At 39.5% G+C, this 144,179-nt stretch overlaps 1 long non-coding RNA gene across 3 annotated transcripts; it reads right to left on the bottom strand.

Annotated features, from left to right (window-relative positions):
• Positions 1–95,707: 95,707 nt before the first annotated feature.
• Positions 95,708–98,583, bottom strand: LOC124196144. 3 transcript variants are annotated; one of them, XR_006875613.1, is made up of 9 exons: positions 98,299–98,583; positions 98,091–98,205; positions 97,848–98,001; positions 97,532–97,785; positions 97,139–97,460; positions 96,961–97,073; positions 96,754–96,896; positions 96,570–96,688; positions 95,708–96,496 (listed from the first exon to the last, which is right to left on the bottom strand). It is a non-coding gene; the product is annotated as an uncharacterized LOC124196144 (long non-coding RNA). The 3 variants fall into 3 exon arrangements; XR_006875597.1 differs by having other exon boundaries at positions 96,961–97,460; positions 98,299–98,581; XR_006875603.1 differs by having other exon boundaries at positions 96,961–97,460; positions 97,848–97,997; positions 98,299–98,580.
• Positions 98,584–144,179: the final 45,596 nt, after the last annotated feature.

Below are 144,179 nucleotides of genomic sequence, written 5' to 3'. Positions count from 1 at the left end.
GAGGGCTATATATATTTTTAGCAGACAAACAGTGGCAGCTCTTGAAGCTCTGCGTCGTAGACAAGTATCAGGATTCATGGGATCGGAAGAAACTATTGCATTTATGCTCAAGTTCATCAAATGGTTTGAAATCCACGATGTATGCAATCTAACGCAAACCAAATTCAAGCGTCTTAAAAATAAAGCCCCTTTCACTTCCACTTCAGACGACAGGCTTCAGTGGTTGGAAGAATTTTTGAAATGGCTCAAGGATTGGAAAAAACTCGGTCGCGGAAAAGGATAATTTCCTAACCTCCGAGACTTACGAAGCAATAACTATCACTACGAAATCTACCATTGCTAAAATCAAATTTCTATTGGATGCAGCCGGTTTCCAGTTTGTACTAACGCGTAAGTTCAATAGCGATAATCTCGAACGCAAATTTAGTGCTTTACGACAAGCAAACGGCGGGAACTAAAATATGGACGCCAAGGCTGCAATTTACGGAATGGAAAAACTGCTGAGAACGGGAATTACCTACAGCGCCTTAAACTGTAACGTGTCGCTCTCACGAGAGAAACAGCAAAGAGGAAAAAAAGGTTATTACGAGTAACTGGCGTGAAGGTTCCAAAGAAAAGAGCTCTCGATGTCCTGATGTCCTTTAATGCAGAAGATCTTGCAGTGTTGGACGAATTGAAAGGATCGCCAGGTACGCATTACTCACAAACCTATATAAATACGAAACTAATTATTAATATGAGCAATGAATTTGTGTTGGTATAGATTACGGATTGGGGATTGAATGTGACAACAAATTAGCAACGGCTGTGACATCAGGATTTCTTCTCTTAGCTATCGGTGAGCGGGAGATCTGTGTTGAGTGCTTAGAAGGTCTGAGACACATCGATTTCCATGACTCCCAAGCAAATGCTGTGAACACCTTGAATAATTGCCTAGGTAAATAGCAATAAAAATTTGTTAGACATATATAGGCCTACAGCTAATTTTACAAATTCCGCGCTACTAGACCGTGGAGGTCTGAATATTCCTTCTAAGGAATTTGTGGAAAGAATATGGACCATCCACAAATTCGTTAGCTCTGCAATGAAAAAATGAAACAACACAATAAAAATTCGTGACGACCTCATCAGTTTCCTTGCCCCGCATATGGCTGCCTGTTCTACCTTCTGTTGTCCTCGTGGGAAGAAACTGCCAGCTGAAAGTAAACACAACGAACGTCTTGTGATTGTTACTCTATGGAAGTTTATAAGTCCAATGCTGAATGGATATGCAGCCACTCAAACTGACTTGCAGACAAAAGCACCTGTGTTGGAAAAAATAAACATGTGAATCGCAAGTATAATACACACTCCAAATGAAAATGTGGTTTAAAACTGAAGTTACAAAACTATACATTGTGGTGAGGCACTTGTGCTGTTGTAAAGTACTAAAAGTGAAAGTTGTAACTCAAAAAGACATTGTTGGTGTCTTAGTTGCCTAGTATTAGGTTCTAAAAAATAGATTGCTATCGTGGGTATAATGATGTGTGTTATTAGTAGTTATTACCTGTGTCCGAAATAGCTCAACACATAATCTTTTGCTGACGTACACATTAGCTTCTACTGTATACATGATGAACATACTCGAATCAATAGTGTGTACCGAATTTAACCTGTTAACGAAGTAAAAAACAGTAATATTAGACTACTGTGTTTCTTGTAGCAAACGTTATTATCGTTTGAAACGAGTCACCACAACAATAACTGTCAAATCACCTGCCACAGACGATTAACACACACACTCACAACACCACACACACGTCCACTAATTCGTAATTCACTTTGTGGTTCAAATGATAAAACCAAAACATTTGTTTTGTTTTGTTTTTGGTCAACCATGACTTCTGCCAGACTTCTTCCCTGCAAGAGCTTACGAATTTCCATTGGTAGAGGGCACCGGTGTCTCCCACTTTTACCCCTACTTCTTAACGTAAAATAACAATATCTTATTGATCAGTTAATTCCACTAAGATTTACACCAACAGTTAGAATCAGCGAAAAAAAACGAATTTATTGATGTTTTTTATTAATTTCTCCATGAAAATAGCCCACCCGACTAGCATTAACACGGCGAGATAGGCGAAGAGTCCCGTCCTTTAGTTAAAATAGTCCATGTTTCAACATCGTTCCTAAGAAGCTCAACATTTGATGACTGTATTCTAGTGGTAGATGAGGTTCAAAACATGATTGACCAAGAGCTTCACACTGTCATGACCCGTGTTGGCGAAAACTGTAAAATCATTTTCTGCGGTCACGTTAAGCAGGATGACCTCACAAGCGAACGCAAAAAGGAAATGTTGGCTTTAAGAACCTTCATGAAGATTTTCAAAAACATGCGTGAATTCGACTTCGTTGAATTTGTTGCCGCTGACATCGTAAGAAGTAAACTAGTTAAGTCCTATATCATTGAACGAGATAGGCAAGGACTATAAATAGTACATGGCTAAATTTACAAGGAGACAACTAAGTCTGAAAAAATAATCAGGGTAATTCAACTAGCAAATGGTACCAGAGTTGGTAAACAGTTCACAGAGGCTGAGACAACAGCATTTCTGGCAGCTAATCCCGGCTCTACGTTAGTGAGATAATTATGGCAGGATTGAAGGTACTTTTAGGAGCAGTTTCGAACATTGCTACCGCAGAGCAGGCTGACCCATATTTTAACCCACCGGTTGTAGCCGATGGACAGCCTATTCCAAATCTAAGTGTGCTTCCTCCTGTCTACTCGTTAAAAAGATTTAGCGTGACTACAATTTTTGAAGCGGTTAACGATCCTGAATTGACAGGCGAAAGTTGGCAAGTCACTGGAGTAACTGCGACTCCTTCGAGTACCTTCAACTATTTCACAAAAACATCAAGCGTAACGATAACAGAGAAGGCAAGTCACTTCGGTAGTACGTGGTACTGTATGATGCAAGATTATTCGTATAGATCATTTAACACCAAAGCTGAGGTTAGGGCGGCAACTAATCCAGCCTATAAAGCGCTTGTATCGTTTAACATCACTGAGCCGACTCAGATTACTAAGACTCATCAATTTCAAGTGACTATACGAGACACCATCTCACTTACCATGCAGGTGGTGCCAGTCTCACTGACAGAAACCATTTACCTAAATGTTCCTACGTTTATAAGTAGAATTCAATCCTTAGTACGAAGCGGAGCCTAAAATGCCACTCGCTGCCAGAGTAACCGATAAGAATATTACGGGTCATCTCTGCAGTCCTACATCTAGCATACTTACCACATTACAGGCAAAGGTGCTCATAGGAGGACTACCTGCTGCGTTTCCGGCAGTGTGATTGCACCTCACACTATTCTAATAGGAAAGAATTGTTTTCCCCATCCGGCAACTACCGGCTTTGGATTATCTAAAGTCGTTATAGGTGGTTTGCCCGCAAACCGAATTGGTGACAGTGCCGACTTCGGGTGTATAATCTCTGGTTCACCAAAGGTGCTAATAGGCAGATAAAAGACTTGACTTTTTAAATTCCGTGTTGTATAATGGTAAGTTATAGCAAGGTATAGTTATGTTTAATCACGTTGATCATGGCTTTTTACTACAAGAGATAACAGCCGTTACCTCAGACAGGGTCGATTCTATACGACACCTTCAGGCGCAGTCCTACCTTCCGTTACCACGATTTTAAGTATGCAAGACAAGTCTGGCATCGATGACTGGGTGAAGCGAGTAGGAGAAGATGAGGCAAAGCGTATCATGTAGCAAGCGTCCACACGTGGTACAGCCGTCCATGATCTTGCCGAGAAGTATGTTAACAATGATTTGAACTGGAAGCGTGGTGCAATGTCAGCTAACCTGTTCACATTCAACACAATCAAGCCCGTACTGGATAAGCATCTAGACAACGTTTGGACTCAGGAAGCGGCACTCTATAGCGAACGATTGTCGGTAGCTGGTTCTGTTGACTGTATCGGAGAATGGGACGGAGTTCTCTTTGTCCTTGATTACAAGACTTCCCGCAGACCAAAGCAAAGGGAATACATCGAAGGGTACTTCATTCAGGAATCGGTCTATGCGGCCTGCTTCTTTGAGATGACAGGTGTGCCTATCAAACAGATCGTTACGGTGATTGCGGTAGATGACTCAGAGCCACAAGTCTTTGTCGAGAAGGCTATGGACCACCTTCATAAGTTTGTTGCATTAAGGCAACGGTTCAAAGAAAAGTTTGGAATTTAAAGAAAACCGTTGACTTTTTTCTCCGTTGGGATATAAAAGACCCATAGAGAGACAAAATAGAGCAACAAATGAACGAATTCCTTAACTCCCTCTACAACTCAGTTGGCAGTGAAGTCTCTGGCTACCACAACGGCGTGGCCTTCTTGGGTACCATCACCAGCACCCGTGCCAAGTACGGTACGGATATCCAAGTCACCGTCGTGGACGGTATCAACACCTACCTCATCGACGGCACCACCCTTGCCGAAGACGGCAATGCCTCCTACTCAAATCTTTGCGTTTACTTATAAATAACCGTTGACTTTATTCACCAGTGTGTTATACTGAATCCAAGATAAACGAAAGAGAGCCTAGAATGAACCTGACAGCCGGCACCAAGATCATGTACACCAGCGCCGCTGGTACCCGTAACGCTGAAGTCGTTTGTATCAGAGTCGGTCCTACTGCTAAGAAGGGCTTCCTGAACACTTGGATGACATTGTTGATTCCAGTCCAAAAAGGCGTGAAGTTCGAGACAAAAATCGACATCAGTGCCGATGATGCCAGCCTCAAAATGTTCAAGGTTGTTGCAATTTAATTTTACCTGTGCTATACTACAGTTAACCAACAACGAAAGAGAGAAAATCATGGCTTATGTGTTTCAAGAGAAAAAAGCAAATCTTGCCCCTACCATCAAAGCAATCCTGAAAAAGTACAATGTGAAGGGCACTTTGTCTGTCCGTAACCATAGCTCTTTAGTTCTCAATATCAAGTCCGGTAAAATGGATTTTGTCGAGAACTTTATCAAGACTGATGCCGCTACCCGTCATGGTAACAAGATGGATCAGAAACAAATTGATTACCTTCGTGCCAAGAATAGCCTTGATGTGAACACCTACTGGGGCCACGAACACTTTTCAGGTAGGCTACTGCTAAGAAGTTCCTTACAGAAATGATTGCCGCAATGGAAGGCCCTGACTTTTTTAACCACAATCACTCACAAAGCGACTACTTTAGCCGCAGCCACTACATTGACATCAACATCGGTCAATGGGACAAGCCTTACCAACTTACTGCTTAATAAAGGAAACTACCATGACTTGGATCGCAAAACCAAACCTGAGCAACTCTATGCACCTCAAGGAATTTGCTACGGCAAAAGAAGGTGTTGCCTATCTTGAGGCTTACACTGGTGTGGAAATGCCGTATGAGCGTAACCGAAAGACCAAAGAAATCGTCTACGACTGGCAACCTATCGGAAAGTTGTTCAAGAAGCCCGCTCAGGCATTACCAGATTGGCAGGAACTTTTTTGCAAAAAGGCTAAATAATGCTTGACACTTTTCTGGATCCTGTTAAGATAGATACATAGATTAGGAGATAGAGATGTTATCGCAAAAATCAGTTCTTGCCCGCTTGCTTGCTTGCTAATGAAAACATTAGTGTTCAGCAAACCAACTTCCAGACCGCATTCTTTGATGTCGAGTCTCGCACATTAGGTCTTCCTCTGTGGAAGCAAATGTCTTCCGACATGTACGACCTACTGATCGGCCACGAAGTCGGTCACGCATTGTACAGTCCTTCTTCAGCCCAGGCGCTGAAAATCGAAGGCGTACCATTCTCTTACATGAACGTCATTGAAGACATTCGTATCGAGAAGGCCATTCTTGCCAAGTACCCAGGTCTTGTTGCTAACTTCTAGCGTGGCTACCTCGAAATGATGGAGATGGATATCTTCGGTACCAAAGACCGTGATATCAATAAGATGTTCTTCATGGATCGATTGAACCTCAAGGCAAAAGGCCGTGATGCTGTTGAAGTCGAGTTCAGTGCTGAGGAAATGCCTTACGTCAAGATGGCTATGGCAGTTGAGACATTATGATTGATGTGCAAATGTTGCTAAGGCAATCGTTGCATGGTTAGGCGCTAAGAATGACTCTAGCGATAATCCAGAAGATGGTCCTGAAGGCACTATCGAGATTGCCTCTTTTGATCAGGATAGCGACACCGAAGATTCTGGTGACCAGTCTAGTCAAGATACCACCGAAGGCACTGATGGTCAGCCTGCTGAAGGCAAGTCCGACGAAGGCGATACCAAAGACGGAAAGAGGGCGAAGGCGAGCCTGCTGACGGCAAAGTTGATGCCGAAGACGGTGATGACGGTAAAGATTCCGATGATGCGAAAAAAACGGCAGCGGTACTGGTGGTGCACCAGGCGCTAAAGACTCTGATAGTGAGCCAGAAGACAATGAAAAGACTGCTACTGGTAAGCAAGGTGCTCCAGGCACTGCTCCTAGCGTTCCAAAAGTATTGCCAGAAGTTGAGACTGAATATGCCCAACGTCAAAATATGTCCAGCCTCGTTGAGAATTCTGCTAACCCATTTGTCCAAGGCATGACCCGTCAGGCGTTTGAGTTGCTGAAAACTCCTTATGAGGTAATTATCAAGGGTCGTGAAGACCACATGAAGCGACTTGAAGGTCATGGCTACAGTGAGGTATTTACCACTGCCGCTAGCGGCTATGATGACTTCATGACTCAGACCAACAGGTCGTCAACATGACGGCTAAGGAATTCGAAATGCGTAAGGCTGCATTCCGTAGCGTTCGTGCCCGTACCTCTACTAAGGGTTCTCTGGATGTCAATAAGTTGCATGCCTATAAGTATGATGACCAGTTGTTCAAACAGGTGACAACCCTCGCTGACGGCAAGAACCTTGGCATGATGATGCTGGTAGATTACTCGGGCTCTATGTCTAATGTCATGCCTACCGTTATTCGCCAGACCATTTCCCTAGTGTTGTTCTGCAAGCGGGTTAACATTCCGTTCGAAGTCTACGGCTTTACCGGCCGTGAGAATTATTACAATGGCGTGTGAGAATTAGGCAATGCTATCGCAAAGGCATCTAGCCGTTACGTTCGGTTCAACTATGATGACCTGGTGCTGAACCAGTTGTTCACTAACAAAATGTATAAGCGTGACTTTGATCGGGCATTGAAAACGTTTTACATTCAGTCCCAGACCATTCGCTACTTGCCTAAGCTTGAGCGACTTAATGGCACTCCTTTGAATGCCGCTTTGTTGGCTAGCGAATTCCTCATCAAGGACTTCATGAAGTCTAATCCTGTTCACAAAATGAACCTGATTACTCTGACTGATGGCGAGAGTAATGCGGCATCGGCAGTCTCAGGCGTTGATGGCTACGCTAGTCGTGATATGATCATAAAGTTAACCGCAAGTTCATTGATATCAAGTCTACCTACTACAGTGGAACCAACACCACCGCAGAGATTCTGAAAACCATTAAGGGCAACAACGTTACCGCTACCAACTTCTTTATCTGTGGTCGTCGTGATTTCCGTCAGGGAGTGAATCGTAGTGTTAAAGGTGACAAGGCGCAACAGGAAGCTAAAGACGTTATGGCTCGTGACGGCGTTTGGTTCTCTAATGATGTCTACGGCTATGACCGATCGATTGATGATCATTGATAGCTCAGACACAATGTCTGGCGAGAATGATGATTTCGAGATTGCCAACACCGCTACCACCAGCCAGATTGCTAAGGCATTCTCTAAGTTTAGTGGTTCTAAGCGTGGCAACCGTGTTGTTACCCAAAAATTTGCAGAAATAATTGCACAAAAGTGAAAAAAACCTCTTGACAAAACTATGGTACCTGTTATCATTGTACCTGTAGTCGAGATAAACCTTTGAAATGAAAGCCTATATTATGACAGCCATGTCCGATATCCAAGCCACTCTTCTGAGTGCATTCGTTGCCGCTAATCCTGGCGTTGAGACCTTTGATCGCCAAGATATGTTCAAGTTTGCCGAAGAAAACGGCTACTCAAGCTCTGCGGCCTACACTCTCCTGAAGAAGGTACCACGAGCCGGTCGTGGCATCTACCTGATGTCTGCCATCGCTAATGTCGTTGCCATGCCTCGTGTTGCACCTGCTCCTTGTGTTGCACCTGGCAGATGCAACCTGCTCCTCGTAGGGCACCTGAGGTTGTCGTTGAGACTGTTGCAAAAGCCGCACTAGCGCCTTCGCCTCGCAAAGTGACATCTACCTCGTCCGAGGAAGTCTACGTGCCTGCCAGTGATCCTACATTCGTTAATTGAGGCTACTTCACTGATGTTGCCAAGGTCATCAATTCCCGCATGTTCTACCCAATGTATGTTTCTGGTCTCTCTGGCAACGGTAAAACCATGATGATTGAACAAGCCTTTTTCCGCAGCCAAGCGTGAGTACGTTCGTGTTCAAATTACTCCGAGACTGATGAGGACGACCTGATCGGTGGTTTCCGACTGCTTGATGGCGAGACTGTCTTTGCCAAGGGTCCTGTGATCAAGGCGATGGAAGCTGGTGCGATCCTGCTGATTGATGAGATTGACCGTGGCTCGAATAAGCTTATGTGTCTCCAAGGTATCCTTGAAGGCAAGCCGTTCATGATCAAAAAGACAGGCGAAGTCATTGTACCTGCATCTGGCTTTAACGTCATTGCTACTGCTAACACCAAGGGTCAAGGCGATGAGAACGGCCGATTCATTGCGGCTACTATCATTGATGAGGCATTCCTTGAGCGTTTCACTTTCACACTTGAGCAACCTTATCCAAGTGCCGCTGTTGAAAAGCGGATTGTCAAGAACCACATGAAAAAATTTGGTATCAATGATGAGGAATTTGTCGAGAAATTAGTGGCATGCCACTAATTTGGATTCAAGCAATCCGTTAGACTTATGAAGACGGCGGCATTGAAGAGATGGTTTCTACTCGCCGTTTGTGCCACATTGTCCAAACATTCTCTATCTTCGGCAATCGTGTTAAAGCCATTGAGTTGTGCGTTAACCGCTTGGATGTTGATACCATTGCTGGTTTCTTAGACTTGTATAGCAAGATTGATGCTCAGGCAGAGGTTGTTGCTCCTGTCGCTCCTACAGTTTCTCCAATTGAAGAAGAAATCCCGTTCTAAATAGTAATGACACCACCAAAGGGAAGCTAGTCTTCCCTTTTTACAAGGAATAAAATTGCTATTCGAATACTTAAGTTTATTTGCGCTGGTCATCCATGCATTTGTTCCTGAATATGCCGAGTTAGCTCAGTACTTTCTTACAGGTAGTTAACCGTATCTGCAACAATGTTTTATCTATTGATGTTACAATCTATTTTAGGACTTCAGTCAGTAGGATTGAATACAGACGTTGACCAGAATTATACCTGGCAAACTAGGGCAATTGTTTCAGTATCTGCTATTGCGATCTATCTAGCTGGATTCACTGAGGTAACTTTCTATATTTTACCATTCCTAATTATTGGTATACTATCTGACATAATGGCTACATTAATTGTAGCGGGTATCGTAGAGATTGATGAGGAAGAGTATGAAGACGATGAGGAAGAACCAGAGGAAGAAGAGGAAAAGCAAGATAAACCGGATAAATAAACACTTATACATTAACTAAAGGCGCTCAAGGCGCCTTTTTTTTATAAATATACGCATAGCAGACACTATGGATATATTTACGCTAATCGCAGATGTTGGATTTCCAATTGCTTCAGCATTGGCTGGAGGGTTCTTTGTGTTTTTAACCCTCAGGTTTATACTTGACGGCGTACTAAGCGATATCAAAACACAGCGTGGGTTTGCGCTGGCGCTGGATAATAGAGTCAAGACGATGAATAATGAAGTGGTCAGAATGGACCTAATGATATGCCATTCGTTTAGTGTTAAACCCGATTTAGACAGGGTAGCTAGAGCCGATGGACAAAAGGATGATAGGAAAGACAAATGACTGGCATTAAAGCGCTACAAGAAAATTTGGCAAGAGATTTGGTCAAGTTAGAAGAATCGGACATTGACGAAGTTACTTTAGCACAAATTGAAGACGTATATAAAGAGATATATAATACACTTTGCACAATTGATAGAAAGAAGGATTAATATGCTTTGGAAAGATTTACTACTAAAGTAGTACTAATGAAGTTCGAGAATGGATTTAGGATTCTATCAGACAAGAATCCAGACGATAAGTTCTTTGTTATCGATGAGGTTGAGTTAAAATTGGCGAAGTATACCGTATTGGTCCAAATGGATACTTTGAAAGGATAGAAGATGCTGTGGGTAGAGTATAATATAAACCAAATTGGCGATGACTTCAGAATTGAAGGCGAATGGCCAGGAGAAGTTATGGGTCTAAAGCAAGATGGTAGTCCTAAAGGATATTGCTTGTATAAACCTGGTGATATCTTCATAGTAACTGAAGATGGTTGGTTAGTAAAACTGAAAGATAGTATAGATGTCGCCTGAAGAAGTCGCACCAAATATAGCCGAACTGATTGGTCAATATGGGTTTCCCATTATTGTCGCAATCGGACTAGGATATTTTATATACTATATTTGGAATTGGGTGACAGAAGAAGTGGATCCAGTTATTAGTGAGTCACATATCACATTGATTGCATTAATTGATCGAGTTCGTATGTTAGATAATGATCTGATTAGATTGAAAACAAAACTAGAGATGATCTTACAACAACAAGAATCGAGCGGAAAGAATGCAGAAAATAAAACAGAGGTTAATAGCGACAGCGATAGGGCTGGTATTTAGCTCAAGTGCATTTGCAGGAGAATTGATTCATCAATTCAATAGTCCTGCCTTTAGCGGAATAGGATATTCGGCTCACGTTCTTAATATAGAACAACTTGAGACAAACAGAAGACAGAAACTAAAGGATGATGCAAAGGCACGTGCCGATGAACTAGACAGAGACTATAAGTCAACTAATGCTTATAAGTTTTAGAATAATCTAGAGTCAAGAATATATGCTACATTATCTAAGCAGATATCGAATAAGTTATTTGCAGAATTGAACACCCTTAGTGATGATACTTGGATTAATGCTCAGACTCCATTCGGAGATACTGTTAGCTGGATGCGCTCAAACGACCGTATCTATGTAAAGATATTAAACTCTAACGGTGATACCACTGCCGAATTTAATGTACCAGTGGGAGACTTTGCGTTTTGACTAAGTTAATCACTCTTATCGGAATACTATTACTAAGCGGTTGTGCTTCAGTAGTAAACCCAAATATTCCAGAACCTGCGCTCAGTGTCGTCAAGAATACTGAAACAGAGTTCCATACAATTGCACCGCCGTCTTCAGGTAAAATGGTAGCGGCAGTGTATGCATTCACAGACAAAACTGGGCAGAGAAAGCCTAGCGAAAAGTTAGCTAACATTGGCTTTGCAGTCACTCAAGGCGCTGAAGTCTGGGTAATTAAGGCATTGCAGGAAGTTGGCAACGGAGAATGGTTTCAAGTTGTTGAAAGGGTTGGACTAGATAACTAAACCAAAGAAAGACAGATTGTTCGCCAAATGCGGGCGATGGTAAAGGATGAAAGAGACCTTAAGCCCATGTTATTCGCTGGAGTCATTATTGAAGGCGGAGTTATTGGATATGATTCGATTGTGCTGACTGGAGGAGCAGGAGAAAGATGGTTAGGTATAGGACCTTCTACTCAATACAGGCAGGACGTAGTAACAGTAACAATGAGAATGGTCAGTGTCTAAACAGGAGAAGTGCTATTGAATGTCGCAACAACAAAGACTAGCATTAGCACTGGATCCAGTACAACTGTTTTCAAATTTTTTTATATGGGCACAAAGAGCTTCGAAGCCGAATTTGGTCATACTATCAACGAGCCAGTCAATTATGCCGTGAGAGTTGCGATTGAACAGGCGGTTGTAGAAATGATTAAAGAAGGTGAACAAAAGAAATATTGGTCTATGAAGAGTAAACAATAAGAAATTAAAAAGGAAAAAGAATGTCAAGCATTAAACACAATTTAATGGTTATGACTTTATTAATTGCCGGCACCATATCAGGTGTTAGCTACGCAAGTGATGTGTATATCAATCATGATCATGATGGTTCGACTACAAGAGTCGATATTGTACAAACAGGTTCTAGTAATAGGATCGGTACAGCCGCTATCCCAATAACACTATTCAGAGATACTCAGCTTATTGACTTAGTGCAAACTGGTAGTTCAAACACTATAGATATTAATTCTACTCAGGGTTCGGATAACACCACAATCAACTATACTGCAGCAGGCGATCTAAACGTGTTGAATGCAAGTATCAATGCCGCAACTGATACTAAGTTTACATCTACCGTTACAGGCGATTCAAACGATGTAACATTATGTGGAGTTTTATCAGCGGATGCTTTAGCGAGTACTAATACACCGGGCTCATGTTCTGGCGGTATCACTGCTAACACCACTACCACTATACTAGATATCACTGGAGATGCTAACTTTGTAGCACTTGGATTAAATGCACCTGGCGCTGTGAACACTATCACAGTTGGCGGTAATGTTACATCAAACACCAATACGATCAATTTAAGTCAAACAGGAAATAATGCTCCTATTGTGACACTTAATGTTGATGGTAACTCTAATGTTGTTAACATCACTCAGCAGTAAAATATTTCGAGCTTCTATATTAGCGTGACGCTATTGGCATTTAATGTTAGTGCCAATATCGGTACTATCACAAAACAAGCAGGCGTATCTGGAGAGATTGTACGTGATAAGAATAGGATAGAGGCGAGTAGGGGTGCAGGTATCGAGATGAACGATACCATCACCACTGGCAAAACACGGATGGGTCTCACGTTTAAAGACTCAACTGAGGTTGCTATTACTGAGCAAAGTCGGCTATTGATCGATGAGTTCGTGTATGACCCTAAGGCGGGCACTGGAAAACTTTCCATGAAGGTAGCTGTAGGTACTGTATGATATGCATCAGGAGCAATTGCACATAACTCCTGAGAGAATGTGAGAATCAGTACACCTACTGCCAAAATTTCTGTTCGTGGTACTGACTTCACTATGACTATTGATGAGATTGGTCGTAGCGTTGTTATTCTATTGCCTACATGTTCTGACCCAAAGAAGCTTGATGAATGTTGGACTGGCGAGATTGAGGTTGCTAGTGATGTCGGTTCAGTTATTCTAAATCAAGCATTTCAAGCCACAGTCGTATTAAGCGGTGATCGTGCTCCAAGCACTCCTAAGATTATCGGAATACTTGAAATGAACATTGAAAACATGTTGATTATCTCGCCTCCTAGAGAGTTTTCTGCGGGCCTTGGTCACATTGATCAAGCGCAAAGATCGGGCTTTTTGAATAATGATCTATTAAAATATGAAGAGTTAGTAAAGGACTTACTTGCAGAAGATAGACTAGAATATAAAGAGTTAGATATTAATAGACTGAATGTCGATTATCTTGATAATCTATTAGATGTTACTAATATGCTTTGAGTAGATGAGTTTAGTAGTGATGCAGTTTTGCCAACAGTTCATAATTATAAGGCATGGGTACAGTCTAGTTATAATGAAGAGCAGATTCTTTTACAGTCCAAGAGACCTCCTCACATAGCAATAGTTACCCTCGAAAGATACTCTGAAGGTAATGTTAACATTATGCAAGATGGTGTTAGCGCATTACTACAGATAAACGATGGAGGCACGAATGTGGTTATTAATATTACGCAGACTCAGTAACATACTAATCTATTCGCTATTCGCAAATAGCGTATGGGCAGGATCGACTGACCTATCTGCTAACATAACAGGTGATGATAATGATATATACATTACCCAGGCAAATGGTAGACATGTGATTAAATTAGAAGTTCAAGACAGCAGTAATGAAATAACTTTATTACAGCAGGGAACAAACTTGATGACAAGCCATTATCTAGGGTCGTTGATAATCGGATCAAACAACACGGCAAACATTCAACAGCGAGATTCGGGTAAGACTGCCTTTGCGAATATATTATGAAATTACAATGCATTAAGTATGACACAAGCTGGTGCTGGCAATCATTTCCTAGACGTTGCGCTAATAGGAGATAATCATACAGCAACACTAAACCAGACCGGCGCAAGTAATCATGCCACTAGAGTAGAGCTTACCAATGGAGGTGGAGCTTGGAACTTTCAACCTAATCAAACTGGCAGCACTTCAAAGACGTATAGCTTGCCGCACAGTATGAGCGATGGATCAGCAGTATCAGGAACATGTAATGTATCCTCGGGCTGTAATCTCATCGTAAATCAGCCTTAGGAATCATATGAAAAAATTACTTAGCCCATGGTGGGCACTAGTAACTATTATACTTTTAATAAGTGTATTTGTTAGTAAGCCTGTCTTTTTAGAAAGTATAAAGCTGAACTACTTTGACCAACTAATCGTAAATGCAGAGCCAACCCAGAAAAAAATCTATACAGCTACAATAGACGAAGCGGCACTGACAAAGTACGGCCAGTACCCATTTCCCAGAAACGTGTATGCCGACAGCAACTATATGATAGAGGTGCTGGACTTGTAGTCTGGAACGTAATGATGCCAGAGCCTGATCACCTTGGCGGTGACGGGAAGCTAGCTAACACGATGAAAAAGTATCCGGTCGTCCTTGCTAGTAGGCCAAGCGATAAGACAAAGAACGTGCCCCTGAATCCAGGTGCCGCTATCATTAATCCTGACGACTTTAATACTCTGTTGCCAGCATATGGAGGCATCATTGCCAACATAACTCAGCTAGAGAGTCTATCAGTTGGTTCTGGTATCGTAAGCACTGAACCAGAGGTCGATGGCGTGACAAGGCGTATGCCGACTGTGGCAGTTGTCGATGGAGTATTGTACCCGAGTCTTGGACTTGAGACGCTACGGGTGCTAGCTGGTGATAAGAGCTTTCAAATCAAGTTGCAGCCCAACGGAATCGAGAAGATGCGAATTCCAAAGTTTGGACCAATCTCTACTGATAACGAAGGTAGAATCTGGATCGACTGGGCACAACAGAACAAGACGTTTAGCGTCACTGAAATGCCGATTGACCTAGACGGAGCAGCTGTCATTGTAGACGTAACAGCGACTGGCATTGCAAATCCAGTTGCTACTTCACAAGGCGCTACATATCCAGGTGGCATCCAGGCTGCGGTATTGGGTACGTTGGTAGCAGGCACAAACATCGAAAGACCTGACTATCTACCAACATTAGAGTTGCTAGGCACGGTAATCTGTGCTATAATGATCATAGTACTCAGTAGATGGATCTGGATAGGCTTAGGAGCCACTGCTTTATCTTTGATTGCTATCGTGCCTGCGACTATGTACGCATACGCTCAGTATAACATGCTGGTAGATGTAACCATGCCTGCTATCGTGCTTACCCTCATAGCATTGCAAGTATATGGTATTAAGTTTATACGTGAGTTCCTTGAAAAACAAGCAATTAGAAAACAGTTTGCTGGTTATGCCAGCACAACAGTAGTACGAATGTTACAAGAAAATCCTTCACTGATTAAATACGGCATGAAGCGATAAGTCTCTATTTGCTTCTCTGATCTACGTGGCTTTACCCCACTTGGAGAGTCCTTTGGAGACGATGTAAAGGGTCTAACTCGTATCATGAACGGCTACATGGATGCTATCACTCAGCCTATTCTGGACTCTGATGGTATGGTTATCAAGTACATCGGCGATGCATCTATGCACATCCATAACGCTCCTATCGAGGACAAGTATCATCCTCGCACGGCTGTACGCACGGGACTTAACATGCTGAAGGCAGTCGAAAAGTTTAATGAGCAAATCATTGCAGAAGGAAGACCACCGATTGGCATGGGCGCTGGTATTAATACCGGACTAGGCTACATCGGTGAAATGGGTAGCACTGCAAGACACAGTTATGACATCCTTTGAGACGCTGTAAGCACCGCTGCCCGATTAGAATCTTAGTGTAAAGAGTATGGGTGCTTGTTACTGGTTGGCGGTACTACGGTAGAAAGTTGCGCCGACAACTTCTTCTTCCTGAAGATCGATGACCTAGCGGTTAAGGGCAAGAGTGTGGGAATTACTATATACACAGTACTAGAAACAAATGCTGGTGCCATGAGTGAGTACTTATTAGCTAAGGAAAACCATGATAGTATGCATGAAGCATATCATTCTCAGAAATTTGAGAACGCTATTGATATGTGTAATGCATTAATGGGAGAGTTCGATGGCAAGATGGATAAGTATCACGCCATGTGGATCGAACGTTGTGAGTTTCAACTAACTCAGGAATTGCCTTCCGACTGGAACGGCGTGTTCATAGCAACATCCAAATAATCAAAATATGACTTGACAATACCTTAGGATAGTGTATAATGGTATTGTGAGACAGAAAGGAATCATATGCTGAAGAAGTACATAACAGTACTGATTGTGGCTGCGATTGGCGCTCTTGCTTATTTTGCAATTAGTCACGATATCGAGGTTCGAGAAAAGCAACAGGTAGTCAAACAAGAAAGAACTAAGCAACTGCATTGTTTAGCCCAGAATATTTATCATGAGGCACGAGGCGAGTCAGCAGACGGTCAGAAAGCTGTAGCACAATGCCGTAGCTGTAGCTGTAGTGACAATGAACAGGACAAACCATCCTAAGTATCCTAGCACAATATGTGGAGTGGTATACCAAGCAAGACTGAATCAGCATGGCACACCTATTCTACATAAATGTCAGTTCTCTTTGTTCTGCGATGGTAAGGCTAAGCACACGAAAAATAATGAAAAGTGGGAAGAAGCAATGGAAATTGCAGCTCATGTTTATGATAATTACAATGACATTAAGGATGTGACCGAGGGTGCTATAATGTATCATGCCTCTTATGTTCGTCCATACTGGAAAAAGCATTACATGAGGACAGTGAAAATTGAGTCGCATATTTTTTATAAATAGTTGTATCTGTGTAAATTGGTAACGCACTGCATACAATAAAGTGGAATAGATGTTATCGCTTAGAAGCTTTTTAAAAGAAGAGTCCGTTGAACTCGTGGAAAAACTAATCACGTTTGCTGGACAAGCAAATCCATCAAAGTTTGGAATCATTGTGATCATGGCAGGTGGTGCAGGTTCTGGCAAAGGATTCGTTAAAGACAAATTAGTCGGACTTGAGGGTTACACATTCGACGTTGATGCACTAAAGACCCTTGCCGCTAAAACTCCTGCTATCGTCAAGAAGGTTAAAGATGAAATGGGAATTGACCTGCAAGACTTGCCGCTAATCTGAAGACACCTGAAAACGTTGCTAAACTACATGAAATTATCGGAAGTTATCTAGGATTAGATAATGCGAGACAAAAGGCTCTTTATGCCTCAATTCTAACTGCCGATCCTGATCGTAAGCCTAACATCATATTCGATGTTACATTAAAAGACCTACAGAAGCTAGAAACCCTGACTCGCCAAGTATCGACTCTAGGCTACGATAAGAAGAGTATCCACATAGTTTGGGTAATCAATGATATAGAAGTAGCGAAGGCGCAGAATGCTAAACGTGCCCGTACAGTACCAGTAGAGATTCTTATTAACACCCATCGTGGGGCCTCCCAGACTATGCTCGATATCGTCAACATGGGCGACAGACTCAAAAAGTATATGGACGGAGATATTGTATTTGCCTTCAATAAAGTTGGCGTCGATGCAGAAATAACCAAATCCGATAGCGGTGGTGCATACGTTAAAACTGCTAACTATTTCTATATCAAGCGCTCAGGCAAGCCTGTCATGGATGCTGAGACTATAAGTAAAGATGTAAGAGCAAAGATTTCTCAATACGTACCTAAAAACGCTGAGTGGTTATAACATTGATGCCTTGACCGGCCTATTGAATAGAGGATTAAAAGTGAATCTAAAAGAATTGACGGCTGAAAACCATAGGTCGGCTGAACGCAAAAAGTTTGCCGAGACCCTAATGAGCGGATCAATCGATCAAGCACTGTACTACAAATACCTCACAAACCAGTTCAATAGCTACGCTATGCTGGAACATCGCCTACCGCTTCTTCAGCTAGGCATAGAAGACATTCGTAGGGCTAATCTCATTCGAGATGACTTACAAGAGCTAGAGACTACTTACGGCTTCGTCTTCTCAGGCGCACTAATCACTGGATCGACCCAAGAGTACATCAAGTACTGAGAAAGTGCTAAGACCTCCCTTATCCCACATATGTATGTCCGACACTTCGGAGATATGTATGGTGGCGCAATAATCGCTAAACGCATTCCTGGTAGCGGCAAGATGTATTAATTCAAAGACAAAGAGCTCCTCAAAACAAAGGTCCGAGAAATTCTTGACGACCTTATGGCTGATGAGGCCAACAAATGCTTTGAGTTCGCTATAAGACTCTTCGGAGAGCTAGAGGGTGACGGAGAACCATCGTGAGTATGGTTTGGGATAGCCTGATCGAGTTACAAAACAACTTGATTCAGCAACTCAGTAAAGACGGTACCGAAATCTTTGAGCCTGGTATGGAGAGGTTCAATCAGCCAGGGTAGGTAAATCGTGTTTGGTCAAACAAGTATTACCGTCGGGCACACATCGACGTTGTTGATGTTCGAGAACAAAAGAAACTTTGGATGATGCATGTTTGCATTTTTCCTGAGCTACAGAATGACGCACCTATCTACGGGTTTGACGTTATCGCTGGTCCGAATAAAATGACTGGTGCCTTACATGACTTCTCTGCTACAGTCGACCTAGATCATCCAATGATCGACCACTTTGCGAGTGTTGCTACAAAGCTGAAGTGGAAACGTGAGCGAGAGCTTCCGGATTGGGCTAAGGCTATCTTCACTGAGCATATGATTGCCGCTGGAATGGTAACTGAGACAGAAGAGATTGATCAAATCTGTAAGGTTGCCAGAGAAAATATGTGCTACTATCTCAGGACCATTAGAAGGCATAATAACTGTGCAGACTATGATATGGTAAGAGCGGCACATAATAACTATGCCTATTATCAAAAGCAAAATCCTCACACACCAAATGTATTGAAGAGTCTTGGACTCAATGAAAAGGACGTTAATCTATTCGTGAAAGAGTCATTATTTCCGGAAATATAAATATGGATTATGTCACATCGATATCAATCCAGAAAACTGTATATTTCTCCAGTTGTGGCTTGGAAAAGTTACTGGAAACCCACAGTCAAGGTGAAGCGAGTTACTGATAAACACGGCGATACCACAGAGCTTAGGACCATCGTGCTTATGGGTAAATGGAATAGAAATTATAGAGCATGTGACTAGGATATTTGTGTTGTATTTTTGATACAGTGTATTGACAAATGCTAGATGTAGTGTTACATTAGATACATAGAAAAGTATTTGTGCTAGTCGTAATTATGGTTAGCCACTCTCCAACAAAGGTGATGTTTTGCAACGTGCTCCGCACATTTTTTGAAAGTTAAATATGAAAATCAAATCTCTGATCGCAATTTCCGCCTTGGCATTGGCTGCTACTACAGCAAGTGATTTAACAAATGCATTGAATGTATTTTTAGGTAATGTTGACCTAGGTCCTTATCCTATATTAGAGAGTAGGTTCAATCAGTTTCCTATTACATACGTTGAGACCGCTGATTTCATTTTAGCTAATCAAACAAATACAGCTACATTATATCCTGCTATTCGAGATTATAACCCTAGTATTGGTATGCCAGTTGTTCTCGCTGCATTCCTCAGTGATTTTAATTTTCACCTTGATGCTAATATAGGTAATACTATTTCTGGCGGATTATGTGGACAATTCGTTAATATATTCCAGAAGCTACTCGGCATCTTCACATTAATCGACACCGCAAAAGGACTCATCGAGGACATTAAAAACCTCGCTGAGTTAGATCCACTGAAGCTAGCTAAGTCCCTGACTCTTAAGCAAATCATTGTAGCACTAAAGAACGCAATTATTAAAATTGTCAAACAGCTTGTCAAGAAAGTCAAGGACCAAATTAATGGTAGATACGGTTGTAGCTACGATTACTGATATAGCTGGCGCTGCCCAACGTCTGTATACAAAGATAAAGAAGATGGCTGAGGAAATCATTGACTTCTTTACCGATGATAACGTCGAGGGGTTTCTGAAGAGAATCGAGGAGTTTATTTCCTCTACGGCATCTCAGTTCGGAGATTGACGGTAGAGAACGTTGCTCTTCTAATGTTCCGCTTTTGTCAGTTCACTGAATTGCTTCAAGCGCTACTAATGGGACCAGCAAAGGCACTCGCCGCTCTTGCTCAGACCATTGCAGTTGAATCGCTTATTGCAAAGAACTCTTCACTGAAGCAGACACAGGCTGCGGTAGAGGCAGGTGCTACACGAGTATCAGCTGAGTTGCGTACAGCAACTAAAGAAGAAGCAATTCAAAATAATAATACTTCACCTTCTACGGTAATTGTAACACCTATTCCTGATCAAACCCCTTCGCAGACAGTTATCAGTCTTCGCAGAAACTCCTCAGACCAACATTATAAGTACGCCTTTGCCTAGTGTCGTACCTCAGAAGAAGGTATCGCCTGTACAGAATCCTCCACAAGTTGATTGGTATACCCCAAGAGAGGCTACAGCAAAAGAGCTAGAGCTTGTTAATAAGGTTGGCGCCGCCGGTATTCCAGGCAAGTTCACATTCCAGGGCGGGATCAATTGGCAGAAGGTTAAGCCTATTGTATGGGTCAAATTACTTCACATGTGCGAGTTGACAGGCAGAAGCTTTGTTGTTACCTCAGGATTCCGTAGTATTGCATATATCAGGTCAGTTGGCGGTGCATCAAACTCTGTACACTCAAGCGGTTACGCTATTGATATTAGTGTCAGTGCCGCAAACCGTGACGATGTATTCCTTGCGCACAGAGAGCGGGCTTTACAGGCATCGGTATCTATATAGCACGTACATGCACCTTGATTGTGGACCGAGAAGAATGTGGGTATCAGGATATGGAAGCCAAGCTAACGCTTCACGCCCTCTAACAGGCGCTGATAGAGACAAATGGGTTGCCGCTATTCCTAAATATAATGCAGACTTATATCGAAAGAATTCAGGCATACCGGCAGAATAACTATCCCAACAAAATTCAATCGAGAAGAAGTTAGCCGCTGTCGTTGAGGCCGCAAGACGGGCCAATAACGCATAAATATAAGAAAAGGAAACACGATGGCTGTCCTAACACCCAGAACACGAGGTCAAGAATACTACTCTGATTTTTCAAAAAATCTAGAGCAAATTCCGGGCCGCAAAGACATATCGAGGCGCATTAACGAAAGCTCGGTAAGAGAGTCTATTAAGAACATTGTGCTTACCAACAAAGGCGAAAGACTATTTCAGCCAGAGTTTGGTTGCGATATCAATGCCTCGTTATTCGAGAATATCGATGCTAACACCGTTATCATCTTAAAAGATAATATCGAGAAAGTAATTAAGACCTATGAACCTAGATGTGTAGTACGGTCTGTGGAAATCATTGCAGACATAGACACGAATAATATACAAGCGACTGTCCTGTTTAGTGTCATAAATACAAATAAAACTTCATCACTAACAATCGATCTTGTCAGGGAAAGATAATGGCTAACATATCACCAGTAACTAATTTGGACTTCTTCGCAACGAAAGAGGCGCTTAAATCTTTCCTAAAGGACCATTCAGACAGGTTTAAGGACTACGACTACGAAGGGTCTAACATGAATGTATTGATAGACCTACTATCGTACAATACATTCTATAATAACTATTATTATAACATGGCTATCTCAGGGATGTTCCTTGATAGTGCTACACAGCGTAACAGTGTATTAAGCCACTCAAAAGAATTAAACTACGTGCCTCGTAGCCGAAGATCGTCGGCACTACGTTGCGATATCTCGTTTAATGTGCCTAGTACATACGACTCAAACTTTATAACCATCCCTGCTAATACTCCATTCAGTGGCCGTTGCGGAAATAAAACATGTATTTTCCTTACTGACGCTGCCTATGTTGCCTCAAAGACTTCCGCTAATTCTAACGTATACGCAGTAAAAGACGTAGACCTCTATGAAGGCAGAAGAATTAGCGAAATACTTACAATCGCAGATACAACTATCTCTAACGAATGGGTAGATACTAGTAGCATCATAGTAACTGTTAATGGCAACTTATTTACCTTTAAGAGTTAAACTCTTTGGTGAAACTGAAACCGACTGTGTATTCTACATCCAGCCCGAGAATGATGGCAAGTACAGCATCCAGTTTGGACAAAACAAATTCGGATTCCAGCCTACGCTAACCGACGTTATCAATGTATCATATAGAATTTGTTCAGGACCAGATGTGAATGGCGTCAACAGTCTTACACTAGATAGCAGTAACACCGGCGCTAGTTCAAACTCTATCACAGTAACATCCCAGTCCTCAGGCGGATTCTACGCCGAGAGTATTGAATCGATTAAAACCTTTGCTCCTAAGGCACTCCAAGTCCAAGAACGTGCCGTTACTAAGCGTTCTATTGAGTACTAAGAAGTTCTATTGAGATCCAGATTTCCTAACATCGAAGCTATCTCTGTATATGGCGGCGACGAAGTTGATGAAGAAGTTGACCTCAATATGGTAAGGTCATCATTTCAGTTGACGTTACTGGCGGCGAAGGCACTGCGGATTACGAGATTGCAAACTTCAAAAACTATTTAAAAGACAAGACACCGTTAACCATTGAACCAGTATTCGTTGCTGCCAAGTTCTTGTATATCGACACCGCAGTTAACATTGTATATGACGCTAACCTTACTAGAAGCTCTCCTGCAGATATAAAGAGACAGGTCGAGACCGCTATCTTAGAATATCAGACAACTTACCTAAATGACTTTAATAAGACACTCCGTCAATCCAAGTTGGCAGCATATCTAGATTCATTAGACGGCTCTATCGTGAGTTCTACTATCACAGCAAAACCTATTATCGAATATATTCCTGCGTTGAATATCGCAAGTAGCCCTTCGTTTTCATTCGAAGATGCGTTAGTAAGTCCGTATGCATTTGATGCCACAACAGGCTTTACAGCATTCACACCAGCAGTAAGTACCACTAAGTTCACTGTAAAAGGTACACTCTTGACTATGCAAGACGACGACTGGGAAACTTTATGCTTGTCACAGCCGATACCGAAGTCGCTCGTGTGTTTAAGTCAAACGTAGGAATGATTAATTATACTACAGGTTCGGTTAAGTTGTCAAATATTACAGTCGAATCCTTCGAAGGCGATGCAATCAAGTTCACGGCTTCTAATATCAACAATGACGTTAAGACTCCTAAGGATAGAATTATCACTATCCGTAGCAGAGACATTACCGTTACAGTAACACCATTGGCGGCATAAAATGAGTTTAGTTGTTAGAGACGGCATACACTCGGGTATTGACCTTCAGTTTCCGGCCCTCTATAGGGAAGAAGGTGAATTCATGGTTGAATTCACGAAGGCGTATTATAAGTTCCTCGACGAAAGAATGGACCGTAATATTCCTAAGCTGAGGGATATCGATACAACTCTTGAGGGCTTTCTGAAGTTCTTCACAAAGAAATACCTTGCCGACCTTCCTCTTGATACTGTAATCGATACACGCTTTATTATTAAGCACATTACAGACCTATACAAGAGAAAAGGCACACAGGCCGAATCCCTAGAACTTCTATTCCAATTATTCTATAATGAAGAGATTGAGGTATTCTATCCTTCTACCAGTATTCTAAAGCCATCGGACTCTGTTTGGGGTAGAGATAATTACCTAGAAATGAAGTCCATATTCGTTGTAGATAACTACACAATACAAAAAGGCGACAGAATTAAAGGTAATATCTCATTAGCTAGCGGTTTAGTGGATGAGATTATCTTTGTTAACTTCACAGGTGCATTAACACCTATTGTTTATCTATCAAACATTGCGGGCAAATTCTTAGCCAACGATGGACTTTTTGTCACACGATCAGGAGTCACTACATACGTAGGCAAGTTGATAGCAGGTTCAATTACCGCAGCTACAGTAGAAAAGGCTAATAGAGTTCCTGGACAGTCTGTCGGAGACAGAGTAAAGCTAGTATCGAGAAACTTCGGTGTTGACGCAATAGCCACAGTGTTAGATGTCTCTGATACCTCTACCGGTCAAATTAATTTTGCCGTACAGGATGGCGGCTTTGGATACGTGGGCGGATCATCTACAACTGCCCGCAATAAGGTAGGAATCAGTAATCAAGTTCTGATTGTCACACAAAGATTATCACCTACAATTAAACCAGGAGACATCATCACATGTGAGGGCGCTGTTGTCACAGCCCCAGGCAAAACATTCCTCGCTACACCCACTCCGATTAATGGAAGTGCTATAGTAATTTCGTATAGACATCCGCTATTGTACATCAAAACATTAGATAATGCATAGAGAACTGCTGCCCTGAATAATCCGTTGAAGACGGACCGTACGCTGGCATTAAGTTAATACCTATTGAGATGCTTCGAACTATCGTAGGACAGAGCACTGAAAACGATGATTGGGACAATATATTTCAAACGATTTCACCTAACGGATATGCTTACGGCGATATCAACCACTCTGGCACGTTGAATTCGGCTGATGCCTCAGCAATGTTGAACTATATTGCTGGCACATTAACAAACGCTGCCCACATTAATCACATAGAGCAATATCTGTTACCTGCTATAGGCATATATAAGCAGTTCAATTCATTTCCTGTTGAACCACGTGATACTAACAATCAAGTGATTCGGGATATGGAAGCTACATTCAAAATTAATAATAATACTGCCGGCACATTATCGTCTGTTGGCGAATACAATGCTTCTGCCTCATATGAGGTTTCAAATATTACCAATAATGAGTTTGTTACATTGATTACTGACCAGATCGGAGATTTCGATACTGTTCGACTAGACTCTTCTGATTATGGTATGATACCATTTGGTGCTGAAACTATTAATACAAAATTAAAAGATGCCTTCACTTCCATTACTGAAGAGTTAGGCACTATATTGAATATTAAGGTTCTGTCATCTGGTGCATACAGCATGTATACAGTAAGGTGGAATATTCACCTATTTCCAGATTTGATAAGAAAGTTATCATTATCAATTTTAGTAACACTAATTTCTTGTTGAGTGAAGGAGATATCATCACGCAAGCGAGACAGATCGAGGACCCGGTGAGATCAGCGCAGTCAGGGATTGATGTGACGACATTAGGCATAAGTAACACAAGTGGTAATTACCCAAGCACTACTACCATCACGATTGCTACAGGTGGCACTATTCCTTACACAGCAAAAGCAAAGTTTCTGAAAAGAGATGGCAACGATTACTACTTCCTCCAACTAAGCTTCCATGACTTCGATGAAAATCTAAGTGTCAATATCAATAATAACTTATATCTTATTCAAGGCATCAGAGATTCAAGGCATCAGATATGACCCAGACTCTTTGCCTATGGGAGCTAATGCAACTATTACAGGACGCACAAGCTATCAGACTGGACAGATCGAAAGAATCGCAACTATCAACAGTGGCTATAGATACCTAGACGGAGAAACTGTAGATATTGTTAATCAGGAACCTACAAGTCCTAACTACAATCGAGTTGTCGGAACTGCTGTCATTCGAACACAGGGTTCTGGCTTAACAGAAGGTAAATGGAAGACTACTACCTCTTTGATAAGTGAAATAACAAAGAAGATTCAAGATAGCTACTATTATCAGGAATACTCTTAAGAAGTATCATCTATCATCGACCCATCAAGGTATGAGCCTCTGATTAGAGATACTATCGGAGTAGCTGGCACGAAAATCTTCAGTTCGCCGCTGATAAATAGTATCTCATTTACTTGATATTGAAATTCAGGTCTACAACCTTGTAGAAGAGAACTTGATTACCGAAGACGGAATCAATCAGGTGGTTACAGATAGCGGAGAGAATTTCGTTGTGGTAACTCTTGACCTAGACTCTACGTTGTCATCAAGTCTCACAGCATCTATAGGAACATAATAATGTCAGCTATTACAATCGTATCAGACGGTGATCCTTACCCAGCGCTTGCAGGTAACCCACTGACGAATACTGCTACCCGTTTGTTTCCTGGCACTACAAACACTATCTCAGATCAAAGTTACAACTTCCGTTTACCTATAGAGGCGGCACTAATTCACTCAACCCATTCCCAGTAGGAGCTGGTTCTATTGGCATTGCATTGAATGGTGTTATTATAAAAGGTCCTGTGAGTAATGCTTCTACACTAGCAGACATACCTGTGGCTTTACCGATGGGATTTCAATGGTACACTGTGACTAATCAGTCTGCATTCTTTGCCGATGGATGTAGCGGCTTTCCTGATAGTAGCGGCAGATACACTTACCAATCAGGACTGTTTCTGAGTAACGGATGGATGGTTAACGCAACTCTATATGGATCTAATGCATACTTCAACAGCAATGCATTCGGTGTGGATAGATTCCGTCACGCAGATGGTCATTCTAAGATTCTCGGATTTATGTTCGATGGTTATCCAATATATGGCCCGTATGGATATACGAATGCTCTAATCTCCTCAGGTGGAACCAGACAAATGCTTTCTTCATATAGAAAGAAGGGCACACCTCAGACTGGAAGAGTAAATACATATGCTCAGTATGCCGCCGGAACGTTCATTCAAGATTACGAATATGTTCCTAACGAAGGCACACTTGATGAGTATAATGGAAGATACTGATTAATTCCAGACTTCCCATTAGGCACATATGCATACTTCCTGACATTTGAGACCGGCAATCTGAATACTCCAGCTTATCCATATATTGAAGGCACTAGCACAAGAGAACAACGCCACGTGGGCGGAACATAATGACATCATCAGAAATTAAACGGGCAGAATAATGGCAAAAATTATCACAGAAAACTTTAGGGTTGAGACTTCGAATGAACTATTCAATTCATTCAAGAATATTAACCCTACCCTTAGCGCTAACTTTCTTTCGTCGCTACAGGCTTATAACACTAACAACTCGTTAGGACTTAGTGCTGGTAATCAGACCACTATTCAACAGTTTGTCAACACGCAGTTAGATACATTGAGACCTGAGTCATATTACTATATTATGGCATCGAGTATGGATAGACAGGCTACTATCGCTAACACTAAACAAGAGAAGCGTGAGTTTCAAAGACGAGTTATCTTTGGAAATAGAATATCAGACTCCGATGTCCGTTATATGTTCTATAAGAATAACTGGATATCTGGCACAGTTTACGATGACTTTGATGACCAAGAGGATATTACACTTGTAAATAGCATCGTTACCGTGCCTGATGATGAAGGCAACTATATCGCATTCAAGTGTATCGAGAACAATCGTGGCGGTAAGTCAATCTATCCTCCATCACTGAACGGAATTAATCCTGCATCATATGAGTTTATTGCCTTTCTAGATAATTATATATGGAAGTACATGTTCACTGTTTCTGCATTCGATACAGCTATTTACCAGACTAGAGACAGTTTACCTCTGCCTTATCCTGCATACTGAGATGTGGGTGTTATTACTTCTGCTAAAGAGGCAGTCTCACAAATGTATCCGACGTTATTGCATTCTCAGCCACACAGACCGGAACGATAAAGAATTTAGTTGTATCGATTACTGCTAAGGTAGGATTCTCGCTATACACCAGTGCTAATGCATATGCAAATATGTACCTCAAGACTCCTAACGGAAACCTGTATGATGTTTTAGCGTCATCTTACGCTGTCGAAGATAAGATTAGTATTACTCTGAACACAACTGATTCTATCACACCAACAACTGTTTGTCAACTAGTTCCTAAAATAAATGTCAGCCAAAGCACATTGACTGGTCAGCCTTGCAAGGCATACGGCGTTATAGATCAATTCGGCACGCTTATTCGAGTTGGCTTCAAATCAAACGGAACTGAGTACAAATATGCTACAGCAGAGTTGGCATATCCTAACAGTCTGACCACAACGGCTATAACCAGATTAAGATGTGTGATTTCTCCTACTGGTGGTCACGGATCAAATCCAATTGCCGAGATGGCAATGAGTAGACTGGCTATCATTACGAATTTCTCAGGCGAGTCTACGAGTATTCCTGACACGAACACTTATACTAAGGTTGGACTAGTAAAGAATCCTGTCTTCACTGACGGCGTTTACACCAACTCATTCGACAATAGAACTACGATAGCAGTAAACGGCGATTACACAGAAACAGCTTTACCTAATTCATACATTCAGCAATACATTAAGACCGTGAGTGTGAGAGAATTATTAACCGGTGTTAAGTATGTCATCACAGATTTAGGGACTACTGACCAGGTTAAGTGGAATGCTGTAGCGGAAACAACAGGAATAATCTACAGCGTAGGCAACACATTAACTGCTACGACTGCTACGACAGGCACAGGAACTACAAGTACGGTTAGACTAGTGACTACATCTTAAGATACCGATACTGAGATTGTTTCGGCAAGGATTCACGAATCGGTATATAATCAAGTCACAGGCAAGACGACCATATATTTGGTAGACTACTATGGCAACTTTGAGAATAAGTTTCATTCTGGAACTTTTTATGTAAAGCCAAACCTAACAGAAACAAGCGAAAGTGTCCCGACGCTAAGTGTAAATAATGTTAGCACAGATGTAGTTTACGGAAAATATGCGCCATATACCGGAGAAGTTCTCCACAATGTCAATTTTGACCCGATCACACGAGAAGTAAATCGCAAAGGGAAGATTAAATTCATCTTCGACTTTTAAGGAAAAGAGTATAAAAAATGGGCATTAATACAAAGTTAGACGTTAATCCGTATTACGACGACTTTAACGAGGCAAAACAGTTTAACCGTATTCTGTTTAAGCCAGCAAGGGCAGTCCAAGCACGAGAGATAACACAATTGCAAACGATCCTGCAAAAGCAGGTCGAAAGATTCGGCTCGAACATCTATAAAGAAGGTACCATTATTAGTGGTATTAACCTTACTGCCCGTGACGATCTTTTCTACGTTAAGGTAAATGATCAGGCTGGCTTTACTAATCCAGCATTATATGACCAGGTAAAGAATGATGAAGGCATCACTCTATCGTATAGAATTACTGGTCAATCATCAAAACTGGTCGCTGAAATCATTAAGGGACAAAATGGTTTTCAAACTCAAGATCCCGATTTAAAAACGTTCTATGTTAAGTATCTAAACACCACTCAAGGCAATAATGGTGATATAAAACAGTTCCAGAGTGAAGAGATATTAGTAATTACTGATCCGAATGGAGAGCCGATAATCGACGTAACTGCCGCAAGGGTGGATAATAATGTTGATAGAGCGTTCGGCGTATCATGTGAAGAGGGTGTTATTTTCCAAAAAGGACACTTCATCTTTGTAGATAACCAGTTTATCATTGTATCAAAGTATACAAATAGCCCTGGAACAGTATCGGTAGGTTTCACTATCAAAGAAAACCTGATTAGCTCTAATAACGATTCGTCATTGTTAGACACTGCTTCGGGCTTCAATAACGAGAATGCACCAGGTGCTGACAGACTTCAGTTGGTTCCTACACTTGTATCATATAACATCGCAACAGAGCCGACTGAGTTCTTTGCCTTTATTCGCTATGTAGACGGTAACCCAGTAAGTATTCGTGACCGTACAGAGTTTAACTCTATAAACTCAGAGCTTGCAAGACGCACCTACGACGAATCAGGCAATTACGTTACTCGTGGACTTAACGTCACGCTAGAGCAATCAGGCAATAATGCCTATGCGGTTGTATCTCCAGGCAAGGCATATGTGTACGGTAATGAGGTGATTAACGTCTCGGCAAAGCGCTTACTGATTAATCCTAACACACTAACTCAGTCAAAGACTAACCAGTACACTGGAGTATCTTACGGTCAATACTACAAATACAGTGGAAAAATTCTTTATAACTTTGCGCTAGACGGAACCCGTTATAGAATCTATAACGGAACTACTGTTATTGGTTCATGCTCTATTGCTAACGTAACTCCAGGCAGAAACTACGTTTATGCTATCACTCGACTTGCAACTTATGAAAATACTGTAGCGACTATGATTGAAAACACTGTCCTCAGCAACAACGGCGTTCTATATGAATCCAATTCAAGTGGTAAGTTGTTTGATGCTGGCAAGTCTAGCATGAATTCGATCTCAGATGTTAATATCGTTCAGAGAAAACGCATTGAAGTTTCAACTGTTAACAGTGGATTGATTTTACCTGCGCCGGTTGGTCGGGCACTGACTTCTAACATCCTTGCTATTGATACAGGAAGTAATACTGTCGCTATATCAAATGTAGCGATAACCGGAGGAAAGGTAAACATTATTTTTACGAATAATAATGCCAAATGGGTATACTACGATTAAATCGTTTCTGGTACGGTACAAGATGCACTAGAAGAGCTTGACGTATACGTTAAATCGTCGTATGCTAACGGCAAAGCCACTATTGGTCTACCAAATGCTATTCAACTACTAGAGGTAATTGATGACTTTGGTGATGGGAAGGATGTGACTAGTAAATTCCGACTTATCAATAACCAAAAAGATCACTTTTATGATACCTCGCATATCACATTGAGAGCTGGTGAAGTCTTAACAAGCAACTTAAACAATAATCTGAGAATTAGAGTTAAAGTCCTACGTAGAACCTCTACAGTAGGAAGCGGATATCTAACAGTTAACAGCTACACCGGAGTTACTTCTAAGTCGTTGATTAATACCTTCATTGGCAAGAATAATTGGAAATTACCAGAGGGATCGCTCTTCGATCCCGATAGGTAATTATAATTATACTAGAATGAACGAAGTGAGACCCTAAGGGTGTAGACGAATTATATTTAAGCTCTTCAAAGACAAATACTTAGGTTACCTCGCCCCTTGCAACGCCCCTCTCTCATCAGACTTTTTTCTCAGGACCGACTTGACGATTGCAATAACACCGGGGTGAATAACCAATTTGTATAAAAAAAACATCATTTTTTCTCATGAACAATGTGGTTCAAACATAATAAATGGGAAATTTTCTGTTTCGAAAAGGGAAATAATATATAAACTGAACCAAAATAAAGTGTTGTTTGGGCAAAAAAACCGGTGATACCGGGCAAAAAAAAAGCTCCAAACTAGTTCAAAGGGAAAGAACATGAATTGACTGCTTGGTAGGGTAACAGAGAATTGTGATTGGCATCACTCTTGCTTGTCGTTCGCACCACGCCTGGATGAAATCAAATTAAAAAAAGAAAAAATCTATGAACTGACATGAAATCACAAGCGCGACCCAAGAATAACGAAGTAGGGCGGAGTGGGGGGAAATAAAGACCCTTAGGATCTCACTTTGTTCATTCTAGTATAATTATAATTACCTATCGGGATCGCAGAGCGATCCCTCTGGTAATTTCCAATTATACTGACGAAAGTGACTACTTTCGACCCTAAGGGTGATTTTAAAGTTGGTCGCGCGAACCCCCCGCACCCGAATTGAATATTGCTGGTGTCATCGGCGCTATCGTATCTCTCTGGTAAAATCTACCGAATGTAGACGCGCTACTCCAATGCCCCGCTTTAAGAATACGATCGACTGACATGCCGGAAGCCAGAGCCTTAGAGGCCGCCGCTCCTCTTGTGGAGTGAGCTTTGAAAAGGGACGTATCAATTCCGGATGAGGCTAGGGCTGAACGTATCCATCCGCTTATGGTGTTCGCCGTAACGTTCCCATGCGGTGAAATAAATGAAATGAAAAGCGAATTAATATTTGTATCGTTGCGATGGGTTGACGTCCTGTCGACGTATACCCTGATTGCTTCGACTGGAAAACACGCCGAATCCGGAAGACCCGGAATAACGATTGATTGTAGTGGCCCATTGTGCTGCGCCTTTCTTGGTTTCAAAAGAGTAAACGTAACCCCGCTATTTGAAAAGATTATCGACGACAGATTAATGGAGGCCAGTTCCGAAACTCTCAGCAAAGAAGCCAGAGCCAACAACATGACAGTTTTTCGCGTTTACACCGAGATTGCGAGACTGTGATTTTCGCCGAGTGCCGATAAATAATTAATGACTGCGTTAGGGTCCCATGTACAGTCATATCTTGGTTTTGGGGGGTTAAGGTTGTAGCACCCGACCAGGAGATTCTTCACTAGCGGGTGAATCCCCGCCGGATTGCCGTTGAAAGGCGGGAGTGTTTTGGAGAGCATCGACCGATTGATATTAATAGTGATATAAGCTTTGCCTGATTGGTACAAGTGCGCTAAAAACTCCAACACTGAGTTTAAAGATACCGACAAGGGATTTTCACCCCGTTGAAAACACCAATGACTCCAGCCCCTCCAAGCTGACTCGTATGTTGAAAGTGTTGAAGTTCGGTTGCTGGACACAAGAAGCTTGACCAATGGTTCCGAAAACCCCTTCCGGCGGAACTGTCTCCGGATAACATCCAAACGGCTAATTGTAAGGCCCCGGTTTTCAGTAGAGGGTGTGGCTCGCCTTTGGGTGACACCAACAGGGTCGAGGACGGATGTAGGAGGAGAGGAACGTCGCATGTGAGTTCCAGCAGAATTGGAAACCAAGGCTGCGCCGGCCATACTGGACAAACCATAACGGTGTTAGCTAATTCCCTCCTAATTTTCTCGAGGCATTTTGGGATTAGATTAAATGGAGGAAACGCGTAGCCCATAAAATCCCCCCCCCAATTGACTGAAAAGGCGTTGACGGCCGTCGACCCAGGTTGTGGCCGCCATGAAACAAATTTTGGAAGCTGGGCATTCCAGAGAGAGCTAAACAGGTCGATCTCGGTGTGCCAAATGTCCCGAATTTTCCCAAACATCACCTGATCTAACTTCCAGTCGCTCGAATCGGTGTCGGATCGTGACTCTTTATCCGCTTCGATATTAAGCTCACCCGCCAAATGAACCGCTATGATTGTGAGTTGTCGCTGCTCACAAAAATCTGCCAGTGTTTTGGCTATCTTAGTCAGCCCCGCCGACTTAGTGCCCCCTCCCTTATTAATATAGCATACCGCCGTGGAATTATCCAAGTACATTTTAACAGAAAGCCCCGTGAATCTTTAACAAACGATTGCAGGGCATTGAGGGCGCCGAGGAGTTCGAGGCTGTTAATGTGCATTAAAGTCTGATCTGCCGTCCATGGTCCCCGCGTCATAACTCCGTTGCAAATGGCCCCCCAGCCCGTCATCGAAGCATCCGAATAAATTTCTAAATCCGTAATCTTCGGAAAGAATTCTTTTCCGTTGACTTTCTCTAGATTAGCCACCCACCATTCCAAATCCAATCTAGATTCAGGGGAGAGGCAACACCGTACATTGAGGTTCCCGAGCGCTTTTTGCGATTCAACTATATAAAATCGCTGCATACTTCGGTAGTGCCATTGGGTGAAGGGAATAGTAGGGATGGCCCACGTGAAGTTCCCTAAAATTGACGCCACGTCGCGCAAAATAACCTGCCCGCTAGACAGAGCTTTTTCACACATTCTTTTAACATCCTGAACCTTTCATGCCGGAAGAGCGAACGAAAGTTCGACGGAATTTATAACCATCCCCAGATATTCCATAATTTTGGATGGCTCCAAAACGGACTTTTCCCAAGTAATCAAGAAACCCAACTCCTGTAATAAATCCAAGGCAATCTGGAGGTCAGCTAGCGCACCCTCCCTTGTTTTGTTCAAAATTAGGAAATCGTCAAGGTAGACGACCAAGCGTACGCCCTTTTTTCTTAAAAAGGTAACCACCACCCGTAACAACTTAGTAAAAATGCGCGGCGCAGGGGAGAGACCAAATGCCATACAAGTGAACTGGTAAATCCGCCCCCTCCATGCAAAACGGAGATATTTTGTTGCGAACAATGTACCGGGACCGTCAGGTATGCGTCCTTAAGGTCAAGTTTGATGAACCAGTCCCCTTCCCTTACCAAATATTGCACCATCTCCAAGTTTTCCATTTTAAAATGTTCGTAAACAATGAACTTATTAAGTGGTTTAAGATTGACTATCGGTCTAAATCCATTCCCTTTTTTCGGAATACAAAAGAAGGAACAAACGAACCCCTCCGACCCATCAATCACTTCCATAATGGCTTCTTTTTTTAAAAGACTAGTAACCTCGGAATCGCAAACTGTCTGCATTTCAACTGACATTGCGACTTTGTAAGGCCGTGATTGCTGGGTCGGTCGTGACGAGAAATTAATGACTAATCCCTCTGACACCGTTCTCAAAACCAGGGGATCTTCCGATACCATAACCCAATTCTTTGCAAAATCCCGCAGTCTAGCGCCAACTTTGACATTCTCTGCATTACATAAGGAGGATACAGAGAGAGAAAAGGGAGATAACTCGTACCTTCTGCTTGCCCCACCGCGACCGCGGGGTCCCCGATGATCCGACAAGGCTCTCCGGCCACGTCCTCTGCCACGCTCGCCCGGTTGATACTCGAAAAATTGGGGCTGACGGGCGGGTGGCTCTGACTGCCCCCGTCTGGTTGAACGGAACGGATTCCTCCTCCCGCGGGTCGTGGCTGCTACCGCTAAATCCCGCTTCGCCAACGTCTCGTCCTGGTTCGCTTCTTTCAGCATAAGCTCCAGGAAATTCCCGGTAAAGAGGAGCTCGCGGGCCTCCTTCCCGGTTGTGAAGATGCTATCGTCTTTAAGCAAGTAATCGACTCTGGGATCAGTTACGCTGATAACTGCTTCCCGTCGCTTCTTGGAAACGTGCGCATAAGGTCGGCCCCACTGTTGTAACTCGGAGATTTTTCGACCACCTTCGCTATTCACGAGTATAAATCGATAAGTGGAGGACCGATGTCCATGATTTTAAGTTGTGTCTTTACCAGCGCCTCTTCTCTCGCACTAACGATCTTGAAAAGGCCTTTCTCCCGTGCCCGCCGACTCATAAAGCCGTCCAGTTTTGGTGGCATGAGTGAAAAACCCTGCTCTTCAAATGACAAGGGAAATTCTTTTGAGGTCTGCAATGACTGTTTCGTAGATACCCCGTTAACTAGTAAGGATGAAATTTCTTCACGAATCTCTTTTGACACTAAATGAGGGATATCGGTTGCGACTGACTCGACCTGCGTTTTGGAACCCAAACTTTGGCCATCCGTTACTAACAAGGAAGCCGTTTGGCTAGAAGTACTTGGTACGGGCTCCCCAGCTCTCGAAGCTTTCGGATTAGACTTCTTCACCAATGCTTTACCTTTACTTGTCCCCGACGCTACCTGATCTGCACCCGGCGGGTTTTTTGGTAACCATTGGCGACCTGTCTCTACCTGTCCGTCCTCCTCTTCGTCCTCCCACTCGTCGTAGCACTCGTCTTCGTACTCGTTAAACGTTGGATAGGATCGAGGATCATAGTTGTGGCGAAAAGGATCAGCGTGATCGGGATAAAACTGGACCTGCGGCCTACCACGTGCGTAATGATAAGGATCTGGAACGTCGTGTCTTCTCAAGGGAGATCTCTCTCGATACTGGTCGTAATCTTCGCCATAATGAGGATAAGGAAACTCTGGGTAGTCGTAATCGAAACGATAGTCAAAACGAGGATCACGATTAGACATTATACCCCGGCCTACGTAAACCACAAGAGAGAAATCACACTGATCGATTTTAAACTTGAGGAAATAAGAAAACTGTGTCGTAAAAATGAACTTTTTTGCGAAACTAGTTTCTACGACCTACTCTGTACAAGAGCTTAAAAAAGTCTGATGAGAGAGGGGCGTTGCAAGGGGCGAGGTAACCTAAGTATTTGTCTTTGAAGAGCTTAAATATAATTCGTCTACACCCTTAGGGTCGAAAGTAGTCACTTTCGTCAGTATAATACCGAATACAATTTGTTGAATTGCTATGACTTCATACCATATGCCAACCCAGTCGTGCCGTACACACTTGGTGCCACAGGTGCAACATCAGCTCCAAACGTTGGCACGACTATAGAAGCAGGCATTCAGATTGCCTCAGATAGTAACATCTCTGCGACACAATCTTACTATATGTTTCGTATTGACAGTAAAGTACTCGACGAATTTGGAGTTCATGCGCACAGGCCGGCCGCCCGGCCGGCCGGGTGGTGGCAGTGGCGGCCCGATGAGGTACGGTCGGGAGCAGCCCAACAACATCATCACGAGGATTGTATAGACCTGTCCGTTTGGCCGTTTCTCTATTCACGTGAAAGACTGCCGCAAAATGTAGTAGATGTAGAAAGAGACGGGCGGCGGTGGTGATATAATATTCCGTTGCCACCAACACATACCCGTCACCCGCGTCTGGAACAAACAAACAAAAGTCAAAATGTGAACGACCGTGGCTGTGTGTTATCAACTTTATTCGGCACGTGCCCGCAGTCGGAATAGAAGACGTCATCGAGCGGCGGTCGTTTCTTCTACCTTGATTCACCACGGAACGGGATATTACAGTGCAAGGGGCAAGGGGTCACACAGCAAATGCCAAAGGGAAAATGAAAGTGAAACGGACTATTGGACGAGCTGGTTCATTACAAACAACAACATCCAGATGCGTCATTTTCATTTAAGCCAAAGGCGATAAATGTCGGTTGGGTGGGGGCTGGATACATTTCAGGTTGCGCATCAAGGAACAAGGATATAGGAGGACGTGCTCTATATCTACATATATATCTACCCATATATCGATTCGGAGTCTGAGTGGACGCCATCATAAACAATGAGGAGAGCGTCGTAATGGTGCCGCTATTATCTACGGCGCTCGCTATTCTGTGCAACAGCCGAAGCCGATCTGATGATGAGGTCCTGCTAAAACAGAACAGGACAGGACAGGAAAAAAAAACTAATTAAAATAATAGTAGATTTAAAAAAAAAAAAACTCTAGAAAATATTAGCGTTGAGGACGACGTATTCTTCTGATGATATCATCCATTCCTTGAAAAGAGAGTGTAGGGCAAGGCCTGGAGCCGTGTGTATACACAACCTGCTACATCGTTACAATGTAAATTTAATGAAGAAAAAGAAAACTCTACTTACAGGTACACAATGGCCCAGCCTAGCCAGTGAATGGTGGATGGAAGGAATAAAAGAAGATGATTTAGTTTGGCCTGCTGAGCTGGTACACAGACAACATCTTTTGTGTGCTGCTGCTCCTGCAGTTACGTATATAGTACCTCTTCTCTCTCTCTCTCTCGATGAAGCGAGCGGATGGTTGTAAGTAAAAAGCGGCCAGATGCAATAAACTTGTTTGCTGTTTGCATCTTTCATCGCGTCATAGCGGATCCTTCATATCCTCCATTATAATATGCAATAGATGTGCATATCCGAAACTGATGGATCCAATCAGATTTGCAACTTTCTCTTTTTTCCCCCTTGTTCCTCTTGATAATATCCGCAATTCGACAGCCATCACAATCGACTCTTTCTTTTTTGTCCCTCCTGTTGTTTGTCATGTAAATCCCGGCGCATGAATGATGCAGCGCCATGAAAACGGACCAACAGAAAAGCTACTCATTTGATACGTTTTACAGAGAGAGTGAGAAGAGAGGCGGCGACCGCACAAACGAATTTTGCGATTTGATGGACCCTCGTCTAGCAACAGTCAACCGGATTGGATCCAAATCAAAAGGAATCGGCCAAAGTAGACCTGGAAATGGATCTAGCTATTATTTAATGGCATAACAGTCATGTAAGGACGTGTGTATTGGCAAGTTACGATATGGGCCGCGAGAGCAACGATGGCCATCATCAGCAAAGAGACGAAGGGGGACGTTATTTACTGTTCAACTGTCGTTGCCGTGGCAGGAAGGGCGGAAGGGGAGACGGGGAGTCGCGTCTTCATAGGCGGAGATGGAGCCCCAACGCTGCGCTCTGCTATATAAATAAACGGGCCGCGGGACGGCTGATAATCGAAGCGTATTATTATTATTATTAATCCTGCGCTCCATTCTATGTCTCTCTCTCTCTCTCTCTCCGTGGTGGATGATGACGACAACGACCCAGCAGCAGGATCGACCGTGTAGGCTAGTTTCATTCATTTGATTGCATATACACGGCCAGGACGTTGCAAATTAAGAACCGACGATCGTCATACTCTTTTGATGACAATCTCTGACGTCATATTATACAGTCTTTATTTGCTACTTTTCTTTTGATTCGCGTTTGATGTGTCGAGAGAATCAACGGGCCAGCAAATAGATACATAAAAGTCGCGATGCTGGTGAACTGTGGTCTGAATGAGCCCACACACACACACGGTGGCTTATATTATTATTCCCTACCGCAAATACATGGCGTCGGATGATGTAAACATTTATTACAGTGGCAATATTTGCTGTGTTGTCGGTTGTAATCGATTTGACGCTCGGCAGGCGAGGAGCTGAACGGAGGCCGCGTCGCCTGGACCCAGCCAGATTAGAGATTGAATGCTGCTGCTCATCCTGGCCGATGTGGATATAGCCCGCGTGTTTGGTCTTATCTTTTTTCTTTAAGAAAATCCAGACACACATAATACGCCGAGACAATAGAGTCAAGTTTGGCCGGTGCTGTGTGTGTATATTAGGCGGGATAGCTGTTGCTCCGCCCTTGTTGTTGTTCCACGTCTACATAAAAAAAGGCATCAATATTTCGTGATTTTTATTACAAGCGGCCACCCGCCGTCGTGCTCACGCCGTGTCGTCGCCTGTGCGGCTCATCAATGTGGCAAACCATCGCCAGCAGCTTTATTGATGCTCTCTGCCTTGTCCTCAGACTGTCGTGCGATGCCGCGTTGGCTCCTTGATTTATTATTACGGCAGCTCCTCACCACACGCAGCAGCTCATTGCATTGCCGGCCGGCCGGCTCCCATCCGGCGGCGAACCCAACGCCCTTTTCATGTCTCCACACTTTCATCATCCATAAGGAAGTCGATTTCCCCGCACAATAAGTCCTTTCAACATTTCAGATAATATGGCCGATGCATTAAAAATAGATCGACGCTTTCAACAAGAGTTTTGAACTTTGCGATTATTTTCTTGATGATGTTAGAGTACAATGTTGTCTGCGCTGGCCGCTGCTACTGGACTCGACGGCCACTAATGTCCGTCGTCCAAGAAAAACAACCCAAAAGTATCTGAACGGACTATATACTTACATTTTGATGCGCAACGAGAGTCGAGAGAGAACTTTGCACTTGCAAGTGACAACGGCCGCCGGCCAATGTAAGATCCGCCACACCAGACATAGTACTACAACAGTCGTGGGTAGGCGGGCTGGACCGTGTACTACAGCCCTGCCGGCCGAGTATCTAACTTGCATCACGTCTAAACTAATAAAATCACAGCCTATAGATATCTAACGTACACACAACGCACAATCAGAGCAATTTGCCGTTGCTGGGCCGAGCTCTCAAATGCACTCGGCGGCCGAATCCGCGTCCTCCGTGCACTTTGGACGAATAATCCACAATAGAGTCAGACCAAGTTGGCATCGTTGTTTTATTTCAACGTAGCCCAAAACCAAATATAGTCAAACCATAGGCCTACATGTCCGTCTCTTTTTAGCTACTATGTGTTGGCCATCCCAGCAAAGTCAAAAATCCTCACTCCGCAACTAACAACTCATCAAAGACGGGCACAACGAAACTGTTAGAGGCTGGAAAGTCCCGCAAAACAGACAAAGGAATCAAATATTTCATGTTGATGTGGCCAACAGAGAGACGAGGTTTGATTCGCCATGTGATTCGCCTCTTCACATTTTGGCGGGGAATTTGAAAAGGCTAATAACGCCTTTCCATTGCGGAAGTCGTACAAGTGAATTCAATAGCCTTTCTGGCGTCGAAAGGGACGTTATATGAATCTGATTGAGCTGCAGTTGCCTGCTGGGAGGCAGTTCGTCATCTCGGCCGCTCAGACTTATCGATTTTTCAACGTTTATGTCCCTGCACCTGTACGAAATGTTGACAAGACTGGGTCACGTGTGTCTGACAAGGATTGACGAGAATCGACAGGCCTTTGTTGTTGTTGTTGTCACAGGTGTGCTTGTGTTGATGAACCTCGACATAGAGGACATGCGTCGTGTCACTGCAACATTTGACGCCCGTCGCGTACAAAAGGAATTAGGAAATGGAAAAGTTTCCCGTTGGGCTGATATTCTTTTCACTTTGATCTTTGTGTATTTGCGCAATATTAGTTGCCCGGAAATATTTCAACAATGTGAAAATAGGCGTTGCCTAGTTATACGTCGCCTGCTGCTCCCAAGAGATTTCAAACCGAAAATATCTGCATCAGCAAAGGCATGTTTGTTAAGGCTATAAACGGAATCAATTAAGGCGCTTCTGATCTGGGACTCGCACTGAGAGACAATCCATTGACTGGAAACGAAATTGCGCAATCGACGCGCTTCGCTGACGAGCGGGCGATCAAACGCGACGAATGTTTGTGTTACTTGTCACGGGTTTCTCATTGTTGGAAGAGAACCGAATTAACAGGCTCCTCAGATATTGTCGACAAAAAATGACAAAATCAAAATTGGATTCGATTTTCAACGAACGTCTTAATTGTTCGAATGAAAAAAAACCTATCACCTAAACGATATTGGCTGTATAGCTGTACGCGACGTATTTTTCAAAATTCAATTGCTCCTTGATTTACCATAAGAGAGACGGTAGTCGGAATCCACCTGGGTACACGCTCGGCGGTATTGATGCTTACCTATATCATATGGGTGATGAATTTAGTAAGGCATCAAGCAGAACTGGAACATGAATGCATACACACATCATTATTCACGTCACACTCTTCATGTCAGTGAAACTCCAAGTAGCAATGGGACAAGGAAAATTTCTGTGTTATTTACAAATTTAAACAAATTTACTTATGAGAAATAAAACTCTATATATCTCTCAGCTGGGTTGCCTTCTAAACAGAAGTAGAAACAGCCTTAAAGCAAACATTATGTTGCAGGTTACACCACCAAACTTGCAAGATTCAGAAAAGTCGTATGGTTCATGAACAAGAATACCTATATTACATGAAAATCTGAATTGTAATGGTCTGGTAGTAGTAATGGGGAAATACCTTATCTCAGCACATTTGTATTCCACTACATGTGGGCTTCTGAGTTTTTGGCTTTTGACAACATGAGGGTCTAATCTGATGGAAAGTGACTGAGCGCTAAGTCAACTTGTTGGAATGACTAACAGTTTGGAGTTTGCATCTAGAATTTGGAGAAATAAGTTTGTACGGTTAAGGTTAAGTTTGTACGAAAAAAGGAGTAAAAAAGGAAACTATTAGTTCAAGTAAACCTACATTAGTTACGAAGTTCAATTTGGTATATGAAATCACAGGAATATAAGTATTAATTAGCTACAATTTCTTCGCCCATTTCGCCTGGTTTTCAAAGAGGGGTTGACATAATATTATGAGAAAGCCCCCCGGCTCTTTTGTCTTATATTTTCAAATGCTTCAAAGACTTGATTGACGAAAAAAATCAGTTTGCGTAATCCATTTGACTGAATTGCGCACATCTTCTTGAATCTATAACACATTGAAGGACATCAACAACCGCCAAACAGCTCACGAAGATAAAAGGCCGAATCATTTACAGTCTAATATGTGCGGGGAAATCCAATCGCAAAAAGGTGCCGAATGGATGGGCGAGCGATTCGCTGGACAAGTTCCAAGGTTGCTGTTTGATGATACAGCGGAACCTATTTCCGCCCCGTATAAATGCGAGGGGGCGCCAACTCAAAAAAGTAAAAAAAGAGTTTTTCTTTTTAGGCCTAAGTTTTTTGTTGTTCTCTAGCTTTTCGCGCCATTCACCAAAAGTGGACAAAGTTGTTTTCTTTTTACAAAGGTTTTTTTCTTTTGACCAAGGTTTTTGTCTTTTGCTCTATGTTTTTAACTTTTTTAACTTTTTGGTCGAAAAAAAACTTTTTGTCTTTTTGTTTAGCCGGAGGCGGAATAAAAGCGGGGTTGTCAGAACAGTATATTACTGAAATTTACAAAATCGGGACAGCTGAGCTGACTAACGGCTGTTTGTCCAACATTAGACAATGCTGCATTATCGTTCCCAGCACCTTCAAAAATTTTCTTTCAGTATCTCTTGAGTGTTATTTTTTTCGCTGATTGTCGACACGGGACTTGCTGTGACTTTGCGTGTTGGATCTGCGCAACGTTGACTCGGTATTGTTTCTTGTGGCTCAGGGGTAATTTTATGACATCTCTGAAGATGATTGCAAAAGAGGCTTTTTTCCACCCTCCGTTGTCATCAACATGACTTTTTATGATCACGTTGCATTTTAAACACTTGATTGTGCTATTTTCAGATATCACTTCACAGTCACCCATAACAAATGTTATTTGTTTCTCAGCAATAAGCTTTTTGTTCGTGAACCATTTCATAAGGTAATCATGGAGGGTTTTACCTTTCCTAGTTAGGGGAACGAGAGCGGCAGAGTTCTCAGTTTCATTTATAGTTGAGGCTGTAGTAGCAGGATCTTTAGTCGTTGTGGTTGAGGCTGAAGCAACACACTCTACCTCATCCGAAACTGCCGATTTCTCACCGGCCAAACGCACATAGTCAAAACGGGGTCTCTTTATAAGCGAACCAGTAGTGTTGGCCGAGGTCTTACGCTTTTCTGTCTGGCGAAGAAAGGTGTACTGTTTAGAGTACTCAAGTAAAATATGTTTTGCCATATTAATTACATCGTTCAGCATTAGTTTCTCACCAAAAGAGAATTTGAATGTTGATGGAGCACTCGCAAATTCATCACCTAACAACACAAGCTTTTCTTCTTCGTTTTTTAAAACGCCCTGGCTCACTCACCGATTCCCGAATGGCTTCTTGTAAGCCAACTAATTTGTCTGGTGAATCAAGTTGATAAATAGATCTTAGACTATCGACATCAACTTAGCTTTTAATAACGACACTATTCTGGGAGATATGTTTACATCATATCGCCGTAAAAGCTGAAAAGGGCACTGTATTTTATCCATGATTAGAATAGCATACGCGCACAACATCGACAGGTGTGAAACAAAATGTAAATAAGTTCATTTTGAATGTGGCGCGCGGTGGCGCTAGGATCGAAATCGCCTTTGGCTTCATTATAGTCTGGGAGCTGGGCGCCAAAAAAATGGCAATGATTTAGAAGAAGGTTTGATGCTAAAATATGGTTAGGGGGGGTATGACACACACGAAAAGCCACGTCTGTCGACTGGCGGCCGGGCGGTTCAAGCGTGACGCGATCCCGAAGTCGGCGGGAAAGGTAAAAAAATACACTTTGTTTAGCAAGCCCAAATTATATCTTAAAAAATAGAGGGATATGAACTTTATTTAGTTTCCGACAGACAGACGTCATAATCTGGGGCCTTGGGGCCAACAGACGTCGGTGTGTAAGAAATTTTACGAAATTTCAGTAAATTGTGAAAATGGCAACGCTGCATCCTAAGCGCCTAATTTTAAATAGAGAGAGTTGGGGAGGATCTGTGAGTTTTTAACTAAGTAAATGTGAACAGAAAATGCATTTTTCGGTTTTTTAAATAAGATTATGCATTTATTTTGTTTAACCGATAATTTTTTGATTATTTGGTTAATGTAATTTGGTTGCTAAATTTTTGGCGGTTCAAATTTCTTCCCTATGTAACCCGCTTTTTTTCTGCTCCTCTTTCGTAAAAGCATACCGAACGTCACGGGAAACCCTTGACTAACAGACGTTATGGTTTTTCCCCTGTATTAGCATGGGTTGTTCCCCGCTTATGTGTATGCGCTTTGATGATATCGGAAACAAACGCCAATCGGAGCTATCGACCAATACTCGTTCTTCTTCTTCTTTCTTCTTCTTTCCCCGTGCTTAACAGCACGGGGAAACTATACACAAGTAGCCCTATATGTAGCCTATAGTATAAATAAGTAATATACTTAAAAGATATCGTCAAAAAGAAAGAAGAAGAAGAACGAGTATTGGTCGATAGCTCCGATTGGCGATGTTTTTAACATTTTCACCAAAGAAAAAAACTTTAACCCAAAGTAAATTTCTTTTCCTCTTTTTTGTAGAAAAAAAATTACCTTCCCTCTTTCTTTGTCACTTTACCCGTTTGCTATTTCCTTTTTTGCCCTCTCCCCCCAAAAAATTTCTTTTGTCACCTAACCTTCACTTTTTTTGTCTTTTTTGTTTGACTTTTTTGAGTTGGCGCGCCCCCTCGTATAAATGTGTGTTTATCGAATATCTACTCCAACTTAATCTTTTAGACGTTGCGGATCGAAGGGGTAAGAATATGAATCACCACAAAAATAAACAAGAGAGAGGGAGGGTTCTATATTTAAAGACATCGCATAGCCCCGATCTTATTTGTAAAGGCCAAAAATAGAAAGGAAAAAGGTTTTTTTTTTTTGTTTTTTTTTTTTCGGTGGGAATGGCGAACGATGTAAAAGCGCAACGGCCATTGAACTCCGCCCCCCTTTTTTTCCGGCCATTTGGAATAGATCCGTAGACGGGTTCTAAATTGGATTTTTATACGAAGAAAACTCTATACAATGTAATAGGATTTCTGTAGGTTTATGTAAATTTCTATCATCTGCCGATCCTGATGTAAAATGGAGCCGAGAAACAATTTCATCCTACCAAAAAATATCTCTCAGGAATTTCCCGCTGATTTGTTTCTAATTGGCGATTAAAAAGAGATGGTAAATTTAATACAAAAATAAATTCACGGAAATGTTCATTTGATTTCTGATAAAGTACACCATTTTTCGAAAATAGTGACCCTTCCTCCTCTATAATGACGAGAAAAGATGGCCACCGTTTTCGATCCGACATTCGACTCTTTCGTCCATGACAAAAGAAGCCGCTTTCGAAGGACATTTTGAACGAAAGTTTAGATTCTTTTGAACTTCATTCATTCAATTCTCCCTGTGTAACAATTTCGAGATTAATATCTGGAATTTAAATAATGAACTTGAGGAAATAAGAGTGTTATGTTTTGTATTAGGCAGAAAATTAAAGTTCTACACAATGCAATGTCCGATCGTGAGTCATACGACGACGGTGAAAAAATTATAATGTGAACGATATTGTTCATTTATCAAAAATATCAAACTTACAACATTTAATGAATGTTACTGACGAAAATGAAAAAAAAAATTATTTCACCAAAATATCCCAAGCCCTAAGGACACGACTACTTTTCTTTCGTCGGGCATAGCAGCGCTGCAGTTCGAAATTCGCGGCAAAATAAGATGTAATTTTATGAGATCTGCTAGGGGAACGGCAGTTCTCTGTTCCAGCTTATTATTTCGGGGCAAATAAACATTTTCCAGTACGAAATTCGATATGGTTACAAATGAGCATTGTCAATAATTCATGCTATTCCGATGAGGATTACCGACAATATGAACTTTTATTGATAATTTCATTTCATGTGATAGTTAATACTGAGTGAATTCGTGATCCACAGAACGAATCATTGCACTTATTTAGTACGGATACTTTTCTACTACATTTACAACGACACTAGTACTGGTATCCAATTTCCATCATTTGAGCGAAGAATTAGAAGAAAAACTTAATTTAAATTTCAGTTTCAGCTAAAATTTTAGGAAAAGCTACCGGTACTAATTGTTAGACAAGAATAACTAGATAATATCTAGAATTAAAATGATCCGTCATCCTAAATTCGAGTGGCATTTTAAAAACATGTCAATTATATATTTGAGTCTTGATTAAATTTGTGATTAAATCGAATATGACATTGGCGAGGAAAGTCGATCGTGAACGTTATTACTCATTTATCAGAAATATGAAAGTGAAAAAATTAAATTGTTTTAAATGGACGAAATTGAAGAGAAACCCTACTTTCTCCAAAATATCTCAAGGTGGAGGTTGGAGGCCTCCCCACAGGACACGCCTACTTCTCTTTGCTTTCTTTTCGTCGGGCATGGCGCCGCAGTTCAAAATCGGCGACAATAAAAGATGTAATTTGAAGGGATCTGCCTTTTCCGTTTTAATATTTCGGGACTAAGCATTTTCCAATAAGAAATCCGATATGGTTAAATAATGAACATTGTTATTTAAATCCCGCTGTTTGGATTGAGTAATTTAAAAACTAAACTGAGTCAAAGTTCCGTTAGAAGTCGTTGGTTTAAAGATCCAGCAGAATATATCATACAGGATGCAAGCTTCTAGTTCGTGTAGCATTTATAGCCATGTTCATTTATTGTTATTCGTTTATCATTCCAACACACGATATATGTATTCAGATTGCTACTAGTTGACAGCAATCTGTATATTGAAGATGCTTCACGAAGTCGCTAGAAGAAAAAAGATTTTTCTCTAATAAAAATTTAACTCATTACAGTTAAATCCTGTTGGAATAGTGCTTTATTCCGAGCTTTATTCTTCCTGAACCAGACAATTCAACTTGACCAACTGTAAACTTATTTATGTTGATTAATAAAACGATTTAAGCAAAATAATTAATGACAAATTCAAACTAGTACCCATTAACGTCAAACAGCCCCGACCAATTAAGATAAAATTTTATATGTGGATTCGTGTTTGTTGACCTGCGCTTTTATTAATGCTCACATACTGAAAAAATAGCTAAAATACGCATCATGAATAATTATCAGGGAATTGTCCCACATAGGCTACGGGACTATAATATAATACTTTCTCCGACTTTCGCATCTTTTCAATACGCAAATGTTTCCCCCTATTAAAGTGATGCAGGCATTTCCATTACCCAATTTACGTTTTTTTTTAACCCCTGCACAATTCTTCGTCTTCCATCGATCAGGCCGACTTGTGCCATATCCATTGAATCTTTAGAGATGTGGAAAAACAGGCACCGGGAATACACACAAACACACACATGTATGGGACAAATAATTACATTTACCCTAGCGTAAAAGGCTCATTATCGACTTTTGACGTAAATTTTCTTAGAATTTGTCTTCATTCAGAGGAAACTGACGGGATAGTTAGCTGTATGGGGCCGCGGTATTTACCTGGAACCAGAGTAATAGAGGAGCGCAAAGAAATCCATAAAAAGAAAAACAAAATTTGGAACTTGTCACCAGGGGGGATTTTGGGAGGATAGTTTCCCATCTGCGATTGTCAATGCCCGGCAGAAATCGTCGATCAAGTTTGCGACCATTGATCAAGTTCCCGGAATCATCAACTGAACAACGTATCATCGAGTAACTGAGATCGCGGCGGCTGTGAATTAAGTGTTTCTGCCGGGACATTTGACTTGCCATATATACCCTACCTGAAAGTCTGAAACAGCTTTTCGGAAAATAGAAAAGCGCTTCAATTGTTTACTGGAGACAATCCGTTCGAGTGCTTTTTTTTTTCTTTTATTTATATATTCCGCTGTAGCGGTGGAGGAGGATTGGCCGTGCAACCAATAAAAGGTCGCCATCGAGGACGAGATGACGCCCCCAAAGCGAATGGCGTCAATCAATTGATACATCTACTCCCGCGTCTTACATTCTTAAAATCCTATATAATTTATTGATTCCAATGATCGATTATCGGGCGTATTTATATATTGCGCGGCGGCCATCGAGCCGTTCACCTCCGCCATCTTAATATGTAGCAACCCTCCTAGTGTCTTTGGTGGAGCATGTTGTTATATGGGGAGGAGGAGTTGGTTCACTCTCATTAACAAGCCCCAGATGATAATACATCCGCCGGTAGCAGCAGCAGCAGCTATAGCTAGGCTTGTTAATGAAGCACTTTATTAAGGGCTTGTTATTACGATAGATTCTGTTGATGAAGACATTTTCTCCGTGTTGAAGACGCCTGGCTATACGTATATCTCTGCGCTGTTGGATGCATGGCGGGGTATTTCAATCAGGAAAGAATTCGCCTCTTAATCGCAGCAGTGCGCAGAAATGTGATATGCCACTCAATCGGCTGAGTATAGTGGAAGGCAGAGATAACGGAGACAAAAGGTGGAACTGCTGACCGCACCCAATAAACTGCTGCCTCAACCGACAGCGTAGATGCTATTCATCAAGTGTCCAGTCCACTAAAATCTATAGCCTAGACGGAGAAGTTGGCAAATATCAAGTGCTGCTGCTTATTCCATGTCGAATAGAACGACAAGCTGCCTTTGAGGCAACACACACGACAGACACACGACATAATATGCCTACTTAAATCCGACTTGTGGCTGAAGAAATCTAACCCCTTTTCACCGTGAATCAAAGAAACTAGTGCTCGGAACACATCATAAGGATCACACATGAGCGCAAAGAGGCGGGAGAGGTGGAAAGCGATTGATCGGACGTATCCCCGCCAATAACGGCGGTTTGGTGGGCGTTGGATTATCTTTCAACGGCAACGTCCGTTGGCTGTTGCTCCGCTCACGGTAGCCGGGCACGAATCACACGAGCAATAAATCGGCCGCTATAATACCAGTAATGCAGAAAATAAATGTATACATAGAGAGATGAGTTCAGGTTTATATAGTAGCTACATCCAGTCAGCATCCATTGTGTACCGATTTATTTTGATTTCGCCTTTATTTATTGCCTTGGAAAATTATTTGGACACAAAACCCCGATTCCAAGTACGTCAACATTGTTAGTCGTTGACGCTTGTCGGAACAACAATCCACCAGCAACCGAAAAAAAACGTGTCCCCATCAGCTGCCAATCAAGTTTATGATGATAATAATATAAATAACGGTTCGTCATCAATTTAGAGAGACGTGAAGGTACACTATATTTATACAGTGGCCACCAGCTTCATCATCGTCATCATGTTTTCACAATTGCATATAAGAAGCCTATAGGCTACACAGCTTCTTCCGTCATTGTCAATTGAACGTCAAATTCTTTTTTGAGATGCAACAGAGTTTAAAGACCGCCGATCGGCTCTGAAATGTGCATTGCAAACCCTTTTGATCGTTTTCCCTTTGTTGTGCGCGTATATTTATTGTTGTATTGGCTGCTGCATCAGCATCTCGACAAAATTAAGGAGAAAGAAAAAGCCTATATGTCTGTCCAGCAGCAGCATCGCTATTCCTGCCTCTGCAATATGTGGGCGTGTCTATATAATATAACATGTGTGTTTTCCTTTTTTCATTTCATTGGAAAAACTGGAACGCCCCCACCTGCCGTTTTGATCAGATTTTCGTATTATTGGAATTCCTGGCCGCTGAGCGTTTCGGCATTCGCCCATATTTTATTGACGTGAAAATTCAATTGACCTCCGCGGCTGTTCCGCTCGCCATAAAACCTCGCGTTGACTTCCGCACAGCTATACAAATATATAAAACCCGATGTGTAAATACCAATACGTCGTCGTTGGCCCGTGTATATACTACCGCGTGGGCAACAGCACGACCCAGCAGTAGTCGACCCACACAGCGAGCAAGCGAAATGGCGACGTTTGTCCCAGCAGATCAGTATATATTTATATAGACGCGAGGACATAAAATAAATGGAGAATCGATTGACTTGATGTATGACAAGTTGGCTTGGCTGGTGTTGTTATCCACGCGGGTATAGTAGAACGACGGTGCTGGCTACATAGAGAGATGTAAATTGAAATGGAAACGTCCATATAGACCCTTGTCGTCGGTGAATGGCCACTCACGGCACAACTGCATGGCGCTGTTATGATATCGCCAAGAGCGTATATACAATATATTGATCCTCATTCAACGACTCCTTCTTTCACTTCCGGATTTTTAACTCCATCAGTATGTGAGAAGGCGGTTGGCATTGACTGTGGGTGTCGTACTACATCGTCCCCAAATAATATTATCTAAAAGGGTATGGTGCGAATTTTGGAAATTTATAAAAGTCATAACAAAAGGTCGCACACGACGAGGCAATTGCACACCACAATGCATGTTGTACGATTGACAAGAGAGACTAGATATTGAATTCCGGCTGGCGGCTTTTTGCTTATTATTGGAGAAATTCCTGCACTCGCGTGCTGCTGGCTGGACGGCGGATGACGTCACTGTCCACGGCCGTGCACAAGGTCCCATATAAAGCCTCATCAAAAGGAACTGTCGGGACCCTCAAACCAAAATTCCATTTTTTCTCACTTTGATTCTCTTTGCGGAGAAAACCTTGAAAGTATTAGAAGAGAACCAGCAACCTTCATCTCGATTTCAGCTTTTCTTTTATCCGACGACGCCCAAGAAGCCTAGTCAGTCGGGCACGTTCTTGCCTCTATCCTTCATCTCGAACGACACATCCCAAAACAAAACAAAACAAAACAAAAAATTGAAATATGCAAAGTACGAGGCGAAAATTCCGGTGATGTTGCCTCCACGCGCGACAATTGTGGACGACATCATTCGCCTTTTTTCGCGGAAATGCCACGCGCAAGTAAAAAGCTCCACCATACATGTACACCTAATGTAGGAAATGTAAGCAGCAAATGGGAGAGATGGGCTGCGAATGATGGGTGCTGGATATATTGTCACGCCTCCTGAATCCTGATGGATTTTTCCTGGTAATCCATCAGCCCGAAATAAATTTTCTCGCAAAAAGGTCGTCACTGTCGTTTTATTTCAACTGAGCATCAAACGCGAGCAGAAAAGTGCCGTCGTCGTCGTCTTATTAATAGCGCACCGTGCACATCTCCCACGTCGTCACGTATAGGCATTGCCGGGTTGTGGTTGTCAGCCAATAGCGACTCAGAGTGGCGATGGCATACGCACGGGTGGTGGTGTGCTGTTGTTATGTGCGACGAGCCGGCGGGAACCTCCCGATACATTGTTATTCCCGTGCCGCCACATTACGCCGAAATGCTACAAGAAAATTCTCCTTTCAACTTCAGACGTGACCTGGAATTTTCACTTATTCAAATATTTGTTGCGCCGGTGTTGCGCGCATTCACTCGATATTTATTTTCGCATTATTTCATACTTCACCCCATAACCTGGAAAGTATAGATCTAATCATCTATTACAATCTGGATTAAGATAATCAAAGTCGACTAGAAATGACGAGTTGCTGGGCCCTCGAAAAACGTCGGATGCGATTCATCAGCATCAGTGGGTGGGCGACGTCGTCGGGACGAGTTGATGCGATTGCTTTGATGATTCATCGGGAGATCATTAGTCGTCAACATTCTGTAAGCCATTCTTTGTTGTAGATGCCTGATGGATGTACAGTTTATGACAGACGAAACTGCTGGTGACATTTCGTCGAGTGACGGAATAGAATCATTCAATTTGAATGATAAGAATAACACAAATTGCGATTGGGAATAAGTCTCCCCCCTCTACTCTCTAGCAGCTTAACCAATAATACGCACCGTCCATTTTATATAGATTTTATATTATTTCCTCGTCTAGTCTGTTGTGTCCCCCCCCCCTATAAAAGTGTGAATTTTATTGGATCGACTGTAATTCTTATTCGTCCCCAGCCAGTCCCCGGCTGAGATGCAGAGCCCAGTCAAATTAGATTTTCTGGCCCCTCCAAAACGACTTTGACTTATATGGACTCGCTCTTTATTTGATGTGCATACGTACATATACAAGTAATGCCCTAGAAATGTTTATTAGAGTGGCCTCAGAATGATCCAATTCTTCTGTTCCATGCTGCCCGGCGTGAAAGCCAATGCCAAAATAAGGAGAGATAATAGATTTAATGGGCCGGCGTATATACATCACATACTACCCTGGAATCACCTATATAATATTTTACGCGGATATGATTATACGGCGATTGTAATATGACGTGTTGACGTCGTTTCATCCATCAATCTGCTGTGCGAAGAGAAAATTTACTTTGACAGTCCTTCATCATATCTGGCGCTGCTGCCGAATGCTGATGGGAAATCTATTCAAGACCCTGTCATTTCTTTCTCCATACAATCAACATTCTCATCCGCATATCCAATGATTGCCATGAAATATATATGGATCAACATTGGTGGGCTAGGTAATCTATGTAGTAATATAGGGGCCGAATAACCAGAGATTGCCATAAGAGTCCGGCAGCAAAGACGGCCATTAAGGAGCGGACAGATAATAACACGCGCCAAAGGGCTGTCCGAAGTGGCGCCCAAGAGCACTTTTTCGAAATCCTATACATTTTGCAGCAGAGCAGTGGAGTATAGTCGGACTAGTAAGTAATGGGCATAAATCTACAGACGAGGCTGGCCGTATAACTTTTATTTATCTTGCTCGTAATAAAATAATATCATCCTGTTCAATTCTGCATTTCGATCGATCGCCCATAACATGTGTCGCATTATAACTCACCGTGCACTTAAAAAAGTGGGACTAACAAATAAAAGACCTGATGATCTAATTCCGAGTTAGATCTTGAATTATTCCCTGTCCCGTTTTTATCTACCCCAAAAATGTCGTTGAATAGCTAAAGCGTCACAGCCTCACAGGACGACAGGGGCATAGAGCCTACAGTCATGGACTACTTAAAGCTAGAGGACGGGACACTCGTCCTATCCCGCCGTGTTATGGCTTGTCAGGTGGATTTTTAATAATAATTTTTAAAGAAGGATCAATCGATAGAGCTTAAAAAAACGATTCTAAGTCTCCAAAGCACCTTTCTAGTAAAGATAAGAAATTAAAAGATATTTGCGTTTGAATTTTGAGAGGACGGGACAGGTTTTCGTTGGTTGTCTCCACCTAGCGCTAAGAATTCCAAACTCTTCTATGGTTTTTAGAAAGAAAGCAAGCAGAATGCAAATCACAAACACAAGAATCCAGAGAATCGCAGATAGCAGACGCACCTAATCATACCAAAACAAACCAAAACCAGAGTAATCACAGGGTGGTCAACCAACAAACAAAAAAAAAAGGTAGCCGACATAGGAATTGTCGTAGTGACCCATCCTCTAGCTTAAGTAGTCCATGCTACAGTCTAATAAGACAGGATAAATGGCAACATTGCTTAGCCTAAAAGTCAAATCAGACCGATCAGGCCCGTCAAGTGAGAAATTAGTCAAATTAGCCATTTGACCCCCAACAAATTATTAGTAGTTATTTTCTTCGTGAGCACTGTTTATATCACTACAATATATTTCTGTTTCAAACCTTTAAGAAAAGTATTCATGAGAACATGTTTAAATCGTGATTTGAATTTTTTTACCCGTGTAAATATACTTTCTGGTGAAAAAAAAAACGACTTATAAAATATAAACTGTAGCACATCTTTCATTCTCTCAGTGCACCAATTTTGGGTGCTATTGTGAAGAGATTTAAGGCTCATTTTGGCGCAAAAATTCACTTCAGCTTTTATTCAGCTGAAGTCAATTAAATTCACGCAAAAATGGGTTTTTCTAAATTCAATTTAGTTAAAATAAAATTCACCTCGAATTCAGCTTTATTTAATTTGTAATTTGTAATTTTAATTTTTCCTGCTTTTTGCATACACGTTGTCAAATAAAAAGGGGAGGTGCAAAAGCTATAGGGCTCTTTCGGATCTGTTTTCTTTAGCCGTTTTATCTGGCAACGCAGCATGGCTGGTAGACTTTTTTAGCGGGAGAACGGGGAGAAGAGGGAGAATGGGACGAATGGAGGAGAAGAGGAAACGTGGGTCCCCTTTTTTTTCGTACGCCCTCCTCCCTCCTATTCGTCCCATCCTCCCTCTTCTCCCCGTTCTCGCGCAAAAAAAATCTAGAGTTATTTCGTCTCCAATACTTGTACCGGGGTTTGGAACCAACTTTGTTACAAAAAATCCATCCTTTCCAGCCGGCATCGACGACAGATTTTCTGGAGATAGCCAAATTACATCTGAGGCCAGTAAAAGTTTAGTTAATCGGAACATTCTATCAAAATCACTATTGACTGTAGCTCCAGACATGTCCCATCTGCCGGCGGTGTCTTCGTCAAAAATGGCCAATGAATTATCTGGATTAATTACCAGTCTCCAACAAACGATTAAACAACTCCATCGCCCTCCGACAGTCGTTCCTTACAAGTGCAAAACTCTTTTGGAAATCCTATTTGGAATCATTCAGGTCGCAATAGGGAGAACCATGGAAGGACGTTTTTTTTGTTATTTTTGCTCAAAGACGGGACATAAAGATTTCCGTTGCTTTCAAAACCCATATTTTCGAAGGCAAGAGTTTCAATCTCAACAAATGAACAGACGTGATCAACAGATTGTCAATAACCAACAGGGATTATCTGGTCCACGAAGGAATGTACAACTATGGCCAGTTAATAACGTTCAAACAATGCCGTCTGAGAATCCTCAAAATTATTCCGCTTATCCAGTCATCATATCGATTTTCCTTTCCCTGATCAGTGCCTTCAGCAAGAAACCTATTGTGTCCTTAACCCACCAGCAGTTACTTTACCTAGAGCCTGTCATCACCCTGAGAGTAATACCAGAGCTTTGCTGTCCGAGACGTCTCGCTTAATTAAAGACATTGTAATGTTTGGACCAATTGCAACCAATGCGGTGGTTGACACTGGAGCAGCGATTAGTGTTTGTCTCCAGCACTTTTGCATCGTGCTGGCTACCTTCTGCATGAATGGCAAGGACCGGCCATTGTTCTAGAAAATGGAACTCGTGCTGTAGAATTAGGTGGGGAAGAGATTTCCATCACCTATCGCAATAAAGTGGTTTCGGGAACAACAGTAGTTCTACCCATGGATGGAATTGAATTTTTACTGGGGAATGACTTTTTACGACAGTTTGGACACCTTCCTGTGGATAACACTGGTGAACGCGCACACGGTATCTTAAGAGATCTGCCATCCTCTGTGTTGAGTTTCTCTGAACCTCCCGTTCGTCACACTTAACTTTGTTTGTTGTAAGGTTGTATGATTCCGGCATTTTCTGTCTTAACGGTTCTTACGTCTCCGGACATTCAGTTTTCCACAGTTTTTCTGTTTACCCCGTCGAAAAAATTGCTATATACTAAATCACTGTCGGTAGGAAATGCCGACATTTTTCTTTGGGCACTCTAAAACTTTATAAGGATGACGTAGTAGCTTGTGATTTTCCTGACTCTTTCAACGGAGCGAATCCTGATTCAGGGTCCGTTGGAAAAGACCGCTTTATGGACCAATCTTGAAACAAGAATTAATTCTGACTTATGGCCGCAACAAAAATTTTCTCTGATGGCTCTCCTAAAATCTCATCTTCAAACTTTTGCAGAATCAGATACGGATATCGGTTACTGTGCCGTAGCAGAACACCCAATAAATCGACGGTACGACTCCTGTATGTCAACGCCCATATGCTAGTGCGTGGAAAGCCCGAAAAATAGTTCAAACTTTATCCGAAGACATTTTGCAGGCAGGTATTATCGAATCTTCCGATAACCCATGGGGTGCTAAGGTTGTGCTCATTAAAAAAAGAATGGGTCGTGGCGATTTTGTGTAGATTATCGTGGCTTGAACGAAGTCACAATTAGGGATGTTTACCCGTTACCGCAGATTTCGGATATTTTAAGTAAGCTGGAAGGTATCGAAGTCTCTGTTTGCTAGAATATGAGGTGGAAATCCGAAAGCAGCGGGAAATTGCACACTAATGCGGACTGTCTCTCACGTTTTCCACTCACTTCGTCGGATACAAACGTCAAAGAAATATGTGTTACAATTGGAGTTCAAAATTCCGTCAATAACGAATTGTTCACGTCCGAAGAATTGGACGAGCTGACAGCTAAACAGAAAAACAACCATCTGTGGGCAAATATTATTACAAATCTAGAGAATAACCGATCGGTTGGCAGGCTATATTTCTTAAAAATGGGACACTATTCAAAATTAAATGTCTTGGGGGTCAGGCATATATTCGCTTGTGCATTCCTTCAGAAAACACTCATATCGTTCTAACTGAATGCCATGATGACCCTATGGCTGGTGATTTGGGGATTAATAAGACTCTTGAAAATTTTTTGACTTGATAACAAAACGGATTTTGACTTTGCAAAAAAAAAAGAAAGCGATTCTACTGGCTCGGTTTAGAAAAAGACTTGGTGTCTTACGTTAAATCTTGTAAACTCTGCCAATCTCGAAAAAGTCCAAAAATCAAGCAGACAGAACTACTACACCTGCATTCGTGTGTCTCGTCAATTTCAAAATGTGGGGATTGATCTCCGGTGGCCGTTTACGACGTCTCACACTGGAAATAAAATGATCATTGTGGCGGTTGATTACCTCACTAAATGGGTCAAACTTGCACCGTTACATTCAGGGAGAGCAGATGTAGTAGCTATCAGAATTCCTGGTTGAACATATCCCAGGTGACACCCGACTATCGTTCCAATGTAGTCGATGTGTCGTGATTTAGTGATGTAACTAGAAGAAAACTATGTCGTGTAGACATGGGAAATGAAACACATAATTCCAAAATAGTTCTACGATGTCTGTTTGACCTAATCCCACTGTCCTTTTTGTGTGGTTTTCATGTTCAAAACGACTTCTAATATACAAGATAACGATGTCGCGTCTAACTCGAAAATTAACAAACATGTAAATTTCAAAATCTAGAACATAATTTATTTATGACACTCACAAAGTGACTAGGAAATGATGTGATGTAATTTCGTATCTTAGTTATCATCGAAAATAAAACTTATAACAAAACATGCAGTTTCATAAATGTTACATTTCATTATTTTTTTTGAGCTCCCTTTCAGAAGCCAGCCGCCTAATGTCTTTAGCTTCAATGAGCCATCTTTCTATGCGTCTGCAAACATTGTCGTCGGTTGGCTCGAGCCCAAATGGTATCCTTGCTTTTGATTGTTGATTGAGTCCAGAATGGGTCGTAACAGGAAATCTGCGTTGGACAGCTGCTATAAATAAATTGCAAGGCAATTTAAGAAATCTGCGATTGCGAAATTTTTTTAATAGTTATACTTTTTATCATTCTTGCAAGGATTTTGTCTCCAAACGCCATCGTTATCTTTCCCATTCTTCCTAGTGCCTTTAAAAATGTAGTTACATCCAATTTTCACCGTCAACAGGCACTCCATCATGTTGAAAACCATTTTTATCCACGTATTTCCACCAAGGAGAATGAGATTATTTTCCTAAAAGAGAAAAACATTCAGGTGCTGCTGAGATCGACAAGATTACACGTGAAATACCACTTGTTTCCGGAACAGAGGACATTCCTTTAATTTTGCCTCTTCTACTTTGAAGTTCTCTTCGTTTTCTATGGCGGGGAACAAAAATCTCATTTCATCTTCTCCTCCACTGACTGTTCCATTAGTTTTCCTGGATGTTGATAACAGATGTCCTAATATGGTTATATTATTCACCCATGCCAAGCGACGTGGAGACCTAATAAAACCAACAACAAATTATACATTTAAAGAAAAAAAAACAATAAAAAATTTAATATGTTACAATGGTTTAAATGTGTCCCACGGACGATCTTAGACACATCTTCAGAGTAGAGAGATGTTGAAAAAAACTCCCATATGCCCTTTAAGCACTTGTTGACTCATCGCGAGATCAAACAGCTACCACAGCATTACAATAGTTTTTCACAAGGAAACCTAAAATAAGAAAATAAGTAACCGTAGTATCAATTTGTGCAACAGTTTCGTCACCTTCACATGTTTTCCCTGGGAAATCCAATTTTGCTCTTTTTGATGATGGTTTAAAGTTTCCTTCAGAAGAATAATTGACAAGACGAGTGTTCTTAGTTGAAGACGAAGATTCAGATTTGTCACTAGAATCAGAAACTGAATCATATGGATAGTAAATAGAATTTTATAAATTAACTTTTTTGTCGATATAGAAGGATTGAAAAAACCTTAACCATCAGCATAGTAAACAATTTTCTGACGATACTGCTTAGATGAAGATGATTCCAAATTAACTATATAAAAGCAAACTTATTGCATTGTTACAGACGAACAATTGAAGTGAGAAAATATTACTGTCTCAAAGTATCCTATGAGATCACTCGAATGATCTTGACGAGACTTTTGCTAAGATGATGATGCATTGGGCATTGATTTGTTTTTTTTTGAAACCAAGTTATTTGGATAAAAATTGTATTTAAAAAATGAATCCACAAAACATAATTAAGTGAAATATTCATTACCATCATCAGCTAGGAATCCTGCAGATGACACAGCTATTATATTACAAAAAGTGTGTGTCATTGTTTAGGTATATATTTTGCCTTTCCTTGTTAGCTTCATAAACTAATATAAAATTGTTAAATATTTCAGTTTCATCATTATGTTGATTGATTAAAAGTGATTGAATAATGTCGATTTATTATTCACAGATTATTATTTTACTTTTCACAATATGCGTGAACAACGTTTGGGCCTCGTCAAGCATAATTCTCGTAGCACTGTGAATATCGTCAGAGGAAGAGAGCTGGATACCCAGCTGCTGAGCCTTTTTGTACTCCATCAGGATCCCAAAACCCAACAGAAACAGTTGATGACACCATCAGCCTCCAGCAGCAGCCAACAGGAACAACGGCAGTTTCAGTTGACTGTCATCATACTGGTGATTGTTGGAAGTGCTCAGTGGTACTGTTCTTGACATCAGGTTCGTTTTGACTTTACAGACTATTCCTCAGATTCTGATCAATCAGATTTTTTCTCAGATGATTAGGTGGAAAGGGTATCAATGATATCTTCAGATGATGACAACAGTGACACTGATGTTGATGATGCTGTGATTGGGTGTACAGATGCTGCAATAGACCAGCAGGAAAGCAGTATCTTTTCCTCGAAATCATGTCAGAAACGTCAACTGCTGCATCAGTAGCTCTGAAAGTAGCTGCTATTGTTTTTTTTTCAAGCTTCCTTGTTCCTTCGTAAATGTTTTTTTTTCTTTTGCGTAACCTGGTCACGATGTGCCTAAAGATGGAAGAACCATTTTGAAAACACCAAGAAATGGTCCCTTCTTGATCACTTTTGTCATTTCGGTCTAAAAACCAATTTTATTCGACGTATACTTCATAATAACTTTGGGAGTGAAACAGCATCTAGAAAGCTCAAACTGCACATTAACATCGATGGCATTCCATTGTTTAAAGCAGTACAATTACATTTTGGCCTATTTTGTGTAGTATTTCAAACATTAATGATAGACGCCCATTCATGATTAGTGTGTTTTGTGGAAAGGGAAAGCCCGATTCCTTGGAGAAATTGTTACGGCCATTTTTGGCAGAACAACAAAAACTTGAACAGAATGACTAAACAGTTACGGTATTCATTTTGATGTGGAAATCACTTTTTTTATTTACGATGCACCGGCTAGAAGTTTTATTTAATGTATCAAGGCTCATAATGGTAGAAAGGGTTGCGAACGTTGTAATGTAGTTGGGGAATCAATTTTTTTGAAGAATGATTTTTTAAATTAAGACAACGACTAAATAGGACTAACTTATTTTTTCGTCAACAGAGAAACAAGGCTCACCACAAGGGTATTTCACCACTTTTAGAATTAAACTATCTGGATATGATTAATGCATTTCCATTAGATTATATGCACTTGGTATGCTTAGGGGTAGTGAAAAAGTTATTGAAACTTTGGATTAAAGGAAGTAGAGGAGATCTCGCTCATAAATTAGATCAAATTGACATAGAAAATATTAATAAAAGAGCAGAAAAGGACGTAACATCGATGACTTCAATCATTGGAAAGCCGTAGAATTTAGATCTTTTTTACTGTATTCTGGGATTTCAGTATTGAAATGAGTTCTTTCCGATGAAAAATATAACCACTTTTTGTTACTTCATATTTCAATGAGGATCCTCTTAATGCCTCATTCTATAGTAAGCCAAATTCAACATGCTAGTCGTTGCCTTAACAACTTTGTTATTCTTTTTGAGAACATTTATGGGAATCACCACTTAGTTAATAATTTTCACAATCTCCTCCATATTTCTAATGACTGCATAAATTATCAAGTCTCTTTAGATTCATTTAGCTGCTTTCCTTTCGAGAATTACTCGGGCCAAATTAAGAAATCGGTACGCAGCTCTAGAAAACCCCTAGCTCAGTTAAACAAGCGGATTGTCGAAAGGGAACAACACCAGGCTTCTCAATGGTTTGTGAGGAACAATGGGCCAAACGAAAGTTGTTAATAATGTAAAACAAGAGCAGATTCCTTTTACTCTCTGGGGGAAGGATTAATTGTCAAGTTATTAAATATTAACAATTCAGCATTTGTCGCCATACCACTTGCTTTAAAAACGGTGGGCGTTAAGTATCTTGATTTCTATGATATTCAAAACCGAGCAACGACACTTGGAATTTTTATTGCATCGGGATTGGAAGATGCTGTCTTGTATTCGATAGAATCACTTCATAATGGATTCAAATGTCTAGTATTGCCATCTGAAAATGTTGAACGTGAAGAGGATAATGATACCCAAATGGAATATATAGTAATACCTTTACTTCATCAAATGTTTAATTTGTAATGTAACCGCGAGATTGGCAGGTCCAAAAGCACAACGTTTTAAGGAAAATGCCACTGAGGAGTCCTTCCAAGTCGTCTGTTACTGAAAGCGTACCGTCGTGTCCGTCTTTTCTGGCCAACACCAAGCAGCGCCTTTATAATACACTCGAAGAAAATAGGATAATAGGAGCCTCCAACTCAGTAAAGAAAAAAAAACCTTACTACTCGAGGCCAAGTTCCTGAAGAAAACATGGAAACTACATGGCATGAAAAAGAAACATACAATGTTACAGACAAAAATAAGGTAATTTATTAGTCTTTTTCTGTGTATAATTGTGTAATAATCTATCTTTCTTATTTGCAGCAATCTCAAGCTGCCCAATATTCAGCTGGAATCTTTAAAACAAACGTGTGACTGTATATAACTGTGTATTGATGTTATTAACGACAATAAGGAAGTCATAGCGTGGTCGTATCTAGAATATGGTGTCATTGCTTTTTTTGATTACGTTATTTTCTAATTTTTCTTTTAGAATATAAATTATTAGTTAAATTACAATGAGAACTAAGTGCTTTGTCTTGAATTGTGGTAGCAAAAGTTATGGACCAAAAAGCTCAGAAGTTACTTGATGTAGTTTCCCAAGTAACGAAAATCTCCTTGAATCACATGAATTAAAGAAATTTTCAAAGATAATTCTTCAATGGAAATTTAGAATATCGTTTTTTAGGATGCAAGCATATGTAGTCAACATTTTGAAAAGAAATATTTTCAAATAGCTAAAACTGGAAAACATAATTTAATCAAAGGTTCAGTTCCCACCATTTGTCCATCGTCAAATCCACTGATTTAAAAAAGTTTGAAAATTAAGAAATAGAAAACGAACGTATTTTGACCTATCCGCAGTGTTCATCTTATTATTGTCTTATTATGTGTATAACTGTGTTTAGATGTTAGCATTGAAGCAGCGCCTTTCAAATATAATGGAAGAAAATAAGAAATTAGGAGCCTCCAACTCGATAAAGAAAGAGAAGAACACCCTACTCATATGGCTCCGTTGCCGCAGAAAACACAGGAAGTACATTGCATGAAAGAGAGACATGCTGCTCTAGAGTAAAAAATAAGCTAGACGTCGATGAATGATTTAACTGAATGTATTAGAGAGTAGAGACGTGTCAGGTATGGAGAGGCCTAAGTAACGGGTGTTTCTAGGCCTCAGTCGTGTATGTAATGCCCCGGCGGCAGCCACTGACGTCACGCCCTGACGTCACGACCCGACGTCACGACCGGCAACACTGACGTCACCCCCACAGCGTCACCCCCGACGTCACGCGGGAACCGCAGGACAACTCATCTTTCCGAGTCATCTCGGGATAGTGCGGACAGCCATTCCAGGTTGGCGCGGACAGTCGGAACGACTTGCCGTGGCAAGCCGTTCCCGGTCGATGCAGCAAGTCATTCCCGGTCTGCAGGTGCTGATCGGGCGCTTCCCCCCATATATAAACCCCCTGTACGCACCTCTCTCACTCTCTCTCTGCTGTACCCCCTCTGGACCGACGCGTCCAATACAGTCTCTTACCGCTTCAATAGCCTGTGTCTTTTTCCTGTAAAGCTGGGCTTTACAATTGGTGAACGTGCCTTTTCGGCACCTGGAATCTCAACAAGGTAAGATCCGATCAAAAATGTACCTCGTTTAGCATTATTTTATTTAAACACATATAGTAGGCCTAACGTACTATAGTTAACATGAAATTCTTAAAGGCTGGAGTAGGCACTGCCAAATTTTTCCGATTCAACTTCAAATTTAAATTAATTTATTATTGGCTTTAAATCAAATTCTATAAACGCACTTTTCAAATTTTCACGTTCTTTCTTAGATAATTGTAGTAAAATCAGATAGTAACGATAAGAAAGTGAAGATCCATATTACTTCATAAGCAGACAAAATTAGTTTCATACACACACGTAGATCTTGAATACCAGTAAAATTTAAATATTTTATTCCATTATTGAATTACATTTTTTCCCTTATTTCTATGTTGTACCACATTTGATAGACAATTCTCGTATAACATGAGTTTAATAACTTTACTTTATACAAAAATAGCTATGTTATATCTTAGACGATGTAAGAAAATTTTATTTGCTTTTAGATATTTTTCGGGTAGACAGAAGGAAAGATATAGTTCTCTTTGTGCAATTATTGGAAAACCCATATTAGTAGAAAGCTAGAATTTGACGTAGTAATGTTATTGTTTCTGTTTTATTCTGAGGTTGGTAAACTTACAGTTAAAATTCGTACAAATTATTTCGTTTTTTTTTGGAGTAAACTAATCTTAGTTGAGATAAAAAGTATAGCAGGCGAGAAATTTGTTTTCCTAATAAGGCGTAAAATAAAAAAGAATCGGCGTGCGGTTTGTTGGGCTTCCTTGTCTCCCATACTCGGACTGCAGCCGGGTACGGAGAACGGGATGCCTCAAAAGAAAAGCCACATCACGATAATTAAATCTTTCTGGAAGGAATTCAGTCAAGGGCGGACATATATTTGTAAAGCAGAAACTGAGGGAACAAAACCACAAGAGAATATTAATAACGGACGAATACGAGATTTCACGGGATGCAAATTCGAGCAGGAAAACTAATACGGAGAACTATGGAAATTAAGAATGGGAGCAAATAGAGCATACCCGATACCGCAAATTAAGAAAGATGCGAAGTTTAAAGATTGCCAGGGTAATATAGAAGTTGAAAAAGAGAAATATAAAGTGAAAGAAACAAAGCAATACCAATCGTAACAGGACAGAAAGAAGAATTTAGATGGGGCCCCTAGAATTATTTTAACAATTAAGCAAAGAGAAACAAATCCACGTTAACGAAGGATAAAGAGAAATAGAAAAGCCGTCCGAAAGTAACAGGGTTTAAACCAAGTAATACAATTAAAGGAATTTTTGTTCGGGAGAAGAACTAAAAGAAAAAAAAAAAGAAACTTTTGGCAAGTGACGCACAGAACCTAATACACAGAATTTAGACAGATTAAATATAATATAAATATAAAACGTACTATCTTTAGGCCTGGTATAGCAAACTAAAATGCCGACGGGCTAATAAGATACCAGAGCCGAAGGATTAGTAACAATGTCTGGCCAGACACATAGCAAAAACGACTACCGTAAAATTTGCGCAAGGTAAAGAAAAGGCAGAATTTTTATCGAAAATGAAAGAACGATATTTAGACGAACAATAGCGACGGAAATAGCTCTGGAAGAAATATTTAATTAAACCAGGAGAAATGAACAAAGCCAAACAAAAAAGCGGCGAAACAGGGAATAAAAGGATGAGAGAACAAAGCCAATAGAAAACGAACAAACGAAACTAGCTAGATAATATAGGAGCGATTTACAAATATACGAAACAAGTAAGATAGAAAAACGCGAGTTGGGAAAGCAACGAAAACGAATACAAAAAAGGAGCGGTTAGGACGACATAAAAATTAAACGAATTGAAAAATGAGACTTATAAAGTTTACGAAAAATGTATTTGAAAGAATCTGTACGTATAACAGATCCCCCTTGAACCGATTCCTTGCCCAGAATAGGTAATGTAATGCCATGTATGTTTTTATATATACCTTTACGATGCTTCGACGATGCTTTGAGACAAATTATGATGTTTAAATTGTTGTTTTAGTTCGTTGTATAATTGAATTTTTTTTTTGAAAGACGTGTAGTAGTTGAAAAACAATAGCTACGTAAAAATACCGCGGCCTATACGGTTACACTAAGATATCGGTTAAATTTTTTTGTACTTTCTCGGCGCATATGATACGACCTTTTCAAACCCTGCTAGGCCAGTGGCCGAATGTGGAATTTGCATAGGACATAGTACCATCAATGTACCAATCAAACAACGAATCAAGCATTGCATTTTTTTTCTTGGTTCTTGTTATTTTAGTAGTATATCGTAACTGACAGATTCATTAAACATTTTTTTTCCAAATACGTGATTAACGTGAAAAGATATGTGTGTGAAATTTCTAAGTAAATTTTAGATGCTATAATAAAAAGAAAGGGATAAATGAAAGGCAACGTCAGCTGACGGGTGACGGCAAAAAGCGGATGGTAGGGCACGAAAAAGGAATGAGGAATGCCAAGGCCAACTGGCCCGTAGGCTATGTCAATGCAGAACTACTGTCGGATTGCCAGTAGCCTAGCTGTACATTGTGTTAAAATTTTTATTATCATTTTGATAAATTAAAAAAAAAAAATGTTGTTTTCCATTTTGCATTGACTCATTTTTTTGTATGGGGGCGCAAAACGAAAGGAAAAGAGATAGAATACGAATACCAATAGCACTTTGAACGACGGGGAAATGCAAAAGCCGTCGGGAAACAAAGCGCACCTCTACTTTCGAGGGGAACAGAATTTGTTTGATAAGAATTTTTTTTTTGTAGTTTAAAAGTGGCCTGGAAACTAGAGCATTATTTGAAACAAGTCCCATACTTATAGACCACACACTTATACCTCATTATTAAAATTTAAAAAAAAAAGGAATCAATTCAATTAGGAAAAATCGAACTCCCACAAGATTATTTCCCCCCCCCCGCGTACAGTATTACCACTATTAACAAACCTCGCCGTAGAACGAGTCGTATAACGACTAACTCGTAAATCTCCTTTGAAAAAAAGAATAAAAAATACTGGGAAGTGATTCTATTTTAAAAGTCAATGGGTTTTTGGAAGGAGGGAGGGGTTGTACTGTCATGTTCGGTTCAATATCCAATGTACAAAAGGTCCCCTACAAGCGAATTCGAAAAAAAATTGATGAAAATATTTTAAAAGGATTTCCCCATATAGTCGCTCCAATTTTGTACCAAATCGTTAAGCAGAAGTCAAATTGGACTGGATATTCATATGGGAGCAGTTGACGGTTAGTTAACGACACGAGACCCAAACAATTTTTTTTTACAGCCAATGTCCTTTCTCCCACACAATCACTGCTGACCCATAAATATTACCCTAGTTCAAGTTAAAAACACTTGTTTCCAGAAACAGAACAGCCATTGGTATTATTTTTCTTATCCCCTCCTTCAGCCCCCGTAGAAAATATTTACATGCAACCATTCTTCCCACTAACGTTTGTACCAAGAAAACTCAGTAGAAATCCCGTTTATTTGTTTATATATAGCTACTCATTGGCCACGATCATTCTCCCCGTTCAATCGTAAACATGTATAACCCCACATGAATTTTTTTTCCCCCTCCCTAGTTACACGTATGTTTGTTCGTAAACCCCTGTACGTTTTTCCTGTGCCAAATCAACTAATTAGCGTACTGTCCGAAGACGATGAGGCCGTCAGGAATAAGGGCGCATCGCAAGAACATCTCCCCAATTTTTTTATTACACCGCGTACATTTGAATCTCTCCCCCTAACCACTTTGCCCTCCACAGACTATTTTTTTTTTCTCATCGCGATCTTCCTAATCCGACGTATTTTTTTTTTGCTGTTGTTTTACGTAGTTCCCATTTCATGAAGCACCCATACTTTAGTTGTAGGGTGGGAAAGTGTATGTGTTCCCCCTACCATCTTGTATTATCCCCCAAATCCCCATTTTTTTTAATGCTTTTCGCAATGGAATAACGATCAAATGAAGAAACCAGGACGGACATATCGACGTTTTTTTTTACAAACGGCGAAGGAATTTTACGTCAGACCGCGTGGAAGTACGGAAAACATTTCTGTCAGTATAACAGCAAAATCGAAAAAAAAGATGAATCCAGCCTGGGCCGGCGATAGAAGGCACAAATTTTGTTTTTGTCCTCCGCCCCCATTCTTCCTTCGTCAGACCTTAACTTCTCATGACCCACAACCCAACATTTTGAGTGAGACTCCAACAGGAACCTAAAAAAGGCAAGATGAGGAAACTAATAAGGGAGAGGGAGGGCTATTCCTGTCCCCTCCCCGACGAATTAGTTTCCCCCTGGTCACTTCAGCAGAGTTCACTGCAATCCTCTGTCATCTACAGCCAATAAAAATAATGCAGTCATCGACAATTTATTCGCCACGATCACCTCCATAATCGACCAAATAGACGGGACGAGAAGAAGATATCAAAGAAAACACTTCCAGCTAAAAGCACCACGGAAACATTCTTTTGGGACAAACGGCAAGAATGCCGTTAAGCATTGGTCATCTCCTCATCCTCAGTGGTTGGTCCCTGCCCCCATTCTTCTCGGATCTTGTGTCTTCTATTTAGAAACTCCGTCTTCACCCCAGTTTTCCTTTGCACAGATAAGTACCTTTTGTCACCTTCCTTACTCACTTGAACCGTTATTAGCTCGTGTTTTGCTTGTTTTTCTTCCCTCTTTTAACCCTCCAGCAAGCACCCAGTTTCCCCATTATGTTTGGGTGATGTAGTAAACGCTTGAAAGAAATAGGTATACGTATGTGATGTGTAAAGATGCCGACTCCGAGAGTCGTCTCTAAAAGAAACGATTATGTAATGCCCCGGCGGCAGCCCCGCCTACTTCATGATGGCCGCCGCCACTGACGTCACGCCCTGACGTCACGACCCGACGTCACGACCGGCAACACTGACGTCACCCCCACAGCGTCACCCCTGACGTCACGCGGGAACCGCAGGACAACTCATCTTCCCGAGTCATCTCGGGATAGTGCGGACAGCCATTCCAGGTTGGCGCGGACAGTCGGAACGACTTGCCGTGGCAAGCCGTTCCCGGTCGATGCAGCAAGTCATTCCCGGTCTGCAGGTGCTGATCGGGCGCTTCCCCCCATATATAAACCCCCTGTACGCACCTCTCTCACTCTCTCTCTGCTGTACCCCCTCTGGACCGACGCGTCCAATACAGTCTCTTACCGCTTCAATAGCCTGTGTCTTTTTCCTGTAAAGCTGGGCTTTACATGTATCTTATGTGTGTCGATCAGACAAAGGGTAATCTTAAGGGGAGGATGGGAGGCTGTTAAGTAGCCGACGGGCAATGCGTTGTTGCAATATCACAAGTACGATTCTTGAAACAAATTTCTCGTGAAAAATACATTTTTCGTCGCTTAAATAAATAAAATAGCGTACTATTAGTAATAGATTAGTACGCTATTAATTACGCATTTAGTAATTGACTATTACTAATCGCAGAATCACATCACAATCATAGATCACAATCACATCACATCATTAGATTACAAAATAAGTAGTTAAAGATGGCATTTTGTAAACATGTAAGCATTATATAAATGACGTCGTTTGTTTACTAAGCAAGAAGTTTGTTGAAAACGCTGAAACTAGTGTCAGCAAAGACAATAGCCGAATAGATAAAAAAAACTATAGATTTGTAACTTTAGTCTTTAGATAAATTTCTATAGCTTACGTCATGATGGAAGATAATTTTCATTTTTAAATGACGTTGTTAACAAATAGGTTACAGCGACGCTGGTGAAATTCCGAACGATAACTTATGGCTAGAACATCGAAGAGATTCTAAACGCTTATGTTGATCGAAAAAGCAAAGCATTTGCAGCAGTTGTCTGTTGAAATTCAAATTTTTTTCTAAAGCTTCAAAAACTAAGTAGACAGATCTGATGGCATCCCAATTCAAAAGTAATACTACAAGTTTAGCAAGGTCTGAAAGCTGGTGAGCTGATACAACACTTGAACATAATCGTCGATGTCCAAATTTTTCCTACAATTCCACTACATTGCACAGGACCACTCGTAGACAATTAGAGTTGGCCACTTGTGGTGACAGTTATTCAAACTAGTTTTTGCTTCGTGAAGTTACCGTTGAATCTCAAAAAGATATTTTACTCAACATCCAAGATAGTATTCAGTTACCAAAGACAAATCGTAGAATGAAATGCTTGTGTCTCCCAACACATTTGTGTTAACAAGTTGCGGTAACTCATTTCTTTAGCCCATTTGCAATTGTCAGTCTGTTTCAAGGAGGTCTTTTATCAACAACCAGACTATTCCATTATCTAAGAGAAGTCTTAAAATTTTCTTCTTATCATATTTTGTATATGAATAGGTTAGTTTTCCAACCTATCTGCAACTACCATTCTGCCTGAGGATCGTGAAGACTACTCGTATATTCATACTGTTTCCTTGTCTACAACGAACTTTGAAATAAGACAGCATTGACATCTTTTTTTATCTATTAGCCAATCTTCAACATTTTCTGTGGAAATCCTACGGATGAGTAAAAATAGTACATTTATCATGCGGAACACAACTCACGAAGAATAACCCACAAGTTTCAGTACGCTTATCTGGAATTCTATCAACAATTGCAAATTCTATCTGACTCCCATTTTACAAGCGGAATCAGAGGTTTCTACCAATCAAATTTCTATATTTATTCTATTTTGAATAATGACATTGATAAGTTTGTAACGCCCCTGAGGACGTCACTCCCTGACGATACACCAACGTTTCAGCCCGATGTCACTCCCCGACGTCACAACCTGACATCATTCGGGACTCAGGAACCTCGGAGTCAGCATTCTTCCCAAGCCGGATCGGCCACAACGCAAACTCAGGACAGCACCCGCAGAAGCCCAGAACGGCTGCTAAGACGACTCAGATCAACGAGAAGAAGCGGAGACCCGGCGATCACGTAACCTAACATAAACCCTGTAACATGTATCTCTCTCTATCTCTCTCTCATCTTTCTTGTACTCGCTCAGGGAAGACATCAAACTACTTAAGTTTCAAACTTCATTCACCATATCCCAAAAGGTGACTAGAAAAAGTGTAATTTGGTATTATACATATTCTTGGGCTTATCATTGCATCTACTGAAACGAATAAGGGAAATCCCTCCAGCAAAAGTTATTTTTATGTCATACGGAGTAGAGATTTCCATGGGCACCAAAAGTGGTGTTATTGAATATTTCACAATGACGAATTGCTACAGAGAATCAAATTTTACATGGCAGATGAGAGGAAAGGAATCCCCAATTTCACCCTTCCCAACGTTGATGGCTATCTTAGTGGAATGACGAAAGGTAAACTTAAAAAATCTTTTTATCTATTTCCGTGTGACTGCTAAGAAACGTGAACGATCGTAGCATATTTAGAAAAACAACTTAACTCCCGTTACGACAGCACTTCGTACGTCCGTTACATACTGCGTGTCACAACAAAACAAGTCCCGTGGAGCAGACGACACGACTGTCGTCATGGAAGGAAAATCTTTGGTGACAAGGCAGTTTGTTCAAAACTGGCACTCCCGGTATTCTTGTAAAATTCCCTCAGTCTGTCATCTTTTAGTAGGGGGTTCACGAGTCTGATGCTTGTGAGCAGCTGCAGGGGTCTGAAAGGCGATGTATCTCCTTCGTCTCATCCTCCGTGGTGTTCTGTAGAGAAAGATCTGTAGAGGACTATAATAGAACATCCGATTAGTGCTTATCTGTTAATGGGGGAAAATTTAAAGATTTATATTATGAAAATTTTCTTTACAATTTGATTTTGCTGATTTTTATTCCATCGAACACCAAATTTGCTCGGCAACACGAATGTGCCTGTGTCATTTTCTTTTTTATTTTCAACATTTTTGCATCAATCTTTCTTGGTATTCAACATTTAATGTAGTCTGTTTTCAATAAAAGGATGTGCTAGGCAATGTGTGATGATTAATGATTTGTCTGATGTTTCGTAGCCTGGTGTTGTATGTTATATATAAGTTTTTTTTTAAGAATTTCATGGGGGGGGGTAGCATAACAAACTAACCAAAAATAATATCTGTATGCTTCATTATTTACTTGACATCACAATATGACTTGAACAAAAATAATTTGGGAGAAAATTAAAAATTTAATTGAGAACCTTAAATATTTCGAATTCTCCATAGCATTAAGTGCATGCACACAATTGCGTATTTTGTACTGTCAACTACATGAAATTGAAAAATTGTGGTGGCGGTAAGTCTTCCAGTGTTTAAGTAGTGAAACAGTTTACGCAGAACTCCCGAGAAATTCCCTTTCTTACAAACAATCTAGCAAATGCCTCGTACCTGGCATTGGACATGCTTGTGTGTGCTCTAGGTTCACGGCCATCGGTGATCAAAACGACTTCACTTATGTTGAATTTGGTCAAAGAGTCCCTCCAATTCTTCAGACAGAGAAGAGCTGCAATTGAAGTCGGTCGGTAGAGACCTTTCCATATTCACATGACATGATGATTGAATGTCACCTGGATTTGAAGAGTTTGCATTGATGTCTTCTTTGTCAAATATAACCTTTGCTTTCCGCAATTCTCCTCCTGTTGCCATGACTCTCATCTGTCGCCACACCTTCTCTCCTTCTTCGTTGATCAATTCCAGTTTTACCAGTCTGGGAAATTGGGTTGTTCAATTGCCATGCGACGTACGCGTGTTTTATCCAAGCAGTCAAGATGTTTAGGTTAGATATAATATCAGGAATTTTTGGCAAAAGACCAATGCAAATGTAATGCTTTAGTATTCTCGTTTATATTATTTAGGAATGGAACTTGGACGCTCCATTTCCTACTGCTGTTGCAACTTTAAAGCCCGGACGATCATACACAAAGGCTGGCATTTTGAAACGAAACAGCTGAAATTTGCGTTGAATAACTGCAATCGAAACTAACTAATTCACTACGTTATTTCAAACGATTAAAAGTAAAAAAAAAGGAAATTACACATAACAATAACCATAGAAATAAACAAACAACTTAGAATCCGCAAAAAATATTTTCATGTTTTCAATATTTTCTGTTGCCCATTGGAATAGTGCAAATAAAGTTTGTATGTTATTCAAATATACCTTGTAAACTATAACGGTATGCGAGACGTTTTATGGTTCCACCGGTTTCATCGCAGGGTCCCTTTTGTGGGCGATTTTGCCAAAAAGTTCCACTTGGCTCTCACTCCAAAATTTTCCACATGATGCTAAAAGTTTGCAAATTCTCAGAATTTTCATATGAAAAAACAGTCAGTAAAGTAAAAAATTGTGTCAACTTCTGTGACAATTGTTGTGATATAGACAATTTTTGTATTTAAAGTGGAGCTCTTCAATTTACATAAGCATTAGCCTTTTTTGAACAAGAATCATTTTATCTCCTATCTGTTTTACTGATTTGATATCCTTTGTTCAAGGCTGTATTCGTCCTTTCTTCTGCTGTAGTCGTCGTCTAAATAGAATTGTTCGTTAATTTTTGTTTTGGTGTGTCCAGGGCATCTCTTCAAAAATCTCGAGGATGAATGAGTTGGCCACCTGAGTAACGTAAAACCATTATACGTAGTATACTGGATATACTGGATAGTACTGGACACGCAACTCTAATATCTCGAGAGCTAGTGCTAATTAATTCCGCATTTATCTTTTTCAAAGTTTCTAACTACCTGCGTTTTCACACCATTATCTCTTACCGTTATCTCTCAAACTCTTGGAAGTGACATAGAAAAGAATGAAACATAATTAACGATAAGCGCTTTTCAAAAAGCAAAAAATAGATCAAGGTAAAACAGAATCGTCACAATCCGAAAAGTAATCTGATTCTGATCTCTGATTCACTATATTCTGATAACACACCACATCTTTCTTTGTCATATAATGATAATTCACGATGACTATAGGCTATAGAACTCTTCCTAAAAGCATTCTTTCCGACTTTTGGCCGTTCAGTCCAACAATCGTGACGAATCTCGATTTTCAGTATCTTCTGAATTTGGCTTTAATAGTTTTCTATATTCGCGATGGTTTTTTTAACATCTACAGAATTTTAATTGGGTTACCTTTTTTATTTCTGTCGGAGGCCCGGCCTTCACAGTAGTCGCGTTTGTTTTTGGCACAATTACTGGTTGTAATTGGTGTTTTTTCTCTGTTTCTGTAGATAAGCCTTGTACCTTAGCCATGTTTTTAAAAGCAACATAAAATGTTGGGTCACTCGGTCTAACAAACCTCCACCCACCCATGACCTGCTGATGCTGGAGCCTATACAAAAAGGAAAAACACAGACCGAAATCAAATCATATCAAAATAAAATAAAACGGAATAACAATCAATTAACCCTTGAAAGTGTCAAGACCTACAGCACAATTGCATTATTCAACACGTAAGAACATGAACATTTGTATCGCTGACACTAACAAATGAGTAAACGAAATGTCATGTGACGTCTTGAAAATCTTGATCACAGAGGTTTTATTTTTTTCAAACTGCTTGAATACTCTTCTAGTCTTCATAATTTTAAAAATTAGTTTTAGTATTCCATTAAATCTGTAGAGGGTAGTACCATTTTAGTAGATAAAGATAAACCTGTTTTGAATTCGTTTAAAAGGGAAAAATTGATATGATTTCAAAAAAGAGAGATTGATGTTAGGATAAATTAGAGAAAAGTACCAAATTTAAAGCTTAAAATGAAGGGTCCAATCAAGTCGTCACTGATGAACGTTTTCCACTGCTGTCGGTTTGAGGCTTATACATGTCAAACAGTAGTAAAAAGGACAAATTCTAGAATAACATAGGAAATGTGTTTTGAGTTATAGGATGGGGTTAGAAGATAGGCAATTTTGTGGTTTTGGAAGAATTTCTTAAAATTTCATACCAAATTTTAAATTTTTTAGAATTTCGGTACCAGTATAACGGGACAACTAATGTTTCTTTACCTACTTATAAAAATGGTTTAGGGTTATTGTATTGTATTTTAACATTTATATGGCGCACTATCCATAATGAATAATTTAATGACGCTTTTATGTATAGACGAACAAACTATCAGATTTATCAGCGAACAAAAGCAAGAGAAAATAAACGAGTCTTCAGACGAAACTTAAAAAATTGCTGGTCAGTCTCAAATCTCACTGAAAGAGGGAGCGCGTTCCAAATGGACGGAGCAGCACAATTAAAGGACCTTTCCCTATACCCCGCAAGTCAATAGGGTGGGAATACAATGGTACGGGAATTTTAGGACCTAAGTTCACGAGTGGGCTTGTAAAATTTGACCAAATCCAACAAATAAACTGGGGCAGAATCCCTCAGGAAACGAAACGTAAAAAACGCCGTCTTGAAAACAACCCGCTGCTCAACCAGCAGCCAATGAAGGTTCTTGATATGATCAGAGACTCGATCATATCTTCTTGCTCCGACAACTAGCCTAGCAGCAGCGTTCTGAATGCGGTGCAGTTTCTTTATCAAAATCTTTGGGAGGCCAAGCAGAAGAGATTTTTCAATTTTTATTGTCAAGTCTACTAAGTACAAGAGCATGAACCATGGACCAATTTTGTGTCGAGGTACTTCTTATCCGATCAATCAGGGTAAGATGGAAGAAAGTATATTTACATACACCATTTACATGAGGAACCATTTGGAACCGTTCACTATCGAAAGTTACACCCAAATTTGGAGCTTGATCACAAGGAAAGGAGCAGAGTTACCAACAACGAGTGGAGAGAGTACACTGGCCTAAACTTTACGTGGTGGAATAGTATAAAGTAGTAGGCTATTTCTTAGATTTTGCTTCACCCGGTTCACGGTAAACCAGTCCTCGATATCCACAGCACAGAAGGATAGAGATACAATAGCCATAGCCAGATGATGGGGATCAAGCTGGAAGTTGACGTACTCTTGGGTGTCGTCGGAGAAATGCTTGAGCCTAAAATCATGGACTGGTGTAGATGTTAAAAAGAGATAGACCCAGGAAAGATCACTGCGGAACACCGAACGGAAGAGGTACCGGAAATGATGTTACTCCAAGTGCCTTCACTGATTGGATTCTACTCACGAGGTAAGATTGGAATCAGCTCAAAGTAGAACCAGAGACACCGAGAGTTGTAGCCATTCTCTCGATTAGAAAATGGTGATAAACCACGTCGAATGAGGGAATGAGATCCAAGAGGAGGAGCGCACTGCCCAATCCAGCGTCTGCTATTAAATTCTTCTTGTTCTTAAAAATTGAATGAGCTTTACTTAAGTGGTTTTTTTTTGGTATTCGAAGTTTTTTTTCATTCCTTGAGACTATGTGTAGGCACAGCAAAATATAATTCTTTACATTAATTCTTGGAAGGAACTTAAGTCGATTTTGAAGTTAATCGAGAAAAATGCACTGGAGAAATTAACAATGGATCTATATTGAAAACATGGTGGAAATAGGAAACAATAAAATATACGTTGATAAAATGTTAAAGCAAGTTTAATTACCTTGTCTATCGGTGAATGACAGAAAAAATTGTCGATACGTATAGGACACATAAGCTTTTCAGTGCTTTTACAGTAAATTTGTTTTCTTGTTCACGAATAATTCACGAAGAAAAATGATAACTGATGTCAGACTTTCTTGGTTTGTCCACACAACAGGCCGTCGTCGATCTATACAGTCCAAATCAGCATACCTTTCCTTTTGATTGTTTTGAAAATAAACACAAGGATCGGCGTTGCTGTGGATGAAACCAGATTGCAGGATTAAGTTGTCAAATTTCAGGTTCCAAGCTCTTGATGCTTGGTTAAGCCCTTACAGGCTTTTCAGCAATCGGCACACATTCTTTAGAAGGTGGCTGTAGGCAGAATCCAGTCAAACAAAACACGTCAAGAAATTGACACCCTAGCAACACACAGTCGAAACGTCAAAAGAATCCGGACTCGAACAAGACCAACAAGTCAGTAAAATTTGACATTTCTGCCCAAGGTTGTTGATTCTGCGTAAGAACCCGCCATCCGCGATCAGAATACCCAGCAAACGACAAGGATTGTGGAAAATGTGGAAAGCCTGTACGACGCCATCACATTCCCAAATTTAAGTATTACGTTACGATAAATAACTGTTATTTCCTTAAAAATGGAAAAGGGAGTTAGCTATCAATGACGAAACGCTCATTAAAGAAAAGTATTTATCTGATTCCATGATTATTATTGTCTAGTGAATTCATTTTTCTAAAGCTTTGAAAATTGTGTTTGATGAACTAATTTCTTTTACATTGAAACCCAAAAACTTGCGTCAATGCAAAAATTTTTTAGGTTACTACGTTACTACTACGTTCTTATTTTTTTTATTTTTGAGCAGGGGGGGCCTCTCCTAGCCGCCAAATTTGGCTCAAAAGCCAAACAGAGTTTCCCGCAATATGGAAAGGCTTTAAAATATAAAATCACATTTGGATTTTTTTATGATACTGTACAGTATCTTCCATTCCAACTACCCTTTTTTTAAAAAATGCCGCCTATCGGTTCGCCGGATGGCCAGGATCGAAGTTAACATTTGACAGAAGTTATTTGTAAAGGAAAGGGAAGGGAAGGAAAGGGCTTCCAACCTTTTTATTTGTCTTCCAAAAAACCGTAGCTGCTGGCCCATGTTATTAGGACCATAACGTACTTAACCCTAATCAAACTAAAAAAAACGTCCTCCATTTTTTTTTCAACACCACAAAATTGTAAACAACGAACCGCAGGTGTCGCTGAGTTACAAGGACGCCAGTCTCGGTAATCCTGTCCAGATCGCCGTCGTCCAAATGCTCCTGCTCAAGGATCAGGAGTTTATATTGACGACGGCCACCGGTGACGACTCGGCCAGCATCAGCAAAGAATAGCACAAAATTATGGACAGCCACCCAGGTAAATCGGCGTCGGAGATGTTACGAAATGTCTGCAAGTGGCAATGAGTTTTCAACAACATGGACAACTCCAGTCCTTACCATCACGACACGGCCCTCCTGCTGACAAGGTATTTGAATAATAATATCCCGCTGACCGAGAGAGAAATAAACAACAACCTTTTTTTTATTCCTATAGGGAAAACATTTGCCGGAATCCTCAATTTCAGAAATGTTACACGTAGAGACTAGCCAAGCTGGGCACAATGTGTGGCAGCTCCAACTCGTGTTCCATCGACCAAGACAATGGCACAGCGCCGCCTTCACCATGGCTCACAGCAGGACCAGGTGTAAGTTTTTGGTTTTCTTTTTTTCTTTTTTTTTGTTTAGTGTGTCACATCGGAAAATTTGATATTGAAGACAAGTCATTATGCATTCCACCTTCATTTGTTGCATTATTTTTGCTTCGCCGGAACTTGTCTCTCGTCGCATAAAATTTCGGCTATTCCGTCATCCATTCAGCACATTTTCTTTTGTTATTTGTTGTTTCATTCCTAGGTGACAGAAGACTGAAAATGCCACACGACGACAATTTCAAGTGTCAGCAATTTGTTGAGTCGACGGACGGCGTTCACAAAATCATGTCGAGGATCACAACACTTTTCCGTGGGCCTGCTCCAATAGGGTCAGGACCGATGAAATTCAAAAAAATAATGACTTATACTTAAATTAAGAAAAAAAGAAATATTTCGAATTTAATGTGTGTCTCGGAAAAATTTATTTTAGAACTGATTTAACTTTAAAGTTTCGATCACGTGACTTTCCTCAAAAACGAGGAGGGGCCTTAAGTCACGTGACTTTAGAGCATGAGCGGTGGTCCGATTTAAAACCAATAGGAAAAGATCACGTGATTGACAGCTTGGCTTTCCTCATGGCTTTCCTATAACAGCTTGGTCTGGCTTGGTTTTCCTATTGCACTGTTTCTGTCAGGCTGTGTCTGTGAAATCTGAATTATCAAATGTCGAAGAAATTTCCACGAAACAAGCTATAGCAAAGTTGTGCCCCAACGAAAGTAATGATTGTGATAACAATATTTTCATTAGTGTGCCGCCACAAAAAAATTGTGATGAACAAAAATTCCCCACAGATTTCCATTGCTAAAGTCTTTTGGTATTATTTATCGTATCTAATTTGTGGTTTATTCAGTCATTATAATGATTTTGTTGTACATGTATTTCAGCAAAAACCCACATCCAATTTAGTCGAAGAACCAACATGTGTTATTCCAACATCCAGCATTTTTTTTATTGAAGGGGATGTTAATGAAAGAGAACACCTCAGTAAGTTATTATTGTGTATTATTGTATTGATTTTATTGTAATAATTATTGTTTTATAGACTTCTGCAACTCAAATGTCACTGATGACATCAGCCAAGACAATTTAGTCGAAGAACCAATAAGTCTTACTCCAACATCCAGCGGTTTTTTTTGGAGAAGAACTCAATGAAAGAGAACATTTCAGTAAATTATCATTGTATATTATTGTATTCATTTTATTGTAAGAAGTTTTTTACAGACTTTTCCAACTCAAATGTCAATGGCATCAGCCATCAGCCAACATCCATTTAGTTGAAAGATAATGGTGTGCAAACGGCATGTGGACTTTAAAACGTGTGTAGCAAATCGAAGCAAGGCAGTTAAAACTAAAATGGGACTTCGCCAAGCATGGATTTCTAGCCAATGAAGCATGCTCACCTTTTGGTTCACCTTGAAAGGTTACGGTTACTGATTCTAAAGCTTCCCCTGTCAAACACAGTTCGTCCATCATCGGTGTCATCAGGTGTACATTCAAGCAAGAGATATGTTATTGATAGTAGAAATATTTCAGCTTTACGCATTCATGTGGAAAGAGCTATAAGGTGAATACGTGAGTTTATTTTTGTTTCCTCTCATGCATGCATAACAAACCAGCAACTTCAGCATGTTGATGATGTAATGCGGGCTAGAAAGTTTTGAGGCTGATGCACTCTATTGGTTCCGCGGATCACGTGATCTATTTCTATTGGTTGTTGATGAACCACCGCTAATGCCGGAAGATCTCATGACTTTTAAGCCACCTCCTCCGTTTTTGAGGTTAGTCACGTGATCGAAACTTTAAAGCTAAATAACTTCTAAAATAATTTTTTCCGAGACACACATAACATTTGAAATTTTTTTATTTTTGTTTCTCTTAATTTTAGTATAAAGTCATTATTTTTTTGAATAACCCTATTGCAGCCGCAATTTCATCACCGAGTATCTCGAGTAAGTCACATCCGAACCAGTTGTTTTTCTCTTTTCCCCCTCGTGGTATATTTTATTTTCACCAAGTGTCTTTATCTATCAAGTGGCAGTTATGGCGAATGTTTGCTGGATAAACTGTCGACGGATCTCCTTGATGCCCACCGCGCTTCCAAGAAACTGCCCCACGAGAACTTTGGCGGGAACAAACAATAAGAACTAGTTTTTGGACTCGGATCGAAAATCTGTCTTTACATGGTATAGGATTTAAAAAAGGAGTCGAGTAGTTGTTGTTCCATGACTTGACCTCTTACGTCTCTCCTCACAAAAGGATTGGGGATGAGATAATTCTCGACATTTTCATGTTTTTAATTCCTTTCACTTTGTAATAGTCGATCGAACGAATAAGAAACCAATCGCATTAGTTGCAACGCGGTGAGCCCTGAAAAGCCTGTATAACTCATACGCAATAAATAAAAAAACGCACAATCTCACAGTTCAATGAAAAACTGTTGAAAATCTTCTTGTTTTCTTGATTTAAAACTGAAAGATTTCTGTGACCATTGGCTATGCTGAACTTAAAGTGACGGACGAAAGAGGTCGGATATATTTCACAATTAGCCAAATCTTTAACTACCGCAAAAATTACCACACAAATGTTGCAGTCAGATAAATTAATTGTTGGCGATTTATATTTTTATTACCAAACCACATAACTTCGAATGCCTTCTGATATCAAAGGATCGATGACGATGTCTCGGTGACGGTTACGCCAGTACGAAGGAATTGCCAAATTATTGATGCCTTTTGCAAAAAAAATCGTGATGGTATCAATACACTTATTTATTAAAATATTGGTTATGAAGTCGGAATTCGAATCCATTACTTTTTTATTTGTCCCGAATTTTTCTTTCTATTCTTGCTCAGGTCAGCGTAGAACAAATATTTTCATTATTAAATTTTTTTTCTGTATTCACAGCGTTGCAAATGTGAACTAGAATTTAAATAATGTTATTATTATTATAGAAAATAAGTTTTTCACTTTTTTGGTATGGAATAAGGAAAAAATTACAAAAAAAAAGTTAAAACTGCCTTGCCGTTCAATTATATTTTTTCTCATTTCAAATATCACCCTTTTTTCCTTCTCATATGTAAAGTCAAAAATGCGTTTTGCATTTTCTCCAAAAACTTGCGTCGCCCTCCGGGCAAATCGGTTGTAAATAGAAATAGAAATTTATATTTCGAATTTTTTTACATTGCATTTTCAATGTAGTCCTAGTGTTATCAAGCAAATTCGCAGAAAAACCAATTGTTTTCCTTAAAAACACAAGCGATGTTTAAAAAAAAAATTCTCTTATTTTGAAATCCATATTTTTAAATTGAAATTACTCAATACACTAAAAGGCATTAATTGATCTGGATATTTTTGAAAATAATTCAATTTCTTCACGAAAAATGTCGCTCTGCTCAAATCTAATTTTGATTAATAGAGAAAGCAGATAAAATTTTAAAATTTAACTCCAGTGTTCATTCAATCAATGAGGTGCACATTATCTACACCCCACACATTCATCTACATTCGCATAATCAATTAATTCCATTCGGCATCCATCCAAATATAGCGCATAACTTGTAACATTAATTCATGGGCAACACACAGCTATCGTTATTTGTTGAAAATATGTCAGTAATTAAGAAAAATTCAAACAGATGAAAAAAGCGACCATGAAAATCAAGACAAAGACCATATCATCCACCCCATTCCTTTGAAAAAGAAAATTCGGTTACATCGACTCCATTTTCTTTATTAACTTGCCATCCCAAAGCTCTTGCCCATTTTGAATAACAAAAAGCTCTAGTAACTCGTAGCACCTCATTCTGAAATTTTGAAGATTCTTCATCATATGGGGGATAAAAAAAGTTCACTCAAAGTGGAGAACCTCAATAAAAACCAAATGTTTGCTATCTATAATAACAAAAAAAAATAAGAATGGATCCAACACTTACCTAATCACCGCGATAATAAAAATTAACTTCACTTTCAAAAATATCTGATTGGTTTAAATAGAGCACTTATTAACACGACCACTTAAAAAAATTCAGAAATTGAAAAAAATTGACGAAAATGCAAACGACAGGAATCGTCCTAATTTCCATTTTCATCATAAAATGATAACTAAGCAATGTAAGCATAAATATTTTTAATTTTAACCAAAAGGTTCATTTTTCCGCGCCTCCCGGAATTTTTTAGGGAAAAGATAAGAAAAGAATGGTATCTTGGAGTCTATTACAGCTTGAACTGTTTTAGCAACATGACGGCATCCGTCATATTGCTAAAACCCTAACACTTACCTGAAGAAAGTTCTTTTACAGAACGTTTTCTTAATTCCAAAATACTCGTAAATGCTGGATTTCGGGCAATAGAGTTACTACCTCCGGCTCCTAAAACCTCAATTGGTCGAGATGTCTGGCAATCATATTGCCAATGACAGAGATTTTACAAGGAGTCATATAAACTAAAGTCCGTTCAATATGTTGACCTGTTGGGGAAAGTACAAAACATATGTCCAATACTTGTGTGGATTATATTGATTTATACAATTTTGGTTAATCACAAAACCACTGTTAATATTTCGGTATTACGATCGCAGTGGTATCCTAAGGGAAAGGAACCGCAAGCCTTACATCTACCTTGCCGATGAAGAGTATTTTTTTCAATGTTTTTAATGAAAAACGTGTTGCTGTTATGGGCTTAATTTTGGTATCCTGGGAGGGGGAATGTTATACACAGACAAGCTTAAAAATATGTTTCGTTACCCTGTCGTTTAAATGTGGGCTGATAATATTTAAATCAAAATTTTTCGATAAACTGAATTGTAATGTTGAAAAATTTAATTTCTTTGTAAAAAATTTTTTAGCAAGTAAGTAAATAACACCACTTATCATATATATATTTAAAAAATCAATTTGCATAAGTTCAATATTCACACTGAACTTCAAAGAATTAACAGGTATTTTTTCTGGATCGATGTCAATTTAGAAAACAAGGAATGAAGACAAAACTTGAGTTAGGAGACACATCAAAAGTAGACCAGTGAATATCAATACATTTTGGATCATAGTCCCATTCACGAAATTATATAGAATCTTGGGTAATGATCCACATGCTATAGCGACGTAACCAACTGCGAAAGCATTTACCGTCGTATTCATAGATTTAGGTGCTTTCTTCTACATAAAACCAAAAAGATTTTAATCATTATTAAATTAAAACTATCCCAATTAGCATCATAGACCTTATGGCAGCAAAACTGCAACAATTTTTCAAAAAAGTTATCGGTTTTTTCGTTCTGTTTGCATTTTTTAAAGTGAATCCCAAAGATTTTATGAAAGTGTACGGGATTAATGAAAAAAATTAAGACTTAAATAATATTGCCAATCAATTAATAAGGGGCTATAGTTTGGGACATAAGATATTTAGGGCACTATGAGAAAGAGGAGCCATTATCTAATTCAAATATTGACATAAAATTAAAAAAATTTTCGCGAAAATTCTTGAAACCCTATTCGCTTTCAATGCCATTTTATTAAAAGAATAAAAAATAAACAAGTTGAAATGACAATGTTCTTGAACCTTGATAGAATCGATCCTGAGTCCCTGATATATTATTATGATATTAGATTAAATGCTTAAATGACAAAATAAAACCCTAAACCTTATACATCAATCGATTCGCCTTCAAATTCTGCGTCGTCAGACATGGCTAAATAACGAAAATTTTTTTTTTTTCAAAATTTGTTGTCCCTATTCGCGTCTGCTGTCCCAAATTCGCAGTTTTCTTCCATTTCCTGGTAATGAAATATTTCGATAAATATTCAAAATACTGACAAAACCTTTTACTATATTGTAGAACTTTTCATTCTCTATCTTTTGATATAATTTTTAAAGGGATTTCTTCACTTATACTCTAGATATTCCTTATGCCGTAATTTTTTTTGCAAACAGCCAACACAGAGCCCAAATTTCTTGGTCGTAAGCAAAATTCTGAAATTTCAATTAACGATATCTCGTTTAATTCTGAATATTATAAGACACCCTTTTGCTTAATTGCGTATCCCCCCTATATTTTAAATTTAATTAATTAGATTTTGCAATAAACCTCAATTTTTCTTATATTTTACTTTAAGAAAAAAAAGTCGATTTATGTCCCAATTCACGTTTACGCCGGCCGTGTCCCAGTTCGCTGTTTTACCCTAGTTTAAATCAATAAGCTTGTATATAATAGTTTAATATTGCTTAGAAGAAGTGGTCATACCTAAGCTGAAGCTGGATTCATTTCAGTTGGATGGTTGGATAGAGGTAAGCAGGTGGTAAAATTTTTACATGTAACACTTTATGATGCAAAGTAACAATTCACATATACATATACGAAATTGAGCCACATATACAATATCAAAGACAATATCAAGTAAAGATTGGTTCTTATCGAGCGATAAGAGAGCATTGGATAAATTGCATCGGTTTCCCCCTCCTCTGCCTTTTACCCTTTATTGAATCAAACATGACCAACAAGAATCAACCAAAGAGACGAGAGTTTGAAAGATTCCTTAATTTTCAAAATAATTGCTATGCACTTATGCTGAAGTTAAGAGTTTAAGGACTGGTAGGAATTGTGCTAGAAACTGGAACGAAACCAGATAAGGTAACTTATGTCTGTAAAATTTAAATGTGAACTAGTAGCAAGAAATTATTGTTGTTTATAGTCATGCAAGTACTTTTTTCGAACAAAACTCATGTGACTATGGCCTGATGATGTATTCGATCATGGCACATGTGACCCCTTCAAGCAGGATAGTGAACTGATAATCAGGACAAGTGTGACTTTTTGATTGAGTCTCACGATGTACGGAGAACGGAGGTGTGTAGAAAGGTCACACGTGAGTTGTTGGAACAAGCAGTGGTGGGTACAAAAAATCGATACCCAATACCACAAACGAGGATGAGAAGACAGCTTTAGGCCAACCGGAAGTGGTTGTCACAACTACTTGCTTAAGCACACTTTCGAAAAACGAAATGTTATTAAACTACAATAAAACGTGGTGAATAGGATAATGGTAAACGATTTCTTTAGAATTGACTGAATGATTCTTCTCTTTGCAGCTTTTTTACTCACGATGCTAGCGCAAGAAAGGGTTTCCACGAATTTCCCAATGTCCCCTCCTCTCACTTCCAACAACTTAGCTAGCCAATCACATTCGTTGATAAATCCCATGTCCAGCATAGTCTTTAGAGCAGTGGAGATAGAAGGATCTTTCAATTGCTAATCAAACCATTAATGAACGAAAAACTTTTTCAAATAAATAAGAATGATTACATACCAAGATGAAGAGGAGCTGGTTTAGCAGTTGGTTACTTGGAACGAGCACCAAGGAACTGGGAAGCAGAAACGGAAGCAGGTGAAGGATAGCTGGAATCTTCGTTAGCCTGTGACACAGCCTGGGCAGATACCTGAGACGGAACATCCAAACCAGCGATATTGAATGCTTATTCTGTCAATGGAAAACCATTAATGAGGTTTATTAATTGATAACATCATAATGATTTTGTACTTGGATGAAGAGGAGCCTTCTTAGCAGTTATTTCCTTGGGGCGAACACCAAGGTACTTGAAAACTGAAACTGAAGGAGACGGTAGAGTGCTCAAATATTCATTCCTGGCGTAGTTGACGATGGCCGTGTCTCCAAACTCGTTATGTTTAAGGTTGACTGCTGTTGGACGTCCAATATCTCCTTCTGGTCCAAAAAGGCCTACTTCTCCGATAAAGCCAGGGAGCCCTTGTTGGCCAACAATCCGGTTCACCTTTTGATGCTTGAGGTCCTTTAGATCAATTTTCGAGCAACGGAAAGGCCGTCCTTTCCAGGAGTTCCTGGGGATTCTGAAATTCAATTTTCTCCTTTAGCCGCAGAAGCGAAAGGAATTGCAGCTTTAGCACTATCCAATTTAACAGCTTGTGCAGCATCGGGCAGCGCCAAGTAGCCTTCAATTTTTTCCCTTGTACCGAAAATCACTGGAAGTAAAGTTCAGATTTTTAGCGTCAGGAACAGCTAGAAGTTTGGTAGGAACAAAAGCAAAACAAAGTATTAAATACTGATTGATTTTGAGTCAGCAAATCAAGACTCACCAGTTTTTTTTTATTACACGGCGACAATTTGTGATTGTTACCAAAAATTGTCCGTTGCTGTTACTATGGATGTAACGGTCAACTGATGATGATGAATTGAAATTATGATCAGTCATGTTGTTCCCGACATTCATGTTACATACCTGGAATTTTATTCCAGTAATGTTCCTTTCCGATTGTTTTTGGAAATGGAATAGGTAACTTTTCGGGCAGCAAATAGCCTAGCATACATTTTCATGTATGCTCAAGTTTTAGCTGTTTTTTACAGTGACGAATCACAGATACTTGAAAATCTACAGAAAAGAAAAAGAAATAAATAAGTTGCCCAATTGCACGAAACCATACTAAACTTACTCATGCGGTAAACATGGAGCGTAAGCTCATGGCCACATTTTTCGCCTCGTTTTAATAATGTGGTCTCCATCTGCAGGCTGTATTGATGCTTGTTTTTTTATTCTATGATTGGCTGTACCACGTGTTGCCACAACTTGGTGGCAAGCGAAGCTTAGGATAAGAGAGACCTTCATGCTCAACAAACGGTCTACTTCAACTTTGAGCAAGTATACCAAACATCAATAGAAGAATCTGCTACCTTACATGAGATTTGGGAAAGACTACTGGCCGAGTATTCTAAAGTTTCTACGTCAAATGTCAGATCTTTACTTGGAGCGTTCAACAACTACAAAATGAATCCAGGTAAAACAGAAAAACAAGTCCTTAATTAGTTCATATAAGTGACCAAGCTGAGATAAACTTTTATGCAGATCACAAAGTAATACGTTTTGTGAATGTATTTCGTCAAAAGGCGGAAGAGTTGAGAAGTTTCAGTGAAACACAGCCATTGCACATGATCATCTCAAACATAATTGCAACACTCCCATCCAGTTTTGGTGTCTTTGACACAATGTGGCATGGAATTCCACACGCTGAAAAGACAATGGTCAACTTGATGGCTCGACTGTCTGAAAAGGAGCGAAAACTGAACAAGATGAGTAACGGTGTTCCAAATCGTCAAGATGTCGCTTTTTATGCTATTCATCCGTCCAGGGTGAAAAAATCTCTCATTAAAAATGATCTAGCTACTTTTTGCAACGTATGAGGACGAGGATATTAAAAAAAGAAAAAAGATAAAATTGAACATAATTGTATATCGTCACTATTCTATTTTTCAACTCATGTTTTAACGGCCACAATTCGCCTAATGAGTATAAAAACTCAAACTGCCATGGGAAGGCTTTTAATTTTCGACCAAATTTTTGAGGGAAACACAGAAGTGGAGTGTCAGGTGGAAGACGTGATGCTGGTTCTTGGACCTGGGAACACTTTGAGACACAAAGAGTACAACTGCACTGATAAGAAGCAACAGGAATGCAAAGAACACCACAGAAACACGGAAAATCAAACACGAGACTTCAACCCAGACTCAGACAAGAAAGGCTCATTTTCTTACTCTCTCTTCACTTTGTCATCTGGCCAGACCACCTGAGAACATCTATGCTGATTCTGAAGCTACTCACAATTTTTTTGAAAATCGACCGATCTTCTCAACTTTATATGGAAAATATCTGCTGGAACGTGGAAGGTAAAAGAAGTTGGAAAAACTGAATTGGATGCTGTAGGAATTGTCAGTGTACCAATCATCTTATACGTGAATTGAGAAGAACTGGTTGTCGAACTGAGGGATGCATTGTATGTGCCTGGTCTTGGTGAAAATCGTTACTCAATTGAAGTGGCCACATAACTTGGCATTAACGTCAACTTTGATGAAGACGAAGCTGATTTCTTGTTCCAAGATAACTGGATAATTGTTGGTCAAAAAGTTGGCAAGTCACTTTACCAAGGTAGTACCCAAGAATTCCAGAGCAGAAATCGTACAGCTCAAAACAGCATATATTGCCGTACCACATGCAGTGATTCCCCTCATCTTCTTTCACTTCACTTCTTTTCACTCTCTCATTGTCGTCTTGCTCATCTTGACTACAAAACTATAGCCAGACAAGATCAAATTCAAGCTGTAATTGGTATAAAACTAATCGACAGAAAGTGCAAGATTGACTGTATGTGTGAAGGCTGTATTCTTGGAAAAATAAAGTGATCCATCTCTGTTTCAAGAAAGAAGAGTCAGAGCTACAGGAATTGGTGGAATTATTGATGTATATTATTTGTTGCTGTTCCTACAAATAATGAAGATAAGTGCTACACAACCTTTCAATAAGATTTCTCTGAATGTACGACCATATGAAACGCAAGTCCGAAATTGAAGGCTATCTATTTAACTTTATTTCCTTTATCGAAAGAAGACTAAAAAAAAACTTTGGAATTTTACATTAAACAAGTTGTCGCTACACGCCGCAACAAAACAGTGTGGTGGAGAGAGGCAACAGAACATGAATGGAATCTTTCCGAAGAACCCATATACACACACACAAACCAGCTAACCAATAAAAACGCTCCTACTTAAGTCATGGAAATATGGACTGTTTTATTTCTGGGTGCTTTTTATGTTCTGAATCGCACCATACCATCTACTTCTACCAAGACTCTATTTGAAATCTTCTACGGAAGGAAACCGAATCTGAGCAATCTCCGTCTAATCGGATGCAGAGCTTATATCCACACACACCTGATCCAATTTTGAAGATGCTGGAACCCATGGCTACGCTAAGTTGGCCAGTTTGAATAAATGTTAGATAATGTTTAAAGTATGTTTTAGCTAAAGATCAAAAGGAGATGAGGGATTTGAGGAACCAGATTGATTCCACAATCAAGGTATTATATAATTTAAGTTTTTTTTATGTCGGATCATGTTGGCTGAAATATTGCTTATTTATTTATTTTATTAATCAAATCGTGCGTTGATGGCGGAGCAGAGAAAAGCGAGTGTAAAACAGAAAAATTTAGAATACCTTTTAGCTGAAAAAGAATGAACAGTTCCCAACTATCTCGTGAAGTTCAAAATCTTAAAACAGCTATAGAAACGAAAGACAAAACTCTCCATGTAGTCCTGTAAAATGTTTTCGTAAGAAACTCGTAATAAGAACAGAAATTTTTAAAACATTGCCATTTTTCACATGATAGTAAATTTATGATCTAATGGAGACAAAAAGAAAAATATCTGAACTCACAAGTTAACCTACAAACCACTCTGATGACACTCTTCCACAGCGCTCTGGTTCAAATACTCCACAACCCTTTTACTTTGATGCCACTGAACCCCAGTCAATTGAAGATCGAGATAAAAAATTACCAGGTTGTGGTAAATGTCCTTTCGTACCTAAAAAATGAACCGATCTCGACAAACATATCTCGGCTATTTACACATATATGTTGTTTCCTAGTAAAACCTAATGCTTTCCTCCCCTTTTGGTTTCTCAGTAACTTATGTACGTTCTTTGACCGACGACTGATGTTCGTACGGTCATCTCCTCTATCCTCTATCTTTCTCTCCGACTTAGTCTTTTTTCACTGAGGGTCCGATATACTTGTGTTTGTCTTTTCTCTTACACATCTATAATAAATCTGGTAATTATAATTCTTCGTTAAAAATCCCTTGTCTAAAGTCAACAGGTTATGGTCCCAGAGTAATAATTCTTCCCTACGTTTTACAGATATACACAAGATGCCTTTGTTCAGTGCGAAAGATGAAAGCCACATAAGCAAATTCAATGGCGTTAATTTCGCATTTTGGAAGCTTAACAGTTTCACCGTTTTTGAAAGACACCGGTTGTATGGAATAGCGAATGGCGACATTCCGTGCCCTTTGATCAACATTGAGAACGACAATGCCAGAGAAATCAGAAGTTGCAGTGACAAGGATTCCATTGTCAGACTCATTCTTCTTAGTACACTCGAAACCCAAATTGCAATGACTTTTCAGCATTGCGAAACGGGTGCCGAAAGGTGGATAATATTAGAAATCTAATGTGAGCAGGCTGCCATTGAATCAAAAAGCATTCTCTTCAAAAAATTCGGCCATTACGAGTACTTCATCGGCCACACGATGATGCAACATATTTCAGCACTAGAAGGTATCTTCGTGCAGCTACAGGCACTTAACTTCCTCGTTGATCCCGGACAATTGGTGGGCCAGATTTTAATGATTCTTCCTGAGGAATTTGATGGTTTTCTCCTGACATGGAATGTACAACCTGAAATCGATAAAACGATTGCTACTCTAACGACAAAGTTGCTACTGCACGAATCCATGCTTCCCGCTCAAACTGAACGACGGAAGAAACGAGACCGGAATGAATCCGCACTCCACTGAGCTCTCACGTTGACTGTCAGAACTGCAGCAAATTGAACCACAAATCCGACGGTTGCCGATATCCAAGAGCAGGGACCCGTGATAATATCTGCTGTGATACCTGCGGCTTATCCAATCACACGACCGCCGATTGCCGAAAAAGAAAGGTGGCCAATGCTGGATCTACTCGCCGTCGACCTTTTAAACGTGTCAAGCTCACTTGCACTTACAGTGGCTTTAATAATCATGAGCCTAAGGACTGTTTTAAACGACTACGAGCGGAACGGGAGCAGTCTGGTGGACATCGCGAAGAAATACAGTCTAATGCTAACAAAGCAAATGGAAGCCATACATTTGATGATCCTACGTATGCTTTCCCCGCAGCAGCCATTTCTCGCCCGTTATCAAATAACAGCTGGATCCTTGATTCGGGTACCAGTCTACACATGACGGATCGTCGAGAGTTTTTCAACACTTTTGCCCTCGTCCCCTCTTACTGGCCTGTTAAAGACATCGCCGACAGTTTATACCAGGTAAAGGGCATTTGTGATATTCAAATTCGAACCAGAATTGGTGGGGAATGGAACGATGGAAAACTCAACGGCGTTTTATATGTTCCCGGTCTGCGAAAAAACCTCATTTCAGTTGGCGCTGCTGCGGATCGCGGAGTTACTTCAAATTTCAACCATGACCAGGTATTCCTCTCCCGTAGTAATCGAAGCATTGCAGTTGGACAGCGGATGGTAAAAGATCTGTATCTTCTTGATATTGAAGCCATTCCGTCCCACGATCACGCAAATTTTTCCTCGTCCGCCCCGCTGTCTCTCACTGCTTGGCACCAAAGTTTGGGAAACGTTCACACTGGAGCTATCAAACAACTGGCTCAGGGCCACCATGTCATTGGACTCAACATTGCCGCTGATCAGGACTCAGCTATTGCTCCGTGTACTGGCTGTGCTAAGGGCAAAAGTCGACGGCTGCCCTTTCATGTTGGTGGTCGTACCCGGGCAACGGAAATCGGAAAGCTGATCCACTCTGATGTTGAAGGCCCTCTTCGCTCAACTTGTCAGGAGCGCACTACTTCGTTTTGTTCAAAGACGATTTTTCTGGTTTTCGAGTCATCTACCCCATTAAGCAAAAATCTGAAGTCTTATTTAAACAGTTTGTCGCCCGCTAGTTTCGCGAAACTGGGAAAAGTGTCACCGTTTTCCGTTTTGACGGAGGTGGCGATTTCACCAGTGGAGAGTTTGAACTTTATCTTGCCAACCAGGGCATCCGCTACAAAACGAGCACGCCTCACACTCCCCAGCAAAATGGAGTGTCTGAGTGGGAGAATCGCACCATACTGGAGGCCACCAGGAGCATGCTGCACGGAAGCGGTTTGCCGCTTTACCTTTGGGAAGAATGCGTGAACTGTGCAGCTTAAATTCTCAACCGTGTTCTCAGCCAAAGCATTGTCACTTCAGTCACTCCATACGAAGCATGGTATGGTACCAAGCCCAATGTGTCTCACTTTTGTCCTTTCGGATGCGCAGCTGATGTTATATTCCTCAAGCCGACCGCAAGAAACTAGACGCGAAAAGTGAACTTTGCTGTTTTGTATCTATAGTGAAAAACAAAATGCCTATCGTTTCTGGTCTAAATCCTCACGTAAATTCATTGTTAGCCGAGATGCGACTTTCCATGAATTTTAGCAAGCACCACCAGACCCCAGTGTTCCTGCAACCGAAGATGTTGGAGAGATATCCGACGAGCTCGCCACCCGATCCCCGCTCACCGAGCTTCCTCTTCCCCCGCGTGTGCGAAAACAGGACAAGCGAATAAGCGCGCTTTTTTCCGAGTTACCTCTTGCTGCTGATTAAACTCTTGTCGACGACGAACCGGCTCAATATGCGGACGCGATTGCCTCGGAGGATTCCGCTCTATGGCGTACGGCTATGGAAATCGAAATGGCAGGCCTTCACAAAAACAACACCATGAGGCTGATGGAACTCCCAAAAGGGCGCACGGCCGTTCGCTGTTGCTGAACATACAAATTCAAATGAAATGTTGACGGTTCCATCGACCGCCGCAAAAGGTGTCTTGTGGCCAAAGGTTTCGATCAGAGACCGGGAATCGATTATTTAAAGACCTTTTCTCCTGTAGGTAAATACGACTTTTTGCGCTGCACATATATGTTGAACTCAATCCGGCCATAGCACCAGCCGCGGATCTTGAACTGCTACAGATGGATGTGGCCACCGCTTTCCTCAACGGCGAACTGGAAGAAGAGCTGTACTTGGAACAGCCACAAAGTTTCATTGTCCCGGGCAAGGAAGATTGGGAGATTTTCAAATGCTTTTACGGACTCAAGCAGTTTTCCCGCACATGGATCAAAAAGTTCGACGTTCCTTCAGGAGTTCCGCCTTGTCGCCAGTCAGGCTGATCCCTGGTTTTACTATCTTCGTCGTGCCACTGACATTATCATCGTCGTTATATGGATCGATGACGTTCTTCTAGCTGGAAGTAGCATGGTGCTGCTTACGGCCATTGTGGACTATCTTCAACGTCATTTTGACTATCTTCAATGTCATCTTCAAATCACCTCTCGTCCGGCTGACATGTTCGTTGGTCTTCACATCACGCGGAACCGCCAGCAACGACAACTTCACATCTCCCAGCCAATCTACATCAATCGAATGCTCACTCGATTCCTCATGCTGGACTGTCATCTTCGTTTGACTCCGGCTGACCCGAGTATTCGACTTGTTCCGGCTCTGGGGCCTTTGGTCGAAGCGGGAGTGGCTTTCCCGTTCGAGGAAGTCGTCGGTAGTTTAATGTATGCTGCTAATATCACTCACTCCGATATTAAGTACGCTGTTGGCCAGGTTGCGAAGTTTGCTCAGAATCCCACTGCGGAGCACTGGTCTGCTGTGAAGCATACATAAACCCAAAAGCTGCACGTAAAATCCTCAGCAGGGAAAGTAATCCACCGATTGACATCATAATCAGTGCCAAAATGCCAATGTTGTTCCCAAACTGGAATAATTCCTCAGTCGTGTAAACATATGTCTTCTACTTGGTCTCGGGAAAATTCTTTAATACGGTTCTATGTTTTATTCCTGATGCTGTCAGGGCTGCATGGTGATAAATGGAGTCATTTCATCATTCATCATCTGGCGCTAATTGTTTAATACAAAGAAGTTAACACAACGCTGGTGTATAACTTAATAAGAATACCTATTAATGAGATGGACTATTTATATTGACCACAGCGTGGTCATTTTTTCACGTAGCCGTTCACTTTGGACTTCATGGCGCTGTTTCTTTTCTGGAGCTACCACTACCAGAGTTAAATCTTCCTCTTGTACTAATTTAATGTAAACAGATAGGTGAACTGTAAACTATCAAGTAAAATGCTTAGATTAGCAGTCAGTGCAGAGCACGGCTTACACTTTCGCAGTGCGTTTCCGTTACAGAAGAACTTCTAGAGAGACAAACAGTACACATGCAGCCATCATACACGGAGACCAACCAAACACCAACCATAACTCCGGATGCTCGCCCATAATCTGTACTTCGTTTTTTTTTCTCTCTCACCGGCATTTCTCACATTGTCTTCGTTTTGGTTAACTTTCTGCCAAAAAGTAATCAAGACTACTGGCAAAGAAATCTCAACTGGTTTCCGACCATCAGTTGAGTTGTCATGTAAGGGTTCATGTTTTTACATGTTGGTATTCCTAAAATGTTTCAGTGATTAGTGGAAATCTCGAACGACATTTGTAGTGAACTCATGGTCAGAGGGGAGAATCGGTGGGTCCATCTCTCCGTAAGGTAACTTCGCCCTTCCGATGCGTATTGTTACATCTTCTCTGAGGATTCTCCCTTTATCAGGCGTTGAATTTATTCAGCATAAATTTCTTCCTGACACCGTTTCACCAGCTCAAAATTTCTTCAGCCAAGCCTTACCAAAATACATATAATTTTACACCGATTTAACACTGTTCAAATCCAAACTTTTCGACGTTATGCTTGTTTGTTACACTCGGACCAAGCGAATCTCTTCTTCCACCACTATCCATGGCTGTCCTTTCGGCCAAAGTTCTTCGATACAAGGAAACCACTCGGGTCCTTCCTTTCAAATGGACATGGGCACTTCTTTCTCCAGACCTGTTAGGATTGCCTCATCCGCTGGGTTGAGCTGGTTCGGCACAATCGGAATCAATGAAGCTCCGACAGAGTTTGAATTTCATGAATCCTATGACTTATGCAGACATATGAAAAACATTGACAAAAAAAGGCATGATGGAAAAACTGGTATGTGATGTTAAAAAAAGTTTCTGTATGTTTAATCGTTTTGCTGACTGCCAAGGAAGACAGAAACTAAGTGATGATATTAATTCCTATCTTGATTCTGTGAACACAAATTTGAACAGTAGAAATCTACCAATCGAAATATATTGCATCATAAAAAATTATCCACCGAGTGTTTTGTGAAATTCTTTCTCGAAAAAATTGAGGATCTAAGAACTCATTATTCAATTGCAACTTAACAATCAAAATATTGGCGTCAATTAAAGAATAATTTACCTGATAACGTTATTCTTTTACAAGGAGACTTTTCTTAAAATTATTCTGTGATATCACAAAATTCAACACAGGGATAATTTTTAAATCCAACTTCACAAGCAACAATACATACTTTCCGTGCCTACCTAAAATCAGGTGAAGTATTAGTCAAACACAGCATTTGTCGTTTTTCATGTTGTACTAATCGCAACATGGCAGTCGTGTTTGCATTTATGAAGGTTATAATTCCATATTTAAAGGAATTGCACCCGGATGTGGGGAAAGTTGTTCACTTTACTGATAGTGCAGTCAGTCAGTATAAAATTTTCCAAAATTTATTATTTCATAAGAAGATTTCAGTGTGGAAAGACAGTTAAATTTCTTAACCAGAAGCCATAAAAAAGGGTCACGTAATGGTATCGGAGGATTTATCAAGAGATTATAAAGGAGAGCAAGCCTTCAAAATGAAATTACTTTTCAGACACCCATTGCTTTGTTTTCCTGTTGTAACGATTACATTAAAAACATAAAATTCTTTTTTTCTTCTGATTGCATTCCCCAAAATTATATTTTGCTAACAAGTAGGTTTAAGTTATCTAAACGCTTCCGGAAACACACAAATTCCAATCCTTTATCCCATTGAACTTGTTTTATGTTACAGCGAAAATTTGTTCGTCCAGCACCGAGTTGAAAAAATGTGTTATACAGCGACAAGAACTAAATTCTCCTTTTAATGAAATCAATTTTGATGAATTAAAAGAAGAAGTAAAAATTGCTTGCATTTATTATGGAAAATGTTATATTGGAAAAATTTTGAAGAACTATTTGAAGTTAATGTATAGTTGTTTTCAAACCGTAAGACGAAGAAGAAACTGAAAAAGGGTTCCAATTAAACGAAACAAAATAATGTTGCGCTTGTTCATTTGTCCCACATATTTAAAAATTGTTTGCTCTTTAAAAAATACAGGCCGGCGTTCAAGAAATTCCAATATGAATAAAGACGAGTTAAAAGTTATTAAGCTTAAATTTGTTTCTAAAATTTAGAATGGTATGACAATAAGATGATGAATGAATGTGTGGAAATAATATATGAGAATTAATTTCAACACCGATCCAATTAATCCTTATAACAAGTGTGTACATCGTTCAATGACTATTAGTTCAAATTTGGCGCAAAGTAACATTTAAATCAACTTTAATATGAGCTCCCTTGAGCGCGCTTGAAACTAATAACACAAAGGGGATAAAAGGGGGGAGTAACGAAGGGGTGAGATAAAATGGCTGGGAGAGTAAGAAAAATAACGAGAAAAGATGAACCTTTAAAATGCCAGTTTCCAATTTCCACTGAGAAAAAATACCTTGGCGAAATTTATAAAATACAAAGATAAAAATGTTAACTATTTTATCGTCCAATCTGGAAATAAAATTCCAGAGAGGATTGTATCTATAGACCTTTTAGGTTAGGTGCCCTTTCAGCACTAATAATAAGAAAATCTAATAGTTATTTAATTAAAAAATACATTTTTGTAAATGAATTTTGTTTTTATCAAGTACCTTTATAACTATGAATATTTTTAAAGTAAAAGTACAAATAAAACTTAAGTTCAACTTTAAGAAACGCAAAAACCAGGGGAGAACAAGAAAACTAAATATTTTATACCTCTATTTGTATTGACTAAAAAATAACAAAATTTTGGCAGTGGACTAGGTTATGTCTATACAGTCATGCTTGAAAGTTTCTTTAGCAGACAAATGGCTATATATGTTTTAATTTTAAATTGGCGGAAGGTATAATCCGACCCCTCGCTTCGCTCGCGAGTTTCCCTCTAGGTCCGACCTTTTCTGATTTTTTTTTCTACTTAACTTAAATTGTTTTTCTTAATAAGTTATTATAAATGGTTCTTATGCTTTATTACGTTTTTATTTCCCTCACTATTTTTTCTAGTTAGATACCTATAGTTAAATATTCTTATGGGTTTAAACCTTTAACGGGTTTAAACCATATCAGATTATCAAATTTGATATGATTTTATTATAGATTAATTCAATTAATTCAATTAATTCAATTAATTCAATTAATAAAAACAAAATGCATTTATTGATATTGGGGGTGATAAACTCCGGAAACTGAAGTGCAATAACGTGAAAAAGAAGAAATAGAAAGAAAAGTTGAGTTCTACTTTCGGTCATGCAAATAATTTTTTTTGCTGGAGTTATGGACATTTAATATATTAAAAATTCAATGGAGTTCTATTGTCAAACATGAAAATAATTAAAGAATTTGTTGAATTTTTACTGTCGGTCAATAATATTTAAAAATGGAGTTATGTCTTTGGAGTTCTATACTGTCGCATACAAAGAAATTTTTAATTATTTAAAATATTGGGGTTCTATTGTCGGTGGAGTTTTTCTGTTTTTGGAGTTCTACGGTCGCCATACCATATTCGTGTACTGCATAAAAACAAACAAAATCTACAAACATTCGGGAAAAAACCAACGGTTCGTTTACAGTCTCTGAGAACGAAAAATATACAGAGGTAAAATCAGCATAAACTATTATATGGTTTTATAATATTTAATAATAAAATAATAATAAATAATATTTATAAAATGGGTTCCCGTTTTCTCGGGAAACCCCACCGTACCGCAGTAAGAGAAAATCCCAATTCGTTGCGCAAATGTCATTATAAAAATTTAAACCAATTATCAAATTAAGCCTGATAATATTGGACGTACTATACGTACAGTTTGCTTCTTAAAAAAAAAAACAGTCAACTAGTTGGCAATTTAAAGAAAACAACATTTTTGTTAGTACGATTTCGTAATGGTTAGCGTGAAATTCGATAAATGCGAAGTTTATTCAACCACCCCCAGAATATAATTTTATTTTTAGCTTGTAATAAAAATGGCGTAAACTGCAAACACACATTTGCATTTATAAAATAAAAAAATGATTTAAAACTAAAGAATAATACTGTGTCCCTTCGAAATCAGTTCCATTGTGGAAAGCGCTACTAGTTGATTGCAGATGCAATGATTTCATAAAATCTACATCAATATGCTACTAATCTGATGTATCGACGTTAGCCAGAGAATCGACGTGTTCAGTGCTGCAGTTATATTATTCAATCCATTCGAGTGCTTTTCGGTGGTTTTGATGTTGCTGTACCTACCCACAAGGCCACAACTGTTGAAAACGCTCACTGTTGGGCTGTTAGACTAAGCATTCCGAAATGGTAAAAACACACAAATGAAACAACAGAAAAAGATATTTCTTAAAAAAAATATATACTTGTTAGCTGCATCTGAAGTTGGCGTAAGGTTAGCGACAGTGTGAAACCCAAATTGATGGCAGCCAAACCAATATTGTTATTTTGGTTGCTCCCAATGGAAAGAATTCCCCTCAAAATACTGCCATAAAAACGCAATTGCGGAAATATTTTCATGTCATAATAAAATTAGCAGAAAGTTCTTACCGACAAGCCAAGAGAAGGAAATCGGCAGAAAAGGGCTTGAAGAGCAATTGTCTTCATGAAATAATGATTACCTTCTCATTCTGTAATAACGGTTTCTTCAGTTAGCAGTTTGTGCCATTTGTTTTTGTATGGCGAATAGTTCGCTAAAAATAAATACCGATAAATTGCTATTTGTTAGAGTAATTAAATTCACCAAACTCAAGTTACCGCAACGCATTTCATATTGAGGTTATCTACATAAACACTGTCGTGATCTAAAAGCAAGCGGTAGTGAACAGATCCTTCCTTTTGGGATAAAGAAGTCGGGATGGTGGCAGAATCTGAAAGAGTATAGACGCTGAGAAGAGTAGCCACGTTTCTATAATCGCCCCATCTCGATAATTACTGCTCCGACTGAAAAACGTTTGTCAAGTGGTTCATTCAAAACCCACAGCGAAGAAAGTTCGGCAAACGAATTTTAAATGTAGTCCTGGAATTTAATCAGTTGAACATATGATTCTTGGAGTGGAGAATATCATCAGATATTTTAATGAAAGGAATGATTCCAAGCCAAACAAGCCTGTAAAATCCATCCTGGCCAAGCGAAATGTAACGATCCTGTGTCAACCAAATCAGTCCAGGTTGCTACAAACGATCCCAATACTCCTCTTTTCTACGGCAGCATGCACTACATGAAGAATATTGGCTGAAGCTGCATCTGGGTTAACCTATTAAATTTTAAAATTCCATGTTGTTTAAAATAACGAGTTCCTAATGAATTAATTTAATGCGTATCTACCTATCCCATGAAGCAGACTTTCCGGCGCAGAAAGACAAGGCAACCGGCTTTCCCAAGCCGACTTGAATTTGTTGTGGAAATTTTAATCTGCCTGGAACCCATACGCAACAAAAATGTGACCAAATTTGAGGTTTGGTTGAACTTGCTTCTCCTCAAGCTATTTGCACACAAAAGCCATGTTATATCGCATGAACTACACATTCAGTAAAGCTTCGGAAAGAAGAGTTAGCAAGCCACGACCAGCATGAAAAAGCCTAAACAATAATACTGCTTATATTTGAAACCTAAAAAGAAATGTAAAGGTATCTTCCATTACTTAGTGGGTGGAAAGCACACTTAGGAGGTGACAATCAGTTGTCGTAGCATGTGTGGTTCTTTATAATCTCCTTCCACATCCAGGGCTGGAACTAGTTCCATTCCTCGGTCTGGGCAATAGTGATCCAGGCTGATTCTTTGTTTTCCAATTCTATCTTGTTTTCCCAATAAAACAAAAATTAAAATAATCGCTATCACACACATAAATCAACATCAAAGGAGGCTATTTGCAATTATTCATCACCTGAATGACTGTTTCCATTTACATTAACTGTGACAACTGGCGACAACCAATTTGGTCTGATGGACAGCCATGTCAGTGGAGTGCCATCTTAACACCTCGTCTTCCTTTTCAATCCCTACACAGAAATGTAAACAGCAGATGACAGTTAGATTATAAAAAAAAAAACATTCTTTCACAACTGCAACATTTTTAAAGTATATAGCTTTACATTCAAATCTGGCTAAATTTTAATTAAGAAGAGATTTCTTGATTCTTAATCAACATTTTCTTCTTCTTCACAATAGTTGAAAAGATTCACATCCCAGCAGCCAGCACCAAACATTGTCTAACAAATAAGTGAATAACCAATTCTCTACATTTCTCTACAAGACTTGAATTTTCTTGATTGTAAATGAACAGAATTTTACGTGAAAATTCTTTTCAGAAATTATTCAGCCCATCATTGTTTTGATTGTTTACAATGATTTAATCCAAGGCCGTGTTGACATTCGTCGGCCTTGTATGAATGAAGTCAGAACCACCTAACGGGAAAGAAATACAACTTGAAAAGGCAATTCGTGTTTCCATCAATTACAACGACGACAACTTTAATCCAATTAAATTAGCACTATGACGTTTTCATCCGTCATCATCTCCTCTACAACCTAGAATTAATTATTTTTCTTTTAATTAAACGATGAAAAAACGTATAAATTAACAAGGAACCCCCCCTCGTTCATTTCATACCTCTGAGAGGAACAGCGCCATCTTATCGGATGTCGACTGGTGGGTTTGGGGGGTCGAGTTTCGATAGAATCCCTATCGGGAATCTAAAAAGCACACCTTTCCCCCTTTTGGGATTTATTTTGCGCTTTTCCATTCTCTTCTTCTCTTCCTCTTTTTCTTTCAACTTTCCCACCAGAATGAACAAATATTAGAGGTTAAGTGATCTTCCTATGCTATACCTTCCGTCAATTTAAAATTAAAACATAAAGAGCCATTTGCCTGCTAAAGAAACTTTCAAGCATGACTGTATATAGACATAACCTAAAATTTTCATCAAAATTCACGACTTGGTCGCCACATCGATTACTCGATTAGTCGACTTTGCGTGGATCAACCCTGGAAGAAATGCCTTAAATCTTCGCATTTACAAAAAAACAACCGGAGGCAATGAGGTATCAACTTCAAAAAGACATTTTGATTTTTGATCGACTACTTCTTTTCGATTCAACCGTGTTTTCTTCTGTATTTTCTACCTTTAAACATCATAACATTTCATTCGGTGATTTATAAGGCGTAATCTACTTTCCTTAACCCCAATTTTTAAATTAAAGGATATGGAATCAGGGACTAAATTGACGCGCAGTAAATAAAAGAAAATTAAATTTTTCAATTTTGTATCTAGAAAACGGGGTGCTGAACAAAAGGCGAAATGGACAATTTGAATTTGTGACTCTAGACCACGAATCAAAAATTACGACACTAGGTCCTAACAAATAGTTCCTAGAGAACAAATTACCGACGATTAACGAGTCAATTGAATAACGCTGTAGAAGAACATCGTTCCCTAAACGACATAATACCAAAGTGTCTTTGGTCACTTATCCTTAAATAGAGGCTAGGAATCCCTCTCCAATTTTTTCGTGGGGCAAGAGAGAAAGAACGCAATGCACTTCCGGATTACCATTCCGACATTTTGGATTTCGCGAAATGCAGCAATATGTTCCAAGGAGCACACAAAAATTTAAATGGCCTTACAAAAAAATAAGTTTGTTTCGAAAGATTAAAAATACATTAAACATACGTACTCAATAAATTAATTGCGTAATTAAAAAAAAAGGATTTACAATGCTTACATGGAATCCAAATGCACCTGATAAATAAAGTCGTGTTGCAAGTATTTCTACTAGCACATTCCCTCCGTTGCGAACACCATCTCGGAATTCCCACCTTATAGAGAGAACATCAATTTTAATTCGATAAAAGTAAGACAAATAACTCAAAATTGAACTTTTTTGGAACATATGGCGACAAAACTAACAACCATCATCAGCATTGATAAAGGTATTGGAGCTCGCATCAGCCAATGCCTACTATATAATACTATTAAACATAGGTCCAATGGAGTTCAAGTCCAAGCTAGAGTGACCTCAAGATTAAAAATGTGAGATTGACGAGAGTGGGGCTCTTTATTATTATGCATACGGAAGTGTGAAGTAAAATCTTCTTTTTCAAGTTACATGTTTTCAAGTTATTTATTAAAATAGATTGGATACAACATTTTCGTCGTGATTGACGAGTCCCGGAAGCTTTTCAGCGACTAAAAAATTATGAATTGGGCAGAGCAGGGTTTCATTAACTAGCTAGCCGTTGGTGACAAAACGGTTGGTAGTTTCTCTTCACTGCAACTTTGAGACCGGAAAACCAGTCCACAATTCAAGTAGGGCATACGGTGTTCGGATTTTCAATTCATCGACGGTATCATAAAACGATGACGGAAGTTCTTAATCAGTCTAGGTAAACTGGTAAACCCTTTGTTGCCGCTTCCGCACACACCAAGCAAGCTTTAGAATTCAATTGATCCTGCAAACGTGCAAAATGAGTTCATTGCAGGCTGCTAAACCATGATGAATAATGCCGTTGATTTAAGGATATTCCCTCGGCCTCACCGTATTAAGCGTTTCCTAGTTCACGTGAAAGTAGTAAAACGGTAAAAGGGTTCCCATAACATTAATTATATCCATTCAAACAGTTCTGCATCCTTGTCGTTCCTGAGGCGATCGTCGTATTAGCGGTGAGCTTCGTGCGCCCTCAGCTGAAAGAGCGATAAACTAGTCAAATTTAGGAGTGTATTGAGAAGTTATCCTAAGCAGATGGATAGCGCAGGATCAATCCATAGAGGAAAAATTGCTGGCTTTTGCTAAAAAATTTAAAAAGTCGTTGGTGGAGCGTCATGAAGACCACCAAAGTGCAAAGCCGAAATGAAATTGAGGAGATTAAGAGCGAACCGCTACCGATATGAGTTGAAGCCACGAACCAAAAATGTTTCATTTTTCGGAGTGATTACGGCGAATTTTAGAAAGTGACAATGATATGAAGACGAGGGAGTCTTCATATGCGGGAGCAATTATGCGGGATTAAAACAGGCAATGTACTGGACGTTTTTTATTTCTTCTGGTACAGATTTGACTTTAAATGTTCTATTTCTTTTTAACAATTATAAACTCATTTCCGTTCCACTTTAAGAAAAAACTGGGTCAATCCAGCAGAACCCAACAGATAGTTTGACCGGCTATTTCACCTATTTTCACGAAATTTGGAGAGTGTATTCATTAAGTCATGAAACACCATTTGTTTTAAAATTTCATCCACTTTGGTCAGTTAGTTTGTAAGATACGTCAAAATGAAAATCACTTTTTCTCATTTTGCCGTAGAACATTTTTTCATGCGATTTTCCTTTTACAACTTTTATAAGCCCTTGATTTAATTATTAAAAATTTTAAAATGTTAATATTTTCATTCAGTTTTTTACGGGCGATCTTTTTGTAACAGTTATGTTACAGGCAAATAAGACACGTACGCAGAGTTAGAGGGAACAGCTTGTATTCAATGAGACACAGATGTGAATGTTACATACAGTAACAGTTGGGGTGTACAGTCCTGCGGAGTCTCAGGTAGACTCCGCTTATATACTTGTGAGGATGCTGACGTGACTGTGCCTTGTGGGCACAGACTGTAGGTCAGTTTCCAGACAATCCAGATAGGGATCGTTCACATGCATCTGGCGTGTAGCTTGCCTGCTACCGCCTAATAAGGAGAGTGTCTCGGCTGTTGCTATATGTACGGTTAAGGAACCGTTACATTCCTCCCTTTTTTGAAGGAAATGAATATGTTAGTGGAAAGGAAAGATTTCTATATTTATTTGGTTTTTGATTTGCCCAGTGACTGTCACCGAAGGTCAAGAATGAAAAGGTTACTATAGGTCGGGGACAATGTCACTTCCTCCCTTTTTTGAAAAAGTAGGGTATATAGTTAGTATTCTACGGTTTGTTACTATGGCTGATCGCAGATACGAATTGCTTCCTCTCGATATTGATCGTATTACGATCATTGTCAATCCCGAAGGAGTAGACCGAGGTCTGAAAAATGTTACAGAGTGCACAGAAAAAAGTATTTGGCTACCTTTAAGGGCCGAGACTTATTTTCTGTTTAAAGATGGTTATTACGACCAGACAGAAAATGTTTTAATCAAGTGGGATGCTGTCTATCCGGGATGAACAGCAGAAACCAATAGGGAAAAACGCTTATTGTTAGTACATTATTTTTACATTTTTAAACGATTACATGTATACAATTTAAATCATTGTTCGTTTAAAGGTGGCAGAAGGGTTTCAGAAAGTATCGAGACAAATTTAATGTGATACAATTTCGGATTTTGTGGTGGATGGAGTCCTGAGTTGATGTTTTTTATCCAGAGGGGCTGCGAGGGGCGTGGCTTCCTGAAGTGCGAGCTGTGAACGGTCGTCGTCGGTGTGGAAGGCGGCATTTTAGGCGAACATCTGTACGTCGTTGTTATAGTGCTATTCAGCACTACGATCCATCCGATGATGTGGAGGAGGATCCATATGAATTGACGGAGGACGACTGGAGATGGGCGCGTCGTTGTGCTCTTATGGCGTTGCCGGAAAGGCAAAATAACCATCAGCACGGAAGTCGGGGTTGGTGGAATGCTTGTTGCAGATTGTATGTTGCTTTTATTTTTTTATTGAACAAGCAATCTCCCACTCAACCACACCGAAATACCCCCTTTTTTACGAAGGTGTTTTCGGATTGAAATCCGGAAAAGACTCTAAAAATCTGGACTAGGTCTATTCTGCTCAGAATCGCAAGGAGATTCCAACGGAATAAAAGACTTTATCTTGTTTCGTTCCCGAGATAATCGGGATTGAAAATCGTGAAATATCACGAAACCCCAAAGTCTCCCCCTCCGACTACATCGCTTTTAGCCGTATATTCGGCTTCTACAAAAAAACTAATAGAAAAAAAATGTAGCCCTTTCATCCCTTTCTCAGAAAAGGATTTTTGGTAATTCGCTGAGATGTCTGAGATATCACGATTTTCGTGATACCCCCATTTCAACACATTTTTCATGAATTTTTTTCGGCGTTGCCAATTGCCGTATATATCAGATCGACAATTAATGTTTTTACGCGAGAAAAATCTAACATTTTATAACACTTTTATGTGCTGTTTGTTATGCTGTTACATTTTATTAAAACTTCATTTGCAGCTATGCTTTCCTGCTGACGATGTTGTGTCAAGAATGTTCTGATTTGTAAAAACAATTAAATTTCAAATTCAACCAAAATCTCATACTGATTTCACAAGTGCAGAACAGGGACAAGGAAATCTAGAAAACGATCTGAAGAGGGGAATTCGAGTATACAGACGAATCAAATAGTGCTTGAAATGAGTAAGAGTACGGCTTCAATCTCAGTTGAACTGTATGTCACAGAGCGTTATTGGGTCCATCTAAGGATACATCTCTCAGTGACTTTACTCAAGTTAATATTGCTTGTATATGTATAATACACATTAATAATTTGTGTTTACATAAATTCCAAAATATGAAGAACCTACACTAGTCATGCAAAATAGGCCAGGTTCAGAACACTGAGAAACTGAAATCCAGGAAATCCAGCATTTACTACCAGACAATGGATAATTGCTACGTTACCCGTGGTTTTGGATTTCCGCAAAGAACTGATTTTACTAGCTCAAGTTCTGAACTTGTTCGTTTTAGTACTTAGCTTCCTGTTCATCCTTGCTATCATTTTTCTTCTATTTTGTTTATTTGCATCAAGTGGGCAAACGCGTATGGGTTAAAAGATGCTGTTTAGTAATCGCTGTTGTCCGGATTAGCCAACAGCTTTTCATTTTTAGAAACGGCTTTAGAAGCTTGAACTTTGCAAGTTCTTGTCCTGCCTTCTAATTTACATTTCTTTCATTTCTTTTATTTATTTCGTACGCCATTGATCAGAGCAGTTCTGGGCTTGTGTCGTTCACTTCTTTCTGTATGGGATTATGGAGCGATGTCCCTCCTGCACCTGGTGTGAAAATCATTGTATTAAATCACAGAAAATAAACCTAAAAGGTAAATCATAAATAATTTTTACTAGGTACACTCACTTCCAAAAATAACGATACAGGCCAAAGTGCGAAACAACGCACCTATTTTGGCTTTAACCAAAATTCTCTTTTCTTACAATGAAAAAAAATTTAATCCTTCCCTCTCGATAAAAAACAACAAAGGCTGTACACCATTGTGTCTAGCGCTCCCACTCGAATCAATTCGCGTTAAAAATCGAAATCCGAGTTGAATTACTTTTTTGAAAATGCAATTCGAGTTGAATTTGAATTGATTTGAATTTCGGAAAAAGAATTCGAATCGATTCGAATCAAATCCTGAAAAATAAAAAAATGAAACTTCCTTTAATTTGGCAGTAAAAACAACACAAAATCATTCAAAATTTTACCCTTCACATTAATGGAAGTATAATAGCACACAAACTGACTAATTTTAATGATCAAGGGAATATTTGCTAATAATTTAGTAAACAAAACAAGACCCATCCCATTTGTAAGAAGTGGCGCATCTAGCGGTCAAAATTTCAACTAAAAAAGTTGAAATCTTCGAACTATTTAAGATTTTTCACGTCAAATTCGACATAAATTACATTAATATTCATGAATATTCACAACGAATATTCATTAATCACGGAGTGAATATTCACGTAATTTTCAAGGAATATTTGCCGAAAAATATCACAATTCGAATGAATATGAATTTTGATTTTTCCAATTCGAGTTGAACTGAATATTCAAAAAATCCCCAAAAACGAAATTCGAGTTGAATCGATTCGAATTGATTCAAATCGATTTGAATCAAACACAATTGGGGTGGGAGCGCTAATTGTGTCCAATATAGGTGCGTTGTTTTGCGCTTTTCCTGCATCGTTTTTTATTAAAGTGAGTGTATATAACTATGCATTTATAATAATTCTAAGAATTGAAAACAGGATCTGACGAGTGGTGAAGATAGGCACGAATCCACCGGTTTTCTTTGCCTGGATTGGGAGATCGCGCAACTCAGCATTCGCAACTTGTCTATATTTTTATAATTGGCAATGCTGAATATTTTTCAGCAGTAAACTCTAGCTTGAAGGAACCACTGATGAAATTAGGATATGCTTTTTGTATACAACAAAAATTATCATTTGCTCTACACAACTATCTATTTATTGGGTTGGTTTTCCATAGTTATGTAAATTCAACATTTTCACGTAATGGGCTATGTATGATCTTTGACATATGGTGATAAATGCAAAAACTACTTGTTTTGATTCCGTTTTTTTTAATTCTGAGTATTTCTTGACTGGATCGTTTCAAAATCCACACAAGTGATTTGAAATTAAATTGAAAAAAAGAAAAAGTTTAAATTCAAAAGGAAAGTTAAAAAAAAAAACTTTTGTTATTACCGATTCAACAACATTAACTGCATGCGCGCATTTGCGTATTTTGAACTGTCAACTGAATCAAAAGAAAAAATTACAATCTGAGACGAAAGAAAACGATAAGTGATTACATACCATCATTCTTGATGTTCTTGTGTAAAAAGATGCGGTAAAATTTCCTCAACGACCTTTTGGTAGGGAGTTTTTGTGGATGGTTAAGTAAACCCCAGTTGATTTTAGAGTAAAGGTAAAAAAAAATGCTCACGTTTCACAGCATTCAAAAGGGCCATGGCATAAATAAGGGATTTGGTTTTAAAAATATGTAGACTCAGTTTTTCACGCTCATTGCCGGGATAGTTTTTTATGAACGAAATTTTTTTTATTTTTATTTGCTCTCCATTGTTAACATGACAGATGTGAACATACCCATGGAAGTTGAACACTTGCGGCTGTAGCACTGCGGTGATCGGAGGTGAATGTTAAATTGATGTCGCTCCCGCACCGTCTTGCATTCTACGGCCTTGTCTATACATTACTTAAAATACATTACTTCTGTGGTAAAAAAAAACAATTGATCATTATAGCTAGTTCAGAAAAAGCTGTGCTGAGATGCTTAACCCACGTACGATAAACAGACTTATCGAGGCTGATGTTTACAAGAACAACAATTACTATCGTTTACAGTACACTTAGACAATGATGGTTCTTTTTAAAACATGACTCAGAATCACCGATTCTTTTTTATAATCCTTGATTATTTGAGTCAGAGCCCTCATGGTGTCTAATATCTGAGCGAGATTCACATAATTTTAAAAAGCATTTAGTGGTTTAGGTATTTCCTTTAAGTCTTTTTCTCTTTTCTAGACTTGTGGAAGTATTCCCCTCTTCTAACTTGAAAAGCTGAAACCAATCAAATTCTGAATATTAAAACCCATTAGTTAAGGCTGCCAAAACACTTATTACCACACTGGATTGCTGAAAATAAATGCATTTTTCCGCTTTCTCCAGGTTAACACAAATAAGAAACACAATGGAAATGATGTGAAAAAATTCTCAGTCTCAAAATAAAAGCATTAGGAATTTGAGCTAGAAACAAAATGTCTTTTTAGTAATCCACAACGACGGGAACAAGAGTTTTACAGTAAATTCTATATCAAATATTTGAGCGAGGTTAACGTAATTCAACGAGGCCTTGATCAGTTTCGGTTCTTCCCTTTTCCGTTCCCCATTCTTATTTGCTTCATAAGGATTTTTCACTAAAAAAAAAATTTATGATATGGTCAGGTTAGGTAAGGTTGCTTGCAATTTCTTCTAGTCCCAACAAATTCCTTTTTTTATAGAATAGTGGGTCTTTTCCCGCCATTCGATTCTTTCTTTTCTCTTCCTTAACTTTAAAGACTTTTGCGCGTGTTTGGTTGATCACAAAATCACCTCCACTACGAAGAAACAGCGGAAAAAGGTCCCACAATTTTTAATACCAGTTTTTTTTCTTGTTCCTTTTTTAGAAATTCCTAATTGAAGTCCCCCTTTGTGAAGTTTAGTTAATAGTCATGTTAGTTATTTTACACCCAGACATGGGAAGGGTGGGAGACAACATGGGTGGACATGTGGGTGGAGGTAGAATAGAATCTGGGGACTTTGTAATTATAAATTAATTGCTAAAACCATTTGATTATATTTGTTCATCGTTTTGAATGTTCTGCTGAAGTTTATCATATTCTTAATAAGAAACCTGTGAGACATTAGTATAGATTGTATTATAGGGTCGTATCAGTAGCAAATTGGTACATCAGTTTAAGTGAATAGTGTTAAACAATATTTCAATATAAAAAAAATATATATTTGTACAGCTAGGAAAAAATACCAATACAGTCACTTAACCCAGGGACGAAGGTCTGCGTTGTCAAGGTAAACGCACAGCAAAATTACAATGGTTACGATGGAAGCAATGCTTATACTTACAATTGTACCAATCAAATTGTGTCCACGTAGAGTCGATTCGTGTTTGTAATCTTTAATAACCGGTACCAATGCTCTCATAGTGTCAAAAATTTGAGCAAACTTCACTGAATTTATGAAAGAATTTATTGGTTTCTGTTTACTCTGGTTGGCTGCTTTCTGTTTCCCGCTTACTACGAGTTCTACAGATGTCAGTTATTTGAGCAATGTCATCGATGAGCAGACGATGCGTTGAAGCTCGTGTTTACTTTTCCGGTAGATGGATCGTATAATCTCTTTCCTTTTTGCGTGTCAGAATTGCCGACGAAGCTTCGTACGAAGTCGTTTTGATACAAGTGGTGGAGATAGAGCGATTTAATACATAGATTTTCTGATTTCTGGCTTCCGCCCAGAGAGAGAAAGGAAGAGAATTGTTGGAGTGCAATTAATTACGGTTTCCTCCGATGAGGGTGCGGTTGTCTCTTTCGGCTGGGCCGTTTTGTTGAGGAAAATATGGAACGGTGGTTTCGTGTCTGATGCCCTTCTTTCTCAACCATCAGTCGTCTGACTCGTACTTGGCGCCGCTGTCGGTCGTGATAAACGCGACTATATGTCTTGTTTGGGTATGGACGAGGCGTTTGAAGTCTTTCGCTGATTCCGCGACTTGAGCCTTTGTCTTGAGATAGTATGTGGCGCGGCTATTGTCGTGTCTAAGGGTACAACAGTAGACGGCTCCTCCTGTGCTCTTCACTTGGGCTGGAAACCAAACGTTGGAGAAGATAATTTGTCTGATACGGGAAGATCTGACGAAAGTGCTATTTCCGAAAGGAGTGCGCTTTACTTTTGCTACTGCGCAACCGTGACAGTTTTCGATGGGAGGCTGGCAGGATAAAACGTCGACTGTCTCGCTCTGGGACATGTTAATAGTCATTTGATAGTTGAGATATGCGAGGCACATTTGGCCATTCTTCGATTGAGTCGTGAGTTGAGCGGGAGAGAGCCCGGATGGAGTGAGGGACTGTCTAGCGTCTTTGGTCTTATTTGGAGATGATTTGTCGAAACGATAATGAGTTGCGTTGGCCCGTTCTTCTGTAAAAACGGTGACTACGTTTAAGTTTATGTTGACCCGACAGCCGAAGAAATTAATCACTCCTCCTTTTGCGGTGATTTTGCTGACTAAAATGAGATTGGTCCCGAGTTCGGGGGATAACAAAGAGTTTGAGAATGTGATGGGCTTGGACACACGCGTTGAATACCACGTCGCTAGTTCCAATGATCTTCAAGCGGCTGTTACCAATTCCTTTCATCCATTTGGATCCTTGTGGAATAGGTATTTTGTTAGAAAACATGGATTGTTAATGAATCATGTGCTGAGTTGAACCCGAGTCCAGAGAGACGTCAAAGGCTGTGTGATTTGGGAGAGATGAGAGAGTGGTGTGGCGGGGAAAGCGACGTTGGGTTTACTCGAATCCAGCCGGATAGTTTTGTTGTTCGTTTCCGACATCCGATCCAGCAAAAATTCTTAGGGACGGATAGCAACACTGTATAAAACTAGATCCGAGCCACCACTTCGTTTTATCAAATCTTTGTGGCTTATCTTATTGACGAGATTCAAACTCTAACTGAAACTAAAAATTGCGTTTCATGCCAGAAAAACTGAATCCCGCAGATGCAGCCACCACTTTCAGCAATAATTTCAGCAGCACCACTTTTGCCTTAGTTTTTGCGAATGCAGGTCTCCCTACCAACTTTCACCAATATACGAAATAAAACTAGCGAAAGTAGCAAAATAAAAAATATTACAAAGACGCAAAAACGCAAGTTGATAGGTTGGTTCTAGGTTGGTTCTAGCCTAAATGGTATTCTTTGTATTAAGGCCTCCAAGACCAGATATAAGAACACGGAAAAATTCCGCCCTATAATCATATTCTGACAGATGAAGTTGTCTTGAAGATAGACATTCGTAAACAGCTTTATCAACATGAAATTTAAAAAAAAATCACTAGAGGATATGTTTTTTTTTTATTTGTCCAATTTTTCACCCCAATCGCATTATTTTAAAAAACTTGAAAAGAACTATAAACGAAAACTTTTTTTAAAATCTGATCACAAATAAATTTAGTTATGATAAAAAAATTGAAGTATTTTTCCGAAGTAATCCGTGCTTACATATTTAAGTATATCACTGAAGATCAAAACAACCTTTTCGAAGAATAAGTTTACTGACAAGCTGTCATATGGATTGAACGATTTATATATATATATGTAAGTTTATTGAGTAATTTCATTTTCGAAATTTTTTATCTTGTTTAGTATTGACCTTGAAATTTCAGCTTGTTCTGGCTTGTCATTAATGGCGTCTATTTATTGAAAAGCTAACACAAATGTCTCAAATTACAGTAAATAACGGGATTTTCAAGAATCTTCAGGTAATGAAAAGTACAGAGTAGTTACAAACATATCATAATTTAGGATTTCCACGATAAAAAAAAGAGATAAAGTGTGTAATAGCCAACAAGCCAAAAGCTATAGGTTGAAAAATCTACCAAAAACCGTAATTAGCTATTTAATACCTTCACGTATCAACAAAATTAAATATTTGTTTAACTTGGCACGTTTTGTATCCACCCAAAATGGAGTAAATAGTATCATACACTACTTTGCTGAAAATGAGAAGGGGTACAATAGTGTATCTGGAATGGCATTCGGTGAGAAAGCTGAAAAATTGCTAGCCTCATCAAAAGCAGTAGAATTTTCTCAACACTTTAGAAAGAGTTTTTCCGTTGAAGAAATAAGTAAGTCTAACTAGAAAAGTTACAGTTTTAAGAATTAACGGATTTATTTTAACCTTTTTTTTACAGCGATGTGTAATGTTGAGGCAGAAGATTAAACATCAACTGGAAAGAAAACAAGTCTAGCTGGTAATGAAATCGTTAAGCATTTAAACAACACTGGTAGCTAGTTTTTATCACTTTATATCGTTAACAGTTTTTAATCTGTTAACTTCTTTCATTTCACAGAAGAAACATGTTCAACTGAGGTTTTAAAAGAGATTTCCAATCGTGGTATTGCTGATGACCAAACAAGTGGAAGAAATCCAGCGTCACAGAAAGCCATTGAATATTCTCTGTACAGAAAGCATAGTTCAGAAGAAAGTAAAACTAAAGTAAAGTTTAAGAAATGAGAATTAACTAAATTGATATCTGAAATGTTTTACAGTGACGTTTGATCTTGAGTCTGATGAGGAAACATCGTTAACTGGAAATAAGCGATCTAATGCAGCCGGTGGTAAAATCAAAAAGGATTTTAAAAACACTGATGGTAGGCTATTTTGAAATCAAAAAAGGTGCATCCCATAGAGGTTCTTGTGTCCGCCAGTTTCGGTACTTTTTTTCGGATTATCAGTTTCGTTGAGTTCAGCACCCTATACTAATACACATCCCTCCCGTATTAATTAAAGTGTCAGTTTCGGCACCAACTTTATCCCTTTTCGGTAAGTGCTTAGCGAGAATTGAAAACTTCCACACCCCAAACTTGTAGCCATGCTTCCTATCTACAAGTAGACTGGACAACTTAGATTAAAGGAAAGATTTGAAAAAAGAAATACATTATGAAATTATAAATACAGTAAAAATTACTTCTTCCCAGGATTATAAACCACTTTCCAACGATTTGGTTCTTTGCCTAACGAAACATCACTTTTCGTCGCTTCTTCTGCTTCATCTTCTTCATTTTCACAGTTTTCCGGGCTTCGGGACAAAGATTGCCGCTTGCGGATTGCTGGTGCTCCCGACGATGTCCTGTAGAAGGCGTAAAAGAAAGCGAACGAAGACGCCGACGTCCTCGTCTTTCAGGAGTCTTTTCATACTCAACGCTTTCACTTTCGTCTTCCCTCACTCCACTTCCATTTTCATCTGTAAAAAGGTGAGTAAGATGAGTATGAGATAAGTATGCTGTAGATAAAAGAAATTAATACCAGAGTCCCTCTTGTCTTCGTTGTTTTCTTCACTCTCTTCACTTAATCCATCACTCAGTCCATTGTCATCTGATTGATAGGTAAGTTAGGTATATATAACATAAGTAGAGTCTCTGTAAGAAGGTAGAGGTAAGTAGTAAAAATATCAGAGTCATCATCAGGTGTCGGTACGAGATTCGGTTCTTCCAGGTCAACAGGAATGGACCCCCTTGATGAAATCATATGCATATTATCGACAGTAAAACGGTCTTCCGGAGTGAGCTTGTTTAAATCAAACGCTCCTACACCAACAAAAAAACCATAAAATAAAAATAACATATTTTTTAATAAATCAAATCACCAATTGGTTTTGTCGTTTCCAAAGCCAAAGTCGATTGGTAACAACTGCAACGTTTTCCTATAAGGAATGGAACTACTTGTGTTATACTGTTCTTTGTGACGTCTTAAAACTTATTCCTTTAACCAATGTGGTTAGAAGTATATTATGAAACTGTAAATAGCAAAGGTCAAATCAACTTAATCGATAATTATTTTTGTAAATATTTTTTTAAATTTTTGAACAGGGCTGATATTTTCAACAAGCATGAGTGTAGCACAACCATCCAGAAAAATCAAAGAAAATGTCAAGGAAATTTCTTCTCAGGGTGAAGTTTATATTATCCAACGTGGGTGATTAATCGTTCGTTGCAGCAACCAAAGGGGAGAAAGCTTATGCAAGCAAAGCAAACCAAGCCAAAAATAGGAAAAAGAATCCAAAAGCCCATGAAGCGACCAAAAATATTCCTGCAGAAAGTACATCGTGTGATGATGGCGTATCACTTACTGAAAATGTGTTTGCGACCCAAACAGAAAATGAAGGTATGTTACCAATAATACAATGCGATTGATTTTTTTTTATTATATGTTAAAAAAACTATTTAACATTAAGGTTTCCTTGTAAGGGAAGATGGTGGTCTTATAACAGATGTGGTTGCTGAAGAATAATCTGGGTACATAGAAAATTAGCCAAGTTGTGGTTTGAGTGCGGCTTCAGCAAGTATCGAAAGTAATTGTGAACAACGCACTTGACACATTTCCATAAACTGACTCACTCTATTAAACCACAGATGTCGTCGCTGGAACAAAGGTTTCCAAAGTAAAACGGATCATCGAAAGTAGTAGTGATTCTGAATCGGAAATGAAGGGCCAGTCCAGTATACAAGCTACGGGAAAGTCTGAAAATGCTTCTCGTATCAATGAGAAAAAAAGTAAAGGTATGCAACAAAAAATGCTTTCTTCAAACCAAAATGTAATGAGTGTTAATTTTTTTAGATAACATCCGAGTTTCCCAGTTTCCGAGCCAAAAAAGGTTGAGGTTGTTATAATAGTTATTGGTTTTCATATGTTGTATTTAAGTTCTTAAGACCATTAAAATGCAGTTTTCAGTATTGATTAAGGATGTCAAAATACACATGTTCAAGAAAGTATTTCGAATGTTTTGGGTCTTTTGTTATTCACGCCAGAGAGAGAATTGACGATCTAACAGATTATTGTATGAAAGATTTGAGGTTGGGATACCCACATCAGTTAATTTACTAATAGAGTTAGACTAACTTTACGCCAATTTAAGACATACCAGTTATTTCAGAAGTTACCATAGTTTGTTTGGGGTTACTTCTGTGAATGGAGATATTGGTGTTTGGGGAATCTTGAGAATTTCCGTGTTAACGCACATAAGTCAATCTGAATGCTAAAAAATTTACAAAATAGTTAAAAACTGAAATAAAGCTGGCATATTAAACGCTTTAAGCGATTGAAGAAGAAATGGGAGACAGTAAGAGAAAATCAACTTTGCAACACACTTTATTTTAACTCATGTGCTTGCTAGCTTGTAGGTGCTAGATAAGTGAAATAACGCTGTTTTTAGCGATAACTCTTTTTCTTCCATCCAGCTTATCATCGATAACAATATTTGGCTTTCATAAGGCTTTGTGTGCGTTCTGTCTTAGCGCTTTTTCATAATGCATCGCCCTACATTCAAATTTCCCACTATACCAAATGGCCGTGCTGGTAGTAGCTGATTGAGCGTGTGTACTTTTTTAATTTGTATGTAAAACAATAGATTAAATTGATTTCAACCCATTGTTAGTATCACTCATACATAATGAAAAACCTGAATTGAGCTGAATTGATAATATAAAAAACAAGCGATAATCAATTTTATCTCAAATTTTTATCATAAACACACATGAAATAAACGATGTACTGGAGAAGCTGAAGGGCATTTCCTGTAGTTGGGAATTTGAAGGTGTGACGATATAGGTTCATAAAAAGATCGCACAGAAGAATAACACATTTTTATAACAGCATGACACTATGATGAGCTTAGTGGCGCGTTATTTCATGCGCATATTCATCAAGTACGGGGTTCAGTTCATAGCTTACACAAATTATTAAAACAATTATAAAACACAGTTTCTGTATTTTTCATTGATTTACAGAAAATAAAAGAAGCCTAAAAACTTGTTGTTTTCTTTCAATTCAGTAAATAATATCATCATCTGTGCTTTTTTCTTCATCAGACCAGTTTAGGATATCTGTTTCTCCATCAGACCAATTAAGGAAATCTGTTTCTTAAAAGTCTTCCGCTTCTTCATCAAAATGGTTATCATCGGTTAAATTCTTAATTTTTTTCTTTGGATTTAACGTCAGGATTCGGAACATTTGAAAGAAAAGCTGTATTGGTTTCTTCAATTAAATTTTCATTTACTTCCTCGAATTTAGAAACTGCCGAACCAGCAACTGATGCAATTTTTCTTTTTCTTGTGACCATATGACATTTTCTGACGAGGTATTTTCATTTCTTTAGAGGTTGATGTTCAAGAGAAAAAAATATCATTTTGTTTAATTTGATTTTTCAATAAAGTCGTGTATTCCAAGAGAGATTTGACATAGTTTCGCATTTCTTTTTCAGATTGAAAGAGTTCTTCCCTGGAACGCAAAAACATCATCCAGTTATCTACAACTTGATATTTTTCATGAAACATCACTGTAAATAAGAAATTCCAGTAAGTGTACTGATAATTATTGTTTTACCACATTATACTTACTATTTGATCTACACTGACTGCCTGATAAATTTTTCCATGGAAAATGATCAGTCAAAGGGTTGTCTTCCTGGATTTTGAACTTGAAGTTAGCACTCATGAATGCAATAAGCTTAGATCTCTTTTTTGACATCAGGGTAATTGCTTTTCTAAATTTAATCCTTTGTCTAGATGTCGTAGCGATTCTTGAAATTCGCGACTGAAGAATTTTTATGTGGGTGTTGTAACCTTTCAAAGAATTTCCGGCTTGTTGTAATGGCGACTTATCTTTCAAATGTTCTTTTCCCACTGAAAAGAATTTTATTTAATATGATAAATTTGTTTAGATTTACATTGCGAAGAAAGTTACCTTTGCATTCTTTCGCCGCGTTTCTTAATTAGCCGAGAAGTACAGGAAGCTGTTCGATTTTTAATTTGTATTTTGAATTGTCACTTTCCAGCTGTTTGTTTGAAATTTCAATTTGTTTTAAGGCCTGTAAAAGAAAAATCTGTGGTTTACGTAATTGTTCACTATAGTGTTTGTTGCTTTAATTACCCTTTCTCTTCTTTTAATCAGTTGATTAACCATTCCATTCTCCTTATGATCATTCCAAAAAAGAACGGCAGCTGTTAAGTGGTCCCGTCGATCTAAATTAAAGCAAAAAATATTAACAAATCTGAGATGCTGAATGATAAAAAATTTTTACTTGCAATCCCCATATGCTTTGCTACACTTCCATATCTGTTCCTGTTCTTCCCAAGTGTTGAGGCGGCTTCTAACATCCAGTGCCCAACCCATATTATCTATAAATTGAAATTATTTTAAAATACTTGGTAGTTTAAGCACAACATTCCTACCTGACAGTACCAAACATGTACTTTGGCATGCATTCTTCCAAGAAACGGTTTCATTCCTTCAATCATAGGTTTGTATTAAGGAAAAAAGGAGGCAACTTTCTTAGATCAATCCCAATACCGACATCGCCTCACAGAAAAGTACAAGCTTTTTCTGGAAGATCGAGATGCATGAAGTGTGTTTGTCTAAATGTTTCTCCGTGATGCATGTTGACTGCCTTGTCCACAATGCCGTGTCGGCAACTTCGCATCATAATTCCAGTCTCGTCCAACATCTGAAATTTTCCCGCATCTGACCGAGCGGCCTTAAAAATGGAATCTCCACATAATTGGCTTGACTTACTCTAACAAAGAACGTTTAGTAAACTATCTATTTGCATTCAAAAATAAAATAAGTCACCTTTGGTACTTTAGAGTATATTTTCGCCATGTGGTTTTTCATATCTTCGTCAAATTCAATAACAACATCCCATACATTATTTCTGAGGAAAAACTTTTTATAGTTATTTCTGTGGGAAAATAAAAAAATGTAAACTATTGTACTGAATATTATGTAAGACTGATTGCCTACCCCAAAGCAGAAAGCAGGCGATAGAGCTTAAAATTCCCATCACAATGACATGCCAGCATTATACCCTTACAACTTAAACAAACTATTTTGTCTTTGAACTTGACTTTTACATCTACTTGAAGCATGAAATGTTCGTAGTAACGGCTGGCATTTTGAAAATGTATTTTATAAATTAGGCCTGGACTGAAAATAAATATTATTGAGTTAATTCGGAATTTATAATAAAATATTTAAGGTAAATTACTGGTTTTTGTCCGTCAAACAGAGTTTCAAGAGTCTATATAAACTTATTCGTAGAGGTTCCAGGCATATTGTGCTTTATAAGATACCAAAATAACAACAAATCTGCAAAAATAAAATAAAAAATGTTTTGAGGATCACCTGGCCAAAATCCAGAGGTAATATAATCAATTATTGATGATTTGGTTTCAATTTTTTCAATTCTTGCATTAAAAATTTGTGGATTTTAAATCAAATCGACCTATATCAATTAAAAAGAAAATAAAAGTAGAATATATTCGTTAAATAATTTGAACCAATGTTTAAAGTTTGTCTTACCATCTTTTGTAACAATAGCAATGGCCTTATCAGCTGCCAAGATTTTGCTAGTGCACAATTTTGGAGGAAAACATGGAACTGGAACATCTATCTACATGATATAATTTAGATTATTTTGTACAATACAAATAAGCTTTTACTCCAACATTTTGAAAATAGTTCTCCATTATCATGAGCGAACTGATGAGATAGTAAACACGATGACGATGTCAATGTATCCAATGCCCGATTATGAAAAGGTTGTGATTCGTGGTGTTCTAGGTCACATTTTCCACAATAAATTCTTGCAACTACTACATCAAACAACATATGCTGTGAGTTGCAAACCACATTTTTTACAAGGCAAGAAATGAAAGGCTTGTGTTGCAAATACATCTTTAAGCAGAGTTTGAAAAGTTTCCTTCCAGAAACACTCTATTGCTTCTACCCTTTCTTTCCAAGATTTATTTGGCATTCTTGTGTCATCCGTTTCATGCATGACACTATTTTCAATAAGGTTGTGTAATGCACCTGTAAAAAAATCGCACAAAATCAAAGTTAAACTGTAAAATAAAAGTATAATTGAACATGCTTACTTGTTTGATTGACATACTCCATATATTCTTGAAAAGATGATCAAGAATTTAAATGATCATTGACGTAACCTTTTGTTATTGTGGTGTCGTCTTGACTTTCAATGGTTCCTGTTAGAAAAGATATGGAAACTTATTAATATTTGACAGAAGGAAACAACAATAAGTTCCCAGCTAAAAAAGAACTTCAGTTTAACTGTAGTTTAACTATAGTTTCCATTACTAGAGTAATTTGGCCGCAAAACTATAGTTTTTTTAGTTCAAATAACTGTAGTTTTTCTTCAATAAAAAATGCAGTTTTATTACTATCATTGTTAAATAACTTCGAAAAAAATGATTCGACGTGGGCCAGTATCGAACCTTCAATTCTGGAGTTGACAACTCATCTCGCTAACCACTAGACCAATTGACTTATTAAATTAGTTGACATCTATGAAATAGGTTATGATTTTTGTTTTCTATAACCTATGGACTTCAAAGTTTTCTAGTCTTTGTTAGTTTAGAAAACAGGAGTAAGAAGGTAGCGGGCGTGTTTGTCGAAAACACTCACAAATACAATTATAGTACTTAGACTTAACATTATAGGTTAGACTACTTACGTTTTAAGAAATTGGTAAAATTATAAGCAAAGGGAGATACATAAAAATATTTCACGTTGGAAAATGTGATGTATGGCTAAGTGCAAATGAAAATTGATCTACTTGTAAATAGGCCTAAAGTGGTTAATGGACTTATTATAAACTATTAAATAGACTTTAAATAATTTTGTACCGCTGCTGCATATAGAGAAAAACTAAACTTGTCAAGTCAAGAAACAGTAATCTCGTTAATTTTATGAAGATTATTGTCCCAGAATCATTTCGGGAACGGGTTATTTTTAAAGAGTTAGTCATTTGTCCCAAATAATTGTAGATTTGAAATGGATTAAATGTGTTCCTGCTGTATAATATTTAATAATTTTTTTTCAGTCAATTTTATAACTGCCAAGTCATGTGTATGTGAACAATTCCTATTAAATGTATTGTTCACGTACAATTTCATATTCGTTTAACTATTTTTATAAATCAAACAACTGTTTAAACTGCAGTATTACAGATACATAGTAATAAAAACTGGAGTAAATTTTGATGAACTGCAGTTTTTAAAATTTATACTACAGTTTAATAAAAAAAACTGCAGTTGTTTTAATTTTGGAAAAACAGACTTGGTAAAACTACAGTTTTACAAGGATAAACTACAGTAAAATAAATATAGTAATGGAAAACTAAAGTAAATTTAGAATAACTACATTTTTTTGCAAAATACTGCAGTTTTCGGCAAAATACTGCAGTTCTTTTTCAGCTGGGTTGTATGTATACAAACCACCAGAAGAAGATTTTAAGGGTCTTTTTCTCTTCTTTCCACGACTGTTTTCTAACTCGAGACCACTGTTACTTTCCAAGGCACTTGAACTGCAAGCACCAAAACCACGAGTACCAGAGAAGGGAATCTCTTTCTTTCTAGAGTTTCTTCTCCTTACATTGTACTCGTCCATTTTTACTCTTTTGCTTTTGGGATTCAATTCAGTCATTACAAATTAGTTGAATCAATACGAGACTAACACAAACAAAACAAAAATGGCTGCCATAACCAACAAAAACCGATCACGGATTCTCATTATTGGTTGCTGCATAAGCCAATCAGGAAGGCTAGCCACAAAACAGCCAATCAGAAAGCTTTGCCATGGATGTCAAGACGTCAAGAGCGACCAGGCTGGCTAAACAAGTAATTGTTATTGATCTCTACCCCCCCCCCCCATTTATTGATATTATTATTACCGTTTTTCTCTTACAGGGCATTATGAACTTCAATAGCCATCTTTTAGTTCCTGTAAGCCATAGCCATGGCACCCAGAGGAAAAAGGGCAGTACGAAGAACACGCTTATCAAGAGTTTCACGAGATCGTGGCCAAACCTCTGTCGAAAGTGTAGAAGGAAATCTTCTTTAAATCGTTAAGGACATTCCTAAGTCGGATGACCAACACGAATTATTGGATCAGGAAAGGGAGGTGATCATGAAGTAATGGATGTGACTGACAATGACACCACAATCAATGCTGCTGAGCCTCTACCTCCACCAAGAAATCCCATACCAAACTTAACTGTTCAGTCATGAAAATAAAAGTGGAGAGGAGATGTATTCTCAGATTGGCGTTGGGCAGAAAAAAAAATAAAAGAAGTGGCCATCAAGTTTGGGCTCGATGCAAAACCGGATAATGTCAAACAAACAAAAAGCCACTCTATTCCTCTGGTTAACTTACTTCATTCTCTAACTTCGACAAGCATCTAAATATCTGCTATTATGAAGAATACAGCAGATACAAAAAACGTAAAAGTGTGAATGATTCCAGTTCAAGCAAACCAAACTGTCTCATATTACAAAACGAACGAATACGAACGATGTCGAAGGGGGAAGAAAAAAATTGATCTTGATCTCGGTTATACAGTTGCGATCGATAATATTCCAATCAACATTTTGCGATGGTCAAGTTTTTGACGATAGATTCACGTATGATTTCCTGATTATCATTTTTTACAATAAAAATAAATAAAAATTTTCTGTGATAGGTTTTATCCTGCCATGTAATCACCAAAACATTCGAGCGATACACCGAGCGATACATCATAGGCCGTTCGGTCTGTTAAACCGACCAGGTTTTCCCTCAAAGGTGGTGAAAGGTGCCCACTTTGTGGCACTCATCAGGGCAACCTCTAGCATTTTTCTTGATATATATGTATCAATAATTTTGAAGCATGCTGGCAACCAATATGCTTTCTGTCGGAAGTTATTGGTTTGCCGATACAAACCTCGTGACACAGTGGTTCTAGTAATGTCACAAACTACAAGCTTCACAATTTCGGCGCAACATTTTGTATGTTAAACACCTTCAACCAACTTCTCCACCCTTAAAAAATAGTGTGTAAAATAGTGTAAAAATTAGTATTAAACAATACTTTTTGTTGTAAACAAATTTTATTTGGCAGAGAGATTTCACAGAGAATTTGTTTAAACGCGGAATCCCAAAAAATTGTTTCTACTTTTTCCGCCATGGTTTGAACTCTAAGTACTCTACGGGGTACAAATTTGAAACTGTGGTATAGCTAACGACCTTCTTGTCGCGATCGAGGACAACATGACGCCATACGGCATAAGCCCTCCACACTTGGCTTTCCTGCAGGGCACTTTTCCAGGTAAGTATAAATAATATGATTATAAATATTATGTATGAAGTTTGATATGATATAAATTATTCACTTTTCTCGAGATGGTATGGCTAGATAAATTGATAAGTATAAACCATACAGGTTTTTTTTTTCTTGGGGGTCTTTTCAAGATCCGATGAGTTGCCGTCAGGTTCTACCGCATCGAATCTATCCGTGATAAGCATGGTGCCAAGTCAGAGCATGAAAATTACCAAAGAGACAGGGGAAAAATGGAAGATGGGAAAATACTCAAAAATTTTGGCTGCGGAAACAATATTAAAAACAATTCACAAACAAAAGGGTCCGGTTTGGCCAGCTTTATTTTTCTGGTTTCTTTCCCATTTTCCGCGGCATAGAATATTGTTTATTCAAAAAGTTGCGATGGAATAAAATAAAGAAGAAACCGTTTGTTGCAAGGATGTTCTAAGTTTTAAAATAAAACTTCAAAGTATGAATAGTTTTGTGAGGAAAATTAAAGGAAAAAATTCCTTCACAAATTTTTGTCGTCATCTTTTGGCGTAAAATACTCTTTTTGGCGTAAAAAGAATGATTGGTCGGCACACAGCTGAAAATATTTTAGCGGAATTAGAGCAATTGTTTAGTGTTTGGGAAATCAATAGTTCGTTTGTAAGTATTATAATTTTATTTTCACGATTTTTGCTGCATTTTTAATTCGGTTTTATGTCTGATTATATAGGTAATAATGATAAAAAACTGATGGTGGAAGTAATATTGTGGACAACACTTTCGTGAATAACATACTTGGCTTAAATAATTAGTAAGAACTTTTCGTCAACGAGCATTCTTCTGCTGATTATGAGAATTCATAGCCTTCTACGAGTGACTAAGATATTCCAGATAGAGAAATCAGTCAAACCATTCAATAAAATGAGCCTATGGCTGAACTAGAAATTGCGGATTCTACCGAAGATGACTCACTTTGGTTGTTTATACAGGGGTTTGGGCATTAAATTAAGAGGGGCCGGTGTTCACGACGATGATGACAACGGAGAATATCGTGACTTAGAAAGAGAGCTTGAAGACCATTTGCCTTTTAATGAAGCTACCCCAGCTTAAATGGGTGATGTTTATGCGTGTAGCTGCCTCTTTGAAGGTTCAAGCATTTAAGGAGAGAACAGAAAATAAATTGAGGAAAAAAAATACTATTTTAAACACTCTTTCTATATTTTGAATGTTTCTGTGATAACAATATAAAGTTGTGAACTAAAAATGTTGTGAATCTTCTAATTTGAAAAAAATGTCTACACCAGGAGGAAAGTGGTTTTCGTGATATCATTTCTGCCGCTTTGAACTTTTAGGTTAGGTTTCGACAAAGAAATCATAATTGTCAAAAGCCAAACCAGTATGTAAGTTAGGTACCGGATGCAATCCATGAGGCAACAATTTTTCCTCGAGGAAAGCAGAATAGGTGAGTTCGGTCTCTAACTCTTCGACGACGTTGTAACTGACGGTATAACCAGAGCGATTTAAAATGTTACTTTACGTTCTCCTGTGATTGACTTGAGCGCTATCCCTAACTGTAGATGCTTAGCGGGTTTTACGATGCCGTTGGTGACTGCGAATATACAATCCTATGAAAAAGTTGCAATTTGTCGGTCTTTTCGAAGAGATGGTTCAGATTCTTCGAATTTTTTAACCCCCTATCTCACATGAAATTCAAATTTCGGTTTTCTAGATTTAAGCAGCGTAAGGAAGATGAAGACTGGGAAGTGGCGGCTATGCTGGATAAGAAGGAGCGCAATGGCATCAAGCACTTAAAAATACGTTGTAATTATAGCTGGTTTCCTACGGAGCAAGAGCGTGTAGCTGCCTCTTTGAAGGTTCAAGCATTTAAAAAGAGAACAGAAAATAAGCTAAAAAATTGTGACTACTAGTACGAGGTTAAAGAGTAAACAAAACCAAAACGGACTGTTGAACGTCGAATGAATTTCAAAACACTACCAGCTGTAAGTTATTGAAGCCTCTTCTTGTGCGCTTTACGTATTCTAAATTGTTTATGAGTATTTCATGGCATGATGGGAGAATTAATTTGTTTTAAAACAAGGTTTATTTGTATTCCTTTTTTTAAAATTAGTTTTTCCTTTCTTACAGCGAAATGTCCAGAAAATAAAAGAAACCTGAATGCATTGTCAACAATGCATACTAGGGAGTAGGACCATAGGTCGGGAACGGAAAACACAACACAGGGCGGGCTCTTACATAACGAGCTGATTAATGAAGAAGTGTTACTGAGACCAAGAAGATCTAAAAAATAGCCAGCTGTTGAGACAACAATCAGATCTCAGTCTCTGTTGTAAAAATAATAATAACAAAATTTTCATATTAGGAAGATACCCGTTGACGTTTTGGCAGAGATTCATCAACAGACTCATTTTCATTGTTGCTACTGAGTAAAGAGTCGGCTTGATTATCAATGGCATTGGAATCTGCAAATACAATTTGCTTCACCTTGTTTACCACTGTGCTGTCTATTATTCATGGGTAATTCTAGAATTTCCTCTAGTGTAGCCCGTTCCTGGGAGTCAACTTTCAGCATTTTCTTTACTACGGCTAATCCTTCAGATGAAAACTTATCTTAATTTTCATTCAATATAAAATGACCTGGAAAAAAGGCCGACGATGAGCTAAACAGAAACAAAATCAAACATTCTTGATAAGACCTGTTGAAATGTTGTCGCTCATGGACTCAGAATGAATGAATGGATTGTAACTGGAAAGCATGATAAATAGGGAGACAACCAAGGCTCCATACATCGATAGCTGACATATATTTGTAACCAATATGGTCGAGGTTAACATCCGGAGCTAGACATAGAGGCGTTCTACAGTATGTCTTGCAAACCGACTCATCAACCTCAATTTTTGATAAACCAAAATCAGATATCTGTTATGAAAGAAGAAAAAATCAAAGTTACGTCATGGGACAAATCTATTCCGGAATAGTACCTTTAATATGGCGTCGTCACTGTGACTAGACATCAAAATGTTTTCTAGCTTGAGATCGCGATGCACGATCCCTTGCTCGTGGACGTTAACATGAACTTCATTAGCGGTTCATCTGGGTTGCATGGGCATTGAACACTCGCCACCTGGAGGCCGTACGGTGGGATGGAAGGTCTTCCACCTCGTAGGTACTTGGGCCAAGCTTCCGCACAATTTGGAAGGGACCGATGTTGCGCTGGGAAAACTTCTTGCACACCCCCTTTTTCACCTGCTTCCGCCGCACCGTCACAAGATCCCCTGGTTGGTATTCTTCCGCATTTCTGTGTTTTGCATCGTGACTTGTTTTCTGCCACGCTTGGTCCGCGATGACATTTTCTCGCACTTGGCTCCAGATGTGGTCTCCCCGGGTTTCCGGGTAACTATCTTCGTGCCAAGGGAAGTCAGTTTTGACTGGTAGGCGTGCCGGGAATCCAAATACGACTTCGAACGGAGAGAATTTCGTGGCTGTATGGACGTCTGTGTTGATTGAAGACTGAAATTTGGAGGCCTTCATCCCAGCTTTCCTTCTTGTCTACGAACGCCATGAGTTTGTCCATTATGACGGCGTTCTGCCGTTCTACCAAGCCATAGGTTTGCGACCGTTCCGTGGTCGCTAGCATGTTTATTATTCCTAGTGATGAGAGCGTATCACGCCAAGCTGCTGAAGATACGATGTGATGCGGGACTCCATGGCGGTTGATAACCCAATCAATTAGGAATTTAATGCTGGGTCCTGCCGCACAGGACGGAACTAGTTGGGTGAGAACTAGTTTAGAGAAGTAATGATGTACCAATTTCCCGCTCGAGTGATTGGAAATGGCCCCATGTGATCCAGACTCCACCTCGTGAATGGTTGCCAAGGCGGGTAATGGGGTTCACTAGGCCCGCTGGTCGCCTACGTTGAACTTTCCTCAATTGGCAGAAATGGCAGCTACGCGTCAGTCGTCGGGCTGTTTTTTTAGCACCTGGCCACCAAAGCCGTTGTAGGATTCTCTCTATAGTTTTTGTTTGACCTCCGTGGCCACTGGAAGGATCAACATGACACGCCCTCGCGACTTGGCCTCTTAAAAACTTGGGAACGCAAAGGAGCCATGAATGCCCGCTTTTCCTTTTGTTCCGTCAATACAGGACTTGCTTTTTAAGTCGGAAAACGTCTTGGGTTTGCGGGGATCTTCCTTGTAGCCTGTCGATTTCAGTCTTAAAAGTACGATAGTCTGCATGTTGGTCCAGCGACAATTCTTCGAGGTCAATTTTGGTAGGGGAAAAACAGGACAATTTTGGAGGGGCTAGGATACCAACTCTTGGCTGAACATCACCCTCAAAATTACACTTGATAATGTGGCTATCCTGAGGGAAACTGGGGCATCGAAGAGAATTTTTTTCTGTGGCCTCTCCCACAACCAAATCGGAAACCCCCTCCCCAAAAGAGACTCCCTTTAAGCAAAGCTCGCAAACATCTTCCAAGGAAGCGTGGTGTGTATTAGGAAAAGTGGAAGTTGTGGGGGGTCGGGAAAGTGCGTCCGCAACTACGTTAGACGGACCGGTGCAGTGCAAAATTTTTAAATCGTACTCGGCCAGATCCATTACCCGTGAGGTCCTTTTTCCTCAACAGTGACACTGCTGTTACGTTGTCACTGTAGACCTGAATTCCCTACCATACAGATACGGCCTGAGTTTCTTTATGGCTCATACTACTCTAAATCGTTGGACGCCCAGTTGGCCACGTTCGTGAGGAGTCTCCCGCTCAGGAAGCTGACGACTTTTTCTTCCCCATCTTTCTTTTGTGTCAGTACAGCACCCAACCCAGCGTAGGTTGTGTCGGTCTTGAGAAACAGTTCGGCCGTTTCGTCAAAATGAACTAATGTTGAAGGAGAGCTTAGGGCGTCGACTAGATGTTTAAAGGAAAGTTTCTGTGGTTCGTGCCAAACGAATTCCATTCCCTTTTTTAGCAGCGATATAAGCGGTTGCGCTACGGTCGAAAATCCAGGGATAAACTTCCCGTAATAGGAAGCCAAGCCTAAAAACTGCTTGAGTTCCTTGACGTTGTGATAAAAAAACAGAATAAATAGGTTTCCATCCGCTGGCTGGCGGCGGCGGCGGCCACTGCACGCGGGATCTTGACTGGCAAGTCAATCAGCAGGTGTATAGGTTAAACAAACGCTCGATGGCTCGATTCTGCAGCCCTTTATGCCGTGTGGGTGTCTGTTCAAACTGATTCTTTGCTCGCCTTCTTGTGTCTAGACAAACACATTCGAGACGAGAGCCCAACGATTTGGATTTGCTGCGAGAAAGCATTATACACGCACAAACAGCGCGGCCTAGCTATACGCGGCTATACGTTATATATAATCATTTATTGGTAATTCAGACATTCGTATAGCAAGCACTTTACGGCATCCGAGATCATTAATTACACGCGCTTTCATGCGCAGCTTTGATAATATAAAAACAACGACATTTCACTATGTATAAACGTTTTTGTTTGGGGTTGTTTTGACAATTTCCAAGCATGAAATCGATAGTTTTTGGTTTTTCACGCTGAAGGATATGTGTCAGCTGACATCGCCAGCCAGTCCCGTCATCAACAAAACATGTTTACGTGACGTGTCTTGAGCTTTTTTTTTCGTTGTTTTTTTTTTTGGAGGGGGAGATAAAATGCAGAGTTCAAACGTGTCAAACCTCATCCACTAGACCCCCAAACCGTTGCCGCATGAATAATCGTTAACGAAAATTGGTGGTTGATCTTATTATTATTTCCTCGCTCAAAGTGATGTAGGATGAGAGAGAAAAAGAGAGAGAGACGACGACGATGCCTAGGGAAGAGGGGGACTAGTTGACAGGGTCACTTTTTGTGAATTTATTTGAATTTTTTGACCCCACGTTTTGCAAATTGAATGAATGAATCAGATTCAGATTTCAATTCTCTATGAATTGATCGTATTTGTTTACAATATTCATTTACACGAAATTGTGAAATTGAGAAAAACTGCAAGAAAAAGTCTGCCAACTTGCCCCACCTACGGGGTAAGTTGGCAGCTGACGATTCTCCATTGCTCCAAAATTTCTAGGTCGAATTTTGAAAACTTGCAACTCAGCATCTCGTGAGAAATCTGTATGCCAACATGCCCCTCAAAGTGTCTGCCAACTAACCCCACAGAGTGCTTTTCGAACAAATAAATTGATAACTAAATAACTTTTTAATGTAGAAATGTCGGGTTTCTTTAAAAAAAAATACAAAGGTTAATTCTTTTTTGTCTGGGTTTTCTGACACTCTTAGAGTTTTCTGCTATGGGAAAAATGAAAATTGCTGAGAGGCCAAAAAAAAACTTTTTGCCGTTTTTTTTCCTTTTTGCTTAGCGATCCCACCCGAATTGCATTTGATTCGAACTTGAATTGCGTTTTTTGAGATTTTTCGAATATTCAGTTCAACTCGAATTGAAAAAATCAAAATTCATATTCATTTGAATTGTGATATTTTTGGGTAAATATTCATGAAAATTTACCTGAATATTCATTTCCCGATTCATGAATATTCATTGCGAATATTCAAAAATATTTGGGTCAATTCGTGTCAAATTTGACAAAATTTTTGCAAAGTTGGAATATTTTTAGTTTCAATTTCGACCGCTAGATGTGCCACCTCTTCGTTTCGATAAACGAAGGGGATGGATATTGTTTGGGTACTTTCAAATGGACAAATATTCTATTATTATTGAATTATCACTAAATCCAGTCGATTTAAGTAATATTCTACTGCAATTATTTAAAACAGTTAAATTTATGGATGTTTTAGTGTAATATTTCTTGCCTAATAAAAAAATAAAAAAATTTTAATTTTTCTTGATTTCATTCGAATGGATTCGAATTCCATTCGAATTGATTCGAATTGAGTTTTTGTCAAATCAAATCAATTCAAATTCAACTCGAATTGCATTTTGAAAAAAATTATTCAACTCAGATTGCGTGAAATACCTCGAATTGATTCGAGTGGGATCGCTATTGCTATAACTCCTGTTAAGGAATTCGTTTACTTTTGAAATTTTGTATGAGCAATTTGGGTGTTGTCTTTCATATTTGGTGTAAAAGGCTTGATTTGTTTTGGTCTGTAAGGGGTCTAACTAGCAAAATGCCAACTAGCCCCCCTCTCCTCTAATCACAGCCCAATCTAATTCCACGTCGAAAAAAAAATCTTGTCAACTGCGGGAGTTCATCGAGTTTCTGGCTTGTTTTTATGGTGGCCGATCAATGAAGAAATATAAGAGCCGAGAGAGAGCTGAGAGAGACAAAAAAATTTTGGATGCTCTCCCACCAACAAAAGAGAAGGGAAAATAAATAAAAATAAAAGACGATGGCGAACGCGCAGCAACATAAACATGCAAACACCATCGCACAAATACATAACAGTCAATGCTGATGCCAAAATTATACGAGCCCATTTCAAATCTTTCGTAAATGGGAAGATGACGAGAACATTTGGAAAAAAAGAAAACAACCAAAAAACGACAAAAATCTCATTTTTCCCTCCTCTTTTCGACTTTTGTATTCGTCCTATATACACATATACACACAACTACAAGCGTGACGTGTAATTGCCAAGAGCAATCCATCACGGGAAAGATGCGGCTGGTTGGCCTTTGGCAATGAGTCCTAACCGGGACTGCAGAAGTGATTGGGAGCCATCGGCGGAGGATTTTGCGATTCTCTCGTCTATCATTTTCAAATTGCTCAGCTGCATCATCATCGTGCATGCTGCTGAGTGTATCGATTTCATGTTAATTTAGATGTGTAGTCTGTGGGCATGATGACGCATGTCTCCTCCTTGGCGTGTATATGGTAGGGCCTATCTCTCTTCAGCTTTGTTTCTCAACAGTTATTATAAGCAGCATTGTTGCATTTTCTCCAGCGCTGGATCGCGTGATTTATATGTACGGCGGCCATAACAAATGAATAGACGGAGAAAGGAAAAGAAATAAGCCGGGAAGGGCCCATGCAGCCAAGTACTTCACACACAACTCTTCATGACAGGCAGGCCACTTGACCATTTTATTCAGCACATATAGCGTTAGTTTTTAGTTCCATATATTCCATAAAATGTGCAAAATCAAAACTATGCCCGTTTAAAAATGTGTAGACCTACATAATAATACAGACGAAGAAACAGCAGGGCCTCACTGAAACATGCCGACTCGCTCGACCGGGGCAGGTGGCATCAAATACATTTAAGCGGAGAAAAAACCATAAATATGAGCAACCGACGATCGTCACACTCTTTTGAAGACAATCTCTGACGTCATAATATACAGTCTTTATTTGCTACTTTTCTTTTGATTCACGTTTGATGTGTCGAGAGAATCAACGGGCCAGCAAATAGATACATAAAAGTCGCGATGCTGGTGAACTGTGGTCTGAATGAGCCCACACACACACACGGTGGCTTATTATTATTATTCCCTACCGCAAATACATGGCGTCGGATGATGTAAACATTTATTACAGTGGCAATATTTGCTGTGTTGTCGGTTGTAATCGATTTGACGCTCGGCAGGCGAGGAGCTGAACGGAGGCCGCGCCGCCTGGACCCGGCCAGATTAGAGATTGAATACTGCTGCTCATCCTGGCTTATGTGGATATAGCCCGCGTGTTTGGTCTTATCTTTTTTCTTTAATAAAATCCAGACACACATACGCCGAGACAATAGAGTCAAGTTTGGCCGCTGCTGTGTATATTTGGCGGGATAGCTGTTGCTCCACCCTTGTTGTTGTTCCACGTTTACATAAAAAAGGCTTCAATATTTCGTGATTTTTTTTACGAGCGGCCACCCGCCGTCGTGCTCACGCCGTGTCGTTGCCTGTGCGGCTCATCAATGTGGTAAGCCATCGCCAGCAGCTTTATTGATGCTCTCTGCCTTGTCCTCAAACTGTCGTGCGATGCCGCGTTGGCTCCTTGATTTATTATTACGGCAGCTCCTCACCACACGCAGCAGCTCACTGCATTGCCGGCCGGCTGGCTCCAATCCGGCGGCGAACCCAACGCCCTTTTCATGTCTCCACACTTTCATCATACATAAGGAAGTAGATTTCCCCGCACAATAAGTCCTTTCAACATTTCACATGATATGGCCGATGCATTAAAAATAGATTGACGCTTTCAACAGGAGTTTTGAACTTTGCGATTATTTTCTTGATGATGTTAGAGGACAATGTTGTCTGCGCTGGCTACTGCTGCTGGACTTGACGGCCACTAATGTCCGTCGTCCAAGAAAAACAACCCAAAAGTCTGTACGGACTATATACTTACATTTTGATGCGCAACGAGAGTCGAGAGAGAATTTTGCACTTGCAAGTGACAACGGCCGCCGGCCAATATAAGATCCGCCACACCAGACATAGTACTACAACAGTCGTGGGTAGGCGGGCTTGACCGTGTACTACAGCCCTGCCGGCCGAGTATATAACTTGCATCACGTCTAAACTAATAAAATCACAGCCCATAGATATCTAACGTACACACAACGCACAATCAGAGCAATTTGCCGTTGCTGGGCCGAGTTCTCAAATGCACTCGGCGGCCGAATCCACGTCCTCCGTGCACTTTGGACGAATTACCAACAATAGAGTCAGACCAAGTTGGCATTGTTATTTTATTTCAACGTAGCCCAAAACCAAATATAGTCAGACCATAGGCCTACATGTCCGTCTCTTTTTAGCTACTATGTGATGGCCATCCCAGCAAAGTCAAAAAGCCTCACTCCGCAACTGGCAACTCATCAAAGACGGGCACAACCAAACTGTTTGAGGCTGGAAAGTCCCACAAAACAGAAAAAGGAATCAAATATTTCATGTTGATGTGGCCAACAGAGAGACGAGGTTTTATTCGCCATGGTGATTCGCCTCTTCACATTTTGGCGGGGAATTTGAAAAGGCCAATAACGCCTTTCCATTGCGGAAGTCGTACAAGTGAATTCAATAGCCTTTCTGGTGTCGAAAGGGACGTTATATGAATTCGATTGAGCTGCAGCTGCCTGCTGGGGGGCAGCTCGTCATCTCGGCCGCTCAGGCTTATCGATTTTTTAACGTTTATGTCCCTGCACCTGTACGAAATGTTGACAAGACTCGGTCACGTGTGTCTGACGAGGATTGGCGAGAATCGACAGGCCTTTGTTGTTGTTGTTGTTGTTATTGTCACAGCTGTGTTTGTGTTGATGAACCTCGACATAGAGGACATGCGTCGTGTCACTGCAACATTTGACGCCCGTCGCGTACAAAAGGAATGAGGAAATGTAAAAGTTTCCCGTTGGGCTGATATTCTTTTCACTTTGATCTTTGTGTATTTGCGCAATATTAGTTGCCCAGAAATATTTCAACAATGTGAAAATAAGCGTAGCCTATGTATAATTGTATATGTTGCCTGCTGCTCCAAAGAGATTTCAAACCGAAAATATCTGCATCAGCAAAGGCATGTTTGTTAAGGCTATAAACGGAATCAATCAAGGCGCTTCTGATCTGGGACTCACACTGGGAGACAGTCCATTGACTGGAAACGAAATCACGCAATCGACGCGCTCCGCTGACGAGCGGGCGATCAAACGCGATGAATTTTTGTGTCACTTGTCACGGGTTTTTCATTTTTGGAAGAGAACCGAATTTACTGGCTCCTCAGATATTGTCGGGACAAAAAATGACAAAATCAAAATTGGATTCGATTTTCAACGAACGTCTTAATTGTTCGAATGAAAAAAAACCTATCACCTAAACGATATTGGCTGTATAGCTGTACGCGACGTATTTTTTAAAATTAAATTGCTCCGTGATTTACCATAAGAGAGACGGTAGTCGGAATAATAGACGAGTTCCACCTGGGTACACGCTCGGCGGTATACCTTATTGCGCCGCATAATGGGCCTATTATAATTGAATTGCCTAGCAACACCGAGTGAACCGTAACAGTAAACGATCCTCAGGAACCATAATCGTAGTAGGACTGACACAACTTTGGAGTGTGCTGAGACCGGGGTTTCATAGGATACGATCTGCATAATATAAACAGTAATCCTGACGACCTAGAGGTGAGTTTACAACTGATGAGTTGTAGGCCTAAATTGGTTCATGAAGTAGTATTGAACCGCATATTACATTTTACATGCATGTTATTTAGACACAACACTTGAATTATGGCCAAGGCAACCAACAAGAGTAATTTAACTTTTTAAGTGCGATGCCAAGGTGATGATGTACGGTGTGAGTAATCTCGATGTGAGTTTAATCGAATGACAACAGACGATGACGAAATTCGATCTCAAATATTATTATTATTTATTTTTTAATTAAATTACGAAACTATTAGAAAATTCAACCATTCAAATCAAACTGTAAAAATCTTTTGCCGCTTATTTTTTATTTTCGGGGGGTGTTTCCAAAAATACAAGCCCAAAAACTGTGATGGAAATAAATATTGAGCGAATCGTTTGGTCTAGTTCAGGAATAGCGACTGGCTTATCTCCTTTTTGTCTATATAGTTTTCTTCTTTTTTTTCCCCCGGTGCTATCCATTATCCGGCGTGATGCTCTGGTGAATATTAATAAGTCAGCAGCTTACACTTAAAGACGAGAGAGGAGGAGAGGTAAATGAATATTCAGGGCTGACTGATGGTGTTTGATGCTGAACTGCTCAAGTGGCAGGACCCCCACGCCTTTTATTATGTATAGAGAGTGTTTGACTTGGTGTCTTATCTCCCCCCACCCTCTGGCCTCCGTGTAGGAGCTGACGACGATCGAGAAGCTCCAAAGTGATTTTTGGACGTCTCCTTACGTATAATAATAATTTAAAAAAAAAGGAAAAAAAAGGATGAGACGATCGAGGGAAAAGCTGTTGGTGCTCGGGCGACTAATCATCAGATGACAAACAGACGCAGAAGAAGAACGCGCCAGCAGAAGCAAACAATAATAGCTATATATAGGCTTCTGTCGTCTGCCGTGTGTAACTCTTATAAGAGCTAATACAATGACAGCAGCCATGGCAGTAGACAAGGAGCAGCAGCAGCAGCTCCAGTGTTATTATTTCATAGCAATAAAGGTGCTGATGGCTGTTTTTTCCTTTTTCCTCCTACCGGTATTTTACTTTTGAAGCAGCACCTCCTCGACAACAGAAGAAGAATCGAAAGAAGAAGGAAATTGATAGCATCGGGAGAATGAGAAGACAAAAAAAAAGAAAAAAAAAAGAAATCGGCAGCGAGTGGAGGGTATCAGATTTGATTTCTTTTTTTCCTCTCTCGGCTATATCAAAGCAGAGCCTATTACAATCGTTGCCGCTGCCGTAATATGGAGAGGGAATAAAAGAATAAGAATGCCACAGGTCAGAGGCTGGCTGGCTGGCTGATGCCGCCGGGCACATATTGGAAGCAGCGATAATTTATGGCAAGAGCATCAGCAAGGAAGTCAATGAAATATATATCCGAGATCGACAAAAGCAAAAGCTATTAGACCGACCCCGTCTGCTGCTGCTGCTGTGCTAGCTCTTCCACCCTGGCTCTATCTATTAAAACGATACATGTGTATACACACACACAGAGCGATGCCGGGAGCTATTACTAACTATAGGGCGCAGCAATGGGGAAGTACATCTGAACAAAGTCGACGGTGGACATAAAATCACAATTACATTTTCAGACTATATATGGGAATTTGATATCACCTATATTGCCCGCTCGACTATATACACACACAAGATGATGCTGTATATATGTGGCGCTATACTGTAGAGCAAGACGGACTCATATTTTATCTGTCACAAACCACGGTCATTATTCAGAAATGTACTCGGCGACGTTGGACATAAAAATGTTGCCAATCGATCGCTGCGCTGTGCAAATCGTTTCGGAAAGCCCGTCCATCCATCCATCCACTGATGGCGCATTCGATGCTCCTTCAACTGGATCTCCTTGACTAGGCTAAATTCCAGTGCATTCTCATTAGACAGTCGAGATCGGATTTCGGCGTCCGTTTTCAAATCAAAACAAAACGACGAGTCTCTTCCAGATTTTTATTCGCCATTGCAAACATTGAAACAGAAATTAGAACTCGTAGTCAAATGAAAGTAAAAGCTATAGTCAGACGAAATATATAAGGAATGAAGCAGCTGCTGCATTATAATAACGCCCTTCTATACACGTGCAAGGGGGTCTGTGGTGGGGGGGGGGGGCTGCTGGATGGTCCGTGAGAGAATTAGCAGTTTGAAATGAAATAAAAGAGACTGCAATCGAGCCGTTGTGTGTACATGTCATACTGGGAATGCTATAAAGCTAACCGATGGTATGCACATCATTCCGCAAGGCGAACATTCCAAGACCAACTTGTTTTCCGTCATTCCGGTGATGTCACGCGTGAAAATAGTTTTTCCCATCCGGTTGCTAATCTGTTGTGATAATCGAATTAAAAGCGGGTGAAAATCCCCTTCCATCTAGCTGACGAGTTCATCTATAAACTAGTGCACAGTCTAGAAAGCATTTTGAAGGATACATGTGAAAAGGAACCAGATATCGCCCACGACCGACAAAGCGTCGTGACGACACAGCGTCGAATGCTTTTGTTGTTTCTATGGTCGAGTAATTGGTACCACAAAGTTATGTACTACAGACTAGTAGTAGTAGTAGTAGTAGTACAGCAGTTGTATAACATTACGACTGTAAACCTCATCATGCACTATACGAGCGGATAGCGGATAAGGATCAAGTCCGGCGATGTTTTGTTTTATCATATCCGTTTCCTGGCAATTTGGGGTAGAAATATTCAAAGCCACCGCAAGAGCTCGTTCCATAAATGCATAGCAGTAGCCTACTACATTCTGTAATAATCGGCTTATATCCACACGTGAAATCTGCGTGTATTTGGCCGTCCGCTTCCGATTGCGGCTTGTCGACAATTCCACGTCAAAGGTGATTTCGTGTTCAAAGAGCTAAATCATCCGAGGTATTAGGATACTTGCCGCCGCTGTATGAATTGTGGTTTATGTCGATTCAGGTCACAGAAGTCTGGAATGGTATAAAGGTACAAAGGATCAATTTATTCTGTCCTTGGCGGATACTATACATGCCGTATGGAATACGATGTCTTATTATGGCCACGCCTTCAAGAGTCGTGTATCGCCCATTCGTAGTGAGAAACCGCGTCTTTCTACTTTATCTACCAGCTAATATGAGTTGGAAAAGACTATTACAAAAGTGAGTCTTCCTGTTTTGTGACATCATCCTCTCGAGTTCCCTTGCAATAACCCAACCGACCTAATCGCTCAGTTAAATGTCATCTCGTCGTCGTCACAATTGGGCTATCAAGTTATGAATGGCTACGAGAATGACCGTCGCTTCAGACCTGATGTTCAATTAGCGCTTGTAATGAATAAGTCGACACTTAACAAAATATAGTGGGACTGATCTGTTGTTCTGGGTGCAAGAATCTTGATATCTGAGAAATAACAAAATGTATGTAATGCGACTGAATCAGGTTAAGGCAACGATGAATATTTCAGTCCAGAAGGCGTTTAGAAAAAGTTAAGTTAGTTTCCATGACGTGTGAATCAATTGCAGATAATGTCGGTAACTTTTTTTCTCGGCGGGGATGCGGCAGCACGACATTGGAGCGACACAGTCACTAATTGTACTCAACTTGTCATGTAATCTTAAGATGGAATGGAATTACATTCCATTACCATTGTATCGACAGAAATTTGTATCAACACAGGCTTCCCAAACTTCACCTAATACATGATTCGAAGCTGGCGAAGCAACATCTTTTGAACACGTAGAATCTATTTCAAAGGTTCCCCAAGCAACCAAATCACATTAGATTGCTGCATAATGTGTTGTTCCATCCAGAAAGGGAAGTAGTCATATTCATAATAGAATAGTTACTCATACAGCTGTAACAGTAACTATTGCCTCTAACCAGTCACGTTGCTTTTTCTTGTGAAATGCAAAACGGCTTCCATTTTTCTGTGTTTGTCAGAGAAAAAGGCGCGCGGGTTGGAAATGGGGGTGGGGGGGGAAGAAAGACACAATAAACGGGCAATAAAATAAAAACTGTTTTCAATTCACAATTGACTAGATTAAATATGGCGCGAAAAATCTGAAAATGAAGACTTCTGTTGAGCTTGCGAAGTTCTTCATTTCAGAGTTTTCCGCGTATTCCTAGCTCTACCCGTTCATTAGTTATTCCCCTTCAAATACCTTAATTTGCATGGAGCACTATAGCGTATTCCCAAACTTAGGGATCCATTTTAAACCTATCCTCCGCTTGATAGGAAAAATCTGAAAAAAATCAGCTTATTGATATTTATAATGGCTACGGCCAAAGAAAAATTCATTGCGATCCAACGAAAATTGGATTTTTTGGATCGTCGAGAAAAAAAGTCAAACTCCATAAGGTTCTCTCTCGCGCGCGCGCGCGTTCCCAACCTTTAGGTAGGTAGCTACTGTACGATTCTTAAGATTGCGTTAACAAAAATAATGGGAAAGTATATACTTTTTCATAGATTACCCTTCAAATTGTGAATTCATACAAGAAAATACATGTACAACCCTTCTTCACAGTAAGAGGGCAATGATTATGGAACCAGAAATATTCACATGGTAATTTCAAGGGATAAGAAAAAACAAAACCTATATTTTTGGACTGCTTATTCGGTGTTGACGATGGCGAAAGAATGAGAAGCTGAGCTTTCTGCGAAAGTATACGGTGAGATCATGAAAGCTGTGGGGCCAAACATAAAAAAGCAATCAGCACAGGGGCCGCAAGAGATCTTGATCGAGTAAGGAATGCTGAGAGAGCAGCTGGAGAAGTGAAAAAATCACGATGGCGCGTATTAAGCCAGGATCGAAACCACTTTCATGAGAAAGTCTGAAGTTTTCCCAAACTTGAAATATGCGTAAATGAATTTTGGTAAGAATTTTGAATTCTCCATTAAAAAAGGTATGTGTCAGTATGTAATGTGTTGCAGCGTACTCAGATAATCTAAAAATACGAGGCTACCACCAAAGCCACTGGATACAATAATTAAGGATACAAGTTAATCGGCAAGCAGAAGAAAGCCTTGTTCAAACGAAAGGCTTCTCGAATAGGCAAAATTTGACCTAGAAGGGAAACAACGTTGGTTTAACAGTTTAAGTTGCACTTTACAGCCGAGAGAATTTAGTCTTATGTATTCGTCTAATTCCAATTAGTGCGATCACTAAATGGTCTCAATTGTTTTCGTTGCAGGACTTGAATAACTTATAACGGATCGGCGCCGTGCTGCTACAACGGAAGGATGGCGCTAAGAAACCTTTGGCCTTCACGATTCGCGTGATGTCGGCGTGCGAGCAGAATTATTCGATTACAGATAAGGAGTGCCTTGCTCTGGTGTGGGCGGTGAAGAAATTCCGGTTGTTCATCTGGGGTCCCTATTAAAATAGTATCTGACCACCACGCATTGTGTTGGCTGCAAACAAAGAAGGAGTTGGCGGGGCGACTGTCTAGATGGGCGATGCAGCTAATGGAATTTAAGTACTGGATGGTGTCATTATTGATCAGTTTTCTGATGACACAAATGGCCGAATCACCTTTCTTATTTGTGGAAGCGTGAAGGAGAGTCAAGCAACCTCGGTTGCTTAGAATGTGAAAGAGCATATGGGAGATGTGGCGAGTCATTACACTCCTTCCCTTCCCGTTGATGATTTTGTGTTTGAGGATACAACAGATTAATAAAACACTTTTACAGTCGATTTTTATTAGCTGCTATTCTAATTCCCAAAAGTATTGTACCATAACCGTATACAAGAGAGAGTTAAATATGCATACCGCAGTAGTAATGTGGTACATAACATAGTAAATAGTGACAAGTTCTTCTAGCGGTAGTGGCGTCTGGCTCTCTTCAGTTTTTGTGAATGGAACTCATACTTATAGTACAAGTCCATTACGTCACGGTTATATTCTCCAATCAGCTCGTGGCGATGGCGTTGATAATCCCCCTCGCTGCGTAGGTAAATGGGCGGAGAATAGATATTTTGAAAAAAAACGTGGGGGGAATATACCCAGGTGGAGATGGTGAGCGTAGTCTAGTCAGTCTATCGCGTCGTCGCGGGGCTGTTTCTTCCTGTGAATACGTCGGAGTTGGAAAATTGAAATTCCTTTCCGTTACGTCGCTTGCTTTGGACGGTGCTTCCTCCGTTTCCGCTTCTTCCTCCTCCTCGTCGGATTATTGGAGGTCAACCCCTTCCAGATGAATTTCTTCAGTAGGTTCTCCCTCCTCTCCTTCGGAACGTCCGTCTTCGCTCTCTTCAGCTGCCAGAGACGACTCTGCCGGGATCAGGCAGGCGTCGGGCTTTTATATACGGGGAAGACAAAGAGAAACTCAGCGAAACGATTGGACCATACCCAGTAGAGAATAACAAAGGGGGGATGTTCGGTCCATTGGTTCGTCACGGCCCACACCAACGAGGTGTTGCGGAACATTCACCAGCTTTCTTATTTGTGGAAGAGTGAAGGAGAGTCAGCAACCTCGCGGTTTCTTAGAATGTGAAAGAGCATATGGTAGATGGGGCGAATCATTACAGACCCATACTTTCCTTTTCTCCCCTTTCTTCCCTCGGGCAAATCCTCTGAAGATTCGGTCGTGAAAAAAGTAAACAACAGGGGAAAACATTTTTTCTAAATACAAGGAATGTGATCTGGATACACAAATTGCTACACATACTAAACAAGATACGAAGCAATAAACTGACACAAACCAAAATATAAAAAAAAAAACACACACTGATTCACAAAATCCACTTTGTATTGGGAAAACACACTTTCAGCCAATACAGACAACCAAAACAACCAACAACAATGGCGGACATCGAAACAATTGACTCGCAAAACCACGAGGTGAATAGCCTCTATTGACATTTCTACGATTATCGATTATCGCTATACCTTTAGTGATTAAGGTATTACAGGTTCTACTGACTAAGATTTTAATATTTTAGTCCGAGTGGTCATTATTAAATAAAAAAAACCGTTTAGCTACCAATCAAAACTTAGTTTATTTATTGGGTTCTACTGTCCAGTGCTGCAGTCCTAGTGTCGGTAATACTTGTTTAAGGTTTTACTGTCCTCTCTTCCAAATTAATAATAAAAAATTATTTTTCATTTTGGCTATCTTTAATATAGATTTTTAATAATTTGTTCTTTTTGCGAAAACAATTGAAATTTTGTCATTCTGGCCGCCGTTTTACTGTCTTCTGGTAGCAGTGACGCTAACCGTTTGAAACGGATTTTTTTATTTATTATTTTTTAGTGTCCATTGTCCTGACACGGTAATATCGTTAACATTGTCGGTGACGGTAATACTGACCAAAGGTTCTACTGACTTTCACTTCACAATTAATACAAAAAATATTTTAAAATTTGGTTTTTGTGCCATTATTTTTTTTTATTTTTATGTTAAGATGTTGAAATGAGTTTCGTAGGTTTCGGGCGTGCCATTCTACTGTCTTTGGGTAGCAATTTCGTCTACCCCCCAAAACACCAGGATAACACAAACCAAAACAAAATAAACAAAAAAAAATGAATAGAAACCAAAATCAAAACATGTCGGAAATATTATTTCCCTCCCAAATTTATGTTGCAACGTTGCACCACCCTTATTTTTTTGCTACCCTTTCTCACCCCCTAATTTCTAGAACCCCCTTGCTTTGTTCTAGAAACGCCAGAACACGTCCCGCTCTCTCACCGACTGGTCGTTGGCTCAGTCACTCTCTCACGTCTAATCTCTCATTTGTTTTCTAAGTTTAATTTCCCACTGTATTCTTTCTTTGCAATACATGACTGAAACAGAGCCGTTAGTTTCTCGACAAAACAAATAAGAAAAGCAAATAAAAAATCAAATAAATAAATAAAAGGATAACGTTAAATAATACTGACTGCTTGCGCCTCATCTCTACAAACATGAGAGCGGAATGAGGCAAGCTCATAATAAAATTAAAATTCTGCTTGCTGTTGGGAGCGTAGTTTTGTAAATTCGGAAATATTGTTTTAATTCATAAACTGCTTGACCACGATTTCCTAGCAAAGTTGCAACATCAGACAAATCAACACGAGTTTTGGTTAATTTTAGCTTGGATCTAAGATCTTTATCAGCAGTTCTGGAAAAATAGAAAAAATAAAATAATAATAAGTAAGCCTAAAAATTTTTTAGCAACAATTTAAAAAATTACCTTTCATAAATAATTATCGCAATTTCTAACATATTCCATGTCATTTCAAGCAATGGAAAATCCTCATCATCAGAATCGATTTTGTCTGCGCCAGAGTAAAAAAAATACGCATTTCCAAGCAAAATCAAATTAAACAAACTCACTTGGGGATGCCCATGCCATTTCAAGCAATGGAAAATCCTCATCATAAGAATCAATTTTGTCTGCGAAAGAGTCTTCTTCCTCCCCTTGTTCTTTGTTGACCATATCAGCTTCCATGTGACCGTTGCAGATTAACTCGTTTTCCAAATCCATGTTCTCTACAATGTTATTACGATAAATAGGTATGAGTAATTCCAACTCCTGAATTTCGCCCTCAACCGTGTAGAACATCGGCTATTCTAAGGCCTCGTCTCCATCGAAGTAAAAGGATTCCTGAGAAGTCAAAACTCATTATAAATACGCATTTCCAAGTAAAATCAAATTAAACAAACTCACTTGGTGATGCCCATGTCATTTCAAGCAATGGAAAATCCTCATCATAAGAATCAATTTTGTCTCCGACAGAGTCTTCTTCCTCCCCTTGTTCTTTGTTGACCATATCAGCTTACTGCCTCGTTTTCCAAATCCATGTTCTCTACAATTTTATTACGATTCTACGTCTAAAGGAACGCCCCTCCTCCTTCATCTTCACGACGGTATGGGGAAAAGGTCGGCACCACGCAATTCCGGACGCGCTTTCCCGAGCCCCGGTGAATAATCTGGGCCCAGACGACGAAGTCACGAACTCTGATATCCAGTGGTTTGCTAGGCGCCTCATGGCGCACCATGTCAAGCCATGCAGAGGGCGGATGACCACTTAACGGAGCAAGATGCCGACGAGAAATCTCCCCATTTATCGGATCCATTATTGGATGAGTTTTAAGTGGCAGTCCCATCCGCTGATTATGCAGCGCTCATCGCGGCTATATTGGCTGGTTTAGAAAACAGCACCTTTCCTCCAACGGCCCAGTACGTCCGTCAATTTTTGACCATTCGGTATCAGCTGTCTGTCAACGACGGACTCGTTTTATTTAGGCGGCGCATCGTCATCCCGAAATCCGCCCGTCACGATGAGTGCGGAAATTACATTCCGCCCACCAAGGCATCGTGCGGATGAAGCGGCGGGCGCGACAGACAATATTCTGGCCGGGAAAGACGTTCGTATTCTATTTGCAACGTATTTTTTGAAGATTCCAGATGAAAATTGGACAGCTTTAAAGCGCTGCAAATGAGAAAGATAAATTATTACACAGTTATATAAATACAGAAAAAGAAAAATTTATTACCTTATTTTTCTCTGTATTATTGTATGTTTCTTTTTCAAGGACTGTACTTCCCGTTTTTTTCTTCAGAACCAGGGCCATTAGTAGGGTATTCTTGACTTTCTTCTCTGAGTTGTAGGCTTCTAATTTCTTATTTTTTACTAATAAATTTGAAAGGCGCTGCTCGGTGTCGGCCAGAAAGGACTGACACGAATTAGGCAGACTTTCAGCAACAGCCGACAACAGCCGATCAGTTCTCATCGAGACAAGGATCGGCATCCCATCTTTGCCAGGGAACCAGTCTTCAGCCGACAGTGCAGGGTCTAGTTCAAGAGTTTTGGGGTATAAAACTTCCTGGAAGCCTTTCGATGTCCTCGGTACAATCGCCGAGATGACTTCGCACTTGTTGGAATTGGTGATTCGTTAGAAGCGGGGAAGTTCATTTTTCGTCACGTCCACACCACGTTTGGGCATCATACCGATAGTGCGGTGCGTATCGGGCATTAGAAACTAATTTATTTTCCTGACCAAAAAAAAGTAAAACTTGGTGAAAATCGGAAAAAACGCCCTTTTTAGCATTCCAGACTGCCTCGTTTCAAGGTGAGACATAGCCTAGAGTGCTTAAAGTGCGTATTTTTCCTATTTTCAGCAAATTCCCTTTTTTCTTGCTCTGGAAAGTGCATCATTTTCCTCAACCTTCAGCCTTTTTCCAAAAACAAAAACTTCAATTTTTATGACCAGCCGCTAGGTGGTTTAAGACAGAAAAATCGCTGTCCCAATTTCTGTGCAGGATACTGTACATGGAGATGGGATCTCTTCTTAGAACGTCCTTAAAGGCAGCAATATTGGGTAACTGGGATCTTCATTTGTCCACAGCAAAAAAATGCTGCCCTTTTTTGCTGCAGCCGGACATAATCAATATTTGAAATCAATTCACTTGTACCTTCAAAACATGATCAAGTTGCCATGATCAACCAATCCTACCTTATATTCGCAATTAAAATCAGGACATCACGTAATCCGACTAAGTAATCGATTTTGGGCCGGTTTATCAGCAGATTTAGTTATGGAACAAGAATTGATGAGATCCATGAAATCTGCAGGTATATTTTATAAATTCCAAAAATAATATTTCAGTAAATAATGATTAAATACTATAGGTGGCTTTACAAGGCGTCGGTAATTTCAGAAGTACAGAGATTGGGATGGGAATGTCACTTATTATATGTGCTTTGGTTAACTCCATTATGATGAATCTAACCAATTTTCAACTGGAAACTAGTAACCAACATCAATAAACTAGGAAAGTGAGAATGAAAAGAGATTGTGCTTCCACAAAACTTATTATTGACTATCTTCTTAAGTCTAATCCATTTGAAATACGAGACGACGCAGTAGATAACATTGCAATAAAACATCCCCAAAAACTGTAAGTATTTAACACAAGCATTAGTCGTGAAGAAAAATTCTTCAAAAAACGAAAGGTTTGTCAGTAAAAGAATTTACTGCTCGGAAAGTTGACCAGTGTATTCTAATGACCATTAAAATGTCCAAAACTTATTAAATTATTAAAAGTCCAGAAAACAAGTATGGAAATGTTGATTGCATTATTATTTCAAAGAATCATATTGGTGGAAAATATTTCCAAAGAAGAATCATCAACTTACTTCAAGTTTGAATTATGTACGCACCCCACTTTCACTTTTCGACAACAACTGTTTTTTTTAACACAGAAAAGGCAGAACTAGCAAAAGCTATAGCTACAAGTGCTAAATATTTTCCCGCTAATGAAGATATTGTGGAAGATAACAAACAATATGTACTTGACGGGGGTGCACTGCTACAAAAACTGCCGTGGTAAAAAAATGAAACATTTGAAGAAATTTTTCAGATAGAGATAGAGATATTTCAACTGTGTTTTCACAAAATATGGACAAGATGCTACTGTGGTTTTTGATGGATACAACACATCCTCAACTAAGGATATGACCCATTCAAAAAGAAATAATAAAGGATTTGGTCGAGAAGTTGCTTTCGTTCCATCAATGAAAATAACTACTTCAAAAGAAGATTTTTTATCATCAAAGGTAAACAAATCTAGATTTGTTACACAACTTGCTGAATTGTTAACCCAAAAAGGAATATCTGTGATATATACATCAAGAGATGTTGACTAACTTATAGTGAAAACCGGAATCAAATTGTCTTTATTGCGGACAAAAGCTATCATTGCCGATGATACCGATATTATAGTTCTACTGTTGCACTAGTGTGCTGCATCTGCATATCCGGTGTTAATGAAAAGTGAGCCTAAAAAAGGTAAAGGTGGAAAAATCAGGGACGTTAAATGTATAAGAGATTCTCTTGGAAAGGACCTATGTGACAACATACTCTTTGCGCATGCTTTTGTTGGCTGTGATACAACCTCTAAGCCGATTGGAGTTAGGAAAGCAATTACCAACCTAGCCTCCACATCTTGAGACAAACTTTGGTCTCAGTTAGGGATCACTCATTCAGACAAAGGGTTTACTCAAGATTATTTTAATTTGTTTTGATTTCTGGTTTTTTAAGCTTATATTTTGCTACCAAAATATACTTTTCTCTGAAACCTTTCGTTAAGGATTTTGGGATCTACTGCCGCTATTGGAATCTTGAGACAATACTTTGTCTCAATTTTATTGTCGTTTTTTAGATCCATAAAATTTTTTTAGATTAATGTATGTTAAGCTATATTTTGAAATAATTCAGATACGACAGATGATTTAAAATGAAACCAATTCCTACTATTCGTTTAGATTTGTAATATATTGCTTTTTACATCTTGAAAATATCCATTGTCTCTCATTTTAATTTTTCTTGAGAAACTGCTTTGTCTTCAAATTTAATTTTGTGTAATTCAGTAACATTTTGATTTGGAACGATTAAATATTACTAATTCCTTTATTATTTCTATTATTCGTTGAAATTATTACTCTTTGCCTTTAAACATAATTGATTTTTTTTGTTAAAGGGAGATAAGTGGTTATAGTAAGCCAAATAAGAACCAAGAAATAATTTTTTTTTTTTCAAATTGAAAAACATCGTTGTAAAATAGATCGCAAATAGAATTTCAGACTTTTAGAATTACATTAGACTTTCACCCTATCCATAGGCTAGTCATTTAGGTAGGCTCTGAACCTATCCTATACGTTTAAGAGGAACTGCGCCATCTTATGAGATGTTAGGAAGTGAGTTTAACACTTTGAATCTATTATATAATGAAACGAGTTAGAAGCCCTACCGAGAAACAAAATTTATGCAGGTTTT

Source organism: Daphnia pulex, chromosome 1 (assembly GCF_021134715.1).
Source record: "Daphnia pulex isolate KAP4 chromosome 1, ASM2113471v1".
Classification (NCBI taxonomy): domain Eukaryota; kingdom Metazoa; phylum Arthropoda; class Branchiopoda; order Diplostraca; family Daphniidae; genus Daphnia; species Daphnia pulex.
This window is presented reverse-complemented; position numbering and strand designations above follow the sequence as displayed.